A 141,917-nucleotide genomic window follows, 5' to 3' on the forward strand; every position below is an offset into this window, starting at 1 on the left:
TGCTGTATGTGGATGCCTCTCGCATGGATCTAGCCCCAGTGCTGCAGCTTCAGCTACGGTGGAAAAGCAGAAAATGAAACATTGCAGTTGGGCTTTCCAGAGCAGGTAACGTTAGGAGTCATTTTTAACTTTGAACGGAGATGATTTTGTGTGAACTGGGTATATTTGTGCAGGATGAGATGTCCAAATAGTCCCTGTGGGGCTTGTGAGCTGGTTTTGTTCAGAACTTGGCTGTCTGTGTGTCTGTGCTGCCCAACAACAGGGATGTTTGCCTCATGAGATGATAACTTTCACATGTTGTTAGAGATCCATCACAGCACAAGTCAGAACTAACCACCTCACATGACCTTCAGCTTTCCAAGATTTAATCATCAGGTTTCCAGGCCGGTTCAAGTTTTTATTAGCTCCACACCTTATTCAATTTGCAAAGCCTCTAATGTGAGGCCTTCCTTCTGGCTGGAGGAGGGAGCTGGTCTGCCAGCACTCGGTGACTGTCACCCCTTTTCCCACAGCACTCAAAACATGGCTTTGCTTTCTGCTTTGGATCATTTGCATTTTCAAAGAAGTGAGGCAATAGCGGTGACAATAACTGCATATTCAATAACACCACTTTAGTTTCTATCCCAGTTGGTTTATTTTAACAGAAAACCGGTTTTCTGTGGCAGAGGTGCTGCAAGCCTGAGGCTGGGATAGCATCAAAGAGCAGCTTATGCACGGGATAACTTCATGACATCTGGGGAAGCAGCCATTCTGGTAGTTTATTTGTGTAGTAGGTATTTATTACCATTGCAGGATGTTGCCTGGCCTCAGACCCTGCATTCTTGGCCTCAGTGCAAACATTTTTATTTAAGCCATTCACCAGAGGAAAACAATTATCTGTGACGTGTAATTTTAAGGGTTTGTGCACTCCTTTGTCAATGGGACCTTGCTGTACCTTCCAGCTTGCCAACGACCCACACTCACGGGCAGCAGGTCTCTGCCTGTGTGGGCTCAGCTGGAAATCTCAGCAGTGACAGCCCCTCCATGTGCCGCGTGTCACCTGGCTGGGCTCACAGCAGGCTCCTCTCCAAAATGCAGGAGCTGCTTGGGACAGACTCGTGTGTGAGTCCTGTGGGAGGACAGAGCAGCACCCGGGCTGGGGGGGATGAGACAAAGCCACAGCCTCATGAAGGAGGTGCTGTGAAGTGCTGCTGGGATTTGAGATCCTGCTGCAGAGCAGGGAGCTGTGGCAGGCTTAAGCAGGGTTTCCCTCTGTGTTTGTGAGCACTGGGATGAGACAGAGGTAGTCCTGCTCATGATTTGAGTGGTTTTTATGGGCTGATGTTTCTGGTAGTTCCGTGAGTGGGCAAAGGCAGCAGGGAACTCCAGACAGCAAAGCAGAGCTCGGAGATGAGACTTGCTGTGCAGTGAAATGAAGAAACAGCAGATGGAAATCACACCCCACCTCAGGGATGAAAACACAATCCACTCATTTTGGGTGGCTAATGGAGTGTGTTACAGGGGAGGGGAACTCGCAGCTGGAATCCAGGTGGGAATACCCAGGCTCAGAATGATGCCTTTACAAATTTCTAGACTTCCTATCTCCCCCCTCTCTGCATCCCTTCTGGCTTTCCCACCGGAGTCTCTCCTGTGCCCTACCCTCTGCCATACCCAGCTGACAGATCTCTGCACCCACAGAGGATCCTGCTGATGGAGCAGAGCTGGGCGTGGGTGCAAAGAAGCCACATAAAAACAGCCCACACAGAAAGAGCCCGTGGGCTCTGGGTCCTGGCTGGCAACCTTAAATGTTTGTAACGTTCTGCTGAAATGGTTTTTCAATGCTTTATCCTTTCTAAATTAGGAGCATGTTTCAGAGTCATAAGGGCAGTCACGGTGGCTCCACGGGATGCAGCCTGCTGGTGGTCACTCTTATCTTGGATATTTGTTTTGTTTACAACCTGTGTGTAATGTGCTGCAGCAAATCTAAAGTGGGTTTTGACAGTCTGCATTAGCCAGCTCATCCACCATGGAAAGAACCAGAGCTTCCCCTGTTCTTTGAAAACTTTCAAGGTCAATACTGACAGTCTCAAAAGAGAAAACAATAAGAAGAAATGCGTTGTTTCAGTTGCATCTTCAACTTCTCACTCTCAAAATGTTCAGGTACAGAGGATCCAGTGAGAGGAACTGGGATGGCCAGGGAGAAATGGGAGATAGACTGGGAAAAACCACCACTCAGCCTGCTCACTGCACACCTGCATGGCTGTCAGACTTGAGCCTCTGCTGTGTGTTTGGAAATCAGTCCAAGCTAAAGCGTGTCTGACGTGCTTGGTTTGGGTTCCTTGGCAGCTTTACGTGTGACAAAGCTGAAGGTAACCAGCCCTGCCAGAGGGGCTCTTTCTGCAGCTATGGGGCAGCAGGAGGGCTCGCCTTGGCTGTCCTTGCAGCCTTTGCCACCTCCTCACTGAGGTGACAGCTGCTGGTGTCACATGCTGATTCCCATCAATTACTAGTGGTGGAAAAGTTTGAGAACCAGGAGCAGTTTCAAGTCAGGTTCCAAGACAGGGATAATTTTTGTGCTATTTCCCTTGAAGAGCCTTTTGATGTTAGATTTGGGTACATTTCTCAGACATTGGCAGTAAAATGTAAGAAGCTGAAAGAATACTTTATCAAATGCAGCTTTTAAGTGCCCTTGCCTTGCCAGTGCATTAAATTAATGGCAAGTCACTGTCAAGCATGCTCGCTCCTGGCTTGAAGAATTAGACTTTACTCTGTTTCACATGTACGACCTGTTTTCCTCTCAGGGCACTGAATGGGTGTAGCAGAGAGTAAATGTGACCAAATACCTGCAGAAAAATTGGCTGATGATAAGGAATGGGAGATAGTTTCCCTCCTAAACTGTGGTTTTCTTTCATTCAGAAATGCTGGGTATTTCTAGTTAGGCTCACTTCATTAAATCCTGGTTGTATTGGTTCTTCAGTGTCACCTGAAGTGAAAGCAAAATATTTTAAGTGATCTTATGTTGTTAAAAATATGGCTCAGAACCACAGTAATTACTGTGGGTACTTTTCACACTGCAGGAATCTTCTCCTGGGAGCAGCTTCTTTACCTTTTCCCTGTCACAAGTTCAACTGTGCAGGTCCCAGCCAACCTTTACAGGTTGTGGGGATGAGATATCCCCAGAATGGTGTGAGCTGTTCTGCACGGCCTCAGAGTATGCACAGCCTGTAATGGATTTGTTTGGATTGAGCTAGTCCATTTCTCTTGTATGAAATGTGCTAGAATAGTGACTCTCTGGTATTCTAAAGCAGCAACATCTGCTGAAAGCTTTTCCTGTGTGAGCTGTGCATTTCTTATGTTTCTCAACCATACACTGCAATGAAAGGCACGCTGTGGAGTGGCCTGACTTTGGCCAAGGGGGCATTGTTTTCTGTGGCTTTGTGACATCTTCCCAAATTCTGAAAAACCGTGGTTGGATGAGGACACGCAAACAAATATTTCAGTCTGAGCCTGCTCTGCTCCATGGCCGTTCAAAGAGAACAGCACCACTTTAAAGTGGGAATGCCAGAGCCATGTGGAAGGGAGGAAAAGATGTGGCAAATTTGGGTCCTACAACTTACAGGGGCAGAAGAAAGGGGCAGAGGACACCGGTGGTGTTGTTGCACTGGTCTGCAAGTTGGAAATTGTTGCTTAGGAATCACTAGAGACCTTTTTTTTTTGTTTTGTTTTGTTTTAATCATCTCTTAGCTCTGGAATTTTAAAATGGCACATCTCTCTTCTGGTGTGGTGCCACTTCTGTGGGGCTTTTGTTTGGGAAATAAGTTGTTTCTAGGTGGGTCAAGGATTAACCACCCCATGTACAGAGGTTTCTCTGTGCTCTGATTCCCTGTCTGTCCCTTAGGACAGTGCTACCCTCTCTCTCCTTTGGTGCACAGTGCAGAGCTCAGAGCTTCAGGAGAGTTGGAGATGCAACAAAAAATACAGGGCTGGATTCAAGTCCAAACTTTTCTCCTAAAATCAGATTTCCAAAGAGTTAGTTGTGCTTTCCAAAGCTAGTCCCTGAGTGGGTATGTGCTTATCCCACCCATGAGGATGGCTGTGTGGATTCACACGACCTGCCTTATCCTTTCAGTACCCAGACAACGTTGTCGGTTTTCTTTCATTCAGAAACTATGGATATTTCCATTTAGCCTCACTTCATTAAATCCTGGATGTATTAGCTCTTCAGTGTCACTTGAAGTCAATGCAAAATATCCTAAGCGATCTTATGTTGTTAAAAATATGGCTCAGAAACAGAGTAATTTTTTTTCTTGGACAAATTAAGTGAAAGCACAGGCCACCAGCATAGGGCTCCAATTTTTGGGTTAGGTTTAGGACTTCCTGAATTTATCCAGGTGTGTGGTGCTCTGGTGAGGTGCAGCTTGCACCCCCTCTTTCATATGAGGAAGGATTTGGGAGCCTGAAAGTATCTCCCATGTGCATCAATTGGTCTGATGAGAGAATTTAAACCTACCTACAGACTTTACCTTGCTTAGGGCATCATGGCTTTTAATAGGAAAAGCCGCTGCTGGAGTGATTTTTGGGAGTCTCCTGTAATTCTTGGTTTAGTTTTATCACAGTCCTGACTCCTTTGGTCTCTCCTGGTGTTCCTCAGACACACAAGGAACACACAGGTGGCAGGTGTGGGCTTGCTGTCAGCTCAGTCCCAGTCTCAGTGCAAACCCCAGACAAAGCATTGCCCCAGCTCTGCTCCTGGCGCAGCAAGGGGCACTCACGGGCTCGCCACACAAATCACACAATTTAAGGGGACTGTGACTCTGCTTTCAGAGCAGCAGTGCTCACACTGCATCTCCACTCGTGGAGAGAGAAATCAGAGTCCTCTGCTCCTTCTGTGCTTTCATTTTTCTTCCAGATGAAATTCAAGACTGTGTAGGAACATTTTGGGAGGGCTGATTGTTTGCTGACAAAGTAAATAGCATTTTTCTCCCTGGTTAAAGTTACACAATGATTCTGTGTAGTTAGTCCATCCCTCAGGGTATCCAGCAGCAATCGGCAGGACCCTTCCCACATACACTGCAGCATCACACAATAACACAGTCCCACTTTCCCAAGCACTGGCTGTGATGGAGACAGGATACCACATTTCAGAAATGGAAACTCTTACCCTGCTACTTTTCCCTAATTGTATGCACATTTTGTCTGTGCAGACTTCAGTCTTGCCTGTGAATGGGAGTCGAGAGCCAGGACCAGCTCCAAAGTTTCCTCAAATGTTGCATTTACAGTGTCATAGATCGGGCCAGGCTGCCTTTGCTGTGAGGAGGAGGAGGAAGGTGACCAAGCACTGCAGGGAGCTCCCGGGCCTGACTGCAGCAGTGGATTCTGCTGCATGCCTTGGCTGCTGGGGATGCAAAGCTGGCAGCCGGGCCATGGATGCTCTGGTGCCTCCACCAGCTGTGTGCAGCTGTGCCCAGGCCCAGGCCAGGCCAGGCTGGTGCTGCTGGGCTGGGCAGGTGGCCTCGGTGGGACACTGCCATGCTCCTGCTGCTCTGCCCTGCTGGCTTGGGCAGCTCCGGCGGGCACCAAACAGGGTCTCTCCTTCCCATAACCAAATGCCCGGGAAGACAGAGGAGCCCTTCCGTGTGAGAACATCCCAGCAGTGTCTCAGAGCTCCAGGGCTGGCCTGAGGGCCCGGCTGGAAGCAGCAGGTACTGAGGGGACAGAGGGGCAGGGTGAAGCCGAGCCTGGTGCCCCAAGGAGGTGGCAGAGCTCTGGATCCAGGACAGGCGGCTCCCTCTGGCTGAGCCCCCTGGGCTCACAGGCACGGCCGTGTCTGGCAGGGAGCAGCTCCTGCCTCACTCCCGAGACCCTCTGAGCAGGGATGCTTTCCCGATGACATAGTGTTTGTTGCAGGGACTTGGTTCGTCCCAGGGACTTGTCTCTAATTTATCCCAGGATGGGTTTCTATAAACAGTCGCTATTGTCACACGACAACGACGGGACGCTCTCGACGAGCAGATCGGGCTCCGAGCACCGAGCGCTTCCCTGAGGGCTTACGGCCAGGTGAGTTTGGGGCTGCTTACATCTCAGTAAGCAGCTGTGGGACAAAAAGAAATTGAAAAGCCCTTAGAGTACAACCTCGAAACCACCTTTGGTCGGCAGAGCGGCGTTAACCTGGGCAGAGCCAGGTGAGGCCCCTCAGCCCCGGGACAGGCGCAGCGCTCATCTCTCACCTCCGGCTTTTTCTTTTCCTTGGTAGCTGCGGTGCCCCGGAGCCCGTCTGGGGGCTGCTCCGGTCCCCGTGAGCCTCCCCGCACAGCCCATCCCATTCCAAGCCGTTGTCCCGGCGTGTGGGGCCGCGCTCCGCGGGGCTGCCGTCCCGCCCGGCCGCTGTCAGGTTGGACAAACCCCGGCGCCGCTCGGCCCCGGCGCCGCTTTCCGGCCCCTCCCTCCGGCCCCGGGGTCCCGCGGCCCCTTCCCCGCCGAGCGAGCGAGCGGCGCGGCCCGGCCCGGCCCGGTAAGTGCGGGGCGCCGAGCCCGGGCGCTCCCGAGCCCGCTGCAGCCCCTCACCCAGAGCCCTTCCCGGGACAAATGCGCGGATATTTCCTTGTGCTGTTCCCCTCTTTCTTTTTTTTTTTTTTTTTTTTTTTTTTTTTTTTTTTTTTCCCTGTTGGTTTGAAAGCGGCAATTTTTCAAAGGAAAAAAAGTTGCTGTGGATGTTTCGGAGCTGCCGGTTTATTGAAAACAACGCGCTGGGTGGAGGCGAGAGCGGGCCCGCGGGGCGGGGGGAGTTGTTTGCACAGCAAATGTCATTTGGCGCTGGGGGAGAGCTGCCCGCATTGCTCCTCAAACGCGTCCGCCGAGCCGGGCAGGCTCCTGAGCCCAGCGAAAACCAATGGGGAGTGCGAGAGGAAGAGGAGAAGGTAGATGGCAGAGCTGAGAAAAGCGCTCTGTGCCTGCTCTCGTTGGTACGCTCGGATTTGCGGAGTGAGCGGCGTGCAGACCGGCCGGGGGCTGTGCGGGACAGGGCAGGGATGTGCCGGGGAAGGCTGGGGCACCAGGCTCGTGGGGTCAGGGGAAGCCGAGCTGCAGAACCGCTGTGTGCGTGCGGGGCTGAGCCCCAGCCAGCCTCCCCTCGCCTTATCTCCTCCCCTATCGCCCGCAGCCGTGAGCAGCAGCCTGGCGGTGCCCCCGAGCCGAGCCGCCCCAGGATGAGGTCAGAGGAGGAGGATTTGGGCACACGGTCCGTAACACCTGCAGGAAGGGCCTTGGAGCTGGTGTGTGCCCCACTGGTATCGAATTTTCTCTCTCAGCCTTGGGTTTTCTTTGGAAAGGAAAGTCGCCGTTATTGCCAAGTTATATTAGCGTCGAGTTTGGTTTCTTTGCACCTATAGGCGATGAGCAGAGGGGCGGTGTTTGGAGATTGTGTGGTTTTCTAACAGATCATCAGCACCCCGGTTCTCTCCTTTCTTCCTGCTCCTCATGACACATTCTTGCTTTAGGCATCCTGGTCCTTTCAGATGCAAATGGAAGCTATGGATACATCCCATAAATGTGTCTTTACTTGTAGCTTACGTCATTTAACAACAAAAACTACAGCTCGTGCCATACAGTTAATGGGTGTAAAATTGTCTGAGAAGATTTTGGACGTAAACCCCCCCTTATTAGTGGAATGGATGAAATTAGTTTTATTATGAAAGATTTTCCCCTAATGACAGAATGGAGCCTATAGAGGCCAAACCCTAGTCTTTTAACTAGTTCTTCTCCCGAGTGGCATCAGCTGGACCTTCAAAATCACTTTGAAGACAGTTATACCAGCATTAATAGGGCTGATGTCGGCCCAAAAATATCTGCCAAAAATCACACTCTTAATTGGCATTGCTTTGTTGGCAAAGCTTTCCCGGTGCTGCCTTACTCTTCAAGAGCAATGTTATTTTAATTGCATCAATGTATTCTGTCATGAAGGCAGTGCTCTGAGCAGGGTTTATTGAGTTCAGTGTAGAGCCTGGAGCTTTAACTTTTCCATTAAAGACAAGAAACTGATGGCAAAGCCATGGAGCTCTGAGAGCTCCTCAGGTGCCCCACTTCTGTGGGACTGCTGGTCTAAACACACTGCATCAGGCTATTCTGCAAGTAGCAGTGGAATAAATAATGAGTAAACAGTAGCCTTGCAGTGTATATAAATACCAGGTAAAATGGTTTTCTTTTAGTTTAAGTAAGTTTTTGTGACTGAAGAGATCTCTCTTTACTTTCCATCCATCCATTTTAATACCTTTCCAGTTGCAGTAGATAATTATTTGATATTATACACTTGTAAATTTCTCTGATCTGCTCGAAGCTGGAAGAAATGGTGTTCTGCATTTTTGTGCACTGAGTGTAGGTGGCCTCTGAGAGGTGATGTTGGGCAGAGAGTCCCCCGCAGTGCTGGGTGGCATTAAAGATGACATTCCAAACAAAGCTCTTTCTGTCCCTCTCAGGCATGAGCAGTGGGAGGGCAACAACAATCCCCCATCTCTGGGGGCTGGGGGCGAGTGGGGCTGAGGATCAGCTGGATCCCACTGGGGGAGGCTCATGAGGTGCCCGGGAGCCTCACAGAGTGCTGCTGAGTCGCTGCTGCAGGTGTATGAGATGGAGCCCCCCAGGCACCCCAGGCTGCTCCCTGGGGCTCGGTGGTGATGGCAGTGGAACAGCAGCCCAGTCAGGAGGTGGCATCTTCTGCATGTGATCATCTGTCCCCAGCTGGGATGGAGGCCTGGTGTTGGACTGCTTGGAAACTGCTTTGCTGGACAGTTCCTCAGTTCCAGGAGGGGACACTGCTGGGGCTGCCACGCTGCCAGAACCTCTCCAGCACTGCGGGACATCCCTTCCTCTGGATGTGCAGGAGCAGAGTGGCTGCAGGCCTTCTCCAGGCTGCTTCCACACTGTGATTTTGTGCCTTTTTTTGTGTGTACTGGAAGCTCTGAGGGCTCCTGTTGCTCTCAGGCTGCAGGGAGACTGTGGGGAAGGAAGGGACCTTGGCTGTCCCTCCCCATCGTCCCTGTGTCCCCAGGTAAACCAAACCAAGCCTCCTGCCAACCTCGCCTCTCTCCGCTGCTTTCTTTCCTTAATCCAGGGAGACGAGAAATCTTTACAGGATTGCTCTTCCTTTTCAAGCTGTTCTTTGGAAACGCTTCCATGCCTGGGAGTTTCTTCCCGTAGTTTGTGGGTGCAAGGTGGGATTTAGCTGCTTCTGCCAAAACCAGAAGTGTCTCTTACATTCTGCAGAGATTCCGGTGGCTGCTGAAAGACTTGCTGTGGGCACACACTTTCCTCCAGCTGCCTTCTGGCTGTTCAGCCGAGGAAAGCAGAGTGCTGCTGGCTGGGGCCTGCCTGCCTCTGCCATGGGCCTTTGACCTGGGGGCCACTGTGATCTCAGGTGGCCTCACAGTGCCCTGGGAGCTCTCCTTCCTCCTCGGTCCCAGGGCTGAGTGTGCTGAGGTGTTTTTCTTAGTTGTATGCAGATCCCTAGTGACAGAAAGAACCATGACTCTTAGCTATTGTGCCTCTTATCTCCTCTTCGATGTGCCACCAGCCCATATGTTTAGAATAAAGCTCTGATCTCGTGATATGGGCTCATGCATTCACTTTTGTTTAGCTTTTCCCCCCATTCTCATGCATTAGAAATTTGGATTTCCTTCCAGCTCACTGGCATAACATTAACCTTTCTTTCTGCTGGAAGTGACATGTTGCCTTTAATAACAGGGGCCTGTATTTAATATCCCAAGAAGTCCTTTCCAATTCCATGTTCGTACAGATCAGGAGTTAAACAGAAGAGACTTGGAAAAGGGCTTTCCAAAAAGCACTTTGTTCTCTCCTGCTTATGTTATTGTGGTCTTTCTGTTGGAAATCAAACAGTCAAAACAAGTTTAGGTACGAAGAAATGCAGCTCACTTATGGCCTGGCCACTCCTCCTCCTGTTGAACATGACCAGAGCAAGACCAGACAATTTGAGCTACGTTTTCTTTCTAGTGCATTACAAACCTAACCCATTATTCATGAAAATGAAGCTGTGTTAATTGCATCCCTTGCTTTGCATTACGGCAGGCGTGCATTCCTGTCTGTCTTGTTTGCTAACGAGCTCTGTGGGTCGGAGCAGAGGCAGGGAGAGGTTTCAGCCCTGTCACTGATCACTGGCTGCAGCGTGCAGAGAGGCCAGGGCAGTGTGTGTGAGCAGAGATGTCGCTGGCATTTACTGCTGGGTGCACTGGAGCCTGGGGCTTTCCCAGCCTGGGCTGGTTTTTATGAATGAAGGCAGGCAGGGCGTGCCCAGCCCGGTGCCAGGAGTGCTCTGTGGGTCCCTGGCACAGCTGCACGGACAGACAGACGGACAGACAGCTGCCATGGGCTGGGCTCAGGCACCCCAGCAGGTACCTCCTGCTCTTTCTGTGACATGAAGGCTGAGGAAGTGCCCTCCACACTTCACAGACTTTCTGCCTATTTTGGTAGGAATTTTTTTTTTTTTTTTTTTTTTTTTTTTTTTTTTTTTTTTTGTGATCCTTGGCAGGAAACTTCTTTTAGTTTAGTTCTAGTTTTTGCTCCTGACTCTATTCACTGAGAATACCTCGGAGACAAGGAGCTCATTTTTTCCTGTATCCAGAAAACCTTTTAGTAACTGCTAACCCCTTACACCTGTACACATAAGTCAAGAAAGGATCTTAATGCAGTTTTGTCTAGACTGCTGATGGAGAGGGAGAGAGAAAAAGCAATTCCTGGGGCAGGCATACATGACATTTTGGAAACAGAAAATACAACCAGCAAAGATTATATCCCCACCAGGGCTGGCAGAAGGGGTCTTATGGGTGTTCTTAATCCACCTCACTGCAAATCCAGCCAGGTTAGCTCAAACCACCTTTGTTTTTGACTTGAAGTAGCTGAGTCTGCACTAGCACAGTGAATGTTCCCTCTGTCCCTCCTGCCAGACGTGTGGTGGGGGACTACCAGCCAGCTGCCGGTCCTCAGCCAGCTCCTGCTGTGGCCAGGGCCAGAGTCACCGTCTGTGTGTCCCCGGCTTCACTGAATGAGAGCTGGGCTCTTTGGCCAGCAGCTGCTTGAGATGTGCCCCTTGCACTGTTTGTGCTGTCCTAAATCATCTCAGCTTGGTGCCTGCCCCCATCTCATGGGAAATTCCACAGGTCCCTGGTGCTCGGGGTGGGCCAGCTGAAATCCTTCTGGGCATCAGTGAACAGCTCTTTAACCCAGGGAATGGCAGACCTGTTCTTCTGCCCGAGCATCTGTGAACCTTTTAGGATGATGCTGCATATGCATGGGGGTTAGGGGATGCCTATGGGATCTGAATTCCCATTTAAGTTTATAAGGCAATGTGTTGTCTCAGTTTCTGTGGCAATCATATTTGAAGTGTTTTATAGAAAAAAACTTCTAGGACTGCTGCTTTTCCATGTTATGTTCTCGCTTTGGAGATGAGGTTACTTATAAAAAAAATTAAGGTGCAAGCTGGAAAAATTCTTTTGCTGGTGTTATGAATCAGACCAGAATGAGAGAATGCATTTAAAATTCTGAAGTGAAACCTTTTCACAGGAGAGTGTTACTTAAATATACGTCTGGAATGGGGAAAAACACCCACTTCTGCAAAAGATTTTTTAAAAAATAATTAAACTCTACTGTTTAGAAATGATTAATTATTGTAGCATGTGAGTGCTGCAGAGTTTCATCTACTCACAGTAGTATTTCAAATGATTTAAAGTTGTTTGTTCAAGGTTTGCTTTTAGTATGTCATTAAATGTCATGGATTTATTCCAGCTGTCCTCCACAAATGTATCACTTGTGAGGGATTTTGCATGGGAACAGGCTGCCAGATTTTAGTTTTGATAGCAAAGCCCAATTTTGTTTTATTTTTAATCTAGTTTTGCTTTGCTAAGCGGCTCAGAGTGGAGTTGGCAGAGAAGATGGCAGCAGCTCTGCTGGGCCCAGGGTCAGGGTGGGCGGCTGGTGCAGAGCCCTGAGCCCACTGACCACTGCCTGCTCCCGGCCCTGCTGGCCTCTGCCTCTGCACAGTTCCCTCCAGCACTCCCTAATTTGCTTTGGACAAAGCCAAGTGGATTATCTCGAGCCACTAATTAGACTATTGAAGATAATCCTGCTGCCTTTTGGGTTTGTCTCTTTTTTTCCTGACGTGAATCGGCGAGGACTGAGAGAGGCTGTTCCTCCATCCACCTGAAGGAGCTGGGCTGCTGAGCCTGCCCAGAGGCTCTGCCAGCTCTGTGGAGGCCAACTTTTTATTTATTCAGTTTCCATAAGCAGGACACTCACATCTGGTGGCACGGCACGTCCTGTTCCGATCTCCTCTGCTCACGCGTGGAACTCTGTCCTGCAGTCCGTACAACATCCAGTCTGATGATCCTGAATGAAGGATCTTGGGCATGATTAATGTATAACACTTGGATGGCTGTTTGGGAAGGATATAATGTGATACAGAGCAGATTGGTTTGGGGGATTTACCGCTCAGTTCTGAGCTGGCGAAGCAGAGTAAATGGCTCTGCTCAGGAGAGCTGCAGAATGCTCAGAAACACTCATTTGCCTTTAGAGCAAAACCAAAAATGCAGTCTGCTTTCTGACATGCTGTTTGGTTCCTGGCATGGCTGCCTGCATATCCAGGAGGATATGTCCTGTGGAAAGTGTGTGTAATAATTCGTGAGCTTTTGTAAAATGCAGATGTTAACAGCAAGAGTGCACGATAAGCAATCTCTCCTCGCTTTTATTAAGATGTTTGCATTCTTCTCAAGGTGTTGACATAGCACACTATGCCCTGGGGTGCTGCAAGTGTCTGAATACTTAGGATGTGTAAAAGAACATTTAATAATGTCTCTCCAGTCTGGGCAAACAGGTTAACTTGAGTGCATCACTTCTATTCCTGCATTTAAATAGAGTGAAGTGAAAGAAACTCACTGGGATTTACTTAAATTCACTAAAATCTCTCTTTCTGTGACAATTTAAAAAATAAATCAGCACATTATGATGTTTGCCATGAAGATGAAGCATATGCCTCGACCAGACAGCTCATGTATGTAATTCTTGGTTATGTTTGTGTGGTTTGGGGTTGCTTGTCTCTGAGGGTGTAAATTGCACTTAAATTGTGTAAATTGTGTCTTTGTGCAGTGCTGGGCACTGTGGCACTCCAACATGCAGCCGCACAAAGTTCCATGTTGCTGTCACAGCTGGGGGATGGCTTTGCCCTGGGAAAACCCCCCACTAACTGGAAATTGGAACTCGATAATTGTGTTGGATCTGGGTGATCTTCAGGTCCCTTCCAACCCAAACCATCCTGTGAAAACAGGCAGTGGAGTGTGTCAGGCAAGCGTGTGTGTGTTTCACATAATCTCCAATGGGTTCAAAATTAAATGTTTCCATTTGATTTTAAGCCTGCATTTCAAAAACTCGTTTAAAGAGTCTAAATAACATCTGCCATGAGTAATGTTTGGGCCTTAACAATGGGCAGGACTCTCACATTGGTGACTAAGAGGGCTGCAGAGCTGGGTGTTCTCAGGAGCAGAGCTGAGGATTTCTCTAGTAACTCGAGTAACAACTTCCAGTCTTCCCTCAATGCTGTTTTTTCCTGATGGGTAAATCAAGCAGGTCTTGTTTCCTCATTAAAAAGAAAAGCTAAGTGAAAGAAGATAAATGCTTTCTGCAAAACCTCCTATTTTCATCTTTGTTTAATTACCAGGTCTTAAGTTGCAGAGTGACTGTCATCCATCTGACCTTCCTCCCGTCCCCTCCCCTCCTCAGTGACACTGATATTAGAAGTATGGGAAAACTTAGACTGTTGGCAAAATGGGTGGAAAATCAAATGTTTAATGTTTTGCTTGAACATTTTGTGGTTTCTCCTGAAATTCTTCGTCTGAAACAAAGGATGTTCTTTGTTCTTTATTGGGAGGCTTGTTTTTACTTGAAAAAAAAAATGCAATGTCATTGTGGATTGCAGAAATTTCTACAGAAATGACATAAGTTCTCTACAAAAACATATTTTTAAGACCTGGGAAAAAAGGACACAGTTACGAACTGCAAAAAAAAATTGACTGGTTTGATGTTTTTTTGGCAGATTCTTACAAATACATTCAGAGTCAAAATGTTAGTGATTTGGAAAAATTTTGAAATAGAGTAATTTCACATGACCCCCTCTTGGAAGCTTCTAGGTTTTGCATTCTTTGCTCCAACACAATTCCCACTGAAGAAATACTTCAAAAAACAAAGATTATGGATTCTTTTTAAAGTGTCATTCCTCGCTTTTTGGGTAACCACGCTGTGTTTATGTATCTTAATCTTACCCTGATTGATATGATCAAAACAAAGCACTCACGGATTTGTTTGGAGTCTGCAAAGGATGTGAAACTGAACCACGAGACGGGCGGAGCTGGCAGGCCCTGGGTGCCCAGCGCCTGCAGCTCGATGTGGGGGTGCTGTGGGGTCCCCTGGCACCCTGTCTGTCCCCTGGGCACCCCATCCCCAACTCCCTTGCTCTGTGGCACCCCAAGGGCTCCCTGTCCCTCCCCAGCAGTGGGCACAAGGCCTGGGAGCAAGCAGTGGGGTCGGGTGGTGATTGAAGTGGGAGGGAAAGGTGGCTTTGGGGCCTTGTGGTGGTCCCACACCTCCTGCCCTTCCAGCCAGGCTGGCTTTGACTGCTGGGCCCGTGCTGTTAAATAGCTGGTAGTTGTCGCTCCCTCAGTGTTCCTTTGTTATTTGAGAGTTACTGAGACACTTAATTGGCTGTTCATTAGCTGCTTTAGAGAAAAATAAGGTTTGATTAATCATCATTTCAGCAAATTACAGCCCGTTCTGCAGGCTAATGGAATTAGGCAGTGAAGAGCTGGCTGGAGCTGTGCCCTGCCCTGGCCCTGCATGGCCTCAGCTGGAGGGGCACAGAAACCGGAGCCACCCTCACCTGTCAGGGCTGGGGCACCCCAGGGTGGTGGTGAGGAGCAGGGAGTGCTGCTGGGCACAGGGCAGGGGCTGCCTGGGGCTCGGGATTCCCCACAGCCAGGCCCTGGCACAGGGTGCCCAGAGCAGCTGTGGCTGCCCCTGCACCCCTGGCAGTGCCCAAGGCCAGGCTGGACACTTGGAGCAGCCTGGGACAATGGGAGGTGTCCCTGCCATGGCAGGGGTGGAACAAGATGAGCTTTAAGGTCTCTTCCAACTCAAACCATTCCATGACACTGTGCTATAAAAACAGCCATCGACAGAGACAACTGTTGGCTCCATTCCTAACCTTTGAGGTCACTTCACTTCCTTTTTGTTGTTTTTGTTTTGTAAGCAATTGTCACTCCAGTCGAGATCAAACTTCTGAGCTCAATGTTGAATTCACCCTTGAAGAATATATATTTTTCTCTGAAATAGTCCATTACATTATTCCAATTTTTACCTTTCCAACATGCTAATTTCAAACTGGGTTTGGTAAATTATGCAATAGGGAAGATAGAGCTCTCACCTTTGCTTTAGAGTAAAGGTCAAGAGCTTGAAGACAGGAAAGCTCGAAGATGAAGAATGCAGTTGTTAGAAATCCCACACAAGGTATTTGCAGATGTTAAATATCAGGGCAAGGATTTAAAACGCAGGTTCTTTACATGAAATTGCTTTCCTGCCTTCTGGCCAAGAGTTAAAAGATCCCCCAAAGATTTTCTGTTTTCTGCCATCTTTTTGTCTTACATCTTTCCTCTTCCAGGATCCCTGACTGTTTCTTCCCTTTAATCTCTTTTAGGGGCCCTCTCTTGGCTGTTGAAAAGCAGCTCCCCATCTGCCCAGGGCTGGTGAGTGGAGAGAGGAGCAGAGACCTCCCTTCCCCTTGCCAAGTGGGACTGCCTCGGCCTCCCTGACCTGATTTAGCAGTGGTTGGGCCATTGACCATGTTGACTTTGGGATAACACGGAATCTGCTTGCACAAAAGCTGGGCAATAGCACAGCCCGTGTTAGTTTGCACTTCACCCTTCTCTGAGCAAACACGCAGGAAATGCCTGCACCAGGCTGGTGCTGGTTCTTATTCCTGGGGTTGGACCTCAGTGTGGGGCTGGGGCTGGAGCAGCAGCAGGGAGAGGATTTGGGGACTATTCTCCCTCTGCACCTTCTCTGGTGCATTCATGCTTGGCAGCTCCACAGCGGGTGTAACTCTCCCCTGTGCACAATTTGGGAAGAAGAGGCATTTCCTCCTCCTCTCAGAGTAGTGTTCTTGTCAAGCATGATGGCAATTGCAAATTCAAACCAGAAGTAGATCAATAACAATAGAAGAATATTAACAGAAGAGTTCATTGATAAAGTTTAGTGGGTTTTGGACGCTGTTAATTGCTTAGCTGATGGCAACCCTGGAGAGGATCAGATGGGACTCTTCCATCCCAACATGTGCAACATCTTCATCACCAAAGATCCCAGACCAGATGCCCAGGGCTTTGCTGGGTCTCGAGAGCCTCACCAGAGCTGCCTCAGTGTCCAGCCTTGGCTTTGGGGATGGTGCTGGCCCTCAGCAAGGAGTCCCCTCTGTGCTGGGACTGCGGTCTCTGCTGCACCAGGCACCCAGGGGAAGGGAGACAAGGGCCTCAGCGGCCCCTCGGTCCCCCCAGGGCTCTGGCAGGGGGAAATGAGCTATTTTAGGGCCCCGTTGGGGTGGAGGAGGCAGCCCCAGCACTGCCCTGGCTTCACCTGGGTCAGGCAGCCCTAGGCTCAGCTTTGAAATGTGAGGCAGCTTCCTTTAAGCATTGCAGGGGGTAAAAAGTGAATTAACCATATCATAGGCACATGGTACTTCCCTGCTCAGATTACACTACAAAATCTGGGCAGTTCCTAAGATAGAGCTGGAAAAGGGGATTTGGGAGTGTGAGCAGCACTTGGAGCAGAGCACAGCTGACATGGCTGGGAACAAAAGGTGACAGGAGAACTCGCCACATCTGCACTGCTGCTCATACACAGGTCAGCAGAAATCTTTCCTAACTGGACATTTGTTGCAAATTTGCTGGGAGAAGTGTAGAATAACTTTGTTTGAGTGCTAGCTTTGCTTTGTGCCTTGCGTCCTGCTAGTTGCAGAGCTTGTATCTGGCTGAGTTTCACTTTGGTTTTTGTACTTTGTTTTCCAGATTTACTTTTTAACTGTTCTGTAGGCTCTAAAGCTGTTGCTAAATATCTCCAGTTTGATGCAGTTTAAAGACTTAAGTACAGAGGGGCGTGTTTGCTTTGTTAGTTAAGGCTGCTAAAGCTGGGTCTTTGCTGCTCGTGGACAAAGCTTTTTGCTCTTTTGCAAAATTCTCCGCAAGCAACACATGTGTTTGTGCTATTAGTCAGATCTTCATGGGCTTTTTTTTTTTTTTGTTTTCTCCTCAAAATGAGCTTCTTACAAAAACAATTATTTTTAATGCCACTTCTGGCCTTTTGACTGGGAATTCAAAGTTTTACCTCACAGGCTGGAGCGAAAAGTTAGGTTTGTTTTTGTTAATGTTAGTGAAGGAGTAGCAGTGATTCACTGTGACAGGCTGAATGTGAGCCATATGAACCGAGCTGCACAGGCATAAAGGAGACTTGTGCTGCAAAATATCTCCCAGTAATTTAGATTTTGACACACTTACCACTTCTCAAGTTGCATTTCCCCCGTCTCCTCACACTCCTGCCCTTCCCCCACCATCCAGGATCTGATGTGATGGAAAAATACAGGCATTGTCTCTAGGATTAGGAATGGCTGGGCTAAAATTGTGCTTTTTGCTTCTGTGGATTTTATTATAGCGGTGTGAGAGCTTCCCAGAGACACGGCAGTGATTGTATACGCTTACATAAAGGGTCTGAGATGACAACTTTCTGGGCTGCGATGACAGAGTTTTGAGAGGATCATTGCTGTCCCTGGGAGCGTGCAAGGGCTGTGGGCTGGTTTGTGTCCCTGGGACGGTCCGTGCTGGCTCCTGCTCCAAGCAGGGTGAGCTGTGTGCTGGAGCCTGGCTCCCACAGCTGAGGGGGACAGGGGACAGCAAACCCCAGGAGCTGGGCACTGGGCCACTGTGTCCCACTCTGGGGACAGCATTCTGCAGAGCCCTTTGTTTCCAGTTAAACACTGCTGATTCCTTTTGTGTGTGTGTTTTGGGGTTTTTGCTGTAATTCTTCTTTTCCCCCTTCTTTAGTCTGTGGTTTTCTTGTATGAATGGCAAATGGAGGCTGTTTCAGTGTTGACTCAGATGGTGCATACTCATAGCAGGACTTCATGTCCAGCGTTTTTATTGATTAAATATTGTAGCATTGGGGTGTGGAAAGGAATGGCAAACGGCAGTTCATACCATTATGAACATGGGGTTTCTTACCAGTCAGTGAAAGGCAGAGTGTAGAGCTGTGTGTGAGGGCAGTAAGTGCAATATCTGTAAAATAGAACATATTTTAATGGCTATTAAACTTGAAGATTGAATTCTGTTCTCTTAGGAAGTATATCCTGAAACTACAGCAGACACACGCCAGGGGCAAGGAGAGCAGAATTTGGTGTTGCAGTGACTTTGTTATAACCCAGTGGCCCACTCCCAAGTCTCTTTCTCCCTGAAGTTATTAGCCAGGACCATGCTGGAAGTGGGGATTCAGCCAGACGTTAAGGTCACGTTGTGACCCACCTTTGCTGTTTAATGTACAATGTGAAGTTTTAAAAGCAAACCAAAAATAATACATTGGATACTAATCTTGAGGCAAAACCCCAGCAAAATGTCTGTCATCGGGTTTCAAATGATGCCTTGCTTCACTTTAACAATGAGCTATCCATTCTATGGTCTGAATTTATGGAATGTTAAACAATTTCTGGCATTACTGTGCCCCTGCAGGAAGAACAGATGGTACTTTTGAATGAGTTTTGCTATGGGATAAAATGTTCCAGGTCTTCACCAGATCATACCCATCTGTAAGAAAGGAACAGCATTTGTGTAAAGCAAACAAGATAAAGTCAAACAACTCAAAATCTCCTGCTGAAGGAAGAACAGTGCCTGTGGGCTGAGATGGTAGTACAGATTGGAAGGTAATGTGGAAAGGTACTGCTTAATATTATTTTAAAGGTGAACACTGTTCTTGGTGAAACATCCCAAACAGGAAATCTCCTTTAACAGGCCCTGGGAGGCAGTGGTCAGGGTGTGAGTGGTCAGTGTGTACTGTGTATAACAAAAGCGCATTATTTTTATATATAGTTTGATTTATAGAGGTTTGGCTCTCTGAGAAGAGCATGGAAACAATGAAAATCCAGATCCTGACAGTCCTTATCATGCCCATGTGTAATGTGGCCACCCCCACATCACTGAGAGGAGCATCTCCATCTGGATGCACACCTCGCACCTTCATAGAAGTTTGTCTTGCAGGTGAAACAGAGGATTGGCAGAGTTGTGGGGTGTTGCACCATTTTCCTTCTCCATTCCTCTGGATGACCAGGAACTGCTGGAGTGATGGAGTCCATAATTTTTTTCAGAGCTCTGCTGGGATTCTTCCAGTTGACCTCCAAGGGAATGATTGCTTTCTCCTCCCTGGCCTCTGCAGTGTTGTGGTCGACATTTGGTGAAGGAATATCCCCTTCAGTTTATTTCTGTTCCTTACAATTCTGTAAGCTTTGTTCATATTGCCCATAGAGTCCTGCTTTGCAAAGTGAAAAATCGCAGGCTCTGCAGCTTTATCCACCCAAAATTAAGGTAAGTATCATGTAAATCATGTATAGTCTCTGTATGGTGTGGTGCACAGGTGTGGGCTTCCCACCCCTGGAAGTGTCAAGGCCAGGCTGGACAGGGCTTGGAGCAACCTGGGGTAGTGGAAGGTGGAACTGGGTTATCTTTAAGGTCCTTTCCAGCCCAAACCAGCCTGGAATTTTGTGGTAAAGCTCGGAGCAAAGGGACAATGCATCCATCCCAAGTTTATTAATTGCCCTCTGGAGAATTACCCAGCCCTCCACTGATTTGAGAGAACCTCATCAGCAAGGTGACTTCTAGAAAAATGGTGCTAAACAGCACCAGTGATCTTCTGAGAACTTAAACTCACGCACCTCTTTGTTCTGTTCTTGTTCTTTGTACTTGGGATACCCAGGACTGTGCTATCGGCCCCTTGCTTTCAGAACTGAGCCTTCCAATTCGGTGTACGGTTTATTACTGAAACCCGGCGGGAATCTCCCCCGTGGCGGCTCCAGCTCAGCCAGCTGGGTGTGCACGTCTGGCTGGGCTGCCAGAGCGTTTCCATCAGGCGGGTGAGGCAGGGCCGTGCCCCAGGAAGGGGCTCTGCAGGTGCCTCTCACCTCAGAGCCGCAGGGAGCGCTGACCGGGGACTCTGGACAGCTGAAATTCCTCCCACTGCACCCCCTCTGCTTTCCTCGGTGGGGCTTTTGTCCTTCTTTCATTGTTTAAAATACTGAATATTCTCTACTCTTGGGAAATTTCATTTCATCTCTCATGTTAGTAACTTTTCCATCCCTAATTTTCCTTCTCAGTCATGTGCTGGACTGTACATAACTAATGTGGAAGGAGGGACTACAAACTCATTCTTTTTCTTTTGTAATAATTATTTATTTCCCCTTGTACTAATTGTTTACTTCCCCTTGTATTAATTATCTTTACAGTAATAGGATTTCCTCAGCTGGAAAATAAAATAGTTTCCTTCCCTTCCAAAAGATCATTGACCAAAACATAAATATGTATTTTAATGTGCCAAGACCAAGCAAATTGTTTGTACTACTCAATACCACTTTAGCTGGAGTATTGTTTGCTGTGATGAGAATCAGATTGAATTTACTGTTTTGTCAGTGTGTTCAACAAAACCAAGATGATGATAAAGGAAAAAAAGTATTCTTGTTTAAATTATGTGTGTGTCTATAAAATAACATATACACTTATTCAGTCAGCATTTTTTTGTTAATGCAGTATCATCTGGTTTGCTGGGATTTCTGTTTTGAATATTCCACCTGTGGTTGCAAGTGATCATGGGTTTACTTGTATTGGGTGATGATCAGTAAATTAAAGTATTCAAGAGTCTGGGTTGCAAGCTTGCCCAACAGATCACTGTAACTTCCTGCGGTGTATTAGAAAATATTATGTGTAATTTACAAAATAAGTAAGAGTTGCTTTCCTAATCTCATTCTGGTTTGTAGACTGAATATGGTACAGAACCACAAGTTGTTCTGAACACAAGAAGTGCACGTGTGCATCTGATGGCAGAATCTGTCCCAGGGCACTTGGGCACTTGGCAAACTATCACTGAGTGTGCCAGCTTGGGGTTCTGTGCAGAAACAGGAAAAACCTGTGCTCCTATCTCCAGGAAATTATTCTGCAAATTAAGGTTACCCCCTGGACAGTTTGGATCTGTTCCCTATGAAAGGAGGGGAGTCAGGATACAGGATTCCATGTGTGCTGCAGGCAAAAGTGCAGGATAAGCCCGAGGTGGAAGATGGGGCCATGCTCGTGTGACTTCTTTAAGCTCCACCTGGAATTATTGTTGTCTCTGCATGATGGGCTCCGAGATGGAACAGCAGAGCAGGCTTCTTTCCTTTTCAGCTTGGTACCCACCAAAACAAATTAATTCCATTATCTTTTATGGAAATTTTGTGCAGGAACATTTGGGATTGAGGGATTACATCTGTGGCTGCTGACTGATTAGCAGCATGATAGATGCAACTTCATTTACAGGGATTTACTTTCATTCATGAGGAAAAATTGAAGGTTTCTTTCCAGCACGTTTTTTGCATTAAAACTTTTCAAAGTGCTCAACAAATGGTAGGCTTTGATTTCCATTTGTTTAATGCCTGTGGTAAACAACATTTCAATGAAAACATTTTAACCAAGTTTTGTTTTAGCTGAAGAATTTAATTGCTATATATAATAACTTTGATATGGACTTTGTTTTGTCACCATATAAGAGGAAACTGTTCCCAGGGAATGATCACTGTTGCTTTTCAAGGATTTTATTAATTTATAATTGGCAATATGCCTCATGGTACATCCAGTCCATACTCCAGATATGTTCTTGTCTGCAGTCCATGGAGGTTGAGAAGGCATGTGCAGGAATGCTGAAACAAGTCTGAGTTCCTTTTCTTCAGACCAGAAAATCATGTATTTTTTCGGATGCTCAACCAGATTCAGTAATTGGGTATTTTTCAGTGCCCAACAGCTAGACTTTCACCATTAATCACAAAAGTGACAAAGTCAGGACGCAATTACGAAAAAACTATTTGCTGCAAACTTGCTGTATTGACATTTTGTTTTGACACTGATCTGGAATTAATTGGCAGACTGAAGCAAGCCCCTCCGAGTTCCTCTGGAGGGTCTCAGATGCATTCCTCCGTTCTGAAGCTGTAGTTCAGAGGCAGCTCTGGCTCACAGGTACTCTGTGCAAAGCTGCCTGGCAGCTCCCTTCAGCCTTCCCGGGATGAAAACCATTGTTAATTATTTCCAAATTGCCACATGGCAGCGCACAGGGCAGGAAAGGCCACTTGCTAAGCTGTCAGTTAAATAGTAGGCTTTCTTTGGCCTAATTTGGATTTTAGATGGGGGCGGGGGAATTTTCTGTTTGAACTGTTTGGAAAGAGCTGCCTGGAATAGGTAGGGAGTGCTCAGATGTTCCAACCAACACATTTCCCATCAAAAAGTCTGTATTGCTGTCACTGCTTAGGGGGCAGTGGGGTTCAAAGTGCATAACAGGAGACTGGATTACAGAAAAGAAACAAATGCAAAACTTAAATGTGCTGCTTACAGAGAGTTCTAAGTACTTTCATGGAGGAAAGGAGAAATCGGGAGAGGGAATCACAGAGGGGAATGGGAGAGGGAATCACAGAGGGGAACGGGAGTGACATCTCAGGTTTTGCATGCCATGTCCCTGCAGCAGGCTCTTTCCTTGGTGAGAGGCACTGCAGCCCTGCAAATGGGAGCTCTGTAAAACTCTGGGAAGGGGCAGGGGGCTGGAGCATCCTGCAGGGAGGTTAGAGGAAGGAAGAGAGAGAGAAATCTAATCCAGGATCTTGAAAGGATATGTTTGAGGGGCACAGTTGTGAGATTGTGCAGGGGTTGTGCTTGGGTTAGTTTTGGGAGTTGGTAAATATCTAAATAGTGGGGAACATCTTGGAAACTAGGGGTTTTGTTCCTTCCTGAGAGGGAAGAGGGGAGTGCAGCTCTTTAAATAAACGAGAAAAAATTCTTTATTATCAGAGCAGCCTCCAGCATTGACAGTGCAGACCCAAGCCCAGAGCCCAGAGCTGGTGCTGGTTCCTGGGAGCTGTGCTGCCCCATCACGAGGTTGTCTCCACATGTGTGCAGCTGCTCAAGGTGCTGTGGAGCTCAGGGACCTGCCTGCTGCCAAAAGAGCTCTCCCTGTGCAAATTAGTTCATAACTTATGAGCTTTGACAAGTTTTTGTTGGCTGTGCCTTGGGAAACATTTTTGAGTGGCTGTTGCTGAGTTTGCTTTAATCTTTTCCCAGATTTCTTTGGCTGGTGTGGAAATAGCTGGATTATTTAATTGTGTTTTTGAGGAGTATATGTAGTCACCTGAAACTTGGTGATGTAAAAAGAAGAGAAAAGATGTGTATCAATAGCAAACGCATTTATATTCACTCCAGTGTGAGAGTTTGGCTCCTTCTGCAGCAGAGCCGTGACCCTGGCCCCACTGTCAGGACTTGCTGAGCCTCCTGTGCATTGTCCAGAGAGGAACCTGGCCATGGTGGGTTTGTCAGGGATTCCGTGGTGGGTTTGTCAGGGATCCCGTGTTGAATTTGTCAGGGATCCCATTGTGGGTTTGTCAGGGATTCCGTGGTGGGTTTGTCAGGGATCCCGTGGTGGGTTTGTCAGGGTCCCCATGGTGGGTTTGTGAAGGATACCATGGTGTTTGTCAGGGATCCCATGGTGGGTTTGTCAGGGATGCCATGGTGGGTTTGTCAGGGATCCCATGGTGTTTGTCAGGGATCCCGTGGTGGGTTTGTCAGAGATCCCATGGTGTTTGTCAGGGATCCCATGGTGTTTGTCAGGGATCCCGTGGTGGGTTTGTCAAAGATCCCATGGTGTTTGTCAGGGATCCCATGGTGTTTGTCAGGGATGCCATGGTGTTTGTCAGGGATCCCATGGTGTTTGTCAGGAATGCCATGGTGGGTTTGTCAGGGATCCCATGGTGGGTTTGTCAGGGATCCCATGGTGGGTTTGACAGGGATCCCATGGTGTTTGTCAGGGATGCCATGGTGGGTTTGTCAGGGATCCCATGGTGGGTTTGTCAGGAACCCAGCGGTCAGTTTGTCAGGAATCCCATGGTCAGTTTGTCAGGGTCCTTGTGGTGGGTTTGTCAGGGATTCCGTGGTGGGTTTGTCAGGGATCCCATGGTGGGTGTGTCAGGATCCCATGGTGGGTTTGTCAGGGATCCTGTGGTGGGTTTGTAAGGGTCCCCGTGGCAGAGTCCTGGGCCTGTCCCTGCTGCTCTGGTCCCTGTGCTGAGTTCCCCATGTCCCATGTGAGCCCTTCCTCTCTGGCTCCTGGGCAGCTGCTGTGCTCCCACTGAGTCACTTTGGATCTGCTGCACCTGCGACTCCCAATGACACCGAATTTCACTCCTCTGGAATGCAAGTACCTGCCCTGCTGTGCTGGGCTGGGCTGAAGGGGAGCATTGACACAATAGCCCCAAGACATGATTCTCCCCTCCCTGGCTCTGTCATTCTCTTGGAAAAAGGCTGCCTTTGCACTCTGGGACTTCAGAAAGCCTTCAAACCCTTCACATTGTGGAAGAATAAGTCCCTGAGCTACCTGGTCACTTCTGTTAATAGTTGGCTACTTCAGCTGAAATACCTCGGGTGATGCTTTTCCATTAGTGCAGCATGTCAGGTTCCTGTTTGGATTTGAGCATGGGGAATGTCCTGGGAAGCTTCTGGAGCATCTCTGCCCAAGGGTGCTTCTGCTGGGAAGGGAGTTTTCATCGGAGTTCTTTTGGGAGGCTGTGTGAGTTTTGATCCCATCCTGCTTTCTTCTTGTTTGTCTCCTCTTGAGTTCGCTGTTGAATTGAGTAAAAATCCTCCAGACTCCCAAATGTCCATTTTTAAAAGCTTTTCCATGAAAAGAGGGTTAATGATAACTGATTTCCTATTGAAAACAAAGCTGAGAAAAACTGCCTGCAAAAGCTATGACTCCTGAACAGAGGCTTGTTTAGCCAAGAACCAGAGTGTTGACAACTCAAGTGCTTTACTCTCAATAACAAAAAGCAGCTTGTTGGACTGGGATTCACCCTGAGGTTCATCCTACCCCTCTGCTCCTTCTGCCCAACACACAGGGGCTCAGCTCAGCTCAGATTCCACAATTTGCAGGCACAGATGATGAGCCCTGGGCCTGAATGTTGCATAAGTGCAGCGATGGAAACGCTCCTCCCTTTTCATTCATGCTCCCGGTGAATAGCCTGCAGTTCCCTCTGCGAGGAGAGCAGCAGTCCATCCCTTCCAGCAGCCATCCCTTCCCTTCCAGCAGCCATCCCTTCCAGCGCCTGCTGAGATCACAAATTTCCGGATTGAGAGGGTGTGAAAGGAAGATCTAATCCATGGGCTGGCACAGCCCAGTCAGGACTTACTGGGTTTAGGGTTTTCTTTTCTGGTTTTCATACAAGATTGAAATGCTCTCACAAATTTCCATTTTCTCTTGCATTTAAAAGGGATTGTTTTAAAATTGTTGTTTCCTTCCGTCCCCTCCCTTCTTCCTCCCTCAGTCTAAACTGTGACCGCAGGCAGGGAGAGCTGTTGGCAGCCGCAGCAGCCCCGAGCTCTGGCTGGGGAGAGGTGTGAAAATGCTTGGACTGGGGAAATACATTCCCCTTGCTCCTCAGGACGGGTGTGCACATGTGCTTCTGCTGCTGCCCTGCTTTCTGCAGAGCTTTCACCGCCGTGAGAGAGGTTCAGCATCACCAAGAGATTCACCAGCACGGAGCAAGGCTGTGCTTGGTCCCTGCTCATGCACAGCCTGAACCTGCAGGGCCAGTTTTCAGCTGGCTGGCACTGGGGAAGCAGGAGAATGCTCATGGCAGCTCTGTGGGCTGATGAACTCGCTTTGTGCACGGGCAGTGGGTGCCAGCCCTGCGCTGGCTGTCCCACAGGGTTTTTCTTTCTGTCTCTGAGCCTTAGGTGTGGATTCCTGGGCAGCCCAGTTACACCAGTGTGCTCCCAGTACCCAGCCACGGCAGGGACTGCACAGATGGCTGCCACCTTCTGCTCTGACATCAGCCTGGCACCTGGCCCTGCTCACTCTCAGAAGCAGGAGATACAGATCAAACCAGCATTTCTGTTACTGTCGTCCTCGAACATGGCAGTTTAGTGAGGGACTGAGGGGTGGGACAGAGAAAAGGATTGTTCTGTCAAAGCCTCTTCACAGGGATCTGCAGCTGGTGAAATTGCATGTACATCTTAAAGATGGAAATCAGTGGGTTCTCCTACAGTGCACTGGATTTATTCTCATTACTGCTTTTTGTTTATAAATGGCTGTTGCCTTTTGTTCAGTGAACATTTGACAGAATGCTCCTGTGTTCCTCCTGTGGCATCTCTTCCACATGTGCCCACCTTCTGTATGTCTCTGGGGCACCCTTCACACAGAGACATTGTCTTTGGGTGAAATCTTTGAAGGAGAGTGCCTCCTGTCACCTCTGCTTACCTAAAATAAGCTTTCTGGTTCAGCACTGAAATGAAACCATCTGGAAAAAGAATCTCCCAATAAAATGCTCCTCTTAATTTAAAGAACTTGCACATTTAAAATGTCTAGATCTTCTGTGGGAACACACTGGTTTCATCAACATTTTAGAGTAATACGACTGAACAATTTTAATCAAGTCAACATTCTTCCTTTTGGTTTTATGTTATGGCTTTGAAAGAAGTAAATCACTTGGAGTATATTGTTTTGAAAAAAATGTCAAAATTTATAACTTTTTGGCCCTAAACCGAATTGAAATAAGCGTCTTGAAATCTTGTTTTATTCCCCTGCCAGGAGACAGGAATATGGTGTTTTTCAGCCAGGACTAGTTACAGTTTTGATGGCTGCTGCTGTTAGCCCTGGATGTCCCATCACACAAATACTGGGTTCATCTGCTTTCCTTTCCCATGAAAATGTGTGCCTGCAGTTCATGCTTATTTGGACTGTTTGTAAAGCTGGTTTTCCATAAAGTGTCTTTACTCTGCTTTTCCTAGGAATACTTTTTAAAGAGGGAATCGAGGCATAAGGAACTGCAGCAGGGTGACCATCCTCCATTTACTGCTGGTTTACCTCACATGTTTATGTGGGTAGAATTTGAGGGACTCACTCTCAGTCCAGAGCATTGCCCCTCTCTTGCACGGGCACTCCTGCTTGCTCAGGAGGTATTATGGACACAGGAATGGCAACAATTTCTCTAATAATGGCCCAGTAAAGCCAACAGGGTCAGCCCTTGAACCAAAGCAGAGCAGGATATACAGATTAGGGGGTTCCACAGTGGACATGAATGGAATTCTCCTGGGACATGAAGCAGTGCATGAGGGCTGGCATGGGTGGCACATGGTTCCCTTGCTGTAGAGCTCTGTAAAGCTTTCAACAGAGCCTTTGAAAGACTTTTATTTTAGGTGTTCAGGGCGTAATTTGTCACTCAATGGAACAGCAAAGGTCAGTGACATTGGTAAAAGTGGGTGAAGAACATTGGTGGGAGTACAAAGAACCAATTCTCATTTTAGTGGAGCCCTTGTGTATTGCCCCAGTTGTTTAAAAGGACATCAAGGAAAGCATTAAAATAGTTAATGGAAACAAATTACTGCAATAACATCTGCTGGTATTAAACTCCCCTGTCCTGCAGAGCTAGTGTATTGTTTTTACCCTCTTGGCTCAGAGACCTTTATTTACAGCTCCAGCTTTTGGTGCCTCTCCCCGGTAATGAGCTGCTGTCTCCAGAGCATCGCTGCAGCGCTGGGGCAGGGCAGGGCTCCAAGGTGGAGCACACCAGCTGTGGGGGCTGGCTCTCTGTGCAGGGATGGGGGCTCAGAGGGGCTCAGCAGCCCTGTCTGTGCTTCCCCCAAAGATGGTTTTCCCTGTGCCTCAAGTAGAGGCTGTTTCTTTGATAAGTGAGTTTATGGTTTGGGGGGATTGAGGGGTGTGGGAAACAGATGGAGAAAGCACAGGGAAACGCAGTGGTTTAAAGGAATGAAAAGATACCTTTTGTTGGAGTCATTGCACCAAAACCAAGCAGCCTCTGAGGAAGGAAGGTGAGCCTGAGGTGAGGAAAGGGAAGGTTGTGGTGTCATTCATGGAGGAAGGGCTTATAAGGATTTCAGCCTTATCAGTTAAGCCTGAAAACCCAGATGCTGAGGGATGTGGAAATGGTGGGAAGAGGAAGGCATGGGGGACTGAGCAGGGCATGGAGCAGAGTGTGAGGCAAGGGAGCAAGGATGAGAACAGGGGAGGGACTGGCGGTGACCCAGGCAAGCAAACAAACCCTCGGATGGAAACGGGTAGGGGTGAGGGGGCCAGGGGTGACAGCACAGGGGAGCAGCTCCTTTCTCCAAAGCAGGATTGTCCTGTGGTGAACCCTCAGCTGTCCTTGAGCACTGTCCCTGTGAGGGATGGCTGCTCTCTGCCTCTTGCTTCAGCACAGGGGTTTCTTTGGGAGCATGTGCCTGAGGCGTTTTGGGGCACCATTTACCTGGGGCTGGCTGGGCAGGGGTGCTCACACCAGCTCCCCCCTTTCCTGTCCCACAGGTGATGCCTGGCCCTGCCCTGGTGCACACTGAGGTGCCCCACCTGTGTCTCTGACACCCACACGGCCCATTCTGGGTGCTGGGGCTCTCTGGAAGCCTGATGTAAAAAAGGGAATGTGGCCAGGGCAGAGCTGAGCTCAGCTGCCTGCCCTTGGGGCTTGCACTGAGGCGTCACAGCCAGGAGGTACCATGGGTGGGGATGTGACAAAATCCTACTGTGAGCTCCTTTCAGAAGTCACCTGGAGTTGTTCTCCCATTCAGTATTTCCCAGCTAAAGCAATGTAACAATTACAAATTTGGATTACCTGGAAAAGCTGCTGAAAGCAGGATAAATTATTAATTCCCAGGCTACCTTCTGAGGAATTAATTTCAGCACCACATATTGAAAATTCTCCTTCATGAGAAATAGCCTGGTTTTGAGAGCAGTGAGATTTTGAAAAAGTCAAATTGTTCCAAGCCATTATTGTATTTTCTGATAAATTTATTTTTCAGTCACTCTCCTTTAGCACACTCAGCTAATATACTCAAATTAGTAGTAGGAAACCTATATTTGTAAGAATTCTGTTTCTGTATAAGGTACTGAAGTAATTGGGATTCCAGGGCAGAACTGTGGAAATTCTTAGCACGGTTTGCCCATATCTTATCAGAACAGGCAGGCATTTCCCACAGCCTGGCCCTTGCCAGAGGGACTGAGCAGACTTATTGGAAGCCCCCTTTGAATGGGAGAAGTAATCTTTCTGAATGGATTTTCTGGCACAACTCTCCTGTTGTGTGTGTGGCTCATTGTTCTGGGTGATGTGGCTGTATTTTACCCCCTAGATAAATGTTTTAGGTTTTGTTGGTTTTTTTGGGGGTTTTTTTGTTGGGTTTTTTTTGGGTTTTTTTTGGTTTTTTTTTTTTTTTTGTTTTGTTTTGTTTTTTTTTTTTTTTTGTTTTTTTTGATGATGGGAGGGGTCCTGGGAAAATAATCAGATTGCTGGTTCTATAAAATTTCTATAGGCATTTTTTTTTGTTGTTGTAAGTGGTTTTCCATGTTAATTGTGTAGCTTTGTGAGCAGAATTTTGATATAAAGGACAACAGCTGATTAACCCTTATTGATGCTTGAACTTTTTGATGCTCAAAGGGCTTAGTAATTAGAAAGCAAACAATTTTCTCTTCTTCAAGGCGTTTTAACAGTGATGTTATGGCAGTTCATGTATGTATGGGTGTATATTGTGTGTTCATAGTGTAGTATAGTATTTAGTATTCACTAAAAAGTACCTATGCTGGTGTTGTCAAAACTAAAAGAAGTGGTTGCCAGCGGTGGCACACCCTCAGTTGTTGTAAATGTCCTCCAGTGAAGTTGGAATCAATCCCTCTGTGCACCACAGTCCTGCTGTGGAGCTGTGCCAGCCTCTGTGAGCAGAGAATCCGGCCCTTAATATGTATTACAGGATAGTTAGTGTGATGTGTAACCACAAAGTCACCACAACACACAAAGAAGTTCTATTTTAGCCCTGCTGGAGCAAAGAAATAACTGTTAATGTTGAAGACTGAAGTACAAGAGATTGCTCAGTGGGGGAAGGAGGCAGAAAAAATCCAGATTTTGAGTTAACATGTGTACAGACAAATTCTCACGTCCCAAGGCTAAGTTTTGTCTATAAAAATTCCTTAAGATTTGAGTCTTTGTAATTAAAACATAAAGAATAATTATCTTAAGCTGATATCTGCAGAGGAAGAACAGTGTATTTACTTATGCCCTGCCAAAAAATCTTTTTAGCTGGAAAGATTAACAAAAAGGCATTGAAGTATAAAGAAGGGCCTTCCTTTTATTGATATATATATGTTTTGTCAACAGATTCAAAACAGAGCAGTCACAACCATTTTTTTTCTTCCTTTCCTTTTCAGAGCAGGGGTGGGGGAAGCATCCAGCTCCAAACTTAGTGCTTCTAATGCTTGGAAGACATTATGATTAATTTTTGTCCTTAGGTTTCCAGATGTTGGACTTCGTCCCAACTTTTAAAGACCTCTAATGTTTAACAGGATATGTGCTGAGTGTAGTCTTTAACAGAGTTTTCTTTCATAACTCCAGGATCTATGAGAAAAGCTAACTTAGGAGGCCGCTGCAGATTCGGAGCTGAAGCCCCGGCCTTCCAGGAGAGCAGCCAAGGCTGAACGTGCGAGGTTGGAGCGGCGCCGCGTTCCTTCGGGAAGACGATGGCCAGGGCCCGGAGCTGGCAGCAGAGCCCTTGGAACGCCCTGCTCCTGGTGCTGCTGTGCTGGGGCGGCTGCCAGGCGCAGAGGGACTGCACGGGTGCCGAGTGCCAGGCCCTGGAGAACTGCATCGAGGACGTGCTGGAGCCCGGCGAGTGCTGCGCCACGTGCCTGCAGCACGGCTGCACCTGCGAGGGCTACCAGTACTACGACTGCGTCAACGTGGGCTTCGTCAACGGCAAGGTGCCCGAGGGACAGTCCTACTTCGTGGACTTCGGCAGCACCGAGTGCTCGTGCCCCAAGGGAGGGGGCAAGATCAGCTGCCAGTTCATGCTGTGCCCGGAGCTGCCCCCGAACTGCATCGACGCGGTGGTGCCGGCGGACGGCTGTCCCCAGTGCGGCCGCATCGGCTGCCTGCACGAGGGACAGAAGTACGTGGCGGGGCACACCTTCCACATGCCCCCCTGCAAGGTTTGCCACTGCCCCAATGCCGGCGGGGAGCTGATGTGCTACCAGCTGCCGGACTGCGACACGTTCCCCTTGAACACGGCCAGCCCGGGGGACGCCGAGGACGGCGAGCCCGAGCGGCACTACGACGATCCCTACAGCTACGACCAGGAGGCCTCCGAGGGAGACAACACCCAGGTGGAGTCTCCAAAGAAGTACAGGAGTTACTCGTCCCACCTGGAGCACGAGAGCCTCAGCCAGGAGCAGGGTGAGGACTATGACTACCTGGCAGCCAGCGTGGCTCCCTCAGCGCCAGCCCTGGCTGACCCGCACACCGAGAGCACCGCAGTGCCCAGCACCACCGCAGTGCCCCGGGGCCCCGCCGAGGCCCGCAGTGCCACGGAGCGCGGCGAGCGCCGCAGGCTGCCCCGCGCCACCACACCCTCCCTCCAGCAGGGCACACGCAGGGAGGCGCCAGCCACCACCGGGACTCCTCCCCAGCACACCACGGCCACCACCGAGGCACCCCAGCACCCAGAGGAGTTGGAGAGGAGGCCAAAAGGGAACAAAGCGAGGCACGAGCAAGAAAGAGCCCCCAGCTCTAAAATGAAAAAGCATGCCAGGAAGGAAGAGCCAGAGAATATCACTTATCAGGGCTTGAAAGAGGTGAACTTCACAGAGCCGAGCTCAGCAAGATCATCCCATGAAGGCCTCGAGGGGAATGATTTCCCCAAGGTGAAGTTCAGTGCAACAACCTCTCCTCCTGTTGCTCTGAAGGAAGACCGCAGCCCGTCCTCCCCAAAGCAGTCACAGACGCTGTACCGGTACCATCCCGAGGAGGACGGGGACCCCAACTCCATCCACGCCAACCCCAGGCTGCCAGAAGGTAAGAACGACTCCGGTGTGGGTGTCTAGAGAACTCTTACTCGTGGTAGCATTGGTGCTCATCCTCTGCTGTGCTGTTCTTACTGTTGCACATGGCCTTGAAATCAACCAAACCACCACCAACCTTTCTTTCATCCCCTCAGGAGGTGGTTTGTGTTTCATTTCACAGAACAGGTACCATCTCACTGTTGCCCTCCTGGCTTTGATTTCACAGACAGTGGATGGGGTTTTCTGGTATTTTAACTTTATTTCAGATGATGATTTATTGAACTCCGGCATTTTTCTTCACTTACTTGTAACTTCTGTTGTGATGTGAAAGAAACCTCTTCCTCTGCATAGAAGGATTTAATTATTTATCTCCAGTTACCAACTCTGTGTGATCACATTTGTATCTTTTGTTTTCTTCTGGAAAGGAAGTGAAACAGTTGTGCTTTCACTTTCTAAATAAAAATATTTAGAGCACTTGTAATATTTATCTCATGGTTGAAAGGCTGTCTGAGCTCATTAGTTCAAGAACTCGAGAGATACACTCAAATACCCCTGAGGACTAGCAGGGAGAAAAAGGGCTCTCTCTTTCTTTATATTTTCATGGGGCTGGAAGTTTATGATGTTTATGATCAGCTGTGGCAAGTGTACGTATTTCCTCCCTGCCTCTGGATTCCTCTTGACATCTGCAGGGAATGTTGATTATACACTTTATGCAATGCTCATTACTGTAATGAATGCAAACTTCATCGCTGTAAATTAGCACATATGCAGCTCATATTTCCAATTCATTTTTCATCAAATCAAGAGCAGTACCTCCTCTTTCAAGATGTGGCACAAAATGTTCTCCCAAGACTCAGCTGGAGGATGCTTGCAGAGAATGCTGATGAGTCCTTGGGCAGTGGCATTTCTCCTGGGCTGTGTCAGTAGCCCTTAAATCTTGAGCTGTCCAGTCCATCTCCTGGAGAAGCTTAAGGGCAGACAGGAGGAGAGCAGATTTGGAGCTCAGACTCTAAGTCCCAACACGAACAGCACCTCGTGGCTGTTAAAACAGAAAGTGTGCCAGGTCCATGGATGGAGATGGCAGCTTTTTCCTTTTCCTTTGACCTCCCTTTTATTTGCTTCAGCCTCCCTCAAAATATGAGCTGTGCACCAGGCTGTGTATGATACATGGGCCTGAATTAAGACTGACACACAATAACCTGTTTACTGATGTAACTTTAAAGAAGATTTTTTTTTTAAATAAAATTGCCTTTTCTTCTTCTTTCAAAAAAGGAAAATGGGTGGAGCACTCTGAAACTTTCAATGAGAGGGTTTAAGAAAGTCTGTTGGGATGAAAGTGTTCAGCACCAGAACTAAATACTGAATTTTAGAGTCTGCTTGGGTGATTTGCAGTCTGTGATTCCCAGGAACTGCTTGGCTGAGACAGGTCTCCTTGGGGGATGGATTAGGTTGAGGTGCCTGGAGCAAGATGTGATGGATGGCATGTCAGGCATGAATTGTTCAGCTGGCAGAAGCAGGCTTGGGAAGCGCCGGGTGCCATTTTACCCTTAGCTGAGATACCTGTGATTTCCTTCAAATATTGCAGAGGTAGAAATGGGAAATAAATGTCCCGTGGGAGCACAGAACTCTCTGACTGGTTGTAGATGCTGCGACTCCAAGGCTGCTGCTTCCCTGCCCTACGGAGCTGCTGCATGTTTTGGGAGCCAGCAAACCATGTCCACCACCTGTCACTGACAGGTGGGACCTGGACAGGCAGCCCCTCATCTGCCCCACCATTCCCATCAGGAATATTGGTGGAAGATCTGTGTGGAACTGCAGCACCCTCTCAAAAAGTAAGGGCTGTCTTTTGCCATGACCACTGCTCGTGCCGAGGGACAGCAGTGCTTCCACTCGTTATGCTGCTGTAATGGACGTGGTTGTGATTCGTGGGAGTAGCTCCATATGTTTCAAGTAATAAAACACATACATCTTGTGTCTTCGGTGACTCCTGAGCCAGTGGTGGAGGGGGAGTGAAGATACTAGTCAGGCTTGAAAGGAAAATTAATCTCGCCTACAGATACAGAACGAAAACATAAATTTCGTGCATGTATTTCCAACTATAAAATGGCAAAATCCACCAGAATTGCCAAATAACTTATTTTCTCCTTTCAGGAATTGTCAGCGTGGTGTAAACTACATCAGTCCCTGATTTTCAGAGCCTGTGGGGCTGTTGTGCTGTTCCCTAATGAGGCTGCAGCCACTCTGGTAGTGTGCAGGGTTCTGTTTGACCAGCTCTCAGCAGAGGGCTCTGGGGTACAGTTCTGTGACTCTATGGCCATTCTAGATTTATTTTTATATTTTGTTTAGTGTTTCTTTTCCCCTAGAGTTTAGGAAAGTTTGTGAGCTTCCAGAGAGGCTTTCAGCCCAAGTTAGGTGGCTGTTGCATTTGTTCCTACTGTTTAGCTGTATCCTGGCCCCAGAATTCTGCTGTGCTGGGTCCTGATGCCTTTGGTTAAAAACATGGCTTTGTAACTTGTATTTTACATATCTCACTTTGGTTTTATATGTAGCTGAGTTTTCATCTCCCAAAACTTTGCTGGTTCATACGTAATCTAATGGTGGAAACAACATGGAACACTTTGGTGCTCAGGAAAGGTTAATTTTAGTGGTTTGGGTTTTTTTCTTCTTTTTGGCGTTGTTTTTCATCTGTCGTATTGCCCTGTGTTCACATCAGCTGCTCCATTCCTAAAGGAGCTGTAAGTGTACAGCAGAGGCAATTACTCAGCTGAGAAAGTGCAAATTAAGTGCTTTCACATGGGAAAGGATGAGATTAATGGAGACTGTTCTCTTTATACAGTCTCTCTCCAAACATTGATCTTACCCTGTCACTTACTGCAAGAGCAGCAAATGCAGGGAATTTTAATTTCTATATTGCCTATTTCCTCATCCTAAAAATACCCTGATCAAGGTAGGGCTGACTAAAATATATTTCAAGAACTTAGTGTCAAATTCTGTTAAGATTTTCCCACTTTCTTCCATTTCCCCATGCTCTGGCAGTAGAGTGCTATTCCTTGGATAAATGTAACTCAGGTAGCAAGCAGCCTCACTGTGAATGTTTTATGATTTGCATTCTGGTTTTGGCAGGCTCAGCAGCAGTTTGGATCTAGCTGGACCTGTCATGTTTCAGAGTGGAGGTGTTTTTCCACTTAACCTCCTCCATGACTGGTGATTTTTTTTTTCCCATGGTGGCTTTTAGAGATAAAGATAATTGTTCTCGAGCTGGAGTAAATTGCACCAATTTGGGAGCTGAGATCAGTGGATGTGAGAGTGGCATTTATTGCAGGTGAATCCTGCCCAGGCAGGAGCCTCTGGGGGGGCTCCTGTGAAACTTCTGAGGATGTAGCTGAGATTCCAACCCACCCATCTGCTGCATGTTTGCTGATTCTGAAACTCTTGGAGAAAGATGACCTTGAATTTCTGAAATGAGGGCAGACAGATCCATGTGCAGGTCCAGGAGCTGGACTTGACAGTCCTTTTGGTCTCTTCCTGGATATTCTATGACTCTGTGAAAGCAGACCTGCAGTGAGGGTTTGGAAGCATTCCCTGAGCTCACCCACCCTTTGTTCTTCTTACTGCCACCATAAAAAGCAGTGGAGGTGGGATAATGCTTGCAGGGTCCTTCAGAAACAAACTCTGTTTGCAATTAATTTGGGTTTTTTGCTATCAGGTGAAGTATTGTCTCATTTTTACTTGAATTACCTCAGGCTTAATCCTGTGTTCTCTACTTTATCCCAGTCCTTTCTGTAACAGGAAGAAATGAGCTTTGAGGCCTCAAAATAGGATATCTGAGGAATAAAAATAAACATCAGGAGACTGGTGTATGAGGAGAAGAAGTCTCTGGGCCAGCAAGTGTGAATCAGCATGAATTACAGCCCTGGGTGGTAGTGTTCAGTGGTTCCTTTGGTAGTTGGAGTTCTGAGGTAGCACGAATGGGAATAAGGCAGTTCGAGACATGTGCAGAAAGAGGAAGACTAAAATAGTATAAAATTTAAAAATGTCTATCTGTTCTGCAAAAAGTGGCCTTTGTACTTTATTAGGCAGCCAGATGCTAATTTAGATGGAAAAATGGAGAAATAATTCAACTATTTCTATTAAAGAACACATCCCATGTATGATATGGGGGGCTGATGCCCTCACAGCTGCTGGTGCACAGCCTTCCCTGCACCCTTCCCTTGTCACCTCAGGCCTGGATCTATGTGCAGAGGGTGCAAGGAAAACCCAAACATACCCAAATGACACAGAGGAGTGCACTCAGAGTAGATGTTGGCAGATTCCGCAATAAACAGTCGCCAGAGTATCCAATCTGCAGGCCCAGATGTGACCTGGCTCCCTGCTCCCTCAGCTCGTGCTTTCCATTGGGTCTGTACCCAGTGCTGGGAGCAGTCCTGTGTGAGGAATGGGAGTAGTTCCATATCCCATGTGAGGGATGGGAGCAGTCCCGTGTGAGGGGTGGGAGCAGTTCCATATCCCATGTGAGGGATGGGAGCAGTTCCATCCCATGTGAGGGATGGGAGCAGTCCTGTGTGAGGGATGGGAGCAGTTCCATCCCATGTGAGGGAAGGGAGCAGTTCCATATCCCGTGTGAGGGATGGGAGCAGTTCCATCCCATGTGAGGGATGGGAGCAGGTCCATCCCGTGTGAGGGATGGGAGCAGTTCCATCCCATGTGAGGGATGGGAGCAGTCCCAGGAGCAGTTCCATGTGAGGGATGGGAACAGTTCCATCCCATGTGGGGAATGGGAACAGTCCCGTGTGGAGAATGGGAGCAGTTCCATCCCATGTGAGGGATGGGAGCAGTTCCATCCCATGTGAGGGATGGGAGCAGTCCTGTGTGAGGGATGGGAGCAGTCCCATATGGGGAATGGGAGCAGTCCCATGTGGGGAATGGGAGCAGTCCTGTATAAGGGATTGGAGCAGTCCCATGTGAGGGATGGGAGCGGGGCTGTGGGCCCCAGGCACGCAGGCAGCAGCCGAATTCCCGGTGTCCAGACCTGTCCTAGGGGATGCTTTCGGGGTCAGTGCTGGTGCTTTGGGGTTTGTGTCTGGGTGATGGCTCTGGGCATGTTGCTGCATGGCTGCTGCTCACCTGGCTGTGTTTTGGGAGCTGTTCTGGGTCAGACTCTGCTGTTGCTTTTCCAGCTGGCTGGGCTTCAGGGCGCCTCTCAGGGCTGCAGGCTCTGCATTGGGAATGTTATTCTTTGCAGGAATTCCCCTTGTAGAGCCCAAACCCTCCTCAGCACCGTCCTTCTCCCATTCCTCATGTGCATCTTCCTTCTAAAACAGAGATATTAACCACAGGTCACGAGCTCTTGGCTACCAATGCTTTTGTGTCAGGCTTTTATGGGGCTGTTTTGCTCCTTATCTTAAAGAGTATTTTAAGCCATAGCTGTATATTGAATAGTGGTCTTTAGTTAGAAAATATCGTTTAGATGATCATTTTTAAAGCTGCAAAGATCTGGGCACTGATGCAGGCACAAGCCTGGTATGCAGAATGCCAACATTGGGTGCCATGCTTTGCTAAAAGCTGTGTAGCCTGTCACAGTCAGGCGTCTGCCGACTTCTAAGAACCTAAATAATTTAAGAAATGCTCAGATCTTGAGTTCTTTTCTTTTCAAACCCCAGTACCTGCCAATCTCATAAACAGAGATGTGTAAGAAGGTGGCTCTCCATCTTCCTGTGTCACTCATAAAATTAAGGTGATATCTGCTGCCTGCAGTGTGAATCCCTGGGGACCACGACAGGCAGATACAGCCTACAAGGTGGGAGAAACGTGTGTTCCTGCAGCTCCTGCCAGCCCTGCCTCCATTAAATACCCTCTGGAGAGCACACTTCTTGTCCCACACACAGCTCCGTGTGCTGCTGAGGTGCAGCCAGACTTCCTCTGCTGACAGTGCATTGTACGCCAGGCTGTCAGTGCTGCAGCACAGGGAGTTACTCACAGCTGGCTGGGAGTGTTCTGGATGAGGAAATCCATTGTGCTCAGCCTGGCACCAAGGGAATGTGCAGAGGGTGACTGAAAGTGGAACAGGATGGAGCATTCACACCTGGCTGGGGCGTGCAGGGCAGACCTATCCTCCCTGCAGCACAAACCCAGGGCAGTGCCTGCATGGACAGGCTTCCCACAGGGACACTCAACACAGGGGGTTTCACATAGCCTTGCCTTCAGGGGTTGGGCACTAAGATAGTTTAAATCTCAAATTGTTGGAGTTGGGCACCCAACCTAGGATGGCACCAAAATACCTTTGAAAACCCATCTCATGTACCTGCTCTGTTGAGGTAAAAATCATTATTTATACAAAGTCAGCTCCATCCAGGGTTTGCAACAAGAACATTGAATCTCAGTTCTGAAATTCAAACATGCTGCAGACAAAGTATGAACATAAGATGGGAGATTTTTTGTATAAATTAATTGCCCACTTGAACAGATGAGGCTGTTGGGCTGACCAAGTTTCTTGAGAGGACTCCATTTGCTGGCTATTTATAAAAGTATCTGAGAGTATATTTTTTTGGTATGCATGATTGGTACTCCTTCAGAAAACAGAATTTAAATGAGACTTCTTTGCAGTAATGTGTCTGTTATTCTAATCGATCACCAAGGAATTAAAACCTTGACTCTGAATGTAGCTCCTTGTTAGAGAAAGGAAAGTATAAGTAGTAATTCCTGATCCAGATTTTGTGAGACAATAACCTTTTGAACAGTTTCAAATATGTAGGCCAAATAAACGTAGCTTTCCAGCATATGCTTACTCATGAAAGGATTTGTAATTTCATTATCCCGGGCCTCACAGCGAGCAATATCTCTTACCTCTCAGGGATTCTTAGGTAACACGCCATCAAGTAATTGGAATTTTATAAAGATCCCCTTATGTGTGAGCAGGTTTTATGTTTTCTTGACTGTTCCCAGTCTGTCTCTGCTCTGCTTGAGATGATCAATTCCTTTCCAAAGCCACCAGAAAGTCCTAAATAACCATCCCAAAGCACTGGGGATATTTATGCTCAGCCAAAGGCTGGGAGAGGGGTAGGAGAAAAAAGGATTTGTGCTGTATTTAGGGCCAGCAAACCTCCTCTGCACATGTCCCCCTTCCCTGCCTTTGCCTTTGCCAGGGGGCTGCAGAGCCTCCCAGAGCCACCTGCCTTGCTGCAGCACCAGGGTGGGTGTCTGGGACACACCAAGCACCCTGCCGCAGCATTCCAGAGTCACCTGCCTGCAGCAGGTCACTGCCTGCTGGAATTGCTGCTTTCCCTCCATCCTGGGGTGCTCTGGTGGTGATGTGGCGGCTGATGCTGATGGGGTGCCTGTGAGATGGTGGCAGTGGCTCAGGTGGGTGCAGTGGGGTGGGAAGGGAGTCTGGGCAGCCAGGGTGGGCAGGGGGCTCGTGCTGGGGCTGCCCTGCCTGTCCCCTCCAGCCCTGCCTGTCCCTCTCCAGCCTGTCCATGCTGCTGCCCTTCTGGCTGCAGTTTCTCCGACCCTTCCTTCACCAGAATTGGGGCCATTCACACAAACCCCCGAGCAGTAATTCCTTCCCCTTGGTGTCTGACTGCTGCTTGCTTTTGTGGAGCTGTTGTGAATCCCAGGGAGGCCGATTGTGTTCAGAAGGGCTCAGAGTTGTTTGACCATAGTTTTGAATTACCAAGTACTAAAATAAATGTTTATGGCTTCAACAGCTCTGGGTTTAAAAGCTTTTAACAGTTCTAAGAGTTGCCTGAAAGGGGAGGATTTGCATCAGTAACTTTTAAAAGGTGTAAAAGTTGATGCTCTTGTGAGCTGTTCCTGTGTGTAAACTATACATCTTAAAAATAATGAAAATCATCAGATGAGATCTCACGGCCTTTCTGCTGCCATGCACAGGGCAAGTGACTCCTTGCAGCTGCAGTGACCTGTACTGCCCAAGGAATAAATAAGTGTGTGTTAGTCCTGAACACCCTTCCACCAAGGTTACCTCAGCTGAGCACATGAGGATGCCTCATGGGTAAGGATGCCGCATTCTTAGGATGAGCTTTATTTTGCATGAGGTCACTCTGTAGGAATGTTGTTTCTAGAGGCTGTGGGGGAGCTGCTGCCCAGCATGGGGACCCTGCAGCCTGGGGCTGACCACCAGACACTGGGGACCAGTACAGGAACTCTTCTGTGAGAGCTGCAGGAAAGAAATGCAGGCAGACATGCCTCCAGTGGTGTAAGGGAAGTCAACAGGTTACCAAAATCCAAACCACTGGAAAAGCAAGTGTGTGCTCAGTCAGGATCATCAGTGAGCGCTGTTGAAAAGGAAGAGAGTACGGGATGTTAAAAAAGGAATTTTCCATGGATGTCCTACATGGTCCAGAAAATTTTCAGCCAATTTGATGCAATATATTCTGGTCTTGGAATGGCACTGTGATGCTTTTTGTGTAATAATCCCCCTAGCACAGTGTGAGGACTCCAGTCTGGCACTGCTCTGTAATAACACTCACTCCTTGTTACATTCTCTGAGAGCAGCAGCATCAGCTGTGTTTGGAGCAGGGGAGCTGGGGTTTGACTGGAGCTGGCTCCTAGGCAGGGAAAAAGAACTGAGAAGATGAATGAGCTCTTGCAACAAGAACATCTGGCTGTACCTCAGTTTCCTTCTCTTCTAAGCTCTCACTATTTTATGTTAATTTCAGTCTGGGTCTTCAAAGACATTGTATATGCAACTTGCTGGAATAATTTTGTGAGCACAAGTTAAGTTAATATTAGGGAGTTCTGCATCTTGTATGAAGTGAATCATCTAAAGTGCTTCTTGTATTCGTGTTCTAAGGTGGACATCCTGCAGGGACTTAGGAGCCCATTACATTTTGTCAGTGGTTTGTAGCGCAGCATTTGTTATACTCAATAGCAAACCTCCTGCATACCAGTGGCACAGGGAAAAGACATTCCAGGCACACAGAGGTTGCCGTGGTGGGGAGGAGAATTCCCTGGAAAGCAAACCCTGAACAGCAAAGCACACCCTGCACTCCGGCCGGCCGAGCTGCGAGAGCAGAGCTTGTCTGGAGGGGACTCCTGCCCAAACTTGTCTGCTCTGTCATTCCAAAAGTGAACTTCGTGACTGCAAAATGAAAATATGTGAAAGCATACCTTTGTCATGAAAATGGAGCTTATATAGTGGTGGTTTCTTACAGTTCTTTCCGTAAGGTTAAAGAGTTCTTCTGCGTTGAACAAGCAGAACAAGAAGCTCTGAGTGAGTTTAATGGTGTTTAAGGAGTCTTTTATTTTTCTCTCTTCTACTTTTAATAATGATTGTGAGCAGGCTTCTGGATAAGAGTGTGAAGGCAATGTACTGTGTACTTGGTGGCACTGAGAGCCCTACACCCATCCCACATCCCTGCCGAGTGCTGTCAGGGTTTGGCTACCAAACTTCCAGCTGATGTCTTTAAAACCTCCTTACACCCGACTGTAATTCTGCAGCTCTGTCTATAAAACATCTTGTTTATGGCCCATAAGCAGCTGAAGATTAATATAGTTCTCCCTCTTATCCAAGAATCCTTTCTCTGCAATGTTCATTAATTTTCCTGGTGTTGGAATTGCCTTGCATGGTATTACATGTAGTTTTCATTTCCAGATTCAAACCTACAGTGTTGTAGCTGAATGATTTTTAAGAGATTCACTCCAGCGAACTGTGTTCATTGAAGATAACATACACTTAAGTAATGTCTCATGTAATAATGATAAAATTTGTACTTTTCCTGGTTCTGGATCAAAGTTGATAAGCATTGTCTGAACTCATGGCATTGAAATCAAAAGCATAGTGACCATCAATGATGGCTGGCTTTACATTAGAAGCTTCTATAAGTGTTGAATTTCAGTTGGATTGACTAGGGTGGTTTTGCTGGTGGAAGATAAATACAGAGACTTTCCAAAATCTTGTGCTGTGGTGTCAGAAGTTTTGGACGATGCTTTAAAGTGATGAATGTGCTTTGCATATGTTCTTGAAGTACAGACTTTTGGCTTGCTCAGCCTATGACCCTGGGAAAATTTTCCTGGTGGTGTCTCTGCTCTTTCTCCTTCACCCTTGGCCGCCAGGGCCCCAAGGAGCAGGTTTGTGCTGTGGCGTGGCCAAGAACAAGTTGTGGGACCGGCAGGGACTCTCGCTGCCCTGGTGTCACAGACATCTTCTATGAAAAATCCTTTCCTTAGGATTTTTCCTCCTGAGAAGCTGAGAGGCCTCAGGAACAAAATGCAAACAATGATTATCTGCTGCTGTGGAATGCAACAGGTGCATCTGTGATTGGGCTATGTTGCATGTTTGTAATTAATGGCCAATCACAGTCAGCTGACTCGGACAGAGAGCCAAGCCACAAACCTTTGTGATGATTCTTTCCTATTCTATTATTAGCTAGTCTTCTGATGAAACCTTTTCTTCTCTTCTTTTAGTATAGTTTTAATGTAATATATATCATAAAATAATAAATCACGCCTTCTGAAACATGGAGTCAGATCCTCATCTCTTCCCCAATGTGAAAACTCCTGTGAACACCGTCGCACCCTGGTACCATGTGACGCTAACCAGCTGAGATGAAAAAAGAATTACACTGCTGGTTTTCTTATTCTGAAGGAACTTAACCAGCCAGTTAAACTGATCAGGAGCTTTTGGAGTCAGCCTGTTACATTTGCTTTCCCATGTGAATAATTTGGTATGCAGAGAAATTGCGGCTGAGAGGGCAGCGCAGGCTGAGCGCTGGTACCTCCCGTGGGAGGATGAGCAGGTCAGCACTGCAGGGCTGAGCCTGAGCCTCCTTGAGCCTCCAGCCCCAAGTCCCCATTCTCACTCTGGACCATGCAGAGAGCCAGTGCACCATCAGCACTGCTGTTTGTCTGCACAAACCCTTCAACCACGGGACCTGACCTTCATTGGGCAATACTGAAGTCTCCTCTTGGTATGGTGAACAGATTTACACAGCTTTGAAATCCGACCCTGCTATTTCAGGGAGAGTGCTTGCTTGTTAGTCAGCTTTTAAATGGAGTCAATAATGTTCCTTGAAAAAAGACTCTGAAGGTCGGACCCTGTCTTGTCAATGCCATGTTAACTCCATCAGTTTCAGTGAGGTATACACTCATTTTAGCTGTATTGCTCCTCTGATATTACTTTAAAATGGTGAAGGGCAACTGTTAAGCCTCTGAAATTTTAAAAATGAAATGCTGTCTTTAAGAAAGAGCTCCTTACATCTCCCATAGACATACAGCAGTTGCTCTCACTTCACACAAGGCTTCCTTTGCAGTAACAAAACACTTAGTTGTTTGTTATATTTTCTGGTCAGACTCAAATTCCTCTCCCAGAACTTAGAGTTAATCTATAGTAAACCTCATAAACCATCCGATCACTATATAAATACATTATTTTAGCCATTTGTCTCTTTTGTTTGTAAATTCCCCAAACTGGATGTCTGCGTAATGGACATTTATGGCCATGCAGTTGATAGCACAGGGCCCCTGGCACCACACGGTGCTGAGGGTCACAAGTGAGCTCCTCTTCCCATGACAGGCAGGAAAGGACGTGATGCCTGCTCATCCAGCATCACCAAACACATTCCTTTGGGAAAGAAGAGCTGGTGTTGATTGATTAATATGCTTCCCCCACCCTTGCCAGGGTCACAGAACTGAGATTCCCACTGCTCTGTTTCAAATGTGGCACAGACAGCTTCAGACTCCCACAGAAAGTTAATCCTGCCCTTGAACATAAATATCTGGACTATGATTGGTTTTGTGCCATATGGTAAGTTGGTCAGTTTTAGACCCAGAGGAATTGCACAGTTTTCTAAGTATATAGCATGAGAATTGTCCTTGTGTGCTGCATTCATACTAGGTCAGAATGCTGCTTGTCTTGAGCAAGTCTTGGCTTAGTTTGCTGTAGTCCTGGTATTAGTGAAGAAATCTTCACAGCAGTTTCCTATTTTATATTTTAATGGCAAGAAACAAGAAACATACACACACACACACACACACACACACACACACATATATATAATATGTATATATATAATAGAATCAAAGAATCAATAAGGTTAGAAACTAAGACCTCAGAGATCATCAAGTCCAAGCTTTCTCTTCTCTCTATCTCTCTCTCTCATTCTCCTAAGGTTCAGGAAAGAGTTCATTCCTGGAGGGCCAGGGGACCACGCTGCTGATGCCATGGTGATTGATTCTGTTCCCTAAGATGAACCTCCCCTTGAGGTTTCCTAACCCCTTCTCATTTGTTTTGGCTGGTTGTTTGCTGCCACCTTGCTGAGATTTTCCTTTTGCAGCTTGAATCTGCTCCAGATTCAGAACCTGAAAGCTGCCAAAGCTCATGGCAAGTGAGAGGGAGCAAGTGTTGGTGCAGTGCAAGGAGAAGCCAGGCTGGCAATGGGTGTTGAGGATGGTTTTGGTGTAGTAGCCCACTCTCAGTATGGGCTATGCCTTGCCTTATCTGTGCATTCTCCCAAGGATGAAAAGCAAATTATCTGCTCTCATAACCTGTCCCCTCTCTGCTGCTCCATCAGTTCTAGTGCACAGTGCAGGTTTGTTGGGCCCTGCCTCTCGTGGGGCGGAGAAGGTAAAGTTTAACCTTTATTAATTCAGTATCTTGGTGTAATTCAGAGAAGGTGGCTCCATGTGGGCTCCCTCAGCCCCGCTCAGAGGCCTGGCTGTGTGTGCACAGAGCTGTACCCTCATGTGTGGATGTGCAGGCTGGGCCCTGCAGCAGGAGTTAAAGCTGGTGTTCAGCACAGACACTGCCCACAGCGTGCAGGATGAGTGTGTCAGTGCAGCAAACACTGCTGGGCACGTGTGTGTGCCTGTTGGGTATCAAATGCCTTAAAAAAGGAGCAGAGGAACTTCAGCTGTGTGCTGGGGAGCTTCCTGCTAAGATTGGAAGATGCCTTTATCTTGTTTGCCCTCTTATTCCCTGGTAGTAAGACTTGGTTGTTAACTTTCAAACTGCTGAGCAGCTTTTAACTACTTGTGTGGACTGAAAGTGCCCCTTTATCAGATGCTAAAATAGCTCCTTACACCTTCCCTGAATTAGTCTGTCAGGAAGGGGAGAGTTCAGTTCTGCAGCAGTGATGGCTATTGCCACAATTTATGTAATTGAAAACAAAACCTTTGTAAGCAGGAGTTTAGAAGTGGCAGAATTGCTCCACAGGTGTGTGTGTGGTGCTGAGGGAATGCTGGCTAGCTCAGTGTAAACACTTGGAATATAGACAGATGGAAATTGTGGCACATCCCTAAAGTGAGGTGCTGCAGAGCCCCAGGGGTTTGGTCATTGCAGGTCAGGCCAGGGGAGGTGAAACAGGGAAACCTTTGCTTGGGGAGCTGAGCTGAGCCCCAGGGCTCAGAAAATCCTCAAAGGGATGAAAAGTAGGGCCTGGTTTGCAAAGCAAACACAGCACAGCAAATGCATTTGTGACTGTAGCTTGATAACAGGAATGTGTAAACAGACTGCACCTGGCTTCCTGTTTAGCTGCATTTTTCTTCCATAACTGCCACTTATGCAAACGGATTAATTTGACAGATTTCTGCCTTTTGTAGCAAGTCATGTTCAGAACAAGGAAGAGTGTTAATCTGGAATGAGGTTAAAGTTGCTTGTCAGTTGTTGTGCTTGTAAAGAAGATGAATAAACTCTTCCCAGCATGGAAATGTATGCCTTGGACATCACCTATGAAATTAAAAGAGTGCCAAATTCTACAACACATTTCAAATAATTGGATATATGAGGTTATTTGTTAGGGTCCATTCCCTGGAGTCCTGTGGCTGTCCTAAGCGATCAACTTTCATTTAAAACACGTTTTTTTTAGAAAAATAGGAGACTCACAGTTTTCCTCAGAGAGAAAAACTAAATCTCAGATGTTTAAAACCAAATAAAACACACCAACCCTGTAAAGAGAGAGCAAATTAAAAGCTATTTATTAGACTTTACAGTTGAGATGAGATGTTTGGAAGGAATTCCAAACATCTGCCTGTCAGGGTGGGCAGGCCCTGGCACAGGGTGCCCAGAGCAGCTGTGGCTGCCCCTGGATCCCTGGTGGTGCCCAAGGCCAGGCTGGACACTGGGGTTTGGAGCAGCCTGGGACAGTGGGAGGTGTCCCTGCCATGGCAGGGGTGGCACTGGGTGGGCTTTGAGGTCCCTTCCCACCCAGGCCATTCTGGGGTTCTGTGGTTCATGTTTCTGCTGCTGCAGTCCTTCCCCAGCCACCAAGGCTCTCAGGCAGGGTGGGCTGGGGTGGCTGGGAGCCTGGGAGCGCCTTTCCAGCAGGTTTGGGAACACCTTTCCCAGCAGGTTTGGGAACACCTTTCCAGCAGGTTTGGGAACACCTTTCCAGCAGGTTTGGGAATACCTTTCCCAGCAGGTTTGGGAACACCTTTCCCATCAGGGTTTGGGAACACCTTTCCCATCAGGGTTTAGGAACACCTCTCTCATCAGGTTTGGGAACACCTCTCCCAGCAGTTTTGAGAACACCTTTCCAGCAGGTTTGGAAACACCTTTCCAGCAGGTTTGGAAACACCTTTCCAGCAGGTTTGGGAACACCTTTCCCAGCAGTGTTTGGGAACACCTTTCCCAGCAGGGTTTGGGAACACCTTTCCAGCAGGTTTGGGAACACCTCTCCAGCAGGTTTGGGAACACCTTTCCCAGCAGGGTTTGGGAACACCTTTCCAGCAGGTTTGGGATCACCTCTCCCTGCAGGTTTGAGAACACCTTTCCCAGCAGGTTTGGGAACATCTTTCCCATCAGGGTTTGGGAACATCTTTCCCATCAGGGTTTGGGAACACCTTTCCAGCAGGTTTGGGAACACCTTTCCCATCGGTGTTTGGGAACACCTTTCCAGCAGGTTTGGGAACATCTCTCCCAGCAGGGTTTGGGTGCACCTTCAGCACCTGAGGTCACTGCAACAAGGAAGAACCAAAGAGCAACCAGACAGCTTGAAGGGATGAGAGACAAACCATGGCATTTCTTTTGCTGAGACCCCCAGAAGTCACTGGAGAGGGCAAAGGAAGGCTTGCTGGAATGTTCTGCACGAGAAGGGAGAGGAACAGACTGGAGTGTCCTGCTCTGTCACAAGCCCTGAGCTGTTAGAGGAGCTCCTGATGGGGTGGGCTGGGGTTTTGTGTCTGTTTAACATTCAACCTGGAGGTGGCTAAATGGGAATGGTTTGAAATAGCCCCACAGTTGCCATAGATACTGGTCTAAAACGAAAAATAGAGGTCTGGGCCAAGCTTGGAGTGTGTCCTCCAAAGCCAGCCTTAGTGTGGGCTAGAGGAGCCCCACAAAACTGTGGGGATTCAGCCCAGGATGGGGATGTCTGGATGTGTTTGATGTCACCAGGTGGCTCCAGCAAGGCTCTGCTTGGGCCTGGAGACTGGGAAGGGAAAAATCCTTCATGCTTCAAACACTTTCCTCCTTTTTTGTCCCAGGAGGTCTGCAGAGCTGGAAAAAACGCCATGGAATGCTGCTTTCGTGGCACTGGGTTTGGTTTTTATTTGTAAAATGTTACTGTGCAACAAAGCAGCAGCAAATTTAAAGTAGTTCAGCTGGATAAAAGCACCCTATTAAGGTAAATTTGGTTTATTTGTCCCAGGAATGTGTAGCAAATGCGCGTCTAATTACAGATAAGGCAACTAAGCCTTTCATCTTCTTTGGGTGAAAAAAACTGCAAATAATGTGGAAAATGTTGTGGTGAAATGAATGAAGGTCTTTTCAAGGATTTAGTTATCACAGATGAGAGCCCCACTTGGGGGAATTGGGAACGTTTCTCCCTAGCCTCGGGTTGGATGGATGTTTTGGGACAATTGCAGCTGACTCTGGAAATGCCTCATTTTGAGATAACAATCTGTCCCTCTGCCTTTGGGGATCTCTGGTGTCACCCCTGGGTTTGGATGGGGAGGGCAGATCTGCAGGGCTCGGTGAGGAGGATGGAGATGCAGGAATCTGACTGAAAAGTGCACACTTAGCATTGTGCCATGTTTCCTCTCCAGTTTCTTGCTCTGTAGGTGGTAGAGAATTAGTGCTTAATTACTTGCAGGCTGTGGACAACAACCACCCCCTTAAACTGTTTACATTTCTAGATAAGGCTGGAGCTGGATATTCTTTGAGGTTCAGTCCTTCCTAAAATCTATGGGAGATTTCATAGTGCTTGTTTTGCTTTTGTACCATGTACTGGAACAAATGTTTGTTCCCAAAGAGCTTGTATCTATTAAGAACGCCCGTTCATTCACGTCTACATCCCATTATATATCATAATTCCCATTCATGCCTTTCAGCTTCCCAGCCTGTGAAAAAGCTCAATCAAGAGCCTTGTGCAAATGGGGGAGTTCAGAACTGGGCAGAAAATCAGATCCAAGGTGGAGCTGGAGTTCTAGACTCACTTAGATACAAGGAATTATATCTAGCAAATATCACTTGAATAAAACATTAATTTCCCATTATAAAACATAATGTTACTCTGATAATGGTTCCTGTTTTGAGTAATCCTCATTTCCTGCGTCTCTCTGGTGACTCATCACAGCAGAGCTCTCATCCATTCTGCTCTGCAGATGCTCTCAAGCTGCCTGTTCCCCATCTGACTCAGCTCCTGTGTATCAGCATCTCCTCCCCTTGCTGTGCAGCTCTGGGACTGTTTGCCTGCAGAGCCCTTCAGCCTAAGGATGGCTGCTGCTCCTGGCTGTGCTTTTAAATTTAACTCCCATTTTTAACAGGTTTTTGGTTAAAAATTCACATGTCAAAATTTCAGGCTGTCTCAAGTCTTGGATCTGGAGCTGAGAAGCCCACATTGCAGAATGTGTGTGTCTGTCTTTGTGTGTATCTGTGAGAGGAACCAATCTTTCTTCCTTTCAGGTTTTCAGCGAGTGGTTGCCTGTATAAAACATTCCCAAATGTGATGTGTACCTTCTACAGCTTTAATTAAACTTCAAGGGGTTAAAAGTGATGGGGTGCAAGGGTCTAAATGGACACTGTACCCCTCAGCTGTCACTTCTGTGACAGGGCCTGAGCTGCTGCTACTGAATTTTATAGGTAAATATACAGTTTTAAGAAGGCTGATGGGTGGGTGGTGAGCTAAGCAACAAAACCACAGGATTCAAAGAAATTTTTGCTGGAGCTTGGAGGGCTGCAGTGCTCTGAGGGGCCATGAGGTCCATGCAGAATGTTCCATGTGTGAATTCAGAGCTGTGGGCAGGGCTGGCATGACACTTGTGGTGTCAGGGGAGATGTTTGTGAGCTCTGGGGTTACAGCAGGGCCTTTTCTGCCTCTCTCTGCCATTTGGGCTAAAGGAGAGGAGGATGCAGGTGTTCCCAGCTCTAACTCCCGTCAGAATTACCTGGCTGTAAATAGGCTGTTAAGACTTCTCTCTGCTTCTTGTTAAAGGCTACAAGAATTTGTTGATCCTGAAGAAACGCTAAAATTTCGTGCCAGGAGGCCGGTGGGATGTGTGCAAGGAGGAATCTTGCACAGATGAGCCTTTGTTTCTCCTCCCGGTGCTCCCTCTGTGCTGCTCTAAGTGAGGTTTGGGCTGGAGGTTCACTCTCCAACTCCTGGGTAATGTTGGTGAGCTTTCTTTTCCTTTCTGAAGTCAACCTCACCCTCCTGTGAGCAAAATGGAACCTGGTGTTCAGTAAAGGGTGCCCTGCAGTGAATATATGACTGGTTGTGCTTGTCTGGGGCTTTCATTACTCAGGTGAAGCCCGTGGAATTGGCACTGCCATGGAGCTGCCCTCTGTCTCCTGTACCACAGGATGCAGCTGGGACTCGCTGCACCACAACCTCTTCACTTTTAATTGACTTCTCCACTTTTTTTTCTGGCAGTACTTCAAGCTTCTTAGGTCATATTTGGGTAAAGTTTTCCTTTCCATCCTGAAAGCAGTTTCTAGTATTAAAAGTTGCACATGGATGAGAGTTTTCACTGAATGAATGATGACAGAGAGGGGAGTTTTGGGACAGTGCCATGCTTCATATAGTTCCTTAGATTGTCATGAGGTGGTTACCTCAGCTGTCAGTCTGTTAGGATTACATAACATTTTTAAATTATCTCCTTTCCCAGGGCCAAAAAATGATTCAGTCCTCTTGTATATTGTATTACCTCGAGCTCTTGGTATTTATTACATATGCAATCAAGAAAATAAGAGGCTGAGGCTTGCAGAGATTTATTAGGTAGCATTTAACAGCTCTCTGTTTGCTAGCAATTTGGTTCATCAGAATGAGGAATTTATTTCTGAATTGTCTTTTAATGAGCAGATAAGCAGGTTTCTCTATCACTCTGAAACTGTGGGTTGTCACTTCAGGGCTTTGTTTTTACAAATGGAAGTTGTTATCTCTTGGATAGGTATCAGCCTGCTGTGGTAGTTTCCACTGGTTTTAATGGAGCTTGAGTTTAAATACCCCAGCTAAAAGAAGGACAAGAACCTTTCTCTTTAGAGATATTTCTTTTACTGTGTATTTTGTGCTTGATGGAATTTACACAGCCAGAACTAAATGATTTTCAGTTCTGTGAACAGTGACTTTTTACTTGGGTAGACTGTGATAGGACAAGGGGGAATAGTATTAAACTGAAAAAGAGCAGATTTGGATTTGATATTATGAAGAAATTGTTCCCTGTTAGGGGATGCCTCTGACACTGTAATAACTGGTTTTGGAAGGGCCAAGGCAAACAGAGGTATTACTCTGTGACAAGGATTTATGTGACCAAAACAGAGGATGAGCAACATGATGTTTCTGTGTGGGAAATAAAAGTGGTTTATGAACTGATGGACTAGCTGGGATTTAACTCAGTGCTGCTGAAACGCTGCACATGTGCAGCTGAGGTTGTCTGAACAGAAGGAAGGGAACAGAGCAGAGTTGAAGGAGGTGAATTCAGCAGCTGGGCTCTCAGCCCCTCTCTGCTGTGTGTTACAGGTTCCACAGCAGATCAGAGAGTACCACAGAATTCACAGAATCACTGGGCTGGGAGAGATCTTCAAGATCATAGAGTCCAACCCAGCCCCAACATCTCAACTAAACCCTGGCACCCAGTGCTTTGTTAAACACACCCAGGGATGGGGACTCCACCACCTCCCTGGGCAGCCATTCCAGAGCTTTATCACCCTTTCTGTAAAAACCTTTTTCCTAATATCCAGCCTATATTTCCCTTGGTGCAGCTTAGGGAGGAGGAAATTCCTCCATTCTGGGGGAAACAGCCGCCAGTTGCACCAGGGGAGGTTTAGGTTTGATATTAGGAAAAATTTTTTCATGGAAAGAGTTGTCAGGCTTGGGAGCAGGCCCAGGGCAGTGGGGGAGTCACCTGAACATGATCCAAAACACATGTGGAGGTGGCACTTGGGAATGGCTTTGTGAGGAGCAGGGTGGTGCAGGCTCATGGCTGGACTTCTCCAACCTTAATGATTCCATGGTTAATTCTGCCAGAGCCTGGGAGCTTCTCAGTGAGATGGGATTTCAAAGCCAGGCAAAGCTGGTGTTCCTCCTCCAGGCTCCAAATGGAACACAGAGGAATGGAAGCCTGGAGGTTGTTTTAGAGATGTGCAGCTCTGTGGGGCATTTCTCTTTCACACACCACGTGGAAGGGGAAAAGCCAGAAGAGCAGAGGAGAATCTTTGTGCTGATCCAGTGCGGTCTGCCAACAGCTTTTAGTGTTTTTTGTTTGTTTGTTTGTTTGTTTTTTGTTTTGTTTTGTTTGTTTGTTTGTGGGTTTTTTGTTTTTGTTTTTGTTTTTTTTTTCCTTTTTCTAATCAGAATTTACAATTAAAAGTCCCTGCTGCAAAGCCTGTAGATGACACATGGGCTGAGGGAGCAGTGAGTAGCAGGGAGTCCTGCACAGGGCTGTGGGAATTGCCTGCACTTTGGCATCCTCAAATGAAAGGTCATTCCTTTTCAGCCAGGAAGGAAAAGGAAAAGCTAATTCTCTCTTCTTCCAGCCTGGGAAATTCACCAGCATTTCATCACACTGGGCTGAAAGCTGCCATGAGGCTTATGGAACAGAGAGTGGGGTGATGGACCCCGATTCAGCTGTCATTCAGTTTTAAGGTTGCTCTTCCTACAAACAATTGCTGTACACAAAATGACTTACCTCTGCGTCCTGGGTTATGATGAACAGCATCCATCCCTACAGATAAAAAACTCACTTCTCTCATTTGCATCTTGTGAAATCCTATTGGAAATGGGGAAAAATGAGTATTGGGTTAAGGAGATAGAAATGGGCAAGTAATTGCAGCTTCCTCTCTGTTTTACAAACACAGGCACATTTGGCAGTGCAAGTTCTCAGATATTTTCAAAGAAATACAGAATAGTGTGTAAAGTGTGGGGGATTTTTTGGTCAATATCCAATTTTTAAGGAAGTCAAAAAGAAGTGTGGTAGTAAGTGTAGTTCTTACTTTGTGTTGGCTTCTTGCCAGGACAATGGTCCTTTTTTTAAAGCCTTTTTGTCCTTCAGGTTACTCCAGTTATAATTTATTTACAAATGTATTCCTCAGGAATGTCATTCAAAAGCCATGTGCAATGAGACAAGGCAGATTTTTATTTTTCACCCAGTCAGGTTAAGCTGTAGAAAGTGGATCATACAGAACACATGGCTGGCCTCTTTCTTTGGTTTTTTCCTCCTCTGCTGAAATAAACTCATAGATGTGTGGAGGTAAATCCTAACTGAGAGTGCTCATACCTGTGTGGGGGTAAACCCTCACTGAGAGTTCTCATACCTGTGTGGGGGTAAATCCTGACTGAGAGTGCTCGTCCCTTTGTGGGGGTAAATCCTCACTCAGAGTGCTCATCCCTGTGTGGGGGTAAATGCTCAGGGTGCTCATACCTGTGTGGAGGTAAATCCTGACTGAGAGTGCTCATACCTCTGTGGGGATACATGCTCAGGGTGCTCATACCTGTGTGAGGGTAAATGCTCCCTCAGATGCTCATACCTGTGTGAGGGTAAATGCTCAGAGTGCTCATACCTGTGTGGGGGTAAATCCTCACTCAGAGTGCTCATACGTGTGTGAGGGTAAATGCTCAGGGTGCTCATACCTGCGTGGGGGTAAATGCTCAGATGCTTATACCTGTGTGGGGGTAAATCCTGACTGAGAGTGCTCATACCTGTATGAGGGTAAATGCTCAGAGTTCTCATACCTGTGTGGGGTAAATGTTCCCTCAGATGCTCATACCTGTGAGAGGGTAAATGCTCCCTCAGATGCTCATACCTGTGTGGGGTAAATGCTCCCTCAGATGCTCATACCTGTGTGAGGGTAAATGCTCCCTCAGATGCTCATACCTGTGTGAGGGTAAATGCTCCCTCAGATGCTCATACCTGTGTGGGGTAAATGCTCCCTCAGATGCTCATACCTGTGTGGGGGTGGGTAAATGCTCCCTCAGATGCTCATACCTGTGTGGGGGTGGGTAAATGCTCCCTCAGATGCTCATACCTGTGAGCTGGAGCTGGCTGAGCCAGGGCTCAGGGAGGTGGGAATGCTGATGGACTCTGCTAAATCAGGCAAACAGTGCACACAGTCTGCACCCCTCCTGCTCAGCTGGGATGGCTGAGAGGCTCCAGCGTGGAGGGGCTGACCCGCTGGAGGAGCAGTGTGGGCTGCTCGGGGGCCTGCAGTGTCCCCGGGCCTGGCAGGGGCTGGGCTCTGCCCTGGGACCAGCGCTGGGAGCCATTCCAGGCTGGAGGGCCATCCCAGGCCCCGGGTGTGTCCAGCCACGCGGCTCCAGGGAATTTTGGCACTGCTGTGCAGAGCCGTGGCTGCAGCCTCCCCTCCCTGTGGCCTGGCACCAGTCAGGCTTTTGGCACGAGGCTTTTGGCACGAGGGCTGGCAGCAGGAGCGACGTGGAGCAGAACTCCAGCGGGACCTTTGGCCTGGCTGGCTGCAGGAGCAGGGCCCTCCCTGCTGCTGCCACAGCCCAGGGCACATCAGCCCTGCCACACTTCTGTCTTTTGCCATCATCCCTGCACCCTGCATGCCTCAAATCCTGCCAGCTACAGAGAGAAAATGAATGTGGATTTTGGGGTAGTGGCTGGACTTGATGATCTTGACGGTCTCCTCCAACCAAAATGATTCTGTGATTCTGTAAAACATGAAAAATCACCTTTTTCATAGATGGGGGAAGAAGGTTTGGAAGGGGGAATTTGTATTGTACCAGCTCTGGTAAGTGAAGATTAACACTATTAAGAGATAAAACAGTTAAAAACATATCAAAAATGCATGTTGGCTTGGGTCCTGCTTTAAAAAAGAAAAAAAGTGTTCTGTGATGTGTGATGGACCCATTTGTTTATCTGAGGTGAAAAAGGAAGGAAAAAGTCATCTGAGATCTGTCTGATGTGAAGATGACCTGAGCTGTGCCGTACATATCTTTAGAGATGGGAATATCTTTAGAGATACCTCTTGCTAGCAGCCACGACATTTCTTAAGGCATTGAGGAGATTTTCGAGATGTGCATAGAGAGATTATTGTGAGTTAGACTGCTGGGAATTAAATTATGGCCATGTTGAAGGGAAAGCATCCTCAGCTTGAAGCCATTTTAATTGATGTCAGGTCACTCTGTCCTCAGAATTTAAAGTCATAAAATTGTTGCTAGAAAAGTGGATGCATTGCAGTGTGGAGGAATCAGGACAGGCTGGGCATTTGTGGAGGTGTGGCTGGAGTTGTACCTGCGATCAGCAATTAAAATAATTATCAGTGATTATAGCTCAGTAGAATGTCAGATCCCTTGCATTCCTCCAGCAGGGCTGGTGCTGGATGGTGTTGGGTACACAGTTCCTAAATTCAGTTTGTAACTTGTTTCTGTGCACCAGACTGGATTGGGAAAATGCTACATCAAGACTTTCTAAGGTTGAGTCTTTCCTTTTAGCAAACATCACTGGATGTCAGGCGAACATATCAAATTTAATTGACTTTTTAAACACATCAAGTGTTTTGGAGCTATTCTGTGGAAATAGCATTTGGAAAGTTTTACCTGTCCATGGTGTTTCAGTTGGATCTGCATGGTGCTGGCAGAGAACAGGACAGTTTGGGCTTTTGGGGTGATTTTGTTTGAAGGCAGTTGCTGATTCTTGGGAACTGATGTAACCTTCTGTGTTTAAATGCCAGTGTGTTTTCCTCATTTGCAGTTGGTTTTTATGTACCAAGTCTACTTTACAGAGGTTTGCAAAAAATACAAAACCCTTTTTATGACTAATTCTCAGTGACAGTCGATGTCATTGAGCCTGTTTGTGTCATTGTAAATTGACATGAAACCTTGGAAAGCTGGAAGTGGCTAAGCAGTTTTTCCACTCACAGGTAATTAGGGAACTATAACATGGGAACTTTGGTAGAGATAAAAGGATGTGGAAAGCAGGACTGTATTTAGGAGGCTTCTTTTCACTCTGTTCAGTATTGAACATTACTTCCTAAAAATTAACTTTCCTCCACGCATCAAGTCCATAGAGTTGTGCTGGTCATAACTTTAACAGATGATGGTGAGGAAAAGTGATTAGCCTTCAGTCAGAAATGGTTACACTGTGTGAGGCAGCGGTGCTTTACACTGCGTGCACTGTAAATGTAAGTCATTTTAACATTGCTGGGAATTCATGAAGCTCTGAACTCAGATTTCCATGTTCTCTCAGGTTCCTGAAATGTTTACTCTTGGGTTGTGGTGCCAGTCAGTTCCTGTGCTGACAGTGGGAATTAGAAGTCACTGAGAAGTCACTGAGCCTCTGCACAGGAATGACATCTGCTCCAATTGCATGGATTCAGTGCAAGTGTCACATTACCCTGATTCCATCCCTGGCTCCAGGGGCTGCACACAGCAATGGTGAAGTGAGGTGCTGCAGCACAGACACAGCACGGGCAGGTGCTGCCAGCAGGACAGGGATCTGCTCTGAGACAGGACAGGGATCTGCTCTGAAACAGGATAAGGGATCTGCTCTGAGACAGGACAGGGATCTGCTCTGAAACAGGACAAGGGATCTGCTCTGACACAGGATAGGGATCTGCTCTGAAAAAGGACAGGGATCTGCTCTGAAACAGGACAAGGGATCTGCTCTGACACAGGACAGGGATCTGCTCTGAAACAGGACAGGGATCTGCTCTGAAACAGGACAGGGATCTGCTCTGACACAGGACAAGGGATCTGCTCTGAGACAGGACAGGGATCTGCTCTGAGACAGGACGAGGGATGTGCTCTGAAACAGAATAGGGATCTGCTCTGAAACAGGACAGGGATCTGCTCTGACACAGTATAGGGATCTGCTCTGAAACAGGACAGGGATCTGCTCTGAGACAGGAGAGGGATCTGCTCTGAAACAGGACAGGGATCTGCTCTGAGACAGGACAAGGGATCTGCTCTGAAACAGGATAAGGGATCTGCTCTCCAACAGCATAGGGATCTGCTCTGAAACGGGACAAGGATCTGCTCTGAAACGAGACAGGGATCTGCTCTGACAGAGGACAGGGATCTGCTCTGAAATGGGATAGGGATCTGCTCTCCAACAGCATAGGGATCTGCTCTGAAACAGGATAAGGGATCTGCTCTCCAGCAGGATAACGGATCTGCTCTGAGACAGGATAATGGATCTGCTCTGACACAGGATAATGGATCTGCTCTTCTCCAGTCCCTGTGGAACACGAGCTCAGGGTTAATGGCACCTGGAGAGCGCTCTGAGCTCTGGTCCTGACTGAAAGCAGAGCCTCTGCTGAGTCAGCAAGTGGATGTGGACAGAGGTTTGGGGCTGAAAAGGGCAGACTGGGTAAGAAACGTAGCATCAGTAGTGGTGGCCTTGCTGGACTGTTGTTTTGTGTCCTAACTTGGAGGGAAATGGATTTGTTTATTTTTTGGGTTTTTGGGGTTTTCCTTGTTGGAGATTTTCTGAAGAGATGTGGGAAAAGAGATAGGGTTTGAGGGGGAGATAAGGAAAAAGGGTCAAGAAAAATAGGGATGATGTGTGCAGGTAGGAAAGGGAGAAGACTAAGTGACTCTAGAGAGGAAAAGCAGTACTGAAACAGGAAAACCTTCAAGGGTGAGAGCTGCAGGACTCCAGCTGGACGCAGATGAGACTGCTAGTGCTGTAAGGCTGCTGTAGTTACTGCTGTCTGTCCCAGCAGCTGGGTCACTGCTGCTTCTGTCACTGTGAGGCCATCCCTGTGTGACAGCCCTGCCTCTGCCCCTGCAGTATGCCTCACACAGGAAGATTGAAGAGAGGGGTCCTAACCTGGAAGATGTAGATGGCACTTTTCTGTTATTGAAAACAGAATATTCATATTTTTTTATGAGAGCTTTTGTAACAAATTGCCTAGAAAGCTTGTGATCCCAATGGGGTTTGTACTGGCTTTTGTCAGATAGCCAATCTTTCACTATAATGTGGTTACAGCACATTTTACTTGAGTTTATAAACAAACAACTCCTCCCTAAAAGCAGCCTTGCCAACACATTCTGTTGGTGGTCCTAACCCTTGCAGAAGGGAGTGCAGCTCCCAGCTCTTGTCCACAGCTCTGGAGCTGCCCCTGCCTGGCAACTTCAGCCTTTAACTGTGCTGCTGTTACAGGAAAACCTTCTCCCATGACCTTGTGCTGAGTATCAGAGCCACAGGGACAGCTAGACCTCAGAAAGCTTTATCTTATCTGTGGAAAGAGTGGAAAATATCTTTCAAATCAAAATGTATCTTAGATACCTGCAGCTTGTGCTGGTTGGGTCAGTGGCCTTCCAGAGTGTTGAAAATGTTGAGATTTTACTTCAAATTGTTATAAGGAGTCACCTGCAGGATGTGCTGCTGGCTTTGTCAGAGCCCCTTCTCAGGACAAGAGGACTTTTGGGGGGTTAATAGGAAGAAATTGCATCTGATGAGGAAAATGAGGGGATGCCACTGGCACTTTACTGAGATCTATGGGTTTGCTCGTTGGTGCTCCCTAGTGTTGTATCTTGCTTTTAAAGATCCATTTCACATCCATTTGTGGTTGCAGACACAGCAGAGAAAGGTGTAGCTGCTGAACCCAAGCATAAACAAAATGGATCTCAGCAGCAAGAAGTCAAAATTGTAACAATGGCTGGAGAGAGCAAATAGTGTGCAGGGTCCTGCTTCTATGGAGTAGTTTATAACAGACTTGTTTCTATGGAGTAGTTTAGGAAAGACCTATTTTGTGTTATTGAATTAAATTCTGAGAAAAATGTGAGGTATTCTGGCCTTCCTCAGTGTTGTGCTTCTGTGTGTGGGGGTGTGCAAAATTTGGTGGTGCTCCAAGCCCTCTCAGGCACCCAGAGCCCAGTGTTCCAATCACTTCTATCCCTCCTCCTGGCTGATGAATCAGCAAGTTATTGTCTTTTTCCACAATGTCCAGACTTGTCTGCCTTTAAGTGTCCAGACACTTTGTTCCTTTCTTGTTGCTGCGTCACCACAAAGGGCCTCATATGGATCTTATTTTCAACAGCCCCTGGGCAGCACCAAGGCTTTGCTGTCATCACGAGCTGTTTCTAACCTGGGTAAAAACCTTCAAAATTCAACCACGCTGGTATTTTGATCATTCGCTTATAATTTGCACAAGTGCTGTGTGGGAATGGACGTTCCCGGCGTGTGGTTAAATATTGAAAAAGAGAGAAACTGAGAAGTGCACTCTACTTATTTACACACAAGTAATAAAGACTGGGGTTTTTTGAAAAAGCATTGATGAAGTGGTATGTGAAGTTCTGCCTCTTTTAATATTTTCCTTTACTCTGTTTTAGGTGTCTCTTGCAGAAAGTAACAGTAATGAGTTTTGTGGGAGAGATGAAGACTCCTCCACCCTTCATTAGAATTTGCTGCCTTATCCCAAATGCTCCAAAACACATTTAAATCACATAGTTGGAGCTTTTCACAAGTCAGTGCCTTTTCTCTCTCTTCATCTCTGATTCCAAACTGGAATGTGATTGGGAATGTAAATTCCTTTACAAGTGGCTGCAGCCTGTGTTGTCCAAGTAGGAAATGTGAGCCAGAGTGCGCTGCAAGAGATGGAGCTGCAGCTGGGGTTTAGCTTGTGCCTCTTTAGGCTGTGCATGTGGGGTGTGGAGCCTGCCCCAGAGCAGATTTGTCTGTCTCTGGCTGCTCAGGGGCAGCAGGAGGAGTGTGAGCAGAGCCTGATGCCAGCCTGATGGCTGCAGTGGTGGGTACATGGGGAGGGAGAGGGACTGGGGCTGTCCCTGCAGCTGGAACAGCTTCTGTAGAGACAGATACAGGCTGAAATACTGATCCAGAACAGGCTGATCTGCCCACAGCATCCTGCTGATTGTTTCATGCTTTGCACATGCAGCTGTTGCCTGTTGGCTGCTCCCTGCAGGAATCGCTGTCCCACCCGTTCTTGCTGTGCCTCGGCAGGACTGGGGTCAGCAGTGGCCATCAGCAGCTCCAGCAGTGCTGCTGCACTAAGGACTGGCCTAAATGTTAATATATTTGTATTTACTCCGTGTATAAACAACCCCAGGCTGAACTGGAGCTGCTCAGCCTGGAGAAAAGGAGGCTCAGGAAGAACCTTCTGTTTCTCCACAATTCCATGGCAGGTGGGCTCGGGCTTTGCTCCCAAGGAACAAGGGGAAGTGGCCTCAAGCTGTGCCAGGGAGGTTTGGATTGGATATTAGGGAAAAAATTTCTTGGTGGAGAGGGTTGTCAGGCATTGGAAAAGGCTGCCCAGGGCAGTGGTGGAGTCCCTGTCCATGGAAGTGCTCCAAAACAGGTGTGGGTGCAGCACGTGGGACATGGTTTACTGGTGGTGGTGCTGGCCTGATGGCTGGACTTGATCTCAGGTCTTTTCCACAGAAACCTTAAGGCTTCTGTGATTCTGCATTCAAGGACTTTGTGCTTGAATTTGGTAAAGGAGCAGGCAGTGCCTGTAGGATTCCATGGGCATGGGGTCAAACCCCAGCTTTAGATGGAAACAGCCACTTCTGCCATAGTTTACAATTATTTTCAGGTGTTACCTTGTTTGAAAGTGACTTCAGTAGCAGTGCTGGCAGGTATTCCAGGAGTGTCATTTATCCTGATGAACACATATGTGAGGGACTCACTACTTTTAATTAGGAAGATAGAATTGAGACAAAAGTAGGAATTTTGTGTGTGATCTGAGTGGTGTAGGTTTTTCACCGGGAGAGAGGACTTTGGGAATTGAGCAGTTCATGTGAATGTGTTTCTCTTGGTGTGCTGTGGGGTTACACTGATCTGGAGGCAAAGTCTGAAGTGGGAATGAGCAAAATGGTTCACCCAATCCCTGCTGTGTGAAACCACAGTAACAGCATCAAACAAGGTGCTTCACTTAGAAGTTAAAAACTCCATTTGCCTAATTCGTACCCCAAGCCATTACTTTCTTAGGGAACTAAACCCCCTTCTTTCCAGACATCTGTGGTTGAGGCCATGCTGTGTGGCAAAGGAGAGATTTCCTGCTGTGCTTCCTGCTAGGGCTGCTAAATTCCCCTGGAACAATCTAAACATCATTATCAGCCCATTCAAATTAGTATTTCCTCCTACTTCTGTAAGGGATAAAAGGAGGTTTGTTTCCCTGCTGTTGATTTAAGTGTCCCACTGAAATTCCTTCACAATAACTGCTCTGGCACTGGGTGCATCCTTGAGAGTTTAAACCTCCTTGGGGTTAGTGGATCAAGGCAGAACTGGGAGCCATCAGCTCTTCCAGCCTGTCATTAATCCAGGAAATGCCCTGGGCCACAGTCAATACTGATGGAATTCTTGCCCAAACCCTGATTACAAAACTTCATAAAGGAGAGCCTGAGGAAATGAGAGATCTCTTCAGAACATCATCGTAAAATAAGGAACAATGTAATTTATGATTATAAACCTGACAAGGACCAGCAAGGAATCCTGGAGGGTTCCCAAATAAGGAGATGGAGCTCTACAACAGCTCTTCTGTTCAGTTTAAGCATCCCTGCTCACTAATTAGAAGCTCAGTGAAACTCAGAGGTTTCCTTCCTCTGCTATTCAGAATCCTTTTGTCAACAGCCCTCAGCCCAACAGAGCTGGAGGGCACATACTTGGTCAGGAGCACTCCTGGGGCTGTTCAGGTCACTGGCTGCTGCTGCCATGTCCTCTCCTCTCTGTGCTTGCCTTCTCCAGGTGTGCAGGCTGGTGTTGCAGTGAAAGCTGTGCTGAGCAATGTGGCAGAGCAAACAAGCTGGCAGCAGCAGCTGAGCTGAGCCGGGGCTGAATCTGCCCCGTTTTCAGTGATGCTCTGAACAGAGATGAACGCTCAGTTCACTCTGGTGAATTTTACACTTTTTCTACTTTGGGTGAATTGGTCATGAGGAAAATAAAAATCTTGGCTTCCCTCTCCTGAGTGGATTTGAGACTTTGTGAACAATTTCTGAGTGGGTTCTCCTGGGGGACAATGAGGATGTGTATTTTTTAGCCTGTTCTGTGTGTGCTGAACTGGTGGAAGCAGACTGAGCACTGGGCAGGTGCTGGGGATTTTCTTTTCAGTTGCCAGAGTTACAAAACTCAGAACCCTAAAGGCTCACAACAGCAGCCTTTAGGATGTTTGACCTTTGGGGTTGGCTTCATGGAGCATCCGTGAGCAGTTCCCCATCCCCTGTTAGCCCTGCTAGGGGGGGCACAGTGCGGTCTGTGCCACAGCAAGTCAGGTATAAATGTACAATCCTCCTTCAGGCTTCCAACAAAAATACAATTTCCATGTGCTTGGTGTGAGAATGAATAATGTATTTATATGGATTGCATGATTAAAGTATGTGTAGTGGTTTTAGGCAATTGGGCTTTAAAATATCGCAGTAACTTGGCTTGTCCTTGATCAACACTCCCAGTCCAGAACAAAGACCTTTTTCACTGCTAAACTTTTAAAATTTAAAGCAGAAACGTGTCTTAATGGATGGCTGTCCCTACCACTGCAGTGTGGGGGTGGGAATGGGTAATGGTGAAATGAATGCATTTTTTTCTGTAGATAAGCACTCAGACATAAGGGGAACATATATTCTGAATGAAGGCCTTACACACACATCTATTTGCTGCTTTATGTTTGTTTGCCTTTATATTTTTTTAAGACAAAGGAATATTGTTTTTTGTAATTTAGTTACCATTACAACCTCAGCTGAGTTTGTAATCGGTTAAGAACATCCTGGAAGTGCTTGGCTTACTCAGTGTTGGAGTTGCAGCAGATTTAGTGATCCTGCCTAATTTTCCCAAGTGCTTTGACAGGCAATCCCTGACTACATTCCCTGATAACCACTACTCCTCCGAATTTTAACTTTAAAATTAAACAGGGCTGGTGGAAGTGCTTTGGAGAAAGGAGCCTACCTAGCCACAAAACAGATCATGCAAGGAGCTTGCTCTCCCTAGGATAAAATTCTTCAGACAGGAATTACAGGGCTAATCGGAACCAGGCTTTCCAAAGCCTCAGTTCTTTTGAAAGTTAATAGCCAGCATAAATATGCTCTGTGCAATATCTGGGGAAGGAGGGTTGAGGGGGAAATACAGCCAAGACTGAAGGGCTGAAGGGCAAGAAACATCCTGCCTACTCTGAGTTATCATTGAACTGATGGAAGAATGATTGTGCATGAACTGTTCTGCCTCAAACTCTGGGGCAGAAGGATACAGCAAAATGAGACACATTCTGCAAGGCAGGCAGAGCAATTGCTTGGGTTTGTAGCTGGTGAAAAGGGTTAAAGAATTTATTTAGTTGCCTCCCCTCTCCTTCTTTCAACCTGGATCCAATAAAGGATGCAGTCATGGAAACCTTAAAGACCAAACATTGTCTAAATTATCTGGCCTCTGCCACAGGTAATACAAGTTTTGACTTACAGGGATTATCCAGAACTAAGGCCTGAGGGAGTATTAGGTTGCTATTCATTGACACTTTGAACGAAATCTGCCAAACAAGCCTGGCTGAGGCTATGTTGATGTATGTCTCCACTGTATGGTGCACAGCAAAATGAATGTTCAGCTTGGGTTATCCAGTTTTCATTGTGCCTTGGGGCAGACACAGCTCTCTATGTTTTGCCAAGCAAGCCAGCATAAGGAATTTATGAAAAAAAAGAGTAATGTAGGAAACAGAATGTTTTCATGTCGAAATGGAAAGCAGATGCTTCCCAAAGAGTGAAGGCAATATAACAGGAACTTGTCCTGGATGAGTGGTGGGATGGATTCCCAAAGAGACGTGGGTACCTTCAGAGGATGGAGGAGAGCACAGAAAAACACTTTGCAGCAAGAGGTTTGAAATGAAGGCAGGTTGCTCCGAGTGTGATGGACCTCCCCTGCCCTGCTGTGGTGATGGCATGGCAGGCAGGAGTGGAAGAGCGTGGTGGAAAAGGATCAGGCACTGAACTGAATCCAAGGGGTGTGTGCTGAGTGCTCGGCTCAGCCTGTGTTTCTCCTGCAATCTGCTCTTCCATTATTTCCAGGGAGAGAAGCCTCAAAGGCTGAGGAGAGCACGTGGGTTAATGCCCCATCCTAAGCAGTGAGCTGACTGTGGTTTGGTCATGGAAACGCTCCAGCACTGCCCTCATTTCAGGGAGATTTAGAGTCAGACATGTCCTGAGCACTGGGGCACTTGGAGGAGCCTGCAGGAACCTGCACAGAGCAAAACCCTCTGCTCATTTATCTGGGAACAGCTCCTGGGAGAGCTTAACCAGCCCCAGTGACGTAAGTGATAGCTCAGTTTGGAGTGAAAGCAGCTGGCTTTGGGGCTCTGCTGTCATTCTCCCCTGCCCTGCCTTTGCCAAGATAAATGTTCCTCTCCTCTTTACCTTACTCATTAAAACGTCTTCCCAGCCATCCCAGAAAAACCAAGTTGAGAACATGTTACAGTGCACACCTAGATTGTGAAATTCAAGGAGGGAGTTTAATAAAGCCTCTCAGGCTGTTGATAAGATAGGAAATGACAACCTGTTAAGGGGTAAAGCTACAGTACTTTATTATTTATTTATTAGAGCTTTAAATGGTGAAGAGATTGGAGCAGAAAAAAAGACCCACTGGAAACAGTTATTTTTCAGTATTTTAAGAACTCCCCCAAGTTGTCCTGCGAGGTTTTTGTCATTATTTTTTATAAGGTATTGCTTTATATTTTCAGGCAGTTATTTGATAAGGAAGTACAACTTATTTTTCTCGAGTTCTTGTTCAGTGTATGTGCTGGGTGCAAGTGTAAATGCTATAGGTTTGGGGAAGATAAACTACTTTCTTCAGGTGTAGGAATGGAATAGGAAGTTCCATCATAACAGCAAGAGCTCAGCTCAGTTTGGTCGTGTTCCCTTTGCCTCTCTCCCATGTGAGTGCTGATCCAGCAATTAACAGCTGGAATTAAAGCCAGCAGGGAAGAGATGTGGGTGCCTGGGGCCGGCAGTGCCCTGCCCAACACCCTGATCCTCCTGGTGGCTCTTGCAGTGCTCTGCCTTTCCCTGGCTTATAGATAGTTGGTGTTGGTGTTAATACCAGTTTTCAGCTTCACCTCTGCCTGAAGTCAAGGGATTCTGTCCAGGCCCCTGCACTGTGTCTGCCTCACTTGGGTCTCTCTAAGTTGAAGTTGTAGTTGAAGTTGCTCTCTGAGACTCCTCAATGTCACAGCTCCTGGAGTAATTTTACTGGAAAGGGAATTAATTGTCCACTCGTGCATGGGAGGCCTGGGTGGGTTGGTTGGTGTGGTGGGTCAGTCCTTGCTGCTCCCATCGTGTGAGGAGTCGCAGACTCACAGAACACTTTGTGTGCAAAGGGATTTAAAGCCCCTCCAGTGCCACCCCTGCCATGGCAGGGACACCTCCCACTGTCCCAGGCTGCTCCCAGCCCTGTCCAGCCTGGCCTTGGGCACCGCCAGGGATCCAGGGGCAGCCACAGCTGCTCTGGGCACCCTGTGCCAGCGCTTTATCCGGCTCAGTGAGGAAGTGCTGATGTCTTAAGGTTTGTCTGTGTTTGTACTGAGACAAAAGAACCCTTAGAAGGGAATGATGGATAAAGCTGCTGACAGCTCAGTCAGGAGTGCTGCCTCCGAGAATGGGCATTTGCATAACAGGAGTTATTCAATCGATGCAAATGCTCTGCGGAGCTGCAGACCCGAAGTGAGAATGGGAGGAAGCAATTTGGAGGTGTTAAAGGTGTGAAATGGTCTGAGTGGAAATTCAGGTGAAGCTGAAATCAGGAAAACTTCAGCATCAAGAAAGCTCTGGCAAGAAACTGAGATACTCCATCCCTTTTTGACCTTCTAGAGCTGGCTGATGATTTATCGCTCTGGAAACATAATTCGTGAACACTGGGAAGGAAAAAGGGGAGGAAAGTTTATGAAAATCCACTTTGTTCTCCTTTGCTGCTTTAACGAACTTATGGTTCACTGTGACAGTGTCAGGAAATAATTTAGTAGCCTTTAACTGTGTGTTTTTCTCAGTTTGAACTTCAACGAAACTTCTTAAAATACACCCACCCACGGCAGATTTTTGTAGCTGAAATTCTTAACCTGTAAAAGCTGTGTGGATTTTGTGTGACCATGGAAATCCTGGATGTGTCCCTGGGTCAGCCTGAGGCCATCCGGCTGCTGCTCAGGGCTGGATCGGGCACTGAGACAACCTTGAAGCACAGGCAGGGAAGGGTTAAAACTCTCGGAAGGAAAAGTGTTATTTAAAATACTTGAATTAACTTCTAAGTGTCTTTAAAAGACAATACACCAGTTTTTGAGATTAGGCCAAAATGTTTTGTAGTTCACCTCTTTAGGCTGATGCAGAGTGATAATTGCAGGAGGTGAGTGTCTGAATTGCAAACAAGTGAGGAAACTGCTGCTATTTTCTAGTGCAGCCTTCATTTTTTTCCTTAGTGAAGACATCTATAAATAGCAAATTATCTATTAGCAGGTGGGTTGTGAAGTGACTTTATCTTTAAACATTCACACAGTATATATAGAAAAACAAACCGGGATCACAGAGTTCTCAAACAAAATTACTTTGTTTTCCATAAGCAGATGCAAATCTGCTTCTAAATCGGCTAATATCATGGAAGCCCCAAATAAACAAAGCTCTGTTTGAATGTTTTTATATTTCAAAGTCTGTTACACACAGAGCTGAAAAATCTCTATCCTGCATAGAAGCTCTGTGATCCCCAGTCCTGTGCATGTATTTAGTTGTATATATTTGTTCTCCCTAATGGAGAATTAAAATATCATAAATCTATGCTAATGTCTGTGAGTCCTATTATGAGTTATTCCAGGTTCTTTTAAATTCCTGATGAAGATAAAAAGCAGTAGTTTGTTTATTTGATGATAACTTCATTCTGGGTTTAATTATTCATAAGATCACAGCAAAGGTAATCTATTTTGCAAATATGACTGTTTAATAGTATGGCACTTCAGTAGAGCAAGCTGATATTGAATCCTCAGTGAGGAATGAGTAACTCGCTTTTAGTTGAATTATAAATCATGTAGATTACTGCAATGTAGATAGTTAAATTCTGCTCTATTCCCATGTTCCAGCAAGAGCAACAAATGTATTTCAGCACTTGGTAAAATGAATGGAGTTTCCACCGAGGGAGTGAATTAGAACTATGTTAAAATTTCACTGTTTTATAGCAATGTGTTGTAATTATCTGATACTGGATATATTTCCTGCCAGTTTAACTGCATAGATCAGCCCTCCAATGTCACAGAGCAGCTCTTACACCTAATAGAGCTCTCAGGACTCAAGTATATTTTAAGGCTGTTAATGTGTTGTGTAAAGTGAGAGCATTGCATAGCCTGGGGGCCATGTGCAGATTGTTGTGGTGCCACTGCCCCGTGTGTGAGCAGGAGCTGGGCAGGGTGGGGGGACACAAATGGCTTTGGTCATTAACCCCTGCACCTGCAGGGCTGGTTTGGGCTGTTCCTGTTTCAAGGCTTGAAGAGAACAAAGTGCCCCAAGTCTGTGCAGTAGGTGCAGAGGATCCAGCAAATCCCATTTCACTGCAACTGCACGTTTACATCTTGGGTGCAAACCCACAGAATCAAACGTGGGAGCCAGAGCAGCATTCTCCATGTCCATCTCTCTTACTGCATCTTAGTGCCACTGTAACAGTCAGAGTTATGGCTCCCAGACTCTTTTCACAGTATTTTTAAGCCAGCTGAACCATGCAAGGCTGGGGCACTCTGTGCTAACCCAGCCTGTGTAGTGAGAGCACTGTTACAGCAGCATGATGACTAAATCAACTTGCCAAGTGGCCAAGCATGATTTTTCAAGGATTTTGCTCACAGTTGTCAAATATAGAATGTCCTTCAAACCATTTATGTAATTTATAACATTTAAAAGGCTTAATTTCCTTCTGCCATTCCCCCCTGAAGGACGTCACCAGGTGATCAGATGTTTTAGGTATCAGTTGTCTCTTTATTTTTTTTTCCTTATAACCAAACAAAATGTGGAAATAAAGGGAAAAACCTCACCCTGAACAATCGTTATTTTTAAGATTTTCTCAATTAAGAAGCAGAGTTAAACCAAATCCATTCCATACAAAATAATCTTAAAAAATCTGTGTGTATGCTTCGTACAGGTTCCACAAAGGAGTTGATTGAGAGCTGCTGTGGAGCTGGCCAGCAGTGGGCTATAGACAACGGGGAGTGCACAGAAATCCCTGTAAGTGGCATGGATGGTGATATTTGCAGGTACGTAAGGTAAAACTGAACATTTTGGTAAGCATAAAGAGTAGCCCTTGAAAAGAAATGAAGTGTTCTTCATGGGATGTCCAGGAGTTGTGTCATTCATTGTCTGAATTATTTGTGGGCTGGCAATATTCATGGCTACTTAGAAGCCAGGATTTCCCCCTCCATTTGCCCAAAATGTAATCTGGACAAAAGCTTTTCAAGGTTTCTTTTTGTCTGTCGCATGAGCAGAGCTCAGGTTTTTATCTCCCGTTTTCCGCCTGGGACCGTGTTCACAGGGGCTCTTGGATGAAGGAAGACACGAGGATCTGACTCCATGTTTCAGAAGGCTTGATTTATTATTTTATGGTATATATTGCATTAAAACTATACTAAAAGAATAGAAGAAAATGTTTCATCAGAAGGCTGGCTAAGCTAAGAATAGAATCAGAAAGAATGATAACAAAGGCTTCTGACAGAGTCCAAGCCAGCTGACTGTGATTGGCCATTAATTACAAACAAATTAACATGGGCCAATCACAGATGCACCTGTTGCATTCCACAGCATCAGATAACCATGGTTTACATTTTGTTCCTGAGGCCTCTCAGCTTCTCAGGAAGAAAAATACTAAGAGGAAAGGATTTTTCATGAAAAGATGTCTGCGACATTCCGCCCATCTGTGGAGTTGCAGTTCAGTGGGAGGGCAGAGCTGGCAAGTGCTGAGTGCAGTGATTATCCATCCGTGTGTTAAGGGGTGTGTTGATTGCTCTGTGAGTGGCCCTGGTTCTGCTGGAGTGGGACCATACCCTGATCCTGCTGCCCTGAGAGGGAACCAGGTTCCCTCTGCACGGCAGGAGGACAGGGATGGGTGCACGGTAACCTGGACCAGCTGCAGTTCATCCCTTCCCCTGCCCACGAGCCTGGAGCAGCCCTTGGGGAGGATGGAGACAAACCCACTCCAGACTCACATTTTCACTGACTGATCCCGTCATTTAGAGCATTGAAAAGCTTTGGCATGATCCCTTTTATCAAATTCAGTATCACTGCACCTTTCTGAAGTTACTGGGAGACTGAAATCCTTCCTGCTGGGATCTGGCTGACATAACTGACACATACCAACTGTCTGTGAAGTGAAGGCAGATTAAAAATCCCAGCCTCGGCCTAAGTAGGTGCAAATCCAGTACATGAATGAGTTGCACCTGCACATCTGAGGCTGGTTGTAGATGAAAAAGCCAGATCCTAAATGTTTCAGTCCCTGTGAACCTACTGAGATTAAAAGGAATAAGAGATCAGGGGTTCATTTGTCTTACTTGTAAAATTTCAGTTGTGTCCCTGTTTTAAAGATTTAAGCCTGCCCCTAAATATTAGGTCTAAACAAAATGTTTTATGTAAAAAAGCATTCAAGTATGTGGCCTCAGAGCCTGGAAAGTGAGGACAAAACCTTGCTGCTGCCACAGGGAGCTGTGCCAGTGAGCAGGGCTGGTGACCCTGCCCCTCTCCAGCCCCAGGGCACTCCCTGTGCTGGAACCCTGCAATTCCTGCAGCTCCCAGGAGTCTGCTCCAGCTCAACTCATTGCCCAAAGATTGTAAAATCCCGGTCTGCTTTGGGTTGGAAGGACTGGAAGCCCATCCCGTTCCACCCCCTGCCATGGGCAAGGGCACCTTCCACTATCCCAGGCTGCCCTGTCCAGCCTGGCCTTGGGCACTGCCAGGGATCCAGGGGATAGGTACAAAGGAGATACTCATTAAAGAAATGAGTATTCCTGTTTTGCCAGCATAGTTCTCTGCACGTGTTCAGGTGTTCCGAGCGGGGTACTTGAGGTGGCACTGGGACATTTGCAGGGGTGTCAGAGAGCCCTGTCCCTGGGCTGTGTGACAGTGCCCTGGGCTGTGTGTGTGTGACAGTGCCCTGTCCCTTGCAGGATTGCCCAGAAGCAGTGCTGCGTGTCCACGGTGAGGGAGAACAGCTGCCTGGCCGGGATGGTGGCCGCCAAGGAGGGGGACACGTGTGGCCCCGAGGACAGCGACCCCTGCGCGGGCTCCTCCTACAAGGTGAGCTCCCCTGTGGGTGTGCAGGGTGTCCTCCTGCCTCAGCAGGCATCTGCTCCTGCATTCCTGTGGGGCACAGAAATGATGAACTTGCAGGAATGTGGCACTGAAATGGTGCTGTTTGCATTTCAGTGTGCAGCCCCTTTTAAAACTTTGCTGTAATGTTGGTTTGAATTAATTTCCATCTCCGTTTTGCAGACCTAACTGGCTGTAATGCTTTTGCTTCCTCGCTTTGGAAGTAGCTGAAAAGTCCATTTCAGTTTTTATATCTATAGTGTAGAAGAATTTAAAAAATGATGGGGCAAAACTTAATTGAAGATATAATGTGAAAGCCATTACTGGGCGCTTTGCTTGGCTCCAGTGTTGAATTGTAGCCCCCTTTCCCAGTTCTGCACAATGCTGGACTAGATGAACAAGCATTTAGATGATGATGGAAGCTTTTGTTCATAAATAAAGGCAAACCCTTAATGGACAGCACAAATCACAAATCCTGAGCCACAGCCTCTGCTTAGATAAATGAGATTTGCTTTATGAGAACCAGCGGAGCCAAACCAATTTAAACCAGTTTGAAGATTCAGCAGCTCGCTTGTCCTGTTTTCACCAGAACAGTGCCTTTCAGAAGTCATTTCCCTCTGATCATCATTTACATAGCTATAGCTCAGCTTAAGTGCAGCTTCCCGGGCTCAGCAGGAACCCGATTAGTTCTATCTGTTCTTTTACATCGCAGATTCTCCCAGATAATTGTTCACTGGAAAAGCAGGGAATGTGGACATCCACTGCAGGCTTTAAGGGTTAATTAGCTGTGCTGATTTGTCATCCTCAGAACCATTGCTAATTTCGGTCTGAAGTCTGTCATTAGAGTAAAAGGAGAATTTGTGCATTCAGGAGAAGACATTAATATGTCTGAAATGTGACAGTATTGTTATTCTTAGGTTTTCACCAGGGGTTGTTTGCATGCCAGGCAGAGCCAGGCTGTGGAGTCAACCTGATTACACATGCCATTCCTCAGGCAGGGCTGGGGAGGGAGAGCTCCATCATTCCTGGCTGAGCTGAAACCAGTGACTAAATACTCCCGTGGAATGGTTCCTCATGCCAGTTCCAGTGGGAATTTTCCTTTAAGATAAACCATCTGAGACAGTAACAGTACTGAGCAGCTTTGCTCACCTATTTAGCTCGTTTAGCTCTTGAGTCATTGCAGCCACTGCTTGAAAAAAAATCAATAAATATTGAGACTGTTGAGACTTTGTATTACTTTAACATTACAGTATGTGCTGCTGTAATACAAAATAATCCAACTTTCTACTGCTTTTTAATGCTTTGTATTACAAGAAAGGTTTTCTAATTTTATTGTGGTTAAACATTGTTTCAGAGGGGATCTGGGAGAGGATGCTGACAGTCCATAGCGGTGTTTCCCCTGATCTGTCTGCTCTTAGTAAATCCTGTGGCATAAATCAAAAATGTTTGTCTGGAATGTGGAAAGGTTCATTAATTGCCTCAAAACCCAGCAAGATATTTACACTGTCTTGCCAAAAGCCAGGGTTTTATCTCCAGGTTACAAACATTTGTGGGTCTTCAGGCATTTAAGATGTTTTCACCTTTTGCTTCAAGGTGAGTGTGGCAGTGCTGGTTTTTCAGATCCAGGATTTCAGCCTGTGCTAAATCAACCCAATCTTGGGGTGCTTTAATTGTTATTTACTCTTAACACCAAAAGCTCAGGCTAGGATTTTCCCTAGTGCATGCAGACTCCACCATGGTAAATCCAATTATGCAGAATTCCAGCTAAGATAGTTTTGAGGGGAATGCAGAAAGCTGTGAACCAATGAGTGGTTCTCAAGGTGGGTTTCTCAATTGCAAGGTAAAAGTAGTCATATTTGCTATTAAATCAGTTGGAGAATTCCTGGGAAGTTCAAAAAGCAGCTAACAGAAAGTCAAGACATTCAAATTCTTTCATTTTAGAAGGAACTTTTCAGAGAACAAGTTTTTCCACTGGAAAATGAGACAGTTTTGTTCACCTGGAAAATATGTGTGCCCAAAGATGTATGACTGATTTAATACTCTCTGTTATGCCTGCACATGGGATAAATTGTTAATCAAATTATGACTGAAAGAAGCTGGGTTCTTCAAGGCAAATATTGCACATTTTACTTCAGTAAAAACATGTATTATCTTGAACTTCTATTTTGCATATTGAAGGTGACAAAACTGAGCTAAAACAAAAGACAAAAAAAGAGAATTTGTTTTCATAAAATTCGAATTTGAGGGTTCTGGATTTGGGGAGGATGGCAAGAGGAATTTTCCCTTTCCTAGCATGACCACAATTCATTATTGCTAGGGTTTTTTTTTTTTTTAATATTCATTTGAAAACATAATTTAAGCTTATTTAGTGTACAAAATAATTCATCCTCTTCAAGGCCCATAGAGTAAATAATTTTTCAAAAATGTATTTGGGCACGTGAAGGGAGCTCCTTATGGCTGTGCATATTTGCATATTTGCAGATGTGAGTAATGTCTGCTGTTTATGGTGTTTGGGGATTTCTCAGATTAGGAAGCAGGGCCATAAAATGAGAGCTGCAGCCCTCAGTGCTGGCTGCAGATGCCAGGCTGTGCTGTGAGTGTGAAGTGCTCACAGAACCCCAGTGCTGCCCTGAAAAAAGGGGCTCAGCACAAGAGTTCCTGAGCATTGAGCTGGCAGTGGCTGCATCTCCCTGCAGGAGACAGGCTCTGGATTAATGGGAATGCCCACCTAGGATTTCTAGTGATGGGAAGTGATCCCTCCTCATTCCCATGCTCCTCGGAACACTGCTTCTCTTAGTGCCTTCCCAGCTCAGGGATCTCCCTCCTGGCCACTGCTCTGTCCCTGGAGCTCCTGCTGCCAGCTCAAATCCTGTGTCTGACCCTTTCCACAGGGTACCCGAATGTTTGAACAGGCTGGAGTCTCCTCTTGGGCTCAGGGAGGTTCCTGTCCCTCATTTCCTGTGTCTGACCCTTTCCACAGGGTACCCAAATGTTTGAGCAGGCTGGAGTCTCCTCTTGGGCTCAGGGAGGCTCCTCCAGTGTGGCTGCAGGCTCTGAGTTAGTGGGTGATGTCAAACGAGCTGCAGAGGGAAGGAGACTCTGCTTTTCTGGCAGTGAAACATGGTATTTTAGCTAAAATACATGAACAAACAAATAAATAAATTAGGGGTGAGAGGACACTTAAATCCCCAAAGGCATCTCCAGCTCAGGTGTGACCCCTGTTGTCTCTGCAGCAGACTCAGCTCCTCAGCTTGGTTAGGTATCCACTGTGCGGCCACAGTGTGGACTTCTTGAGTTTGGTATCATTTATGTGATGCCCTTTTGTGGCCTGACTGTGCAGGAGATTTGTCTGGGACTGAGTAAAGCAGCACACAGTTTTTGCCTGCCACCTGCAGCAGAGCAAACTGCAAGAGGTGGGAGCTGAGCATGTCAGTGAAGCTGCTGTTCAGGTACTCTGAGGAAGGAAAGAAGAGGCACAGAGCTCATCAAAGACGCCCTGGGGTCCCTCCTGGCACTCCCAGCAGGATGCTGTGCAGCACAGCCAGGTAAATAAAGGTCAGAGCAGGGCTGGAGTGCAGAGAGGAGAGTCTGTGCTGGCACTGACAGGCTGGGATGCTGCTGGCCCTCACATCTGTGCACGTTGTTTCCACTTCACTCAGCTCCAAACTGACCATGCTTTGAGCTCTAATGCAAAGAGCTGCAGATCTCTATTATTTTGTTTATAATTTCTGTTCATACTACACACAGGCAAGGCCTGGAGGGAGCAAGATGCGCAGCACCACGCCTTCCTGGCATGTGGAGCTGCTGAAATCACTGGCACAGCCAGACTTTGTGTTTGTTGTGGCTGCAGTTGACCCGTTGGTGCAGAATGGCAAAAACAAGCACAAGTAAAGCTTTGATATTTACAACTGTCCACGCTCCAAATGTTTTTCCAGATGCTCCACTGCTTAGGAAACTGCAAATCAGTTCCAGGTGTGTGTGGGTTCATCCCTGAAACTGTGTTAAATTACAGAATAGAATTGTTAAGGTGGAAAAAGACCCCTAAGACCATCAAGTGCAACTGTAAATCCAGCACCACTGCCCTGTTCAGCACTTAACCATGTCCTCAGGGTTCACATCCACACACTCTTTTGAACCAGGTGTGGGGACTCCACCACTGCCCTGGCAGTTTGCTCAGGGCTTCTAAATGCTGGTGGCTGACAGACATTCCCAATGCTGTTGGCTGACATTCCCAGTGCTGGTGGCTGATGTTCCCAGTGCTGGTGGTTGACAGACATTCCCAGTGCTGGTGGCTGATGTTCCCAGTGCTGGTGGCTGACAGACATTCCCAGTGCTGGTGGCTGATGTTCCCAGTGCTGGTGGCTGACAGACATTCCCAGTGCTGGTGGCTGATGTTCCCAGTGCTGGTGGTTGACAGACATTCCCAGTGCTGGTGGCTGATGTTCCCAGTGCTGGTGGCTGATGTTCCCAGTGCTGGTGGTTGACATTCCCAATGCTGGTGGCTGACAGACATTCCCAGTGCTGGTGGCTGACATTCCCAATGCTGGTGGCTGACAGACATTCCCAGTGCTGGTGGCTGACAGACATTCCCAATGCTGGTGGCTGACATTCCCAATGCTGGTGGTCGACATTCCCAATGCTGGTGGCTGACAGACATTCCCAGTGCTGGTGGCTGACAGACATTCCCAGTGCTGGTGGCCAATGTTCCCAGAGCTGGTGGCTGACAGACATTCCCAGTGCTGGTGGCTGACATTCCCAGTGCTGGTGGCTGACAGACATTCCCAGAGCTGGTGGCTGACAGACATTCCCAGTGCTGGTGGCTGACAGACATTCCCAGTGCTGGTGGCTGACATTCCCAGTGCTGGTGGCTGACAGACATTCCCAGTGCTGGTGGCTGACAGACATTCCCAATGCTGGTGGTTGACATTCCCAGTGCTGGTGGCTGACAGACATTCCCAGTGCTGGTGGCTGACATTCCCAGTGCTGGTGGCTGACAGACATTCCCAATGCTGGTGGTTGACATTCCCAGTGCTGGTGGCTGACAGACATTCCCAATGCTGGTGGCTGACAGACATTCCCAATGCTGGTGGTTGACATTCCCAATGCTGGTGGCTGACAGACATTCCCAGTGCTGGTGGCTGACAGACATTCCCAGTGCTGGTGGCTGACAGACATTCCCAATGCTGGTGGTTGACAGACATTCCCAATGCTGGTGGTTGACATTCCCAATGCTGGTGGCTGACAGACATTCCCAGTGCTGGTGGTTGACATTCCCAATGCTGGTGGCTGGCTGACATTCCCAATGCTGGTGGCTGACACTCCCAGTGCTGGTGGCTGACAGACATTCCCAGTGCTGGTGGCTGACAGACATTCCCAATGCTGGTGGTTGACATTCCCAATGCTGGTGGCTGACAGACATTCCCAGTGCTGGTTGCCAATGTTCCCAGAGCTGGTGGCTGACGTTGCCCTGTCTTGCAGCAATGCTGTGACTGCTGCAGCCTGGGCCTGCGCCTGAGGAGTGAGGGGAAGAGCTGCGAGTCCAACATCAACCTGGGCTACCCCTGCAGCCACGTGATGCTGTCCTGCTGTGAAGGGGGGGATCACTTCGTGCACCCCGAGATCAGACGGCACCCGGAGCCCGTGCCCACGGTGACCCCCGAGAAGGGTGAGTGTCCTTCTGTCACTGAGGGCTCTGCCTCACCCTGAGGGCCTTCAGCCAGCTGCTGGAGGCAGCAGGGCATCAGGGGCACAGCTGCTTTCCTCTCAGATCTAGCACAGATTGCCTTCTTCCTAAGGCAGGTTGGAGGAGGCAAAGAATCTCATCCCTAAATATGCCTGAGACCTCACTGAGAGAGGAGCTTTGGTGTTGTGTGTTCAGGAAAAGCTGACTGAGAAACTCACTTAAGGATTAATTTTAATGTCACAGAAAGCCTTGGTCAGGAGTGGAAGCAGGTGGTGCTCCAGCTCTGGCTGGTGTTTAAAGGCAGTAGGAGGGACAGCCCTGTCACTGCTCAGTGGCTCCCAGGCTGCTGCTGATGCTGATATAGGAGAAGCCAACAAATTGTGATGTTGGAAACCAAACCAATTGGATAACTTCTCCTGAAATTTGGAATTCAGTACGGGGCCAATTTCAGCTGGGGCTCAGCACAGTTCAAATGTCAGTGGGAATGGGGTTGGCAGTGATGTGGAAGGTCAGCTTGTGGCCTCCCCTGTGACTGTTTCTCAGTGGCTCTGTAAAATCTGTCCCTGCAGCCCTAGGGAAGGAGGAGGTCGCCCTCCAGCACCACAGTGTTATCTCCAGGATGGGTTCCTTTGTAATGTCCTTGCAGTAACTGTTGTGGGTGGATCTGGCTTTCCTTGGCATTTTGTGCCAAGGCCAGAACAGCTGTCAGACACGCTCTGCTGTAGTTTCAGAGAGGGAGGATCACCACGAAGCGCTGTCCATCAGCAGTGAGGCCGAGCTCTCCAATAACCTGCCCGGGGATGACCTGGATGAGTGCCTGCTCTACGGGGGGGAGCTGTGCCAGCACCTGTGCATCAACACCGTGGGCTCCTACAAGTGCTCCTGCTTCCCTGAGTTCACCCTGCAGGAGGATGGCACCAGCTGCTCTCCAGGTGAGAAAAGGCACATGAAGGGCAGTGTCTTTATACCTGCACTCACCAGCCAAGCTTTTCTTTAGTTTCTATGCAGTTTCTCTTTTTTAATGGGTGTTAATGCATGGATGTGTTCTGTAGAAATTGTAAAATATAAAGAAAAATGGTAATTTAGGACACTCAGTTACACCTTATTTTTGTGTTTGGTGGTATGGGATAAGGGTGGTGTTTCATATGTTCAAATCAAGAGTGTTTGCACTTTTCAGAAGGGGATTTGTAAAGAATTTTTAAGAAATACCTGTTCTTCTCAGAGTGATTTTGTATTTCACAGTTAGGTTTTCTTTAGATAAGTTTAGATAAACTTAACTCAGTTCAGACAGACAGCATTTGATTTTTATCTCAAATCATTAACATCCTTCAGTGATAACAAACTCCAAATTTGTCTGGTGTGGTGGAAGTCTGGAAAAGAAAGTCACTTGTGCTGTAATTGTTTTGATGTGTGGAGTTCTCCAATGGCACAATTTCAAGTCAGATAACCCAGAAAGTTGAAACCTCATATTAGTTACAAGTGCTTTCTGTTATTTAACAAGCAAAAGCAGTGTTTCCATCCAATGACAGAACTCCTTAGGCTTCTAATCCTCTGCCCAAGCCAAACAATGAGCAGTCTGTATGTCATCCTTCTCAATGTGGTGTTACAGCATTTACCTCAAGAATGCATTTGACTGTTCCTGTGGCAGCTGTCTGCTCTGCTTATATTAAAATTCTGGGAAAGGAACCTAATCCAAAAGAGGCAAAGATAAGTTCTTATTTTAGCACTGCAGGATTTGGCCTCATTGCTCACCTGGAGCAATGGTTTTTTATGGTTTATGGTTTAATTTATGGTTTTGCTTTGCTTTGCTGTTCTTCTCCCAGCAGTGCCTCTCTGTGCTGAGGTTCTGGGTGGAACATCTTGTGATGTGGGAAGTCGTGTTCCTGCAGACCTGCAGGGCTGTGCTGCTCAGGGCTGTGCCCAGGGGTGCCCAGGGGTTTGCAGAGCTCACCAGGGGCATGGGACTGTCACAGGGGCAGGGGACACCCGTGGGAGCTCAGAGGGGCAGGGCAGGGAGGGCTGGTGCTGCCCGTGCTGTGCCAGGCTGAGGGAAGCTCAGGGGCTTTGCTTGGCTGAACCACACGTGGCACAGCGGCCTTTCAGTTCTCCTTGTCCCTGTGTGGCTGTGCCCATCTTGGGCATTCCTGGGGAAATGATTCAGGCTGTGTGCCAAGCAGGTGAATTTTGTTTGTCTCTGCTCCACAGCCTGTCATGTGTCTGTGCTGACTTCATTTGTTTAAGGAAATCACTGTTCCCACACCCCAAACCTGCACTGCAGTCACCCTTAGTCACTTAAGGCTGTCACTGTTTTGGGGATCACACTTTGCTCCAGGTGACCCTTGAACTCAGTGGGGACAGGACATATCCCTCTTAAGGATTTAGGCCCCATGGATTTAGGCTTCTGTTTTGATGATACTGATACTCTTATTGATGTAACAGAGCTCTTTTATTCCCTGATACCTTTTACATTACTGTCTGTTGAAAATATTAGTGGCAAACAGCAGCTGTCATGTTTTCCACTTGGCTGTACAAAAGTCATTCCAAAGTACCCTGTGCTTGTAAAGATGTTTGTTGTTTGTCTGTGTTGAAATAGGACGGACAGGATAAGGTCAAAGCTTGATTTTTTTCCCCTAAAATACCGAATGAAAGACAGGCAGTGTATTTAAAATACAGCAAATGTTTTAAAAATGAAAACAGCACTTTGTAGTTTATTCAGATATTGTAGTACTTACAGAAGTTACTGTCAGCCAGGCTCTCTGATCTGTGTCCATGATGTTTGTTTCCTTCTCCAAACCATGATGGAGTGGGATGAGTGGGATCACCCCTTGCTCTGGGGTGTGTGGTGGGGATGGTGCTGTCCCTGATCCTGCCTTGCCTTGCAGATCCTGACAGAGGACAGATGACCAGGCTGGAAGCTGAAGCCACCATCCCTCCAGTAGCTTCTCCCTCCCAGCCCATCCTCGTGGTGTCCTTGCAGGAAGAGCAGGACAAGTGCAAAGGTACGTTGGAGGTGTCAGTTGCAGAGGAATGTTTAGAGACAGAATAAAACCCCTCTCATCCCTCCTCCAGTCTGATTTCAGTGTGCAGCTTTCACCTGTAGCTGTGGCACAAGGCTGAGGAATTATCAGGGGAAACGTGAGGGAGAAATGTGAGGCTGCTCTCTGCTTCCAGGGTTGTTCCCACTGCTCCTCGGGCTGGGGTGGGCAGTGCAGCAGTGCAGAGGTTGTGAGCAGTGCAGGGTGTGAGCAGGGCAGGGTGTGAGCAGTGCAGGGAGTTTGAGCAGTGCAGGGAGTTTGAGCAGTGCAGGGTGTGAGCAGTGCAGGGAGTGTGAGCAGGGCAGGGTGTGAGCAGTGCAGGGAGTGTGAGCAGGGCAGGATGTGAGCAGGGCAGGGAGTGTGAGCAGTGCAGGGTGTGAGCAGTGCAGGGAGTGTGAGCAGTGCAGGGTGTGAGCAGTGCAGGGTGTGAGCAGTGCAGGGTGTGAGCAGTGCAGGGTGTGTGAGCAGTGCAGGGTGTGAGCAGTGCAGGGTGTGTGAGCAGGGCAGAAGGTGTGAGCAGTGCAGGGTGTGAGCAGGGCAGGGTGTGAGCAGTGCAGGGTGTGAGCAGGGCAGGGAGTGTGAGCAGTGCAGGGTGTGAGCAGGGCAGGGAGTGTGAGCAGTGCAGGGTGTGAGCAGTGCAGGGTGTGAGCAGTGCAGGGTGTGAGCAGGGCAGGAGGTGTGAGCAGGGCAGGATGTGAGCAGTGCAGGGTGTGAGGAGTGCAGTGAGTGTGAGCCAGGGCAGGGTGTGAGCAGGGCAGGGTGTGAGCAGGGCAGGCAGGGAGTGTGAGCAGTACAGGGGGTGTGAGCAGTGCAGGATGTGAGCAGGGCAGGGTGTGAGCAGGGCAGGATGTGAGCAGGGCAGGGTGTGAGCAGTGCAGGGAGTTTGACCAGTGCAGGGTGTGAGCAGTGCAGGGAGTGAGAGCAGTGCAGGGAGTTTGAGCAGTGCAGGGTGTGTGAGCAGTGCAGGGTGTGAGCAGTGCAGGGAGTGTGAGCAGTGCAGGGTGTGAGCAGTGCAGGGTGTGAGCAGTGCAGGGGGTGTGAGCAGTGCAGGGGGTGAGCAGTGCAGGGAGTGTGAGCAGTGCAGGGGGTGAGCAGGGCAGGGAGTGTGAGCAGTGCAGGGTGTGAGCAGTGCAGGGTGTGAGCAGTGCAGGGGGTGAGCAGGGCAGGGTGTGAGCAGTGCAGGGTGTGAGCAGGGCAGGGTGTGAGCAGGGCAGGGTGTGAGCAGTGCAGGGTGTGAGCAGGGCAGGGTGTGAGCAGGGCAGGGAGTGTGAGCAGTGCAGGGTGTGAGGAGTGCACGGAGTGTGAGCAGGGCAGGGTGTGAGCAGGGCAGGCAGGGAGTGTGAGCAGTGCAGGGGGTGTGAGCAGTGCAGGGTGTGAGCAGGGCAGGGTGTGAGCAGTGCAGGGGGATGGGGTGTGAGCAGTGCAGGGAGTGTGAGCAGTGCAGGGTGTGTGAGCAGTGCAGGGTGTGAGCAGTGCGGGGGTGAGCAGGGCAGGGTGTGAGGAGTGCACGGAGTGTGAGCAGGGCAGGGTGTGAGCAGGGCAGGAGGTGTGAGCAGTGCAGGGAGTGTGAGCAGGGCAGGGAGTGTGAGCAGTGCAGGGGGTGTGAGCAGTGCAGGGTGTGAGCAGTGCAGGGTGTGAGCAGTGCAGGGTGTGAGCAGTGCAGGGTGTGAGCAGTGCAGGGAGTGTGAGCAGGGCAGGGAGTGTGAGCAGGGCAGGGAGTGTGAGCAGGGCAGGGTGTGAGCAGGGCAGGGAGTGTGAGCAGTGCAGGGTGTGAGCAGGGCAGGCACGGAGTGTGAGCAGTGCAGGGTGTGAGCAGGGCAGGGAGTGTGAGCAGTGCAGGGTGTGAGCAGGGCAGGGTGTGAGCAGTGCAGGGGGTGTGAGCAGTGCAGGATGTGAGCAGGGCAGGGTGTGAGCAGTGCAGGGAGTTTGACCAGTGCAGGGTGTGAGCAGTGCAGGGTGTGTGAGCAGTGCAGGGAGTGTGAGCAGGGCAGGGTGTGAGCAGTGCAGGGTGTGTGAGCAGGGCAGGGTGTGTGAGCAGTGCAGGGGGTGAGCAGGGCAGGGTGTGAGCAGTGCAGGGAGTTTGAGCAGTGCAGGGTGTGAGCAGGGCAGGGTGTGTGAGCAGTGCAGGGTGTGAGCAGTGCAGGGTGTGAGCAGGGCAGGGTGTGAGCAGTGCAGGGAGTGTGAGCAGCGCAGGGTGTGAGCAGTGCAGGGAGTGAGCAGTGCAGGGAGTTTGAGCAGTGCAGGGTGTGAGCAGGGCAGGGTGTGTGAGCAGTGCAGGGTGTGAGCAGTGCAGGGAGTGTGAGCAGTGCAGGGAGTGTGAGCAGTGCAGGGTGTGAGCAGTGCAGGGTGTGAGCAGTGCAGGGGGTGAGCAGGGCAGGGAGTGTGAGCAGGGCAGGGTGTGAGCAGCGCAGGGTGTGAGCAGGGCAGGGGGTGTGAGCAGTGCAGGGTGTGAGCAGTACAGGGGGATGGGGTGTGAGCAGTGCAGGGAGTGAGCAGGGCAGGGTGTGAGCAGTGCAGGGAGTGAGCAGGGCAGGGTGTGAGCAGGGCAGGGTGTGAGCAGTGCAGGGTGTGAGCAGGGCAGGGTGTGAGCAGTGCAGGGTGTGAGCAGTGCAGGGTGTGAGCAGGGCAGGGTGTGAGCAGGGCAGGAGGTGTGAGCAGTGCAGGGAGTGTGAGCAGGGCAGGGTGTGAGCAGTGCAGGATGTGAGCAGTGCAGGGTGTGAGCAGTGCAGGGAGTGTGAGCAGTGCAGGGTGTGAGCAGTGCAGGGTGTGAGCAGTGCTGGGTGTGAGCAGTACAGGGGGATGGGGTGTGAGCAGTGCAGGGAGTGTGAGCAGCCCAGGGTGTGAGCAGTGCAGGGAGTGAGCGGGGCAAGGTGTGAGCAGGCCAGGCAGGGGGGTGTGAGCAGGGCAGGCAGGGGGAGCACTGCAGTCCAGCTGTGTCTGTGTGCAGCAGCAGGATGTGAGCAGTGCTCAGGGCTGCCTGGACAGGTTGGTTCCTGGCTGATTCCCCTGGCCTGAGCTGGGATTGTGCCTGGCTGGCCTGGCAGTGTGGAACTGCAGCTGATCCATGCTGGGGGTCCTGATGTACTCTTGGGTTGCTGTTGATATTTGCTCAGCCAAGATGTGCAGGATGTCTCTGCTTCGGCCCGTGCAACTGAAGAACGAGTCTGGACTCTTCACTTTTCAGTCTTGAGGTTGTTTATTAATTCTTATCTATAAAATTTTCTTTCTGCCCAGCTGAGATCTGCTCAGCAGGGCAGCCACAGGCACTCTGACCGCCCCCGAGGCCGTGTTGTCTTTTTATACTACAAACTATGTATAACATATTTACACTTAATTCTCAATACCTGTCATCTATGTTAGACAGTGCACTTCTATTCCAAACCAATCCCAAAGTGCCAACATCACTGCAGAAAATGGAGAACAAGAAGAAGAAGGAGAAAGGCTGGACACGCCCTGATTCCTCCATATTGTTCCTATAACCCCCATACCAAAAATCCTAAAATATACATTTTCACCCTGTGATCATTTTGTTATTACACCATTCAAACCTGTGTGACTTTCATGTCCTCATACAAAGTTGGCAACTTGCTCCAAGGGTCACAATCAAATCCCCAGGTGGTCTGGGCAGCATGTCTGGGTCTCCAAGCCCCTCTACAGGGTCCCTGGCAACTCTGGACACCCAGAGGGATGCACTGAGTTCTGACAATGCACTGTGCAATTTTGTGTTGGGCAGATAACGGCCCCTGCAAGCACCTGTGCAACATCGTGGACGGAGATGCTGTGTGCTCCTGCATGGCTGGCTACACGCTCATGGCTGATGGGGTTTCCTGTGAAGGTGAGTGCTTTGGGCTCCCCACAGAGCCATGGTTAAATGTTTGTGTACCTCACACCCCTGGCTGTTCCTCATTTTCAGAGTTGGGAATTGCAGTGCCATCAGAGAGACCATTTGGCAGAAGGAATCTCAGTTCTGCCTCACAGGTACCTCCTGAAGCACAGTGTGGTGAGGTGGAGGCAAGCCTGGGCTGGTGCTTTTTTCCTCTGACATTGCAGGCTTTTTTACAGCCTTTCTGGTTTCTCTTCCCGCTGAGGTTCCTCCCCAGGCCCTGTGTGCACAGCTGTGGACACTCAGCACTCTGGCTGGGAGCAGGAGCAGCGAGCAGGTCACCTTTGCTATCCTGGGCACCCTCAGGGCACAGCTCTGCCCTGGCATCTGCTCTGTTTGCTTTTAGCTCCTCTTGCCTTGGAAACCTGAACTCAGGGAGGCTTCACAGCTTCACAGGAGATGCCATGGGAGCTGGGCCAGCTCCAGGTGTTCATTTGCTGCTGGGGAGATGAGCAGTGAATTCCAAAGCTGCATCCTCACCATTCACATTGCAGACATTTTAAATGGATGTTCTTGAGTAGTCACAAGGGATGTGTTTGCCCAGGGAGGGCTCGGGGGTCAGAAGCCATGTCCTGTGACAAACCTTAATTATAAATCTCTAAGTAAGGGAGCAATAACAGTGAAATACAAGCAGGAGCTCCCAATGCTCAGAATTGCTCACAAATGATCCACATCACTCTTAATCTTAGATCTTATTGAATAACAAATCATTTTCATAAAATTCCAGACAGTCTGTGAAGAAAATGGGATTTTAATATCACCAGATGAAATATTCACAGTGCGCTGCTTACCCAAGCATGGTGGAAGTTAATTTGATTAATTAATGTCAGCGTCAAAAGGGGCATTTCAAGGCAATCGTTTTCCTACAGGAAATGAAAAAATTTGTATTTGTCAGTGGAGGCAGTGAGTTTAAACATTGGCAAGGGACATTTGTAACCTCTGTTGAAGTCAGGATCTGATGGTGAGGGTGGTGGTGCACTGTGACAGGTTTCTTTCAAGGAGTGTGCACTGTCTCTATGTGAATGCCTGCCTGTTTTTAAGGCATTTTAAGGCTATTTCTTTTTGGATTTTTAAAGCTGTTTTTATTTTTAAGGCTATTCTTTTATTTTATTTTTATTTTTAAGGCTATTCTTTTTGGAATGGCAAAAGCACAGGAGTGTGATCAAGGACTGAATGATCTCTGAGGTTTTATTCCAGCCCTATTTTCAGTGTAACACTGCATGTATTGCAGCCTGCTGCTGATGTGGGAGCTCCAGCACACTTCATCTCGGCATCCCCGGCGTGACAGAAATGTTGTTTCATTTCAGGACTGTTCTAATGGAGTTCTGTTTTTCCCTTTTGGCTGCCCCTGCTGCTGTAGATTTGGATGAGTGCCTGACAGGTGCTCAGGCTTGTTCCAGCGGACAGTTTTGTGAGAACACACTGGGATCATTCTCCTGTGTCAGCCACAGTGGGATGTGTGCAGAGGGCTTTATTCTCAACAGGCATAGGAAATGTGTTGGTAAGACGAGAGGCACGCGGCCTCCCTCAGCATCCCAGCTCTCCATGCTCTGCAGCACCTCCCACCATCCCTGCATCTGGCATCTCAGAGCCACCCAGCACAATCACACATCAACGTGCCCCATTTGCTCAGCCCTTCACCTCATGAGTCCTGTGCTGTTTGGTGTTTCCCCAGCCGTGTCAGGTGCAGGTAACGTTGAGCAGGAGCCCCAGGCCCACAGGGTGGGGAGCACAGCAGCTCTGCTGGCTGCAGGCTGAGCTCAGGGGTCACAGCAGCTGGTCCCTCTGCACAGTCCAACACTGCCAAGTTCTAGACACCACCAAACCACAGAACTTCAGAAATACAGCTCAACAATCCGTGTGAGTCTAGAAAAGATCCTTTCCAAAGGGAGGGAATTTTAAAATTCATATGAGTCCTTTGTTGATTCTGGCATAAGTTTCTTTGTGTAAAAGTCAAAGGTGCATCATAATTCTGCTGGATCATCCCTGCTGTTTGACTTCATGGAAGAAACCAATCAATTTTTACAAGTGTATTTATGAGGATTTAGTTTGTTCCCAGCAGCCAGGACCTCAGCTTATGTGAAATAGTTTCTTTTTTTGGGTATTTTTGTAGAGTCTGGGTTAGGAGGCAGCAGGAGCATTTCCTGGAAAAATGGAGCACTTGGAGACCTCCAGTCATCCATGAAAGCATCAGTGCCCATGGCTTTACTGTCCTGTGTGAATGCAGAGCTCTCTTCCACCCCTGTCCTCCTCCCTACATGTATAACACTGTTTTTCTGACCACCACAGCTTTGGTTTTACTCCTCTCTTTAAAGCTCAGTGATCCCATCTGGTTAACACGCACCGTGTGGCATTTGGGCATCAGCAGGAAAACTTCTGCAGTGTCAGAATCCAGAGAATAACTGTGATTTACCACCTTTTGGGTGTTCCTTAAATTGTTGGCACTGGATTTTTATTTTTTAGTTGTTATTATTATTTATTTTGAAATCAGAGGTACTGGTAAGAATGGGAAATGAATGAAATTATTTGATTCCAATGAAATGGCTGAGAGAGCAGCACTGGAAGGAAAGAGGCCTTTATGAGACAGCTCAGCCTGAGCTGAAGCTGGTGCTGGAGGTGCCCAGGGTGTGCCCAGGCACCACACTCCTGCTCGGGAGCCTGCAGCTCCAGGAACGGCCCCTGCTCGAGCTCTGCTCCCACTGCTGCCACTGACACCCCTGATGTTTTCCCTGGACGGTGCAGGAAGGATGGATCTGTCCTTTTTCACCTCTCCCAGGAGTGCTCTGAAGCTAAGCCAGTGCCTGTGTCTGCAGCCTTGCAGGAGCTGCTGGGGCAGGTGCCAGGTGCTTCCTTTGCCTCAGTTCTCCCTCTGCCCCTTGACATTGGAACAGTTTGATTATGGCTGATACCAGATAAACCTCGGGCACTACTCATGAAAGCAAAGCCACAACTCTCATTTGTGAAGCTCTTCTCCCTTACTGAACACCAAACTTCTGTGTTCCTCTAATGCAGGGCAGTTTTTACAGGTATCCTTTTAAATAACCTAAAAACCTTCCCTTTGTTGTGTGTGCTGCCTGCTCCCATCCAGCTCTGCTCCATGTGTGGTGCCACCAGAACATTTGCCATGTTTAACATTTTTTCCACCTTTTGTAGTCGAAGGGGAAAGCCACAGGCATACACTGTGGTTTGTGTTTTGCTCACTGCCTTGTTCTCCTGGGGCATCTTTTCCAGCCCAGCAGTTTGCTCTCCACCTTGAACTGTCTCAAACTCCAGCAGAAAACATTTGGTAATTAGTTAGCAAATTCTTGTTGGTTTAAGGATGTTACTCTTTGCATGTTTTAGGGACGGGAGGAGCAATCTTTGCACAGCCACAAAGCAGCTGATAATCTGTGGTCTGTGCAGTGCCCTTTAGCCAGAGGTGGGGAATTGTAACTCCAGGTGCATTGAGGAGCAGACAGCCAGCATTGCCCAAAAGCCAGCCATGCACAGAGAGGAGTCCCCCCAGAGCTGTTCCAACAGCTCTCACACAGCCCCTCTGTGTCTTTGGCACTGAAATGCCTTTGGGCTAGGAGCTCTGTACTCTCCAGAGGTAAGAGCCAGGCTGACTGTTGCTTTTCTGGTGACTTTGAGGCAAAGTCATTCCCACCACCCACTGCACACTGACAGCTCTGCTCCTGTCCTTGCTGCTCCCACCTCAGTTCCCTCCTGACAGGGAGCACAATATGGTCTCTTTATTCCTGCACCCACAGGGTGGCTGCTGCAAAATAACAAAGTGCCTGCCTTGCACAGATTTGTCCCATAAAGCCAACAGAGCTGGGGCCATTTGGAGAGGAAAAAATAATGAGAAACCGCAGATGCAGCACAAGAAAAGTCTGCATTTCACTTTTTTAATAGAAGGTGCATCAAAGTGAGGTTTTGATGTCAAAGTGCATATTGAAATAAATAGCAGTAGGTAAAATGTTGATGGCAGGAATGCCAGCTCTTGGGTGCAGCAGATGTGCTCAGGGATCATGTGTGTGTCGCTGTTTTCAGCAACAGTTCTGTGGAGAAAAAAGAGTTATTACATGATTGCATTTCATTCTGGGTTTTGCTGACATAGAGTGAGGAATGTTGCTGCCACACACAGAGACTGAGTAGATTCCTCAAAAATTAACCGTGTGACTTGTTTTCAGTATAGTACTGTGTTATTTTTCCTCTTTCCCCTGTTTTTTAAAGAAAACATCATCTTACCCTTCCTCATAGCCTTAATTGGGTTGGCTGAATACCACAGCTGGTCCAGTGTTGGAATTAGCTGTATTTGGGACTGCAAACATAACTCCTGTTATTCCTAGTGCCTTATCAGGCATCTCTTACTGACTGGTGGAGTTGGCTCCAGGACTGGAGGGAGACAGGTCACAGGCACTCTGGATTCTATGTAAAATTTGGGAATTTGTTTCGAGAAATTAACAAAACCAGGCATGTTTGCATGCTAAACTGGCCAGGGGGCTGTGGTGGGCTGGCAGCTGGCCTGGTGGCACATCCAGAGACTCCTGCCCTGACTCTGGACAGGCAGAGCAGAACTTTGCTTGGCCATGGCTCAGGGTTCAGGCCTTGCAGCTCAGCCCTGCTCACAGACTGAAGGACTTGACAGTGTCTCGTGTGCACAAAACTTCCATTGACAATGAGAATACTGCATTGTAATCTGCCAGTTTCCGTCATTTTAATTTCCTCAGATGTGTTCCAGCTAGTTCTGCATAGTTTTTCAAGCACTCAGAGTTTTGAAAATTGAATCAAAAATATAGACGAAACATGAAATCCAATTAGATTTTTTTTTTCTCTCTGTTAAATCACAACTTTTTTAATGCCTGTTACTCAATATCCACCTGCTGATCACATGGAATGCCTCCTACCCTCTTTGGTTCATATGTCACAAACATACTTTCCCTTTTGACGTGTGCTGCACTGACTCAAGCTCATGAGCTGCAGCGTGATGCTGTCAGTTTGTTTATGTGAGAGCCTTTTTGTGGTTTGCAAGAGCAGATAATCTCAGATCTGTGGTACAGCCAGCAGAAAGTGCTGTGCTTTGGGTGCTATTAAGTGGCCATCCATTGCTGGTTTCCTCTAAAATAAATTCTAAAAAAAAATAAAAATTTTAAAAGAACTAAGTCTAAGTAGGTGGGAGGGATCTACCACAGCACCTCATATTCTCCCAGCCTGTGTGGGGGGTTTGCTACCCCCACAAGATCACTTGTGAAATTACGCTTACTCTACTCCATTGTGATAATACCAATTAATAGAAAGTGGGAAACTGCACAGGCATTGGGGGACATGACCAACCCTGCAGGAGCTTTGGGGCAGGCAGGGAGCTGCCCCTCAGTGGAGGAGCTCAGACTTCATGGGGGACAGGTAGAAAGATCCAGGTGATGGGCAGGACTTTGCTGTGGATTAACCAGGAGCATTGGAAAGCAAGCCCAGGGCATGTGGAGAGTGGCAATGGCAAACAGTGAGAAAAAAAAAAACACAAAAGGAAAATAGGAATAAGTGAGAAGTGGAATGTAACCAAGCTAATGCAGGTCTTGCAAAACTCAGTGCACATCACCAGTTATCCAAACCCACCAGGAACTGAAGGGTTTTGGTGCTTCTCCTCATTTCTTTGCTAGAAAACCAGCTGGCACATTTTTAAATACAAAAATCTTTTTGAATGGCTTTTCCTGTTTTCGTGCCCCACAGGAGAAGTCATATATTGATGTACTTATCTGAGAATGAGGTTCTACAGCCAAAATGAAAATCTGATTCAAACAATACTTGCTTTATTGTGTAGTATGAAAACAGCTTCATGCACAGAGCAGCCAGAGGACTGGTAATGGTGCTGGTCACATTTGGCTTTTGTTAGCTCTAGCAATTCTTAGCTTTATATAGAACTGGGAATGTGTGAGGTTTTGTGGAGATTGGCAAGAAAATTTCTTCCCAGTCTCTGCCCCTTTTTGTTGCTTCTAAGTATTTGCTCATCATGCTATTCTAGCTTTCATTATTAACATAAGCAAAACCTGAATTTTAGATTATTTCATCCAAGCCTATCAAAACATATCATTTTAAAGGTGTTTCATATTCCTTCCCTGTCCCATGCTCTGCAATCGTGTGTTCAAGTGATTTCTTAAAAAGAACTTTTTCACTATTCCACTTGCTGAAATCAAATCTCTTTAAAGCTCTAAATACAGATTTACAGGCTTGATTGAGCTATCAGGGTTCCTCTCCATGAGTTCCTGCCTATCCAGTCCCAGTGCTGATTCCTTAGGGAATAGGTGTCAGCACGGCCCAGCTCACAGGCAGCCTCAGCTCCATCCCTGGGCAGTGCCAGCCTGGCCTGAGGCAGCAGGGCTGCTCAGTGCCCTGGGCTGTGGAAGCCTGGAGAGAAGCAAGGAGCATTAATCCCTTTCTCATTCCCTTGTCCAGGAGTTCCCATCCCTTCACCACCAGCTGGCCATCAATCCTCTGCCCACCCTGCCTTTCCTCAGTTCTGTCCATCCCCGTCCCCAGTGCCTGCACCATCCCCATGGCGTTTGGGGAGAGGGGAGGAGGAGGAAATAAATCCCCCTGGGATTTGTGTCTCTTCAGTCACTCTGTGCTAACTAAAGAGCCCGGACTAAAAGCATCTTCCATCATCAGAGCCCTGTAACAAAGCCTGTATTGAGTGTCCTTCGTGTGAGCTTTCTGCTCCTTCCAGCAGAGCAGGAAGAGGGAGATCCCTCGGCACCCTGTGGCACTGATTTGTTCCCTCTTCCTCACAGACATCAACGAGTGTGTGACAGAGAGACACACCTGCCAGAGGAGAGAGCACTGTGTCAACACCATGGGCTCCTTCCGCTGCCTGCAGGAGCTGAGCTGCCAGCCCGGCCACGAGCTGAAGGACGGCGAGTGTGTGGGTAAGGGAAGGGAAAGGATTGCACAGCACTCTGCTCTTGCTGCAGCCAGAAAAGGCTGCTCATCACAGAGGTGTTGGGCTTTACAGGCTCTTCCTGCACATTCACTCGTTTGAAATGGTTTCCAGGGATAACTGTAAATTACTTAGAACATGGATAAAACCTTCTGAATTAGGATTTGACATCTCCCTGATGGAGGAATCCCCCTTAGCTCCTCTACCTGGCTCAGCTGGTGCAGTTTGTTGACGATTCCAGCAAAAATTCCCAGCCTGAATGGAAGATGGGGCTGACAGCCCCATCCTCCCTGTGTTCAGAATCCTTGTCACCATTAATTTACATTTACATGTAATCATTTGGAATGGGTTAAGAAGTTGTTCTTCAACCCCCTGTCCCTGTAGGGGTCTAACAAAGAAGGGAACATCAGTGCTCACAGCAGCACAGGAGTGTGCAAGGGACACACGTGCCCTACCTTCAGGGCTGAACTCACTGTTATTTACACTTACACGTTTTACAGTTTCCTGACAGCTGCACTAAGAGATGCCTAAGGAAAGAGCTTAGCTTTTGATGTAGAACATAAAGCCATAAAATAGAAATTACCAGAAATCTCCCTTTATAAGCAGCTGTCATAAATAAAGCTTGGTTTACTTGAAGAGGCTGTTTTGTGAATGCCTTGTTCTGTTGGCTGATTCTAGAGCATCTCTAACATTTATTACTAATCTAATTTACTTTCTAGTCTTGAAATTAGATTATAGATGATTATTATATTTACAAACTGTTTTACAGTAGCCTGCAAAAAACTGCAGATATTTTGGTATTTGTGGGTTGCAAGAGATGCTGTGAATGAGGCAGTAGGGACCTGAATCAAATTTGCTGTAGGACCTGACAAATCCTGAAGTGATGTCCAGCAGCACACACACTTAACCCTCAGATTTCCCATTGGTAACACGTGTCTGTTAAAATAATGCCTCCTAATTTCCTTTCTGGGGGTTAGCTGTCCATGAAGGCCACTGAAAGGTAGAGCTGAGCTCACCCCAGTGTGGTGTTTTGTGTGCTGAACAGATATCGACGAGTGCCGGAGAGGAACTCACAGCTGCAAGGTGAACTTTGTTTGTCAGAACACAGAGGGCTCCTTCTACTGTGAGTCCAAGCAGCGCTGCATGGATGGCTTCCTGCAGGACCCCGAGGGCAACTGTGTGGGTGAGTGTGGGCAGCAGGGTCTGTGCCCTGTGCTGCAGCTCCTGGCAGCTGGGCACTGACCCCTTGGAGATAGAGTTTTCTGTAAACCCTGCTGGGAGCTTCATGCTGCTGCCCATAGTTGCATGTTGAATTTGGAGCCATCCCCACAGCAGACCTTCATCAGCCTTGTCTTTGTAGCACGAGAAACTGAAGTGAAGAAAAAGAAGTAACAGCTGGGAGAAAGCAGACCAGAAGGGTTACACAGCGTCTCTCACTGCTCTGTTCATGTTCTTCACCAGATATCAATGAGTGCACATCCCTCCCTGAGCCCTGTAAGCCAGGATTCAACTGCATCAACACGGTGGGCTCCTACACGTGCCAGAGGAACACGCTGAGCTGCAGCAGAGGGTACCACTCCAACGAGGACGGCACGCGCTGCGTCGGTGAGGCAGCCTGGGGCTGGAGGGCTCTCCCAGGGGAAACTTCTGTTTCATTCCCAAAGAGATATTTGGGGTTACTTCCAGATTCCTGAATGTGTTTGAGGAGTGGGAGTTTGCTGTCCCTGCAGCTCTGGGATTTGTTTGTGCTGCAGGATCCTGATGTCTCGTTGCTCCATGGAGTTTCTCTTGGTATGCTCAGCAACTGGTTTTGGCTGCAGATTTCACTGACTTCCACTCTGGAGAGAGTGTGTTTTTATACTTTTTAAGCTCATCCTGTCAGTCAAGACCACAATGCCTAGGTGGTTTTTGTAGTACCTCCCTGGAAGTGAAGTGATCGGCAGTAAACAGGGCATGCTGGTTTTGGGAGCTCACAAGACTAGCGCCAAGTGGATTTTCTTTGTAGGGATGTTCTGCGCGTGGTGTTCCCCATTACATCCATTTGTGAGGGTGTTTAGGATAAATTCTCACTGTGTGAAAAAAGTTCTGAGGAGAATGAGTATATGAATTATTCATATAGGCTGGCGTGCAGCTTGATCCTGATTTGTGTTTGTTACAGTGTATTTAGGGAGTTACTGACTCAGAATAGCAGATTTCAGTGCTTGTTAGCATTTGTTTGTAAATGAGCACATGAGGCACCAAGGGCTGGGAAGCTCAGTCCCTGGTGCCCAAGGCAGGGCTGGCTGGGTGTTCTCAGATTCCCCATGTTTCAGGTTACATAAAATAGGAAATCCTGAAATGACAGTGGGGGAAAAGAAAAAAAGGAATGACAAAGCAGCAGTTTGCTTAGTGGTGGTATCCCAGTGGTTTTTACCTACCTTCCCCTGGAATAAAGGAAGGATAGCAGATTAACAAAATGTGCTTTGTAGTGCTGCAGGTGGGTGGGAACTGTGTTGAGAGCCATTAATTTGGCCATGGTGAGCAGCTTGTAGTGCCCACCGGTGGTACAGCCAGACCCCATTTCCACAGGTATTTCTGCATTCGCCTGTTTGCTCTTCATTGTCCTCTGCCTCCCCTCATTTGCCCCCTGGACTATCCAGACCATGCATGGCCAGTGGAAAGGTGGAGAAGATTTGGATGTAGCAGATTTGGAAGGAACAGTTTATGTGTGCAACTGAGGAAATTGAGAAAGCTTCCAAATACTGTGTTTTGTAAGTTCAGGGCAAAGCAGTGCAGTGTTCTTTGCTGTCCTGTTACAGCCTGGGATATTTCAGTTCTTACAAAAAGAAGCTCCAAAAGCCCTGTCCCCCTCAGTTCTGTGCAGACACAGTTCTGCAGCTGCTTTTGATCAGTCCTTTCTCAGCCAGGCCACCTGGGCTGGGGATGGCTGCACCACCTGGAGCATGGTTACCCGAGGTTGTTTTTAGGGTGACCACCATGCCACAGGCTCCCTGAATGCCATTTCTCCCCAAGGCAGCCCTGGGCAGCACAGCTGTCCTGGCTGCAGTGCCAGCAGCCTTTGCCCTGCATGCTTTGCACACGAGGGCAAGGGTGCAGTCCCCATCCCTGGATGTGGCCAAAAACCACATGAATGTGGCACCTGGGGACATGGCTTAGTGGGGGACATGGTGGTGCTGGATCAACAGCTGGGCTTGGTGATCTTGGAGGCCCTTTCCATCCTTAATGATTCTGTGATTCTCTAATAGCTGGGGCAAGTTATGTTCCTAAATTTCAAATTGATGGGACAGTAAGAATCCAGCTTTTCTCCTCAGCTGTTCCTAAAAACAAAAGTTACTGTGTGTAAATCCAGGAGAGAGGAGGAAATTGCCATTAATCCTCCGGCATCTCTGCTTTAGAGCACAGTGAGATAACACAATGCATTGTGATTCCTGATGGCCTTCAGTCTCTGCTTTACAGCACTCTCCAGGCTCTTCAGGAGGCTTCTCTAGCTTGATTTTGGGAAAACATAACTGATGTTAATTAGTGATTTCTCTGTCTTTGCTGTGTGCACTCTGTCCCTATTGCTGGTCTGTGTTGTTTGGTATTTTTTTTGAATGGCTTTTTTTTTAAGTAGGCAGAGAGCACAGAGAAGAAAGAAGAAAAGCATATGGTCCTAATTTCCTCTCTCTGTGATAAAAACTGGTGTCTGTGAGGCATTACAATAGCTAATTAGATCCCTGAATCAGATTTATTCATTTCACAGTAGTAAAAACATCATCTGCATGTGTTTCTTCAGCAGAACGACACTTGTAGGGTCATCTCCTCTGTTTAGAGAATTCATCTGTCTTTAAAATGCTCAGATTTTCTGATTTAGCAAATGAGTTATTAAAACCTGCGTCTTAGATTTAGCTGAAAACTGCTCTAAGTGTGAAATATGGCACAGTTCTGATAGTGTAATGCCCTAGAACTAATTAAAGTCTGAATGTAATGGAATGCAGAATTTTGGACAAACTAGCAAACTGGGTGCACACATCAGTTCGTTACAAATAAAGCTGCTACTTTACAAATTATCTGCATTAGAGACTTCCCTGGTTTTGCTGCTACCTCTGATTAAAAGAAAGCCGGTAACTCAGTGTTCCAGCAGAAATCTCAGTTGCTGTCAGGAGTTCCTGCATGGTGAGGGGCCCTCCCTGCCGTCCCTGACCCCGGTGCCAGCAGGGACTGTGTGGGTGCATCCTCTCCAAGGCTCTTGTGTGATGGAGAACTGCCCAGGAGCCCTCTGAAGTGATTCAGTGCTCAAATTTATGAATTCAAATAGGGCAGTGTGGTGAATTTCCAGCCTAGAGATCCATCCTGATGATTATTACAGATGGGCTCAGAAGCTCACTGTGAGCTCGGCCGGGAGGAGCTGCTGATAAATGAGAAATGGGAACAGTGGAATAGCCCAGAAGATACAAACTGTAATAACCAAAATAACAAAACATGGTGCGGGTTACAGAGGCTGGATTCCAAAGATCCCTGGGCAGGGCAAATGCAGACAGGTACAGGGACACAGGTACAATCACAAAGGTGAGCTCAGAACCAGACCTTACATGAACTAGGCATGGAGCCAGCTGGAAACAAGAACTGGAAACTTGATCAAATACAGGATAGTCCTGTTAGCATACTGCGAATTCCCATTACCCGACTCTTCCCACCATGGCCTGGTCAGGTGCCCCTCTCCTCAGTGCCCTGCCTGCCATGGCTTGTGGCCAAAGCCCCCTGCAAATGCATCTGAAGCAGGAGTCCCAGTTGGATGAGGTTCCACAATTACATGAACAGGGATTTGGGTTGTAAAAGTAATTGAAGATGTGAACAATAGGAAAAAAACAGGATACATTGGCTGAGAAAGTGGCAGAGCTTGGAATATTTGAAGTAAAACACAGTTCTGAGGGTTAATGAGACTTTTTGATGCTTCTTGTCACAGATGGTAAGAGGGATTTGTTAGATGCTGATGAGCTATTTAGTTATGTTGCAAGTCTTGTAAATCAGCCTGTATTGAAAACTCTCATCTTCCTCCAAGGATGTTTGAATGAGATTGGAAATGATGTGTGTGAGGGGAGAAGCAACTAATTTGTTGGTATTGGATTCTGGATGAGAGGCCGTGGGGAATATGAAAATGGGAGCTGATTGAGAAAAGAAAAAAATCAACATTGGGAAAGAGCAAAAGGTAGACAGCAGGAGCAGACTGAGAGGGCAGGTGAAGATGAAAATAGCTATTGCTTTAATTGAAGGGATGAGCAGAATTTCTGGCTGGTTCTTGTTTTGCTTTAAATGGCTTAGTGTGACTCATGGAATAGCAGAACATCAGAATGGGGTGTTTAAATGTCATGGTTTGATCAGAATCAAAGTGTGCTTACACTGAAATGCAGAATATACTGGGAGAACCCCATTGCAAGTCCAGTTAACATTTTCACTATGAAGGTAAGGCTCTGCTTTTCCCAGGTTTGACTCAACTGCCCCTGAGAAGAGCACGGAGGGAGAAGCTGGTGGTATTTCTCCTGTCCAGTTTCTAACCCTGCCATTAATGGACCTTTTTGTGTCTCTTTACAAACACTGGTTTTAAGCAAACTGTACTGATGCTGATGCCCTTTCTGGCTCTGCAGATGTGGACGAGTGCCAGACTGGGGTGCACCGGTGTGGAGAGGGGCAGCTGTGCCACAACCTGCCCGGGGGCTATCGCTGTGACTGCAGGACGGGCTATCAGTACGACGCCTTCAGCCGCAGCTGCATCGGTGCGTGGGGCTCGGAGGGCAGGCAGCGACCCCTGCCTGGGCCTGGGCCTGGGCCCGGGCCCGAGGCAGTGCTCAGCACCATTGCAGCATGAGCTGTGCAGTGCTCAGCACCTCTGCAGCCTGAGGTGTGCAGTGCTCAGCACCATTGCAGCATGAGTTGTGCAGTGCTCAGCACCTCTGCAGCATGAGCTGTGCAGTGCTCAGCACCATTGCAGCATGAGCTGTGCAGTGCTCAGCACCTCTGCAGCATGAGGTGTGCAGTGATCACCACCATTGCAGCATGAGCTGTGCAGTGCTCAGCACCATTGCAGCATGAGCTGTGCAGTGCTCAGCACCCCTGCAGCATGAGCTGTGCCATGCTCAGCACCTCTGCAGCCTGAGGTGTGCAGTGCTCAGCACCATTGCAGCATGAGCTGTGCAGTGCTCAGCACCCTTGCAGCATGAGCTGTGCTGTGCTCAGCACCTCTGCAGCCTGAGGTGTGCAGTGCTCAGCACCTCTGCAGCCTGAGGTGTGCAGTGCTCAGCACCATTGCAGCATGAGCTGTGCAGTGCTCAGCACCCCTGCAGCATGAGCTGTGCTGTGCTCAGCACTTCTGCAGCCTGAGGTGTGCAGTGCTCAGCACCCCTGCAGCATGAGCTGTGCAGTGATCAGCACCATTGCAGCATGAGGTGTGCCATGCTCAGCACCCCTGCAGCATGAGGTGTGCCATGCTCAGCACCTCTGCAGTCTGAGTTGTGCAGTGCTCCGCACCTCTGCAGCATGAGCTGTGCAGTGCTCAGCATCCTTGCAGTCTGAGGTGTGCCATGCTCAGCACCATTGCAATCTGAGGTGTGCCGTGCTCAGCACCACCGCAGTCCATGTTGTGCAGTGCTCAGCACCACTGCAGCCTGAGGTGTGCAGTGCTCAGCACCATTGCAGTCCATGTTGTGCAGTGCTCAGCACCGCTGCAGCCTGAGGTGTGCAGTGCTCAGCACCATTGCAGTCCATGCTGTGCAGTGCTCAGCACCGCTGCAGCCTGAGGTGTGCAGTGCTCAGCACCCCTGCAGCCCGGGTTGTGCTGTGCAGTGCCTCAGAAGAGGGTGCCATCACCTCCAGGGCTGGGCTGTGCAGCACATGCAGGGCTCTGTCACTCCCAGCTGGGATTTGGGACCAGGCGCCCTTGGCTTGCCTTAACCACAGGTTGTCACTTAAACCATCTGCAGAGTCCTTCCCTGTGGGTTGTGCTTCTCTGCTGTGGCAGTTTGTCTGTCTGAAGGTTCCAGCACTGTCCTCCCAAGAGCCATGATGCAGCACTTTGTCTTTTGTCCCCCCTGTGCAGCAATCAGAGCTCGGAGTCTCACAGCCTCCGACCCGAGCTTGCGGCACTTCACGCTCTACAAAACCAATCTCTGACACTTTAAAAAATCCCCTCCTGCACCTCATTTGCTCGTGTCCCTCAGCTGACTGTGGGTTTGCTCTTGTTGCTGCAGACATCAACGAGTGCTGGAACTACCCTGGGCGGCTGTGCCAGCACACGTGTGAGAACACGCCCGGCTCCTACCACTGCTCCTGCTCCTCCGGCTTCCGCCTCTCCTACGACGGCAAGCACTGCGAAGGTACCGCTGCTCCTCCGTGGGGAACTGGGGACCTGGCAGGAGGCCTTGAGGTGAAATACAAAGGCAGTGACCTTTGTGTGCTCAGATTTGCAGTCACAGAATCACAGAATATGAGGTTGGAAGACACCTCTCAGATCATCAAGTCCAACCTATGCCCTAACACCTCAGCTAGACTATAGCAGCACCAAGGGCCATGTCCAGTTGTTTTTTAAACACATCCAGAGATGGTGATTCTACCACCTCCCTGGGAAGAGCATTCCAGTACTTTATTCTTTTGGTGAAAATTTTCTCCCTAATATCCAGCCTGTACCTTCCCTGACGTAGCTGGAGACTGTGTCCTCTGGTTCTGTCAGTGCTGCCCAGTGGAAGAGACTGACCCCACCTGTCTGCAACCTCCCTTCAGGAAGTTGTAGAGAGCAATAAGGTCACCCCTAAGCCTCCTCTTCTCCAGGCTAAACAGTCTTAGCTCCTTCAAACGTTCCTCAAACACTGGAGTTGTCAGATGAGTGTCAGCAAGTTTCTCCCTTTTCTTTCTTTCCCCATGTACTCTTTGCTTTCCTTTCAGATGACAGGAGAACAGAACAAAGTTAAAACAGGAAATCATTCAAATTTTGATAAAGATGAAACTTGGTAGTGACAAAACTTACAAAAAGCGACTTTGAATTGAATGGAAAATTTTTGAGTTCTCCATGATTTTTTTAGGGCAACAGTTACATATTTTAGTGAACTGAAACCTGTGAAGTCTGAAACAAATGTCTGCATGTGTGTGTTTCCATTGGCATATGGAGAAATGAAATTCAGGTGCAACAGACATGCTCCAGCTTCTTGGCATTCTGCCTAGGGAGCAGAAAAAATAGGGACAAATTAGTCCTTCCTTAGTCACTGTGGCTGCAAGGTAAAGGTTTTCAGGGGCAGGAAAGGGTGGAAGATGCTGTTCTGAAGCACTGTGACCATCTCTGTGTGTTTGTTTTTGGATGCAGATGTGAATGAATGCGATAACAGTCCCTGCAGCCAGGAGTGTGCCAATGTGTATGGCTCCTACCAGTGCTACTGCAGGCAAGGCTTCCAGCTGGCAGAGGATGGGCATTCCTGTAAAGGTAAGGTGCTGCCTCACCAGGGCAGGGGCGTGTGTTTATTCTCTGTAGCAGGAACTCTCTGACCCCTGATGCTGCAGGTGGTGCCTGAGGATGGTTGTGAGCTACAGCTGCCACAGAGGCTGCAGAAGGTCCCTCAGCTGCTGCACAGGGCAGTTCAGTGGGTGGAGCACACCTGTGGGACTGCACAGCCAGGGAGGTTGTTGTAATGCTTTCATGGGGGCAGAGCTGACTGAAGAAATCGGGTGGGAAGATATTCCTGTATTGCATCAATGAACACCTGCACTGCTGAGTGAAGGCTTGCTCTGGCTGCTGCTCGTAGTGAATGAGGAGCAGAGTGTCAGAATGGAGAGGAATGGTTTACCTCTTCAGCTGAAGTTACCAGCACTGACACACTGGAGAGTCTCTGTTTAAGGAATGGTGAAGAAGCCAACCCCCTTCCTAGCACAGGGAAGCCTGGTGAAAAATGCATTGCTGAAAGGGAGTGAGGCCCTGGCACAGGCTGACCAGAGAGATTTAACATCCCTGGAGTGTTCAAAGCCAGGTTCAGCCTGGTCTTGTGGAAGGTGTCCCTGCCCATGGCAAGGAGGGGAATGAGCTTTGAGCTCCCTTCCAGCCTGAGCCAGTCTGTGATTCCATGATTCTCTCAATTACAGAGGCACCAGAGAGAGACAGTGCTTCAAACTCAGACATGCCCCCCCTCATTATTCCTTCCCATGAGTGGGTACTGCTTGCAGCCAGTATTTCTGGGAGCAGGCTGGTGTTCAGCGTTTCAGAAAGCACCAAAGCAATGCCAGACCTCCATGGTTATGCTCGCATTTAGCAATATGTTATAAATGTGTCAGGCGAGAGTTTCCTGGTGTCCTGCAGCCTGCCTTTGCAGATCTGTGTTTTGTTTTTTTGGTGTGTTCTGTCTGTTTTGTGTGCTGGGCCGTGACTGTGTTCTTTGCACAGACATTGACGAGTGCGCGCAGAGCGCCGGCATCCTCTGCACCTTCCGCTGCGTCAACGTGCCCGGCAGCTACCAGTGCGCCTGTCCTGAGCAGGGCTACACCATGGCAGCCAACGGCAGGACCTGCAGAGGTAACAGCACTCAGTTAGCTCAGTGAGCTCAGCCATTGCAGCTGCTCAGTCAGACCCCCACGTTTTGGATCAGTCGCTGTTCCAAAGTCAGTCTTCGACAAAGTGGCCAAATATTGGTGTCTGCAAAGTCAGTTTTCCTGTGCTAGAGGAAAGTGCTGTGGCAACTGAGCTGTCAGCGTGAGCTAATTGCTTCAGTGAATTCCCCATGAGCCCACTTCATCCCTCAAACTGAGGCACTTGATGGCTCACGTGAGCTGTGTGTGCACCTTGGAACAGCACTCAATGATCAGGGGTATTAGAGGTGCCAGATGCAGAAATCTGTGGCTGCTTTATGAGTTACAGTTTTCCTCTCCAGAAAACTGGGAGATTAAATGTTGGTGCTGTAATTGAAACTTGGCCATCCAGCAGTGTCACCTAAGCTTAATCGTGCTGGCATTAATAAATGTTAGTGAAATGACAAGTACCCTCCCCTCACACACCCCTTTTCCTCAGAATTGTGGAGATGTCTCCTGGGAGTCGGGTGGTTTTCATCTGGTGTGCAGCTGTGTGGTTCTGAGCTGAGCCCCCCTTTGCAAACGATGCACTGCCTGTGTAACCTGATGGAGGATCTGATTACCTTTAGTCCTCTGCACATTCCTGCAGCCCTTACACCAACTGCCAGGCATTTCCTGCCCTGGCTCTTTCAGGAACCCTTCATGTAATGAAGAATTTGGTTATGTATCTCCTGTGCTTGAATTCTGACTGCTAACGGCAGTGAATTTTCTCTGTGTAAATCCTGAGCAGCATGAGCATACTTAATCACGACTGTGGAGCAGTGAAGCAGATGAAATGACAATTAAAATCCGTTAGAAACATTTTAAAATATTTTCAAATGTGTTTTTAAGTATGATTGCAGTCATATCCATGTGCACTTAAATTCTTACATAAAGTTCACCTTTAGAAAACTGCAGCTCCCCTGGGTATACCCCTTTTTGGAGCTCTGCAGGTCTGTAGGCACAGGTTTGGGCAGATACTGAGATGTGTCTGAAAATGTGGTCAAAGGAAGGCTGGGTTGGTGTTGGCTCTGTTGTTGGCTCCTCGTGCAGGGAGATGATGTTGGTTCCCCCCCAGCTAAAGATCTGGCTCCAGTTGCTCATCATCTGACCAGTTCTGAAGAGTTACTGGTGGAATGTTCCTTGTACCCTATTTTCAAAAGATGAGTTGTATCTCATGGCCCAACATATGGATCTTTTTTGCAGAAACTGCCTGTGGTGTTTTGCAGTGCAGCCAGAGTGGTACAGGGAGTGCTTTCATGACAATGATTGCAATATGGAAGAAATTTTCTTTTCACCTGCGGGCACTGCTGAGAACCAGCAAGGGATTTACTTGACTTTGATTCCCTCCTATTTCCTATTGTATACTTTTCTTTGCAAGACTTTTAAACCAGCCGGTTCAGTGTGTGAGATCAGTTCTCATCCCAGGGGAATGGAGGGAGTGGAAGGCTGTGATTTCCCTCTAAGAGTCTCTGCTCTGTGAGAACTGGCAGAGCTGCAGGGCCCTACACAGTCCACATGCCTTGTCTGTTGGAATTTATTTCATTTTAAAGCCTCTGTGCATTGTCTAGACGTTTGGGAGTACACAGTATGACTGCCAGGGCTCTGCCAATGCTTCCTGCTCAGGCTGGATCCTTGTCTCTGCATCTGGCTTCCAGCATTGTCAGGCCCATGGCTTGGGCTTCTGGCTCTGTGTTATTTAGGTAGCCACATTATTCTTTGGAGCTTTTAAGTGCTCTTTATTATGTTTTCTGTAATTACATCTCATTATGGGGAGATACTTTTATTTAGGTTTTCTGAACTCTGTGCCTTGTTCTGAAGGGTTGTTCTGAGTTCCCATGTTCCACATCTCCTGGATCCTGTAGGACAGCGGTGACCACTTTGCCTTTGCTTGCTTTATCTCCAGATTTATTTTAGTTGCTCTGCTTTAATCCAGAGCTATCTTCATGCCCAGATGCATTCTTCTGGCACAGCCCAGCTTTCTCCAGTCTCAAAATCAGTGAGAAGGTCCTGTTGTCTTTTAGTATGGCTCAATTATATCCTGGTGGGGTTTGTTTATTCCTGAAAAATACTAGGAACTAATTCTTACTTTTGAACTTAGAGCATCTTTTTCTTGCGTTTCTTCTTAGATATTGATGAGTGTGCAATAGGAAGCCACAACTGTTCATCTGCAGAGACTTGCTACAACATCCAGGGCAGCTTCCGCTGCCTGTCCTTCGAGTGCCCTTCCAACTACAGGAAGGTGTCTGACATGTGAGTATGGCCCTGGGGCAGCACCAGAGCCAGCCCAGTGCCTCTGCTGCTCTGTGGTGCTTCCTTTGTGGGTGACTGTGGGTGCTCAGAGCTCTGAAAGGCTGCTTTGGTACCTGGAGCTCATAAACCTTCCCCATGCAGAGTTTGTGTCTGGTTAGCCTTCATTCTCTCAAGCCCTGGAGCCCCTGTTTGCCCTGAGCTGCTGCTGGAACAGCAGAGACCAGAGCCTGCAGCTCTCCTTGCAGCTCTAAAATGGCTCTGTTTATAATTAATTTTTAAAGCACGATCTTCTGTGCTGTTTGTATCAGAGCAGGAGCAGCCAGGCTGCTCAGTGCTCCACTTTGACAGGGGGTTTGGGGCTCCCTGCTCAATACTCACATTGCAGTTCCTCAGGGAATGTTGAAAGGGAGCAGGATATTGAGCTTGCCAGGCCACAGGATTCTGGGAATGGCACATCCCCAGCTCCTCAGCAGCTGGGGCTCAGGAGCCCCAAAATCTTCCTGCCCATTTTCTGCCTTGGTGGCTGCCAGTGCTTTGGGAACCAATATTTAGTTGCTTATGGCTTACAACATACTTTTCCTGCCTTACAGAACTGAGCAGCTTTGCCAGCTGAGGAGTTTGTTTCCCAAGGTGTTTTAGGTACCTTTTCAAGGGGTCTCATTGTTGTTTTCTTGGAGCAGTGCCCCAGCCCTGCTGGTGATGAGCCCCTGGCTCCCCAGCCCAGCTCTGTGCCGTTCAGCCTGGCTTGGCTGTTCCTGTGGAGCTTCCCCTCGCTCTCCTCAGGCTGTGATCTGTGCCTCGGGCTGTGCTGCTCTCAGCTGCACACCCAGAGCTGTCCTGGGCACTGGCAGCGCAGAACAAGCAGCTGTGATCACACACTGAGGTCTGGGAATGCCGTTTGTCCTGGTGGGACTACCTACAACAGAGGCCAGACAAAACTAAGAGAATAAAAAGCTGTTATATTTATTGAAGGGCCTTCAGGTACATTTAGGCCTGAAAAAAACCCCCCAGGGGCTACATCCAAAATGTCTAGTCACAGGTCACAGGTTTTTATACTTTTATAAGTTTGGTCCATTTGCATATTGGGGGTTAATCTTCCAAATACAGCTTCAGATAATGAAGTCATTTACCCCAGGTTTGTTCCCCCCAAACTCACTTGTTTCCATTTCTGGGGGCCCGAGGCAGTGAGGTGTCCTTGATTGCCAGGCCCAGAGAGGAATGGTTGTGTCTGCCCAAAATGGGAAAGCTGCAGCTGACGCTGGGTGTGGAGTTTAGAGTTATACACTAAAGAATTGCAGGATTACAAATGTATGAAAAATATAAAAGCTGAAATCCTAAGGTATTGGAATTAAATACCAATATAGCCGGATGGAACATGCCTGGGCTTGTCTGGCCCTTGCTGCTTGATCAAAGGCGGCAGCTGTGGTGTTTTCACCTCAGAGACACCTTTGGCTGGCTGGATGCTGCAGCTGGGTGCGTGGGAGAAGTCCAGGGATGCAGGAGCTCAGGTTTACCTCTGGTGGAAAGGCTTTAGGTGATGGTGAAGGAAAAGGAGTCGGTTCTGCTGGAGGATTTCGATCCAGAGCTTTATTCTGGCCTACAGGCCTCTGAATCCAGCAACAGCTCCAACAGAACCAAGGAACCATGTGGTTGCAATGTCTTTTAAGCCCAGGGAGAGGGGCAGGGAAGGGGTAGGGGTCCCACCAATGAGGTAAGGGGGAGAAGTCTCAGGGGACAAATGACACCTGGTGGCCCAGTGTCCCCAGGGCTGAGAGGCATCTTTTGAACTCTGCCAATCACACGACGCCCTTTCTGGAATGCCGAGGTTGACGGACAGCACTTAGCAGAGAGCAAAGGAGGGGAAGGGAGAGGTGATTGGCACACCTGGGGAAAGGACCAGGATGACTGAGACAGGCTATTACATCACGCCACAACATCAGTCAGTCCCATCCTTGGCAGTGCCCCCAGGCTTTCAGGTTTTTCCCTGCTGTTCCCTGGCCGCTGAAGGTGCCTCTCTCCTCTTTCCCCAGGAGGTGTGAGCGCATCAACTGCTTCAACTACCTGGAGTGCCAGAACACACCGGTGCGCATCACCTACTACCAGCTCAACTTCCAGACCAACATCGTGGTGCCCGCGCACATCTTCCGCATCGGGCCCTCGCCCGCCTACGCCGGGGACAGCATCGCGCTCACCATCACGCGGGGCAACGAGGAGGGCTTCTTCAGCACGCGCCGCCTCAACGCCTACACCGGCATCGTCTACCTGCAGCGCCAGGTCAAGGAGCCCAAGGACTTCCTGCTGGATGTGGAAATGAAACTCTGGCGCCAGGGAACCTACACCACTTTTCTTGCCAAAATCTACATTTTCATCACAGCTCACGCCTACTGAAGCCTTTGCTGACGTTGGATTTTATTGGTGCTATGCTCTTTAACTGTTCTACCAAAGCTTAATACCGTTGAACTGGCATTTCATGTATCTAGCCTTTATATTATTTTTCTTTCGTTGCTTTAAACTTTCTTATTGGTTGTGTAAATTAAGTTAATTTTTATCTTGTTATGTTCTGTTTTCCTATGCAATTCTGTACATCATCATCTGCCAGCGAACAAAGGAAGGGTTAGAAAGGCAGTACAGACCTTGTGATAAATGCTGGAACCTTTTCTTAGCAATTATTTTTAGGTGTAGTCACTTCTGCAGGGTATTGCACTAGAGAGGGAAGGTGTTCATGTGGGAATACTGGGAAAAAAAACATGGAATGATTTCGTCTTTCTGACACAAAGTTCTGGTTTGGCCGGGCCAGCGGCCTCACTGGGCTGTCTCTGCTGAGGTGCTGAGTCCAGGGCCATCCACGGACACTGATGGGGACCCCACCTCCTGCTCCCAGGTTATTTTCCTCCTTCCAACTTTCATAATATGTTGCCTTAATATATATATGAATAAAAGGAAACTCCACCAGTGAAAAAGCCTATGGATGAATCTTGCTTTAGTAGGAATGCTCATGTGCTGAATATTTGCAAGACCAAGGCCTTGCCAGAATGTTACACTTTAAGGTAAAAGCTCACGTTGCCATTTTTAGTAGTTGTCTTTGAAAGTGTTGGTGTTCCTCTGTTCCTCACTCTATGATATGTAAGTGCAGATGTGAAGCTTTGTAATTCTTAAAGGAATGTCCAAATGGAAATAATGAAATAATAATTACTGCTCCTTGTTTAAAAGCTTGGGCATGTCCCTGAGCAATAACTTGCAGTTTTAAATAGACAAAAAAGGGATTTGCTTCTCTGCTTCAGGAAAATGCCTCCAGTGGTGTTGCCAAATGAAAAATGCCAGTGAAATTGGTGGGTTGTATTTTACCATTTAAAAAAGAGCACAACCAAAGTTTTGAGCTCGATTTCCTCTGGTTCTTCAGGGAACTGGATGAAGTCCAAATTTAGAGGCCAGATCTGGCAAAGCATAATATAATTGAAGTATTTATTAGAACTTAGAAATGAATATCAGAACTTCTTTTTGGTTTGGTTTTTTTTTTTTCTGTCCCCAAAAAGCTCCAGTGTTGCAATTTTCTGAGCTTCCTTTCAGCTGTAATTATTCTGCAAAATGTTTTGAAGGAAAAACATAGCTACAAGATATGGAGGTTTATTTCTCTTCAGTTTAATAATACTAGAATCCTAGGTTGGATGGGACCTCAAGGGTCCAACCTTTCTTGACAAAACAAAATCCTGTTCTTTTCTACAGTAGATCTTATTTTGATTGATGTGTACACAAAAAGAAATGGAGATATTAAATCTAACATGTTTTTATGCCATATTCAACAATTTTATTACGTTGTAAAAATTGTATCAAAAAATCTTGTAAGCATCACCTTATGGTGAGAGGTATTCACTGTATCCCCAGGCCAGTCTCTGCCACTTCAAGTCATTCCTTTAATTTGGATGTCCTTAAAATGAAGGGCAAATCTTTCTGTATCTGAGACCATAAAACCCCATTAGCAGGGAAAATTTATTTACATTCCCCAGCTGTAAAACAAGGCCTATTTGTGAGCTTGCCTACATCAAACTTATCTTTGTTTTTTTCCTATAAAAACCATTTAGTAAAAGATCTTCTATCCATCTTTTGTTTTCCATAGTTAACAGTTTTGTAACCGTGTAACAGGGAAGTGCCAGCTGAGAAACGCAGGCTTGTGCAATTTGTCATTCCAGTTAATTCCTATCTTACAGCTCCAGGCCTTCCAGATCCATCCTGCACACGTTCAGGGGTGACACATTTCTCCAAGCCCCACTGGGGCACATCAGGAGTCACCAAAACCCAGAGTTTTCCGTCAGCATTAGGATTTGATTGAGCACAAATGATAGGCAGGCCTCGACTGTGCTTCTTGTCAGAGAACAAATGGACAAGTAATTTGTTACCGGGAGACCTTTTGCTGACTAAAACCAGCCACAGTCAATCATATTAAGGATCTGGCAGCTCTTAGCACCAGCTCTTCATTTTCTGGACAGGTAATTGATGAAGAAAGTTTTAGAGAAGGCTTTGCATACTATTAAAGGAAAATGCTCTGCTAGGAAGAAGGGTGTCTTCATCTGTAGTTGGGAAAGTTCAGAAAGGGTTGCTCAGTGCAGCTGGTCAAAACATGGGCAAGGATTTCAGGAGATAACTTCACATTCTTCTGCTTCCAGATGAACCAGAGGAGGGTTTAACCTTTTCCCAGCCCACAGAGTTCTCGCTGTCAGCTCAGGAGCAGCCAGCACTGCGCCCTCAGCTCTGCCCTGGGGCAGTGCCTGTGCCTGGGCTTGAGCAGCCTCAGCCCCACATGCAGGGGGATGTGCTTTCACTGGTGTCAGTGGCTTTCACTGGAATTTTGGTCTCCTTCACCTGGTCCAGCTCCCAAAGGCCCAGTCCCCACCTCCAGGAATGCTCTTTCCCTTTTTTTGGCTGGGTAACCTGTTTGTGTGTCTGTGCACAGGAGGTCTCAGTGGGAAGAGTTCAGGCCTCGGCTGTATTTCTTTTTCTTTTGAGTAGGTTTCATTTACTCCCTTTGCTCTTTTGTGGCTCCCCCACCCCTTGCCTGGTTGAGGTGAATTAAGAGCAGCTACACGAGAGCTGTGCAAGCTGATAAACTCATGAGGAAGACAACAGCTGCAAACCTCATAAAGAATTACAGCTGGCTTGGGGCATCTGTTCTGTATGTGTGAAAACTCAGATTATTGGTGTGTTCCCCAGGATGGAGATGGCCTTGCTGTGACCTGTCGGAGCAAGGCCTGCTCTGCTCTGCTCAGCTTTACTTGCTCCTGCCTCGATAAAATCTGACCTCTCTGCACTCTGCTGTTGTATTCCTTGGGAGATCCAGTGATCCCAGAGACTGAGCAAGATCAAATGAGCTGTTGGAAAGAAGAAGAAATGTTCCTCTGTGTGTTTGCTGGAAATTTGAGTGGGTCTATTCCAGAAAGAAGCATCAGGTTTTACTTGGACTGGAATGTACATAACAGAGTTGAAATAGCAGAACACGGGTGAGAGAGATGTTTTTACCTCGTATTTTAAATTGTTCCCTTTGTGGAGCAGGGAGGAAGTGGTGCACAATGTCTTTGTGTGTAAACACATGTCTGTGGGTCACTGCAGGTGCTGGCAGCCTGTGCCAGCATTCCTGTGTGAGCCTGGGGCAGGGACAGGCCTTGGATGGCTCAGCCTGGGCCTCGCTCCTTCTCCTCACTCTGGGGGACCAGAGCAGGGCAGGGAGCTCTTAATGGGCCCACAGTTTTACATTTCTTCCAAGATATCCCAAACAGACTTTCGTTCTCTGTTATTTCTCTGTACCAGTTATTCAGTCAATTATATCATTTAAATTCAGGAGAGGAATAAATTTCAGACAGATTTTATAGCAAAAAGTTGTAATAAGAGCCATTCTGCAAAATCTCCTCAACATCAGAGCATGAGAGCCTCTTGTCCCAGTGCCTCTGTCAGCTGAGGGCATCGTGGAGAGTGAGGGCAGGGCTGAGCCCTCTCCAGCCCTGTTCCCTTGGGCAGCCCCTGGCACACATCTGGCCGTGGAGAAACACACACATTGTCCTTTGTGTTCCTCTGTGTCCTTCTGCAGACCTGCCTCACACCTAGGGAGATGGTTTTCCCATTCATTTGCCTTTTTTTGCCCTTGTCTTTCCATTGCTCCCACCCATGCCAGGGGGAAGAGAAAGTTCCAGCTGTGGAGAATTAGGATTGTGGAGTAAAAATAGATTTTGAGGTCAAATAAAAAGTGTCTTCACACTTCCAGTGTTCTGTGTGTTACAGAGACATTCATTTTGAAGTGGCTACTGAAGAGCAGGATTTAATTATATCTGGTTTCAATGATGTGAAGCTGAAGTCACAAACTCAAGCCCTTTGTCTTCTAAAGCACAGTTCTTTCTCTTGCACGTTCTCTTCCCATAAGCTGAGGCTCCTGTTAGTTTGGGGTTAAAAATGCCAACATCTGCAGTGAATTTTCCCTTTTTAGCAGGGGCTGGAGAGGAAGAGGATGCCATTGTGGTGCCTGCCCTGCTCGCTGTGACCGGAGGGGTAGGAGCAGAGCCTTTGTACATCAGTGAGTTCTTGTGTGGCAGCCAAGGATTGTGTTCAGTGCATCAGTGCACAGCAGGATGTGTGGAACGTGGGATGGTGCAGTGTGGTGGGATGGAGGGGCTGAGCTGGTGATGCTGGGGCTGGGCTGCAGCAGAAGGGTCTCTGGTCTCACTGCCCCGTGGGACACAAAGCCCAGGCTCACTCTGGGTGAAGAATTGGTCTCAGGTGAGATGCCCTGTGCTTACAGGTGACCCAGGGTCCGGTTAGTGAGCCCAGAATGTGTGGGAAAGGAAATGAAATGAGTTCTGTGCAAGGTTCATGAGATTTGGTTCATTGCTAACAGTCTGTAACTCAAGCACTCAACCTCCCGAGGACATGCTGAGTTTCTGAAGAGAAACACTGACTATGGAAAGGGCCATCTGAAGGAGTCAAAGCTTCTCCCAATAAAACAAGTGTGGAATGCTGTCCTTTCTGGGGAAGGGCGGAGGGGACAGATGTAAAATCTAATTTTATTCAGGAATAATAGTCCAGTGTGCAGAGCACTAAATTCTCCTCTGTGCCATTCCTGGAAAGGAGTTGTGAAATATATTAGTGACACCAGTTGATCCAATGTAAGGAAAATGCATCCAAAAAGGAGACATGAATGCCCTGAGGGAATGGGAGGGAGGAGATGCCTTTCTCCCTGTCAATGAGGGCCCCTGACAGCAGCACAGACTGCACTGGGCTCCACTCCAGGGAGGGATTTTGGCTGACTCTGATTGCAGAGTTACTGGTTGCAGCCAGATGCACCATAGAAGGCGACAGATCCTCCCCAGCACTCATAGCCAGGAGGAACATGTATGTGGAATACTTTCAGTATGGGAAAAAAGCTGATAATCTTTGATGAAGGACCCCTGAGGTGGAACACTGCTGTTGCTGGAGGCTGAGTGAACCATGGAACATGGAGGCTGAACAAATCCCTCTGGGGTTGGTTCCCTTCTCCCAAGGATTTCCCACAGCAGAGGTGGTGCTGGTGGCTGAGGCTCAGTTTGTTCTCAGGTGCCACAAACCTGCAGCTGTGCTGGACTGTGCTGGGTGCCACCAGCATCTCCTGCTAACTGCAGGAGCTCTGTAAACAAACAACAAGAACCCCAACCTCAATCACCTTGAAAATAATGCTTGCTGAGGAAAAGACTTAATATTCTGGAGAAAGAGTTTTCCACAGGTTCCAAGCAGCTGTTGATGCAGAGCTCCATTGAAGTGGATGGGCTGGGTGAAGGCACAGCTTTAATCATAACTTAATTTTCCCCTGGGGACAGGAACAGACACACAAATGACACGTGCTGCCTTTGTTGCCTGAATCACATCTGGAAGATGCTGACATAAATAATGATGAAGGCCATTTAAAAACGTGATTACTCCATGTAAGTACCTGAATTTTCTCTCAAAAACATATGTTTGCACTAGTAAATGAAGTGCTCATAGGAGGGTGAAGGCCAGGCCTGCAGTGTGGGAGGACACCAAAGCCAAGAGGCAGAGTCAGAGCTGCCAGAATGCAATGTGAGGCTCCCCAGCCTTCAGCCAGCCTTGACCCCTGCGTGGAGGGGGTGCTGGAGCAGTTTGGGTGATGGTGGTTGGACGTGAGGAGGTTTTCCTTGTTTTTACTGGTTTGGGTGGAGAGGGAGGCTGTGGGTGTTCACAGCTCTGCCATGGGTGTGTTGAGCATCTGTACCTCACCTGGGTAGTCCAAGTCCCGTGGCAGGTGGTGCAGAGCTGGTTTTCCATGAAGTGTGACCTTCTCAGGACTCTGAAAGTTCTCACCATCCTCACTTCCCAGCCTGCCCACCCCTGGAAATCCAGGAGCTCTCAGTTTATTTGGTGACTTTGGTACCTTTAACCCCCAACAATCTCCACCTCTTTCTCTCAGGAATTCCATTTGCAGCCTGTCCTTTCTGCACCTGCTTCCTCTGGGTTCTCCTGCTTTTACCTCACTGCCAGGAGATCTTTGTTTCATCACTTCTCTCTCCTTTAAAAGAGCACAGCTCAGAAAGAGAAACATCCATCCTTCTTGAGGCACCAGCATGAGGAGTTCACTGCCTGCTGAGCCTCTGAGCTGCCAGGCCAGATCCTGAGCAATGATATTATTGTAGATTACACCACAGCTTCAAACTGCAGCCTTGCAGGTTTGGAAGGCAGCTGCTCTGTACCTTTGGGATTCCAGGGTGTGTTGTTGAATGAGTGCCCTGGGAAATCATTAATAAAGGATGATTTGTATTTCCACAAATTCCACTCTTTGTTTTTATTTTTTAAGGCATTATGTTTTGTTCTTTCTTGGAGAGTTTTTGTAGAAATGTAGAGTTTAATGTTAAATACTTGCTCCCACGTGTTCGTTTTTGAAAGGGTGTTGGGATTTTCAGTTTATGTCCTTCAGCATCGTCTCCCCCCAGGGAACAGTCGGGGTCAGGGGCACTGCTCTGATAGTGCTGGCCCAGCCACAGCTGGTGCTGGAGTGGTTCAGTTTTCAGTTATTGCAGAGCTGCTTGGGTTTGTTCTGGTGTGTTTCGTGGTGCTCTAGCTGACTGGAACAGTGACAGTGGAGATGTTCATGGAAATACCCAAAAACCAGCAGCTGCAGAAAGGACAGGCTGCAAATGGAATTCCTGAGAGAAAGAGGTGGAGATTGTTGGGGGTTAAAGGTACCAAAGTCACCAAATAAACTGAGAGCTCCTGGATTTCCAGGGGTGGGCAGGCTGGGAAGTGAGGATGGTGAGAGCTTTCAGAGTCCTGAGAAGGTCACACTTCATGGAAAACCAGCTCTGCACCACCTGCCACGGGACTTGGACTACCCAGGTGAGGTACAGATGATATGGTCTGAGCTGGTTACCCATGGCAGAGCTGTGAACACCCACAGCCTCCCTCTCCACCCAAAGCTGTAAAAACAAGGAAAACCTCCTCACGTCCAACCACCATTACCCAAACTGCTGGCCCTGGAAGACTTTGAAGAGCAGGCTTCAAGAGCAGTTTTTCCCTGTACACACCATTTCCCCAAACCTGTCAGTGATGTATTTATCCCTCCCCCATGACAATAGCTCAGTTATTTTGTAGGTTGTTGTACTCCCCTGTCCAGGCAGAATGAGCCATTTCCAAATGCACATCCCAGTGTTTCATCATCTCTGCTGTACATTGCAGCCATATCTGCACAATCAATAATGCAGTGATTTGCAGGCCCGTTTACTTTCAATGCTGATCTAATTAGTTAATAAAATAATAGTCTCTCCCCTACCTCCTCCTCCTTGTTTCCCCCTCGTTTCTCATCTTAGCCACTGAAGAAATATTTCCTCTGTTCTCACAAAAGGAATGCATTTACACTTGCCACAGCAGTTCAAAGATACCAAGAATATATTTTCCTTATGCTGGTAATTGCTTTCCTTGGTCATTAGTTGATCAAAGTGGAGGAAATAGAGCGGGGGCAGTCAGACTAAATAATGGATTTGGAGTAGAACTGGGACTGGAGCTTTCTTGGGGTTTTTATTGTTTTCAAAGTGCAGAGTTATTCAGTCTGTGCACAGGGGTGCCTCCCTGCTATATGGGGAGTAACTGTGGAGTTACTGGTGTGGTTCCTCCATGGTGTAAATCAGGCACCAGCTGCTCCACGTTGTTCCTCCAGACTCTGAAGGAGTTCATAGCTCCAACACAGGTTTTTCTTACAAGCAAACTGAGCAAACTGAGGAATGCCTTTTCTTTTTCACCTGTCCAGCAAAATATGCAGGTGGTGAGAAAAAAAATGGAAAACTGGGGATTTGGTGCTTGAGTTTTTTGCTTGATATTTTGTTTGGAATTTTTTTAGAAAGGTAAAAGTTAAGATTGTTCTTCCATGCTTTCTGGCACTGTTCTTGTGTGGAAAGCTTGTGTGGAACGTGAAAATGAAACTTTGGATTAGCATAAACATTTTAAGGTCTTTCATCAAGTCTGTTGCACTTACTGTCAATGTATTTCATCATTGTGGCTCTTTAATGAGGTTTGGCTGGTTCTGGTGAGACAGACAGTCAGAAGTTCACTTTTGCTTCATTTGGGTTTTTTTGTGGGTGTTTTTCCCCCCGCCTGTGTCCGGCCTCGTGAGCTTTGGTGGATTTGCTTGGAGACAAACCAGTTTCTAGATTTCTCCTTATTTGGAACCAGTGCCCTTATCAGTGCTGCCAAGAATATCCCAGGCTGAGTGGCAAGGGGCCAGGAGCTCGCTGCAATCACTCAGAGGGCTGGAATTCCCAGGAAAAGTGGGGCTGGCATGGTCACTGCCATGGGAGGGAAGGTGTTGGATAGGCTGGATGTGTCTCATGAACACCATCTTCACAGAAACACTGGTGTCTTTGGTAATCCTCCCTTTATAACTGGATGCTGAGGTCAAAGATAACTTATTTTAAACAAAACTTGGGTTTTTTTCCAGTAAAACTCTCCTGGCTTACTCAGTGGCATTTAATCATCTCAAGATCCATAATACACATAAATACAGAAATGTGGAAGGTGGGTGCTCTAATTTGCTTTTTATTCCTCAGAATAATTTACTGGAATATACTCAATGAGCATTTTTATGAGCTTCCTGGGGAAATTGCTACTGTCCTGCATTCTTGTAATGAAGGACGATCTTGGAAACGACAAACTTGACTTGGAACAAAAGGAGAAAAGTGTCTGAAATTGTCAGTATGTGTTTATTGGAAGAGAAGGTGGCATTTAGCAGTCTTAATGATTCAAGATAGCTCAGTGTTTTACTTTGAGTATGGAGGAAGTCTGTTTTGAAGACCTGACTCAATTTCAGTTGGGTTCAGTATGTCTGTGAGCTGCTTTTGCATGTATGAACAATATTCCCCACGGTTATCCTGGGAAAGCACAGAGCAAAATCGCATCTGATGTTACTTCTGACATCAACAAACTCAGGGATGAAAGTAATGCAGAATTTCTACTTCAAAAGGGGGAAAAGCAGAAACACCTGGGAAAAGGTTAGATGATCTTGGATTTCCTTGGTGTGTGGAAGGATGGCAGGGGCAGACAAATTGCTCCCTGGGATTGTTCACCTGATCATTGCTAGTTTGCCAGAGAGGACCACCATAGATATTGGAACCACACACAAAGGGAAACAAAGTGGGGGAAGGGGAAAATGGAGGGGAGGGTCACAGATGGAAAAATTAAGACATTATTTTAAATGAAATTGGTAAAAGCAACAACTGAATGGGCTTCAGTGATCCCAGCCCTGCTGTCAGCTAATGCTGGCAGGCACAATAAATGTTTAAAACTGGCGTTAACAGTGCAAAACTTTAAGGACTCTGCACCAATAAACAGAACGTTCATAATGTACTTTTAATTAGTACCCACCAGGGAAGCAGCACATCTCCAGGCATTTCCACACCCTCTGCTCTGCCATGGGCACGTTATCCAGACACAGCTAGGAGCAATGCACACCCACAGCAGGGGCAGTGCACACCCACAGCAATGCACACCCACAGCAATGCACACCCACAGCAGTGCCCACCCACAGCAATGCACACCCACAGCAATGCACACTCACAGCAATGCACACCCACAGCAGGGGCAGTGCACACCCACAGCAATGCACACTCACAGCAGGGGCAATGTACACCCACAGCAGTGCACACCCACAGCAATGCACACCCACAGCAGTGCACACCCACAGCAGGGGCAATGCACACCCACAGCAATCACACCCACAGCAATGCACACCCACAGCAATGCACACCCACAGCAGTGCACACTCACAGCAGGGGCAATGCACACCCACAGCAATGCACACCCACAGCAATGCCCACCCACAGCAGGGGCAGTGCACACCCACAGCAATGCACACCCACAGCAATGCACACCCACAGCAGTGCACACCCACAGCAGGGGCAGTGCACACCCACAGCAATCACACCCACAGCAATGCACACCCACAGCAATGCACACGCACAGCAGTGCACACCCACAGCAGGGGCAGTGCACACCCACAGCAATGCACACCCACAGCAGGGGCAATGCACACCCACAGCAATGAACACCCACAGCAGGGCTGAGCCGTCCCCCACGCACGCAGAGCCCCACGTGGGACACTGTGACAGACAAGGCCTCAGAGGCCTCCCCAGGAACGTTTGAAAAGCTCCATTTTAGGAGCTCCCTGCCCAGAATCACATCCCACTGTCTGTAAGTGCTGCGGACCAGGGAATGCAGCTCAGGTCTGGGCTCTTGGTGGAATGAGTCCTGGACTCAGGTGAAGTCCTGGCAGTGTGGCATGAGAGCAGCTCAAAGATGGAGCCAAGCAGAACTCACCCTGGCTGGAGGCTGGCAGGAACAGAAGAGAGGGAGGGATATTTTTATGTTTCTGGGTGCAGGGCTCTGCCGGAGGAGCAGGCTGGCTCCGGTGCTGTGGAACAGGCTGGCATAATGCTGAGGAAGGAGCCAGCAGAGTGGGTGGATGGTGCTGGTGCTACGTGTGTGAGCCTGGCTGGCACATGGCTGTGAGCACACACGGACAAGGAGACAAAGCTGAGCTGCCCCACCTGTGCCTGGCAGGAGGCCTGGGGTCACCCCTGGGAGTGCAGTGTTCGTCTGGGACCTGTCCCCTGTGTTTGGGTGGTGGCCATGCTGGCACAGAGGCCAGCCCAGAACTGGAAACTGATCCCTGTTCCTCCTCTCCATGGATGCTGAGGTCTAAATGGATTTCTGGGGATGTAAATTGTACCTGTGCTCACTGTAAGGCCACCTCGTCCTGGGAGAAAGCTGCAAAATGGTTTGGGGATAAAAGGTGCTTTGTTGGCTGTCGCAATGGGGGGAGACAGAGAGACAGCACAGCACTCATGGTTTGTGCAGCAGAGACTTCATTGGTTTGCACAGCTCTCACACACCCTATTCAAAATGCTCCATGTTCAAACCTGGTTGGCTATCACTGGTTACCCCCCAGCTCACTGACCAACAGCTGCCTGCCTGCATTCTTGTCAGGGGCTGGCTCTGCAAACCCCTCCTCCATTTATGGCACACAGAGTCCAGCTGTATGCTCTCACAGCTTCCCCTTTTCTGTTTTTAAATATAAAAGCTGTGTTTATTATCTCTCTGCAGGGCCCCTTTGCAGAAAGGACAACAAACACAGTACAAGGAGAATAAATTCTTCACTAAACTGACAAACCTAATCTTTCTAACTATTAGTGTGTCCCATCAATTATTTACTATCATGTCCAGGAGCTATCAAAGGTGCAATGTTGCTGGCTGGCATGCTGAAGGCTAATTACTTAAAACTTACAACCACTTGAAGGTTACAAACAAACAAACAAACCAACTTAAAAACTGTCAGAGGTAACATTTAAAACTGTCAGAGGGAGCATTTCTTTTTGCTGGTAATGTCCGTAAATTGTCTGACTGCTGAGGTCCAGGTGAAGTCACAGGTGAGTTGTCATTCCAAAGGTCTGGGGTTTCCATCCAGCTGGCGCAGAGGGTTGTTACCACTGGATACCAGCGTCTGTGGGAATACACACACACCCTGCCCCAAGTGACAAGGTCCCATACCAGTACCTTCAGTTTAGGTAACTGGGCATCACTAGAGGACTGGAATGACAAAAAATTATTTAAGATGACAGGGTTTATTTAAATGAGCAGACTCTCAATTTCTCTCAGTTGTCTTACTTCTTTTTTGGCACTGTCTTCTTTGCCTTGGCCACTTTGGGTTTGACTGCCTTAGGCTTGGCTGCTTTGGCCTTCACCACCTTCACCTTAGCTGGGCTCTTTACTACCTCCTTGGCATGGCCTGCCTGTGTGCCTCCCTTGAGACTCTTGGCTGCTTTCTTGGCTTCTGTGGCTGCTGGCTTCTTTGCCTTCTTGGTTCTCTTCTTCACTATCACCACTTTCTTGGGCTTCTTAGCAGGGCCGGCAGGCTTCTTGGCTGCTGGCTTCTTGCGCTTGGCAGCTGTCTTTTCCTTTGTTGCCTTTTCTTTTGTCTCACCCGGCTTCTTGTTTAGCTTGAAAGAGCCAGAGGCGCCGATGCCCTTGGTCTGCACCCGGGTGCCATTGCTGGTGAGGCTCTTGGGCCCCAGCTTGATGTGGCTCTTGTTCTTCTCCTCACCACGGCCACCAGCAGGCAGTGCCTTCCTGAGCGTGGCCAGGGAGAGCTCCTTGCGCTCCTTGGGGGCAGACACGGCCCTGGTGAGCAGCTTGGTGACGCTGGGCCCTGCGGCCTTGTGGGCCTTGGAGCCGCTCGCCGCCATCTTCGGCTTCCCGGGGGCGGCCCTGGCGTGGGGGGCAGTGAGCGCCGTGTCCAGCATGGTGCTGGCCTTCATCCGTGACCCAGGGACACCACTGCAGCTGCTGCCCGTGCTCTCCCCAGGGACTGGCTCCTGTGGCCAAACCTTCCTCCTCCTATGACGTGTACAGTGCAGCTCTGCGCTGTCACAGCTGCCCAAAAGGCCTCCAGCCCTCCCTCCCTTCTGCCCACAGGAAAACCATGTTGGGAATTCCCTGGCAGGGCTGGTTTGGCTTTGGCCCTGCCTGGCCCTGCTCTGTCCAAAGCACAGTGGGATGGGCACCTGCTTGGGAAAGGAGCAAGGCTTAATTCCATGTGCTGGTAGGGATGTGGTGTGACTGGGCAAATCAGCTAAACTCTACCTTTCTTCTGTCGCCCTGGTTTTTAAAGTTTTTCTAAGCCTTCTGATGTTTCCCTTCTTGTAACGAACTTTCTCACACACTTTATGTAAATAACTTATTGTTTGGCATTCTTTTGTGGAGGAGGAGAAATTTGATGGACTGTTGGTTTGTTCAGTGTCATTGGAGAGGTGGCACTGTCATCCCCCAATCCACTGTCACTTTTGGAAATCTATCAGTGTTGGAGTGAGAAATTAAACTTCACTCTTTTTTACCTTGACTTCCCTCTTTTTTACCTTGGAGAGCTGCATGTCCATGTCATTTTATTTCGTGTCCTATAGCAACATTCTTCCCTCTTAAAAATGGGGATTATGCCATCCCTTATCCACACTACAGGAACACAAAAGCCTGATTGTTTTTCTGTACGCTTCTAATAAAAATAAATGCTACCTAAGAATCTACAATATGAGTTAAGGGTATTTCCTGTTTGCTTTATTTTTTCTTTTTAGAAAGAAGTCAAACTAATTTTGCTACACCCACCAACTCTTTTTTTCTTAACTCTTTTTTCTTCTAAGTAAAAGATTTTTCTTAAGGATTACAGACTAATTTTACTGTACACATATTGCACTGAAACAACTGGTAACTTTTTCTTGTGCCTACTCAGAGAGCTGGCTCCTATAAATAGTATTTCACATGGCAGGCATATAATACCCATGCTCTGTGGTCTCTGCCAACAGTCTGAGGTATGGAAATGAGGTTAATATTAATCTAAAAGACATATTTTATTTGGAAACCCTCCTCAGCCTTTTCCCACATTGCTGTGGGAGAGGTGGGAAGCAGAGATGGACAGCACTTTCATCCTTGGGAACAGATGGAAGGTGCAGAGCAGACATCTTCAAGAAGAGCTGGCATTTTAAGCACTATCGAGTCTGCAGGGAGAGATAATATCGTTCCTGAGACATACTGATATACTTGGAAGAGCAGACAAGCTTTACAGCATGCAAACTGAAAAAGCATTTTGAGCCTGAATGCTTATTTCTTTTTATCATTCTATCCCTATGTGCAATAAATATGTTATCTCCTCCTTAAAATCTTGTCTTGTATCCCAAGATATTCATGTCCAAAATTATATCAATTTGACTTTCCAACTTGCTTTCCCATCCTTGATATTGATGTCTGCATCTTCCCACCTTCAAGGCAATGCTGCATGTCCTGGCCATGTGACACAGGATAAAGAGAGCAAGGGTTTATTTTTTATTTGCTGTCTTCATTGCTTTTACTGATGAATGTTTATTTATCCATCAAGTCAGAATAAGCAGTCATTTGCACTGGATCCTAATTTCAATTATGGATATCTTAAGTACTTGAGTAATAATGTCATTGTTTGTTATTAGGTTTTAAGTAACAGACATGAGTAAATAATAAGACAATATAAATATAAATCTACTTAATTATCTGAGCCTTAAATGACAGGCAATAATACCTAATCTAAAAAAAGAAACCCATGTGAATTCCTAACATCAGAGAGACTTCAGAAAGAATCTGTCTCTTATTAAATTTAAGTGGGTCAAATCCTGCAGCTCCTCAGTGCAGGGGAGAGGTTTGTTCAAGGATTTTAATGGACTGCACCATGATAAATGATGACAGAGGGGGTGATAAATGCAATGTGTTGCTCATTAGGACAGGCAGAGATGGGCTGGTAAATGATGGGTACAGATCTAATGATTTATTTGCAGAAGTACTGAGAAATATTCAAGCCCTAACTTAAGCTGTACATTTGGATGATACTGAGTGAGTTTCTGCAAAACTTGAGTCTCAGGGAGTTGAATCTTACATTATTTGTCATCTATATAAGCAGAAGTAATAGCACTAAGGAATAAAAATGTGTATCCTAACAGATTGATTGAAATTACAACTTTAGGGATTTTCTTCATCAAAAACTGGCAGGAAGAATTTAGTGCTGGCTGGGTGTTTCCCACTAACTTCTGAAGAGCTCATCTTTGGGTAATAGGGAGTAAAGTGGAAAAGTGACAAAAGCCTTCGGTGTTTCCTGAGTTTCAGCGCTTTGAGTTGGTCCTGTGGCACCTCTGGGCCCGGCCTGTTGTGCTGTGCAGCTCGGAGGAGCTTCTCTGGATCACCAGGACCCCACAGCACCATCCCTGCTCCGGAGTTTCCTCCCTCCCTGTTTGAAATGGCAGGAATAACAACCCGTTAAAACACTGCCTGGGCTCCTGCAGCAGCACAGGGAAAGAAGAGCTCACTTGGGAAGCCACCACATTCCTGCCTTGTGTGAGCCCTTGGAGGGGTGATGGTGCAGCAGGGTGTTCTCAGGCTCTTCCAGGACAAACCTGGATTTGGTGGCTGGGAAGGAACAGACAGCAGCCACAGCTGGGAGGGAGCTGGGGCAGGATGAGAGGGAAGGAAGCAGCAGGGGAGGGACCAACCTGCCCAAGGGAAGGAGCCTTCAGGGCAAAGATGACAGTCAAGGTCAGGCTGTCAGAGGAAACCACAACCTGTTCTATAAAACTGATGGCAGCTGTTCCAGGGCTTTGGGCATGCCAGTGCTCCTCAGTTTATTTTACATTCCCCTGGGGCAGTGACACGTGTGCTCTCTACCCCTCAGATGTGTGAAGGGAAACGAATTTCTGCTCCCTGCAGTGGGGATCTGGAGGGCTCTGACTGAGGCAGAGGAGAGGAATGGGCCTCAGGACAGTTTTAGAGATGAGTTTGCTGTGAGGACAGGGGTGGGAGCTCTGCTGCAAGGGCTGAATGGGGGTCCCACCACACACGGCTGGGAGGGAACTGGTTTGCAGTTGTCTCACTGCCTTGCTAAGATTCACATCCTTGGAGTCTTTCAGGGGAGGACAGCAAACCTCAGAGTGGTGTTGAAGCTGCAGCTTTGCTGTTTCAATCTGCATGAGTTTCAGAAGCAGCCTTCTACCTAAGCAAGTATTTTGGTATTGAATTAATTAGCAGTTCTCTTACCACAGCGCTTTCACAGGAACTCCATCCCACACCTGCAGCCCCAGCCAGACTCTCAGCCAGGCCTGGGGGTGCCAGCACTGCCTGCCCTGAGCCCAGGCCCCGCCTGCTGCCATCCACTGCCTTTGCAGAGCTGTCTCCACCTCATGTGCTGTGCCGTGGGACAAGAAGGGCATCACAGCACCCCCTCCCCACTTGGTTTTAGTCTTACCTCTGGCTCTGCAAATGTTTTGAGTTTTCTAGTTGGAAATAGAGGAGAAGCTGATGGCCACTGCCTCCAGTTATGAGTCAATGTAGCTGATGTAGCCTGGCTGCCAAAGAGGTGTGAGGTGACCACGGTGCTGAGCTGCTCTGTGAAACAGGCAGGCAAAAACTGCAGCATGCATAAGGGGCATCAAACACCTTTCCAACACAATGGGCAGTGCAGGGCACCAGTTTTCCCCAGAGCCACCAGGCTGAGCCCCTCTGGAGCCAGGCTGGCAGAGCTGGGGGTGCTCACCTGGAGAGGAGCAGCTCCAGGGAGAGCTCAGAGCCCCTGGCAGGGCCTGAAGGGGCTCAGGAGAGCTGGAGAGAGACTGGGGACAAGGGATTGGGGGACAGGACACAGGGAATGGCCTCAACCTGAAGGAGAGTAGATTTAGATTAGATTTGAGGAAGACATTTTTCCCCGTGGGAAGAACTACCCTGAGAGTGGGCAGGCCCTGGCACAGGGTGCCCAGAGCAGCTGTGGCTGCCCCTGGATCCCTGGCAGTGCCCAAGGCCAGGCTGGACACTTGGAGCACCCTGGGACAGTGGGAGGTGTCCCTGCCCATGGGGGTGGGACTGGATGGGCTTGGGGTCCTTCCAAGTAAACCATTCTGGGATTCTGTGATTTATTTAACTCTAGAGTTACTGGTAGCCTCTCATTTCCTTGTGTTCCCTTCATTCCCACGGTTCTGCCCTCTGGATTTTTGCCCTTTCCCTGTGGCCATGCCAGGGTAGGAGGCAGGAGCAGAGGGGCTGGGGAGGCTCAGCCTGCAGCCAAACCATCCTGCTCCTCTCAGATAACATCGTGGCCAGGGGAAACAACATCTAAGAGTTACAGACAGGCCAGAATGACAACAGCACCGTTGAAGCCTTTGTCATTCGTGATGAATCCTTGCAGGAAGTGTTCCTCAGCTTCAGAGGATGAAGGTCTCTTTTTAAAGAGGACCATCAGCTGATCTAAACCCAGATAAAATTCACAGCACTACACTGCATTCATCAGCACAAAGAGTGAGAAAGATGCTGGGTACCACTGGCTCACACAGGAAAAAAACTACAGCCAGCATCAGACCTCACAGCTTCAGGGTTTCTTTTGGAGCTAAGCAAACTTCCAGCAATTTTCCAGCCAGGGATTAATTTCTGTTGTGCTCTTGCTTTCCAGACACCACACAGCCACTCCTGGGGCTGTCACACTGGGGCTGGGCCCTGCACCCCTGTGGGAGCAGCAGGGTCACAGGGTGATCCCTCCTGTGGAACACTCGGTGCCCCCTTGAGAAGTGGGATCCAAACAAGAAAACAACGTGCTGCAAGTCTTCCATCCAAACTGGTGTTGTAGAACTCACTTATTTGTGTGAGTGATCTAATGAAAGTCAAAGGAAATTCAGAAAAGATTTCTTCCACCGGAGGGACTGTTTTTAGCATCTTTGGGAGCTATGCAGTATGACAAGAGGTAGGAGAGAAAGGAAACATGCTGGACTGAGTAATGGCAATTGGGATGAATGTATTTCAGCTACCTTAAATATACAACTCACTGTAAAAGAAATAAACAGCCAATCTGAGGAACTGTTATTTTTTTAACATCCTCCAGAGTGATTATTTGTGAAAGATGTGCTTGTTGTGTTCCACTTCCATAAATCGTGTGCATGGGGCAGGTTTCTGAGCATCACATCCTCCAACTCCAGCACAGAAGTTTGTGCTGAGGGAGTGGTTTTTGGTTTGGGAAGGGAGAAGTAGAGTGTGGGTTATTTTTAGGGTTTTTGTTCCTTTTTACTGAACAGGGAAATTGAATGGTATTGAAGAAAATGGAGTTTTAGAAATAAGGAAACTGGAATGGCATTGAAAGCAGGAGTTCCCTTCCACGGCAGGAGGGAAGCCAGCAGAGCCCCTGTTACCCCAGTACACTCGCTCACAGCGCTGAGAGCTGTGTAAACTCCTCACAGGGATGTGCTTGTCCAAATTTCTTCATGGAGAACATGGGCAGGCATGGGACCAGGCTGCCAGGGCAGGGGAGGAGTCCCCACCCCTGGAAGTGTACCCAAGGTGTGGATGTGGCACCTGGGGACACAGTTCAGGGGTGGACAGGGTGGTGGTGCTGGGCTGATGGTTGCATTTAATGATCCTAAATGTCCTTTCTGACCTTGCTGATTCTGTGATTCTGTGTTTGTCTGGGGGATGATTCAGACAGGCTGTCCTATAAAATTATTAGGTACAAGTAGAAAGAGACTTTTATACTCCTCTGTCTTGACTAATTTGAGCAGCCAGCTTGAATTCTTTTCTCTCTAATATTTTCCTCTGATTGCCTTCATATTCAAATTTAAATTAAAGCCCAAAGATAACTGGCCAGAAGTTCTCACCTTTAGCCTGTGGGTGCTTTTGCTATCAGCTCTGGTGTGCCATGCAGCAGCAGTGCTGCTGGAAAGGTTGAATGGAGCTTTGCTGATACACGGCTCATAAATCTGAGCGAGTCAAGAGTTCTGATTTACACTTTAATTAAAGTATGTATCATACATATATTAAAATTCAAATGCTTAACTAATATAAAGGTCAATGGAATGCAGAAGCTGCTCCCTTCCTACATTTTTAATTTCCACATTTTGGTTCACTCAGTCAAATGTGCACACAGAGCGATCAGGAAACTTAATCCAACAGTTTATAAGGAAAGATACAGTGATGTGTCTTAATCTAAATTCAAATTACTTTCTTCTGGGGAAAAAGTCATAGCTGTCAAAACCATTGCTGTACTAACTGTAAATTTATCACTTTTGTTACATAATCTCTGGGGAAATTAGATTATAAAACCTGTTTCTGATTCTTAAGGCTTATACACCAAACAATAAAAAATTTGCCTTGATTCATAACCTGTTAGACTTCATTAAAAAATATGGAGCCTAGAGATTTATGAATAGCAGTGACATTGACATAGCTTCATTTGCAAAGAAATTACATCCATAGCTCTGCATTAATCTGTAAATGCTTATGAATGAGAACTTATTTTTAATTGTTGGGAAAAATATTTGTAGGATTTACAAGTGAGATATGATTTATCTTGGGGGAATTTATAATTTCAATTATATACAATTAATACCAGTCATAATTTAAGACTTCTGGTTGATGAAAGGCTGTGCATATTGACTAATTATCCTACTTTTCAGTTAGACATAAAGAATGTTGTGCTTTGAATAGTTTAAGGACTGCAGGTTTTCATCATGTAATAGCAAGCAATGGCACTGATCTGTTTTATATGATATAGATAATTCTTGTCTCCTAATTAACTGAGTACAGAATTCAGCACTGGCAAGGGCAGACTGTCAATGTGAGGACGAAGAACTTTTGTAGTGAATGTGAAAATGCAGTTTTATGGTTGTAGGTGTTTGTATCTACCTGGTCTCTCTTCCTAGTCTGTACCAACATCAGTTTGCAGCTTTTTCCTGGGGCACTGCTTGGTCCTTTCCATGCTGGGAGGGGGCCTGTGGCACAGTGGTGGCACAGGGAAAGAAGGGATGCTCACAGGGACAGTGGTGGCACAGGGACATGGTGCTCACAGGGACACAGTGGCACAGGGAAGGAAGGGACACTCACAGGGACAGTGGTGGCACAGGGACACAGTGCTCACAGGGACAGTGGTGGCACAGGGACGTGGTGCTCACAGGGACAGTGGTGGCACAGGGAAGGAAGGGACACTCACAGGGACAGTGGTGGCACAGGGACAGTGGTGGCACAGGGACACGGTGCTCACAGGGACAGTGGTGGCACAGGGACATGGTGCTCACAGGGACTTTGGCACCATCCACCCACACCTTCCTGTGCTCCACATCCTCAGGCAGGTTCTTGCCCAAATTAGATCAAGTTGGATGCTATGGCAGCACAGGTTTGTTTCCTGCAACAGGAATGACCGGGGGAGGAATTTTCTGTGCAAACCCCCTTTAATCATGAAATCATCCTGAGACTGTAAGGGCCATAAGGATGCAGCTGCTGTCCTGGCTCTGCATTCCCTGGGAAACCGGGTTACATTTGCAAATAAATTTGCTTCTATTTGTGTTTTGTATCTACCAAAGCACCAGTCCCAGGGAAGACTCCTTAGCATCCATCCCAATGTCCTTGACCTTGTGTCTACCTAAATCCTGAGTCTGAAATGGGAGGAGGGATGTCTCCACAAGAAAATTTTAGCAATCTCTGGGAAAACTGGACAATGATATGAGAGAACAGGAGTTTCTTGTGAGTGCATGATGTAGAAATGGGAATAATTATAGTGTCTGTGAATGTTTCCAGGCTGTTCTCTGGGCCCAGGAAGTCCTCAGTACAAGAATTACCAATCCAAGTTTTCACAGCACGACAATGTCCCTCAGTTCTCTCAATGTCAAACCATTCAGTGCATTGCTAAAAATACTCTCCTTGTGCACAAAGCCAGCCTACATGACAGGCTGGCGTGCTTTGAAGAGGAAAGCATCCGAGCTGCCTGCACTGACTGACTACTCCAGAAAAGCTTTCTGCAGAGAGCTGTGCAACTTTCTGAATGGATTAGCTGTGGCCAGGCTCACAGCCCTTGGTGTTCCCCTGAGTATGGACAGACAGGCACTGAGGGTTTATTGCATTTTAACTTGGAAGTTAAATTTATTGCATTTTAACTTGGACACAGCAAATGGTGGCTCTTAATTTTGCTTTTGAAGTCTGTTTTGCTCAAGAATATAAAAAAAGTTATGCTCATCTTGTCAGAGAACTAGAGCCCCTTATGTGTCTGGGGAATAATCAAAGCCGCTGGCACGTGTTTGGGTGGGTCATTGTACAAAAAAAACCCTGGCAAAGAATTGTTCAAATGCTGATAGTCGGTGTTGACATTTGTACAGTGTTTTATCTGAGGCTCACAAAGGTCTGAATGAAGAAATGATTGACTTTGGGGAGCTTCCATTTCCACTTGCAGAGCAGATCCTGCGCTCCCTGGTGCAGCCAGGGCATTTTAGAGCGCTGAGAGCACGGGGTGACAGTGGCTGAACCCTTGGGACGGAGCTGGGCACACCTCAGGACAAGGGACATGAAGTGGAGGAGAAAGCAGAGCTGAGGAGGATGAAGCGGGGAACCCAGCAAGTGCCATTGCAGTGATTGTAGTCTTAATTAGCTTTTTTCTGTAGCCATCATCCTACTGGGATGCTGTGGCAGCACTCTGAGGAGGCTGATGGAGTTTGGAAGTATCCTGGATGGATGAAATCCTCCTGAAATTTGTGTTGAAGATTTTGCTATTTCTGGAAAGGCAAATAAGCTTCTCAAAATGGCAAATGTTTGAATGGGCCTTAATTGGACCATAATGCAAATTCTTCTCTTTTTTTTTTTTTTGAAGGTAGGCCAAAGTTGGGATTGAGCAAGAGAGATCAAAGTAAACTGCAGCTAAATGCAGCTGAGGGAAATGTGAAACTAATTTACAAAACCCCAAGTCGCTTTATGATCTGAACAAGAGAGATCAGTGCTGGAAACTGTAACAGGGCTCCTACATGGCAAAGCCAAGAGCACTGAGAGGAATGGTTCAGCAAATCACTTGCACATGAGCCAGTCCAGGCAGTAAATGGTTCATCTGATCATTTGCTGCTTTAAATGTGGAACTGAGTTGGTCTTTGTGCTTTCACACTTGCCGTCTCTATTTAGTAACACTTTCAAATTGCAGTTTGTATGACTTTGTAATACTGTCTTCCTAAGGACAATTACCTCTTCAGAGATTTGTGGTATTGTCATTATTCCTAAAGATAATCCTTATTTTCTAGCACCTTGGATGGACCTGTTCCTATTGACTCAGTGTTGGGACTGGGCATCTTGATGGAATTTTCAGGTATCTTCCCACAACAGCCCATGGCCACAGGAGTGTCCCAGGAAGAGCTGCTGCCATGAGGGTGCCCTAAGGCTGAAGGCAGAAGACAAAAGCAAGGGGAGCTCACTTGAATCCTTTTTAAGATGCCACATCCCTGGAAGTGTCCAAGGCCAGGTTGGACAGGGCTTGGAGCCCCCTGGGCTGGTGGAAGGTGTCCCTGCCCAGGGCAGGGGTGGAACAGGAGGACGTTTAAAGACACTTCCAGTCCAAACCAGTCTGGCATTCTGTGATCACGGGCCTTTCTCAGGCCCTGGATCACACAACTGCCATCAGGGTCAATCCCAAAACCAAATACTTGGAGCTGTACACACAGGGCAGTACAGAAATGGGAGAGCACCCTGTAATGCACAAGCTGGAACCATAGAGATGCCCTTCATAGCATCCATACCTGTTCTCTGTTCAAGGCAGGGCTTTGGAATATTCTTGACTTGGCAGACACGCTCCAGATGCTGCATTTTGGTGGATGCTGGTGGCTGCCCTGCCCTGAGCACCACTGCATCCTCCTGGGAACAACCCCCAGCCACTGTGTCCAAAACCCCAGCCAGGTTCTCAGGCAGGCCAGGAGACTCTTTGATAGCTGTGATGCTGAACACGTTGAAACCCAGCTGTGCTACCAAAGAGTGTTATTTCTTCTTTGAAGATGCTTTCAGAAAAGCTGATGAATTAAAATGCTTTTCAGATCACAGAAGGAGCTGAATTTCCATCTCGTGCCTCCCTCTCACAAAAGGCGCCGCAGTCATCGCGGAGCAGCCAACGCTTGTCTGCCCGTGATGGATGTGTGCGAGGGAGAAGTGAAAGTTCCTTTTATTCTCCACAGCCAAGTGCCACAGTCAGAGCTTCAGCCTCTTAATCAATCAGTGTCAGGCAGTGTCACAGTCCCTCAGCACCTCAGTTAGCTCTGCACTACCCATTACTCCCATCACTGCTCCTGCTGCTGCTCCGGCTCTGCCTCACAATTCCTGCACCAGGAGTGTGGAAAACTCTCAGTGCTGGAAAGGCCTGTGGAGCTCTGAGACACCCTGGGGTCTGGGGTCTGCTGCCTCCTCAGCTGCCTTCAGAGGGCAGGGCAGGGCAGGGCAGGGCAGGGCAGGGCAGGGCAGGGCAGGGCAGGGAGGAGAGGAGAGGAGAGGAGAGGAGAGGAGAGGAGAGGAGAGGAGAGGAGAGGAGAGGAGAGGAGAGGAGAGGAGAGGAGAGGAGAGGAGAGGAGAGGAGAGGAGAGGAGAGGAGAGGAGAGGAGAGGAGAGGAGAGGAGAGGAGAGGAGAGGAGAGGAGAGGAGAGGCTGAAATACAGCACTGTGGGTGAATCTCTCAGTCTGGTGCTGTTCCTGTGTCTGTCCCTGGAATTTCCCAAGGAGCCAGGATGGGGATGAGTGGCACAGCTGCAGCCCCACTGTGCTGCTGGAGCTCTGCTGGAGTGTCAGACAGAGCATCCCATCCTTCAGCAGAGCTGATCAGCTCCTGACCTTCAGCTCTATTGCAGCCTCTAATGTGAGGACTGAAGTTTAAATCAAGCCAAACAGATTGCTTTTGTCATTTACCTTCATGCTGCAGCCTCACTGCACTGCTCCCACCCCTACCCTCACTTTTCTCATCTTGGGCCGACTGCCCAAAGGAGTTAGGGAGAAACATTGTTTTAAAAACACACTGCTTCTAGGAACAGGAAAGCAACACAGGGCTCTTTTCAGGGCTTGCTCATATGTGTGGTCTAGAATTGTTTGCTTTGAAGAATATAAGTCTTAAAAAAACCCCAGTTGCAGTGAGAAAAAACTAATGGTGGAAAAATAATTTTCTACCTGACAAAGCAGCACAGTTCTCCACTCTGAACAAAACCCTGAGGGAGGCTGTGAAAATCTGAGTCTGTTGCCTCCTAAAGCAGAGTCTCTAGGAAAAGGTTAACCTGCAGTTTGTGTAAGGTTGGCTGGGAGCGTTTCCACTCTAAACAACCATGTTTGGGTGCCAGCAGCTCTTCCACCATCGTGTCCAGCAGGCACAGACACAGAGGCCCTGGGGGGCCCTGCCTTCCTCCCTTCGCCCCCACCCTCAGCGGGCTGTGACGGTCAGAGGGGGGCTCCAAGATGCTCTGAGCAGATTTCTGCCCCTCCTGCAGACAGTGACCACGGGCTGTGCCTGCAGACCCGGCTGGCTGAGCTCCTGTGTGTCCCTCCTGCACAGAGGGGTGTGAGTGTGGTGCCTGCAGAGCCCTGGGCAGGCTGAGCCCCCCAGTGACGGCTGAGATCCGCTCTGCAGGACCAGCCCGGCGCTGTTGCTTTAAATGCTTTTCATTTCTGTTCCTTCCTCCGGAGCTCAGGCTGCCCAGGCTGAGCTCTGCTCTCTGCTGGTCCGTGACCACCCCCTAGTGCACAGCTCTGCTCCGCTGCTGCAGGCACGGAGCCTCAGCTGGGCCCTTTGCTGGGGGCTTTGCAAAATTCCCACCTCGGGAATTCCATCCCAGCCCCTCCCCACCTTCCCAGACAGGAATTCCCAATTCCCAATGTCCCATCCAGCCCTGCCCTCTGGCAGTGGGAGCCATTCCCTGTGTCCTGTCCCCCCATCCCTTGTCCCCAGTCCCTCTCCAGCTCTCCTGGAGCCCCTTCAGGCCCTGCCAGGGGCTCTGAGCTCTCCCTGGAGCTGCTCCTGTCCAGGTGAGCACCCCCAGCTCTGCCAGCCTGGCTCCAGAGCAGAGGGATCCAGCTCTGGGATAGGCTCAGTGACCTCCCCTGGTTTCACCCAGCTCCATGTCTCCCTTGTGCCGTGGCCCAGAGCTGCTGCTGTCCCCCAGGTGCAATGGGGTGCTCCAGAGGGCTCAGCTGGTGCCTTGTGCAGGCTGCCCTTGAACAGGGCTGGATGGAGCTAAAGAATAAAGCAGGGATTTATTAAAAGGCCTCAATGGATGCACCTTGGGCAGCACCAGAGCCCAGCCAGGGCTGCACCCAAGATGAACCAAAATGGTCCCAAAATGCACATCTGGTCACAGGGTTTCTCCCTTGGATCAGTTCTGCTCCATTTGCATCTTGCAGTTCATTGTCCCATTCCAGCTTTAGCCCCTGCAGTTTTTCTCTCTCCAGCCCACAGTGTTTGTGCTCCTGGGCTGAGGTTTGGATCATTTGTCCTTGGTGCCCAGCTGGAGCAGGAATTGTTTTGTCTCCCTGCTCTGTGCACAGAGCTCACCATCCTCTGATGTGAACCCAGACCTAAAGCAGCACAGAATGTGTAAAATATAAAAGCTAAAACCTGAGGCATCACAGTGACCTCCCAGAGGTTTGAATTGGGGTGGGTTAACTGCAGACACACATTCCTGAACAAAAGAAAAGTCAAACTGAACCCGCATTGCCAAGAGCAAGGATGGGTTTAGATCCATGCTTTTTCTGCACAGATCAGGGGGAATTTATATTAAACTAGAGCCACCTAAATAATCTCCTTGCTGAAAGATGTTACTGAGGGGAGTTTGGTTTCCTTCATCCTGAGCAGTGCAGAGCACAGCTCAGCACTCCCAGCTCTCCTTGAGGCAGGTTGGCTGTGCCCTGGGATGCTGGCCAGCCCATCTGATCAGCGAGTTACTTATTTATTCAACACTATTTCTAAAAATCCCAGGCAGATTAAAATTTGGCAAACGCTAGGCTGCTGGAGTGAGTGATGCAGAGAATAATAAATGGAGCAAAATTAATCCAGCTTCCTCTTGGAAACTTCGCAAATATGCATATTAAATCATGCTTGAATCACAATGAATATAAAAAGTAAATGTTCACCAAAACACAGTGCCCATTTACAACCCTGTTCCCTGTAAATCCAGAGTTTACAAGGCATGTAAATCCTACACAGTCCCACCTCCACAGTAAATCAAAAGGGGGAGGATTTGTTGTATGCCAGTAGCTACTTCATACTTCTCTGCAGGATGTTTTGCTGAAAGGAATCCTCTGGCAGAATCTGCACAGGATGGAGACCCTGCCCAAGAGAAAAAAAATGCAGAAAATTTTCTGAAGAATGGCCTCTTAGATTTCCATTTTAGTTTGTAAACTTCTTATTTGTACATTCTTATAACAGTCTCAAGGGGTTCTTGTTTTTAAAAAAATTTAAGACCTCTAGGCTGTGAGCCAGGATGTCAAGCTTCTACCTTAATTATTCTTTAGTGTTAAAAATAAATAAATACACCTGCATCAGTGCTAAAAACCCCCAAAACATAAATGCTGAGGTGTCTTGTATTAGCCTGGGAAAATGTCCCAAGTTTTCTCAGAATGTTCTTGCCTGCAAAGAATGAAATGTTATATAAAAAAGGGTAATGGTGGTTTGTCTTACAGAGATATGTGAATGCACAGTTCCCTTTAAAAATGCCAAACACCTCCAAGTTTCTGTGATTTGATTTGTAACTTCTGCTCCTTTCCTCTTGGTTTTACCCTTGGCCTCAATGGCTCATCCATGCAATAAATTCCACCACTGCTGTAATAGCTGTGGGTTGGTTTTATTTTGGGGGTGTATTTTGTTTTGAGGGTTTTGGGGGATGAGGATGGGTTGGGTTTTGTTTGGGTTTTTAGCTTTTTTGTGTGTGTGTGTGTGTGTGTGTGTGTGTGTGTTTGGGTTTATTTTGGGTTTTTGTTTGTTTGTTTTGTTTTGGGGTTTGTTTTTTTTTTTTGTGAGTGGAAATTTTTCTCTTTGTTTTGTTGGTATGGAGGGCTTTTTGTGGCTTATTTTGTGTTTTATTATGTTTCACTCCTATTTTTTCTTCAGAAAAAGAAATTAGTTTAAATAATAAAGGAGGGAGTAAGGTAATGTACAGTTGAGTAAGGACCTGAATGGAATTGAAATACAGAGATGATTAAGGTAATTTCCCTCTGTCTAGGTGTTCCCTCTGTCTAGGCCTTTATCTCTATTTCTTATGTCTGAGGAGTAAAAGCAGAAGGGAACTGGTGTGGCCAGCATGTAAAAAGAATTAGTTTTTTATTTTTTTGCTAGAAATGCCTTTGGGTACTCGTGCTGGAGATGCAATGAATGTTCTGAGGGCTTCCAGCTCACGCTAAATTGAAGTCTGCACACCCAGCCAGGAGTTTGCTTCTAACCCAGCTCCGCTTTTGATTAAATACTGAGGAAAAGGGTGAAGAAAAGGTGCTGTTCACAGCTGCATACACTGATTTCAGGGGTTTGTTTTCTCCCTGTAGAGACACTGCTCACCTGTCTTTCAGCTGCATGGGAGAACACCTGGCTTATCCTGCTGCTGCAGCTCTCACCCAGCAGATTCACCTGCTGGCAGAGCTGGGTGCCAGGGAACCCCTGCCAGCTGCATACTGCAAATGAACATCATGGATTTTAACGAGCACTTCCATCCCACACACATCAGCTGCTGCTGCCATCGGTTCAGAGAGTCCAACCCACAAATCTCCTCCCCCTGCAAGGACCTTTCCCTGGTTCACACTTTGCCATCATCACTAATTGGTGATGTGAAAGGAGGTTCCTCTGTGTTGGTAATAAATAGATCAACTGCCATATAAAGCAGTCTGCTTCAAACTCAGAACCTGTTTGCAAAAGAATAAATAAGTTCATCAGCCACTTTCCAATATCAGATTTTCTAAACCCTAAGCCAGTCCTTGAACCTTTTGCTCTAATTGATTTTATTGTTCCTTGTGGTTGCATAAAGAATCGTCTTCTACTCTTCCTTTCTGCCTATAAATCACTTCATTTAAAAGTTTTTTTGCAAAGCATCAGTTTCTCCCTCCTTATTTCTCAAGAGGCTGCAGTCAGTTTTCATAAGTGCAAAATAAATCATCTGTAAAAACAATACTACCAAGTTTGTGATAGATCATGTCCAGAGGGAATAAAAGAAACCCAAGCCCTGCACTGGGAATGCTGTTACTGATGGCAGAGTGATGTGTTTTGTCATCTGCCTGAGCTGTGGTGATCCTGAAGGGGAATCACAGAGTCCCAGAATTGTTTGGGTGGGGAGGGACCTCAAAGCCCCTCCAGTGCCACCCCTGCCATGGCAGGGACACCTCCCACTGTCCCAGGCTGCTCCAAGCCCCAGTGTCCAGCCTGGCCTTGGGCACCGCCAGGGATCCAGGGGCAGCCGCAGCTGCTCTGGGCACCCTGTGCCAGGGCCTGCCCACCCTCACAGGGAACAATCCCTTCCTACTATTTAATCTCAACCTGTCATGTTTTATTTTAAAACCACTCCCCCTTGTTCTGGCACTGTGTGCCCTGGACAGTCCTGCAGCACGTGCCAAGAGAGCAGGAGGAGGTGGGCAGCAGGAGAGGAACTCTGGGGGTTTCATTATGGGCACAATCTTCTGCATCCTCCTGCCTTTCCCAGTGACCAGAAGCACCCAGCAGAGCAGGAGCACTGGCAGAGCTGTGTCCTGTGCACCTTTTCCCATTGCCTCTTCAGCCCTGCAGGTCTCTCCAGGGTGTCACCCATCTGTCCACCACACACAGCTGAGAGTTTATTCAGCTCACCCCTCCGAGGGCTTTAGGATCCTCTGCATTCAGGTGAGGGTGCCAGATAAGCAGTGCAGCAGCAGCAATGACAGCCCAAGGACATTTGTTCACTCTCCAGGCCCTTGGCTCAGCTCACAGCTTTGCAGAATGGAGATTTCAGTTTTAAGTCTCCGCCTTGCCCATTCTCAGAGAAGTTATGTGTCTCTGGTAGCAAGAACATCAGGAACCTGGGTGTGTTTTAAAACCTGAGCAGTGAGGGAGGCAGCTCTGTCATTGTCACCCTCTGCCTGATGGAAACCTCGCCTTGCTGCAGGCAAACCCCAAGCTCAGCCTGTGCTGAGGGAGCGAGTTCAGCCCCTTTTCCTCGTGGGCTTTGTGCAGGGTGAGAGGCCAGCAGCCTGGGCAGGCTCAGGAACAGCTGGAAGGGTGTCGGTTTCTTGGCTGTTTGGGTGACCTGGAAAGGCCCAGGGATGGCCTTGGGCAGCCCGTGCTTCAAAGGATGAGAAGAGACTTCAGATCTTTTCTCGGTCTCAGTGTTTATTAATTGTTTATCTAAAAGATTTTCTCTTGGCCCGACAGAGGTCTGCTCAGCAGCCAGCCATGAGCACACTGAGAGCCCCCGGGGCGGTCACTTATCTTTATACTCTAAGTTACGTATACAATATTTATTATTTTTCCCCAATACCTTTGACCCTTATTAACCAGTGCACTTTTAGTAATAAACAATCCCAAAGTGCCAACATCACCACAGAAGATGGAGGCCAAGAAGAAGAAGAAGAAGAACAGGACACGCCCCAATTCCTCCATCTTACTTCTTTAGACCCCCCTGTACAGAAATCCTAAACCCTGTGTTTTACACTCTAATTAACTTATCCCTTCACCATTCACCCAGTAAAATCCTCCCATCCTCATACAAGTGTCGTCTCCTGTGTAGGATCAAAGTCCAGCCACCAGACACTTCTGGCAACATTCCAGGACTCCCGAGCCCCCCAAGGGTGGTCTCGGCCACTCTGCACCTCCGTCCTGAGGTGCTGAGATCCCACAGAAGGGGACTGGGAGGGTTGTTCCACTCAAGTCAGCTCCCTTGCAGCATCCCTTCAGATCTCCTCCTCCGGGAAGAGCAGAACTGAACTCTGAGTAACGATGGTGCAGCTTGTCCAACACCTTCTACAGTCACTTGGGTGATAATGAAACGCAGAATTTAGCTGTAAAACAGCCAGCTCAGCTCTGGCAGCTTCCCAGGGGAGCACTGGGGAGTACAACAAACTCTGCTGTGGACCTTTCCCACTGCCAGCTCCTGGAGAGGCGTGAGCTGTGCAGGGCTGATGTGCAGGGACAGGGATCAGAGCTCAGAGCACCTTCCCTGTGTGTTAGCTCAGGATGTGACTCAGAGCAGCTTTCTGTGATCTGCCTTTCCCAGAGGCATCCTGTGAGCTCAGGAGGCCAGGCTGGCGTTCTGCTGAGGGCTGTGTGCAGGGCGTTTGCAGCAGGGTCAGAGCAGAGCCATGGCACTGCCCTTCAACTCGGGCAGGGCAGGCTCCTGTCAGCTCTGAGCCCTCTAATTTCATTACTCAGCAAGCTGCTGAAATTGATTTTGCTTCTCCAGCTGTTAGCAAGGGTAAAATTACATTTTTACTAGATTTCTGGCTTTCAGCAAATTAACTTGAAGCCAATCAGGATTCTTTAGGGACTAAAGGAAGGAGAACAATTAGCCAAGCCATAAAAATCTAACTTAAAAAAAGCTGCCAAATACAAGGCCAGTGCTCTCTTTAAAAGTTTTATATCAGCATAGCTCTACTTATGTAAATTATTGGTGCAAACAAATATAGAAAAGGTCTTTGCTCCCTTTCTGCAGCATGAATTTTAATGTATTTTCTGCAATTACTAGGGATATTTTGCTTTTAGTTCTTATTAGGTGAACATTGCTGCAACCACTGAAAAAATCTCTGCCTTTATGACTTGAGTCAATTTACTGCCATGAGGTACATCAAGTGCCACCTTATCCTTGTTTCCAACCTCAAAACATCCCAGAATTTGTTAGGATGTATTACTTTGCTTTCACTCCTTCATCTGCCTCCTCTGCTTAGCAGTATCTATCTTTATTTTTGCCCTGAAGCTTTTTTCCTCCTCCTTTTCCCTCTGATTCTCCTTTGCTCTTCAGGGCATAGATGTGCCATTTATTCTTGGCATCTTTCTGTGAGTCTATTTCTGCACATCCCCTTCCTTAGCTGTACTCCAGAAATGAAGAAATCAAAAAGAATTTCATCAGCATTCCTGATGCAAAGTACATCCATGGGGGAAAACCTGCTTAACCCCATTTAAACAAATGGAATAAATGCTTTGTGTGTGGAGCAGGAAAATTCCTGGGAAAAAGGTGAAATCGGGGCTGAGGGACAGGAAATTAATGGGAAACAGGGAAATCGGAGCTGAGGGACAGGAAATTCCCGGGAAATGGGAAATCGGGGCTGAGGGACAGGAAATTCCCGAGAAATGGGAAATCGGGGCTGAGGGACAGGAAATTCCCGGGAAATGGGAAATCGGGGCTGAGGGACAGGAAATTCCTGGGAAATGGGAAATCGGGGCTCTGGAATAGGAAATTCATGGGAAACAGGGAAATCAGGGCCGAGGGATAGGAAAATCCTGGGAAATGGAGGCTGCAGGATAGGAAATTCCCAAAAAATGGGAAATCGGGGCTGAGGGACAGAAAATTCCCGGAAAATGGGAAATCGGGGCTGAGGGACAGGAAATTCCCCGGCAATGGGAATCGGGGCTGAGGGACAGGAAATTCCCGGGAAATGGGAAATCGGGGCTGAGGGACAGGAAATGGGAATCGGGGCTGAGGGACAGGAAAATCCCGAGCAATGGGAAATCGGGGCTGAGGGACAGGAAATGGGAATCGGGGCTGAGGGACAGGAAATTCCCGGGCAATGGGAAATCGGGGCCGGGCGCGGCTTTTTTGCGTCAACAGCGGCACCTCGTGGCCGCTCGGGTTATTGCAGCCGTCCCGCATCTCCCGGCAATTCCCTAATTCCGGGATTTCCCTGGGATTTCCCAGGAATTCCCGCCCGGGGATGGCCGCGGGACCCCTCTGCCACCCCCATCGCCACCCCCTGCGGGTTTTTAAGGGGAAGGCACAGAGAATATCGGGTGTTTGTCGGGTGTGGAGCGGGCGATGCTGGGTCCCCTTCCCTGCATGAGCGTCCCTGCAGTGCGGGGCACTGTGTCCCCTTCAGCGTGGGGCAGGGTCTCCTCCTCAGCATGGGGTGCCCCCTTAAACTTGAGGTGTCCCCTGCAGTGGAGGGCACTGTGTGCCCCTTCAGTGTGGAGTGTTGGGTGCCCCCTCAGTGCGGGGTGTCCCCTCTTTGCAGGGCAGTGTCTCCCTCCTCAGTGTGGCAGTGTCCCCCTCCTCAGTGGACAGGACACGTTCCCCCTCAGTGTGGGATGTCCCCAGGGCTGCCACAACACCCTGCCTCACACTGAGGCGTTTGGTGCCCCTGGAGTGCTCCTCAATCTTAGCCATGTCCCAAGTGCTTTTAGTGCTGACTGTAGGCAGTGTAAATTCAGCATAAACGAGTCTGCCATAGAGGTGGAATACTCAAAGGAACACAGCCACATGGCCACATAGGTCTTGTCAGAATTGGGCTGTAATCTGGTATTTTCCATGCTGAGAGGCCCCGTGTGTAATTGCTTCATCCTTTTCCTTGGGACAGGCATGTGCCAAGTACACTGCTGACCCTAGCACATAAATTTTTCACTAACAAATGAAAATAGTGAGGGGAAAAAGGAGATATTTCTAAAGGAAACTTTCAGTATAAACTTTAAAACCCAAATCCGCTGATTTGGGATAAGTGATATGTCCTGCTTCCTTCAAGCTGTCATCTCGTGTTACGCACAAGATGTGACCTGTGAGCAGCACTCCAGGACAGGGCAGATTACATCTGGGCACGGCAGAGGCTCCAGAGTCACTCAGAGCCAGGCTGAGCCCCACACGCTGTGGATGCACCCCAGTCCTTCAACATTTGTGCAGAGTTACTGGCCCAGTTCCATGCCAGTGAAAAACGTGTACTCATAGTGAGACAGGTTCAGAGCTCTTCCAGGCTGCAAACAAAACAAACGAAACCAAAACCAAAACCAAACAGGCTCCTGCTGGTGCTGGTCTAATGCAGTCTCAGGCTTGGGAGCAGCAAACTGCCCTGGAGTGGGGCTGGGCTCTGTCCTGTGCCAGTGCCCCCCTGGCAGGGCCTCCCTGCCCTCCTCCCCTTGCCCAGGGGCATTGCCCAGCTTGGCTGCACTGGGCAATGAGCACAGCCCAAAGGCTCCTCAGCCCTTTCTGCTCTGGGCCTTAGGGGAAGCAAAACTGGACCTGCTTCAAACCTTTTTTATCCTCAGTGTGCCCAGCAGGGCAATAATTTCAGTTGTGTGGGCCAAGATAAAGAACCACTTCCAGCATCGTGGGGTCCACCCAAAGAACACCCATTTCTTGCCCTTTTTGTAATCAGAGGGTTCAGCAACTCTGGCAAGAAGCCATGAGGGGAAAAGCAGTAACTCAGATGGGTCAGTGCTGAGCTGTGTCATGTTGGACTGGCCACCAGTGCCTTGCTGTGTGTGGAAAACCAGAGGGGAGCTCTGGCTCACCTGTTCCCAGCAGCTCGCTCCCGCAGTTGGAAAATCCAACTTTGTGAAAATATTATTGTCTTCTTGTCTTGGACCACAGTGAAAGTTCCAGGACCTATTACATAAGGGAAATGGTTATCTCAATGGATAAATGCAAGCTGAGTACACAAGGAACAAAATTCTAGAGAAATATGGAACCAAATATATATATGATATGTAGAAACCATAGCTACCCTATCATATAGATACCATACATATCCTGTGGTATATAACACCATCATTGAATTTGTGTGTGCAGGAGAAAGGCAGAGCTTGGAGCCTGGAGTTCAGAGTGAGTGGGTCTTTGCAGCTGTCTATGAAAAAGGGAAGGTGAGGGATGTGCACCATCCAGGTCACTTTGCTTTTGTCATGTTTCCCAAGGTGATGCTCAGTTAGAGAATTAAAGCCACTCATTCTGGGGGGAAATCAACCTTCTCCGGTGGCTGTGCTGTCACCTAGAAAAGCTCAAGAAGGCTTTAAGCAGTTTACAAAATCCATCATGCAGTAAGAGCAGCAAAGACAACTCATGCAGGGAAAAGATTCAGTGTCCAAGAGGTAAAATGAAAACAGACTGTCAGAGTTTCCAAAGCCTTTGTATGAGGCTGAGAGATGAGAACAGAGCAGTCAATCCTGTAGCTTAAAATGACTTAGAGTAGCCCAGAGCAGCAATGACAGTGGGGTTTGGGGTCCTATGGCAGTGTTAAAGTGCTTCAGAGCCTTCCAGTTATTGACAATTCAGCCCCACCTCCACACACCCTGCACCCAACTGTGATAATTGTGTGTGTGCTCCACATTCAGAGTTGGCTAATGAGGAGTCAGAAGCCCCTGGAGGATGTTCCTGCCTGAGTGAACGCCTGGAGAGGAGAAGTCTTTGGTGTGACCCAATTGTGCCCTCCCAGTACCTGAAGGGAGCCTTCAAGAAAGGACAGAGACTTTTTCTAGGGGCCAAAGGGACAGGATGAGGTGGAACAGCTTCAAACTGACAGGAGGTAGGTTTAGGTTGGATATTAGGATGAAATTCTCTGTGAGGGTGGGCAGGCCCTGGCACAGGGTGCCCAGAGCAGCTGTGGCTGCCCCTGGACCCCTGGCAGTGCCCAAGGCCAGGCTGGACAGGGCTGGGAGCAGCCTGGGACAATGGAAGGTGTCCCTGCCATGGCAGGGGTGGCACTGCGATGTACATTTCTGCCAGGGAATAAAGTGTTCATGAACCCAGGGAGCCAAAGGAGCCTCTTCCATCTGTCCATCTGCACCAGCTGCACCCTAAACCTTTCTTTGAGGTTCCCCAAACCTTTCCTTGAGGTTCCCCAAACCTTTCTTTGAGGTTCCCTGCCTCATCAGCTCCTCTCAGGCAGGCACGGCCCAAGCCCTCCAGGCTGGATGTGTTTATTTGCTTAGGAATTATCTTAATTGCAGGCAGGCCCTTGTATCTTGGCTCCAGAGCCATTGTCTTGTGTCACCCTGCAGCTCTGGGGCTTCCTGGGGAGCCTTCCCTATGGCTGGGCCATCCTGAGGAGCCCGGGGGTACCAGAGTGTAAACACTTGGGCAGAGAGTGGAAAATGCCACTGGGAAACAATGGAGGCAGCTGCTGCTGGGGAAGCTGGGTGTTGTTACTGGGATACTGCCCAACCCTTCACTTAACCCCGAGCCATTTCCAGGCTTGGAGACCTGCTGGGGACACAGAGTGGTTCCTCAGAGGGCTCTGCAGTGCAACATTGGACCTGGCAGCCAGGGCAGATCCCCTCTGTGTGCAGGGGCAGATCTCAGCTGAGAGCAGTTTCTCCTTTTGCCAAAGCCCAAGGCACACATTTCCTTCTGCTAAAACATTCCCTTAGAAGAGCCTGGGCTGTCTGTGCCCTATGAGTGGCTCTCAGGAGCTGGGATGGCAGCACAGCCCTCAGCTGGTGGCAGAGGGCAGGAAGGGAGTTTTCTTGTAGAGGTGGGACTCTGACCCAGGCTGCTTCTCTTCATTCCAGCAGCAGCAGCAGCAGCAGCTCTGCTCCCCTCGCTCAGGGTGTGTGCCCATGCACGCTGGTGTCACTGCAGTCGCACGCAGGGGCCAGGGAGGGACCCAGCCCTGTCCCATGAAGGGCTGTGGCAGGAGCTGGGGCTGGGCTGTGCCCTCTCCTGACTGCACAGCCGGCTCACCTGCTGTCCCTCCGGAGCTCTGAGTGTCCCCAGGGTCCCTCGGGTCACACCAAGGCTCTGGGAGGGACACAGTGGCTGCAGGTCTGGACACAGCACCTCCCTCTGTGAGACAAAAATGCAGTTATTGTGATGATGCTCAGCCAGAAATAACCAAATATTTGAAAGCATGAAGAACACCTTTAAATTCCTTATTAAGAAAAAAAAAAGTAAGAAGGAGAAGCCCAGAACTAGTCCCTTCCCAGCACCAAGAATGACTTCTCTTTGATTCCAACAGCATAGGAAAGCATTTCACCTTTCAGTTGTGAAATTGGGACTGCTGCACCCACTGCCATTTGTTTCTGTCTCCCATATTCCCTCTCCACAGGTGATGGTGACAATCCCAGAGGGCTGGCCCAGCCTGCACTGCCCCAGCTCAGGGCAAGGAGCAGCTCTGTGTGTGCCCTCCTACCCTGGGCACAGGGCACAGGGGCTGGGGCAAGGGCAGAGCAAACAGGAGATTCTGGTTCTGAGGAGACACCAGCCGTGGCTCTGGCCCATCCTCAGCTGGTGAGTGTGAGTGGTACCCCTGGCATCTGTTAACAGCCCCAGCCTCTGGACAGCCTCTGCAGCAGCCAGGCAGGCCCTGGGTACCTCCCAGCCTCAGGAAAATGCTAATCTCCCCTCAGCTTCTCCTCCCAAGGCCACAGTCAATGTCTCTCCGAGATTCAGCTGCCAAAGGATGTTCCTGCAGAACTCTGCTCACACCCTGTGACGTTTCTGTCTGTTAGCTAAATATAACATGGCTAATAATTCTACTGACATGGGGTAAATGGCTGTAATTTTTCTTTACAGAGTCTCTGCTTGGGATCCTGTGTTATAATCTGGCTTCAAAAAGAGACATTTTTTCAAGTGTGTGTCTTGATGCCATTCTGTACTGTACATGTTGTTTCAATCAGTTGCTGGCTGAGTTTGTGCAGGGAGTTTTTAAGCTCCTGTACCAGAAGAGGAACCTGTGACCCCAGCTTAGGGTTTTAGTTCTCACTGCAGGATCTAACTTTCTGCACTTCTGCATCCTTTTGGTGTCGCCACATTTCTCTTCACAGAGAAAAGCAAGGCACAATTCTTCCCAAGAATATTTCAGAGATTCACATTCTCTGAACCTCAGAGAAAAGAAAAATAATTTTTATCTCATTTGCTGTGCCTGTGTTTGTGCCAAAGTGGAATGCAATATGGAGATTGTATACCCAGAGTGAGGGTGTTTTGTTTCCTTGGCCTGTCAGGGCCAGGTGTGTGTGTGTGTCAGGGGACAGTCACGACATTCTGGGCAGTGTGAGCAGAGTGAGTGCTTGGCAGATTCAGTTTAGATGTACTGTAACATAGTGTTATATAACATAGAATAACATAGTATAATAAAGTCATTAATTAGCTTTCTGATCAGATGGAGTCTCCTTTGTCGGGGTGAAAATGTCCTCAATACTTTTGGGATCTTCCATCCCCCGTGGTGCTGTGGGCCCTGTCTGCTCTGAAATAAAGCACAGCTGCTGTTCTACACCCAGCTGAGTTATTCCTCAGAGAGACTCCTCTGCAGTCTCTTGTTCTCATAGGGGATTGTAAAAAACAATTTCACATCTGATTGGGCATTTAATTTTTACAATATGTCTAAGAAACGGCAGAGAGCTCTTTTTCTGCTCTCCAAACACCCTGAAGATCAGCTGTCTTGGGTGTACTCAGTCATCATGCCATACTAATACACTTAAATACCTTCCAGACAGAAGCTCACATCCAGCCAGCTCCAAAGAAGCAAGGAGCAAGGTCCCTAAAGAATTGCTGTAATTCACATCCCCAGTGCTCACTTTAAAAGAACAAAACTGTCTGTCTGTGATTCTTCTAATTATTTCATGTGCTTTCTTTTAGAGAAAAAGGCATTCAGGTTTTCTCCCCTCTCAGAATACCTGATTTAGCATCCCAGAAAGGAAGAATTTCCCTAAAATGTGTTCCCTAGTGTGTTATTAACTCTGGAGTACTTGCCCTGGTGTAGGAATGAGAATTAATTGTGTGGTTGTGAGCTGAGGATGCTGGCAGAGGAGATTCTTTGTCATGTGAAAGGCAGTAAGTTCTGATATTGCACACTTCTGCCACAAAGGGTTTGGGGCACAGGAGCTGTGCTTTGTGCAGCAATTGCAACATCTGCAGCAGGGCCATGGTTCTGTGCAGGCAGCTGCTCTCCTGCTGCAGTGAATGTTTGCAGTGTGCACTGCACAGTGCAGGAGGAGCAGTTACTGCTGGAGGGTCCAGGAGAGCCCACAAACACACAGGTGAGGGGGCTGGAGTGTTTTGGCTTGTTCCCAGTGCTGCAGGGCTGTGTGGGCCCTGCCTCTGGTGGATAAGCAGTGTCTGGTTTGGGCAGGATGCCCATGAGCAGCTCCACAAGCGGTGCCAGAGGAACAGGAACACACCCAGCCCCACCTCTGTCCTGCAGAGCTATCTGGGGATGTGAACCCCTCTTCTCTGCTGGCAATGCAGGGTGCCCTCTGCCTGCCCAGGGGCTGCCTTAGGGCTGCTGCTCCCTAAAACTCAGGAGCCAGCCCCAGATGAGAAGAAACAGGAGGGACAAGGGAGTAGCTTGAGGGCAGGGAGGCAAAGTATCTGGAGCAGCTGAGAAATGAGCCTGTGGATAAAGGTGAACTGGTCACCAAGAGGAGACAGGAGCATCTTAAATCTTCAGCCAGACAGAGGCCCTGCCCTGAGCACAGGATCTGCACTGGCCTGGGAAGCATAAAATCCATATCAGAGATACCAAGGGGTTGAGCAAAACAGAGGCTGTTTTTCTCTGTAGGCCATCATCACACTCAAGAATTTACCTTCCTTTCTGATAGTAAATGTCAGCCCTGAGACATTGAGGGGAAGCAAAAGCACATGAAATTTCTTGTTCACATTTCTTCCCTGCATAGTTTAAGATGAAAAGAAATGTGGCTACAATGGTCATAACATTGCAATGGGTATTCTGGGAAACATTAAACTCAGCTCTTGGGGGTAACTCTTGCCTTGGCAATGTTGTGACAGTGCTGAGTGTTCTGCAAAGAGCTCAGCTCCCCCAGTGTCCTTGCAGGAAGATGAGGGAGGATCAGGCACAGGCTTTGGGTGTGTTTGAATTGACCAGCTATCCTGGTTCAGAGCAAATTTGGGAGAGAATCCCCAAAGGGGCTCCTCTGGAAAAGCAGATTCAATTGGCCCCTCTCCCCAACCAGTCTGGGAAAAAAGTGGAAAAGACTGTTTATTAGACAATAAAACCTAAACAATATTAAACAATAAAACCCCTTGCAGCTCCAAAAGAGATGACAAACTGAGAAAGTCCCTCCCTGCGTTGCAGCTCAGCTCACTCAGTCTCTGATCAGTCCCTCAGTGCTGGAATTGTCGCAGGCCAGGCC

At 48.0% G+C, this 141,917-nt stretch overlaps 2 protein-coding genes across 7 annotated transcripts; one reads left to right on the forward strand and one right to left on the reverse strand.

The window, feature by feature from the left end:
• The first annotated feature begins 5,900 nt into the window (after nt 1-5,900).
• Nucleotides 5,901-105,181, forward strand: FBLN2 (fibulin 2). Of its 6 annotated transcripts, none has more exons than XM_063164370.1 (18): nt 5,901-6,036; nt 30,725-32,179; nt 67,606-67,717; nt 69,617-69,746; nt 75,237-75,423; nt 76,167-76,373; nt 78,324-78,440; nt 82,210-82,311; nt 83,720-83,860; nt 89,127-89,261; nt 90,318-90,455; nt 90,734-90,877; nt 94,897-95,025; nt 96,496-96,621; nt 97,602-97,718; nt 98,670-98,798; nt 100,960-101,083; nt 103,114-105,181. In XM_063164370.1, exons 2-18 carry the CDS (start codon nt 30,850-30,852, stop codon nt 103,469-103,471), a joined length of 3,726 nt encoding a protein of 1,241 aa, XP_063020440.1. In that variant the 5' UTR covers nt 5,901-6,036; nt 30,725-30,849; the 3' UTR covers nt 103,472-105,181. The 6 variants fall into 6 exon arrangements, with proteins under 6 accessions (XP_063020440.1, XP_063020443.1, XP_063020439.1 ...); XM_063164373.1 differs by lacking the exon at nt 5,901-6,036 and adding an exon at nt 6,463-6,490; XM_063164369.1 differs by lacking the exon at nt 5,901-6,036 and adding an exon at nt 6,803-6,941.
• Nucleotides 105,182-115,257: 10,076 nt separating this feature from the next.
• Nucleotides 115,258-115,911, reverse strand: LOC134422346 (histone H1-like). Its single transcript, XM_063164321.1, has one exon. It carries the CDS (start codon nt 115,909-115,911, stop codon nt 115,258-115,260), a length of 654 nt encoding a protein of 217 aa, XP_063020391.1.
• Between the last annotated feature and the right edge of the window lie 26,006 nt (nt 115,912-141,917).

The sequence above is a fragment of the Melospiza melodia genome, chromosome 10 (assembly GCF_035770615.1).
Source record: "Melospiza melodia melodia isolate bMelMel2 chromosome 10, bMelMel2.pri, whole genome shotgun sequence".
NCBI lineage: Eukaryota > Metazoa > Chordata > Aves > Passeriformes > Passerellidae > Melospiza > Melospiza melodia.

Bases quoted from the DNA above. Each gene is read 5' to 3' on its own strand.
- FBLN2 (XM_063164370.1), top strand. From the start codon at position 30,850: ATGGCCAGGGCCCGGAGCTGGCAGCAGAGCCCTTGGAACGCCCTGCTC. The intron at 90,456-90,733 runs GTGAGTGTGGGC...GTTCTTCACCAG, and splicing joins CCCCGAGGGCAACTGTGTGG to ATATCAATGAGTGCACATCC. The intron at 90,878-94,896 runs GTGAGGCAGCCT...CTGGCTCTGCAG, and splicing joins GGACGGCACGCGCTGCGTCG to ATGTGGACGAGTGCCAGACT.
- LOC134422346 (XM_063164321.1), bottom strand. From the start codon at position 115,911: ATGAAGGCCAGCACCATGCTGGACACGGCGCTCACTGCCCCCCACGCC.